The following is a 138,782-nucleotide window of genomic DNA, read 5'->3' as shown; positions in this document are numbered from 1 at the left end:
CACGGAACACCAGCCAGCCCATTCACACACACATTCACACACACACAATAGCCGCCCCCGACACACACACACACCTTGACTCCACAAGCCATTCACACACACGCCAGGGCTTCCATCCATCAACATCCACCAAGCTTCCACCAGCTGGTTTCAGGAGGCCAACGTCCCCCGGCTTCATCCACCAACCTCTGCCGGCCTCTACATTGCGGCCTCAGCCAGCTTCCGCAGGGAGATTCCACCAGCTTCTGTCTGTCAACGTCCACCGACTTCCCCCAGTCCATCGCCGACATCACCCAGCTTCAAGCCACAGATTTTTGCCAGCCTCGAGCTGTTAACTCGCAAGCCCACTTGGCCAGTTCAGCTGCTTTCAGGAGAGAACTTGGCTTGGGCAGGAGGGCTGGGTCCCCTGCAGCCGCTGCCACTCTCTCTGCCAGACTGCCCTCTGGCCACTGGCCCCCCTTCTGGTCTCCTGCCCTGCCCAGCAAGCCCCCTTTTATCTCCCAGCAGAAACGTGGGGTCCTGTGAGGTCACAAAGACCCAGGTGATTTGGGTTGGGTTCCCAAGGCGACAGCAGCACCCTTGGGATTGGCTGAGTCCTGAAGATGATGTCAACAGTCCCTCTGACCATGTCATTCAGCCACAAAAGCTTACATTTTGCATGATATTTTATTAGTGGCCTGTTATAGTATCCCCTGTCACCAATCTAAATCTCCTCATGTTGGCCTTCTGACAGGATTCTAGGCTGGTGTTCCAAAAAGTTATCTTCCAGCATTTGCAGGAAAATGAACTTTCCTACGCCCTGAGCTCTCTCTCTCTCTCTCTCTCTGTGTGTGTGTGCGTGTGTGTGTAATGAACGTAATAAATGAATAAGGATGGGCACAGTCACACAATGCAGCCTTTGACCCTTTGGAGTTGGTATTTCTTTTTGTTTTTTTGCCTCTTTTTCAACATTTTTTTCTTGCCCTTGCCATGAAAAAGATATTATAAGGATCCAGAATGCCCCCAGAAGGAGGAAATGGTAAGCCACTTCTGAGTACCTTATATCTAGAAAGGCCTGAGAAGGTTGAGAGGACGTCAGAATCAGCTTGATGGCATGTAACTAGTCTTACGAGTCGCTCTGCAAAGCTCGGTGCTGGGTATAGAGGAAAATCTACATTAGAGATCATATCACAAATGAAAGAATTCCTTAAACACCGAATCACAACCAATTATTACAGCATGAGCGGTACCTTCCTCAATTTACAAATTAGTTTGCCTTGTGATTGGACACAAGAGTGGTAAACATGGACTTCATTGTTAAGTAGGACAGATCGACCTTGAAAGCTAGCTGCTTGTTCATTTTTTTTCTTTTTGTGGCTTAATAAAGGCAAAACCTGCCCTTTCATTTCTATTGTATAAGGACCACATGGAGTTTTCTTGTTTTTCAGTACTTAACAAGTATGCTTTTTCATTATTTTAATTAAGGTGCTTTTGAATTGCATTCCTTTACTATAACTAATTTGTTTTTAATCTACATATTGCTTTGACTAGTGCCTGTCTTTAAAACATATTATGGGCCGCCTTTGGTCTCAGTTGTAGAAAAAAAAGGGTGAGATAGACATAAAATAAACAAAACAAAATAAGATTGGGAAGACCCACTGAATTGTAATTTAGATCTGACGTTGATTTAAACTTTCTTTAGCTCCTATACTAAATTTACCCTTGTTAAAAAGAGAGAGCTGGACCACATTCAAAAGGTAAGTGAAAAAAAATAAAGACTGGGATTTCCCGATGCAATTATACAGGGAAGCATTATGGGCAATTGTGTGTGACCGAGAAGTAAATTGAGAAGCATCCAAGTAGTGTCTTAGCCAATTACACCTTGGCAAAGCCACAGTTAATCAGGTGGAAGAGGGAGATTTAGAATGCAGTCCAATACCGTAGTTTAACTGCTAGATGGGGGAGAGGTAGGGAAGCCGCTAGTTAGGGCTGAGTTTGGGAAGGCTCGAGGCAGGCGAACCCCTGCATTTTCTTAAGTTTTAGGAAAAATCCCAGAAAAGACGATGAGTACATTTACAAGTGTTAATCAAAGCGCAAGACTTTTCCAGGAAGACTACCTTGTTAACGAGCAGTTCTTTGGTTGAAACCCTATCTAGAGTTCATGGCGATGCACAGGATTTGTAAACTTATAAGTACTGTTGTAAGTACTGTGCCTTTAAGTAAGGTAAACACCAAGCTGTATCACTCATTTAGAGATTGGAAAAGAATTTCTTAGCTCTAGAACCTGCCTCAATCTTCTTTTTTTCCTATGAGCCTATTGGAAATCTATACATTAACCGTCACCAGCTCTAGCTGAAGTGTTCACATTACACTATATTACAGAGTCCTACTAATTAGCACAGTAAACACAAGAGCATGTGTGATCACTCCTGGTCTCTGTCATGTTATCAATCTCTAATTTTCAGAGAGGGAATGTCACTGGCACCTGAATAAGCTGGAAGAAAGGCAAATGATGTGTGGCCAAGACAGGACATGCTAGATAAGGCAGGTTGCAAAATACAAGAGAAGTTCTTTTTGATACATCCAGTAGGCATGCCCTGGCAGGATGGGAAGGTGATAATAGCAGGGCCTGCATTACTCAGCCGCGGCAGTTTAGATTCCCCTTTAATAATCAAGGTTCCATCCTATGGAATCCTGGGATCTGCAGTTTGCACAGGTGCTTAAAAGACTTCTCTGCACTAGGGGACACATCAAACCAATTCTGTTTAAGTTACATTGGTTACCAGTTGCTGCCCGGATCCAATTCAAAGTGCTTGTTTTGACCTATAAAGTCCTAACCGGCTTGGGCCCTGGATACCTGAAGGACTGCCTCTTTCCATATGAGCCTACCCGGAAGTTAAGATCTAGCCAAGGGGGGGCATTTTGAAAGAGCCGTTCCCTCAAGGAGGTAAGAGGGATGGCTTATAGACAAAGGGCCTTTTCAGCAGCTGCCCCCAGACTATGGAACGCCCTCCCGACTGAGATTCGTCTGGTGCTGATGACATTTCAGCGCCAGGTCAAAACCTTCCTGTTCCAGAAGCTTTTAATTGAAATAATATCAATTATGGCTCCTGATGGCAATTTTTACAGTATGTATCTTAATTGTATTTTAATTGATTTATCTTTTTCACTGTACAGTGGTGCCTCGCATAACGAGCGCACTGTTTAACGATGAATCCGCATAGCAACGCGCTTTTTGCGATCGCTAATGCAATCACATTGCAATGTTTAGATAGGCTAAACATCACATTGCAATGATCAGTAAGCGTTTCGCTTACCGATCTTCGCATTGCGATGTTTAGAAAACAGCTGATTGGCAGTTCCAAAATGGCCGCCGGATCAGCAAAATGCCTGCCCGCAGCGTTTTCGCGCCCTGCCCTTGCTTACCGGGCAGCCAAAATGGCAGCCGGATGGGGGAATCTTCACTTACCGGTGAGTTTTCCCCCCCATAGGAACACATTAAGCAGTTTAATGCATTCCTATGGGGTTCCCCCCCAAACAGCAGCAAATCCAGATAGCGACGTTAATCCTGGAACGGATTAACGTCGCTATGCGGGGCACCACTGTATTTAATTGTTGTAAGCCACACAGAGACCTTTGGGTAGTGTGGGCGGCATGAGAGAGAGAGAGAGAGAGAGAATATTCACAGGTGAGCTAAAGGTCTCAGGTAGAGAAGTCTTAAGTACTTCACCAAACTACAGATCCTAGCATTTTATAGGATGAAGCCACAGCAATTAAAGTGGAATGACTTTGAAGCCATGTGTCTCCCTTCCGCGGTTCTACAGCGAACTGTGACAGCCAGGGTTGTATTATTCTCTTGTGATCCTTCAATACACAGGGAAGTTGATGAAGAGGCATAATTTTTACACTGCTGCAAAAACAGGTTTTTGTTAGGTCTTTCCACTTATCTTCAAATCCTACACTGGAGCAAAGAAGCAACAGGGTAGTAGTTAATCCTACTGACCAACTTCTGCATCTCCCCACCATTTGGTATACTGAGAAATGCTATTTACTTACAATGCAATCCTGTTCATGCCTACTCAGAAGCAAGTCCCAAAGTTTTCAATGGGACTTGCGCCCAAGTAAGTGTAGAAGTGCAAGGTTAGTTCAGAAACAAAAACTGCATGGTCTGGCCAAGAATATTAAAGCAGCAAGAAAAGGAAATTAAGTAGTAAGATCATCATCAGATACCCACTTTGAGATATCATTTTGGATATGACAAGCAATATAGAAATTGATTAAGTAATAATTATAATGTCTCAGTCATTGCTGATGTAATTTATACAATTAACTAATGCTTAAGTCCTGTAGTTCAGTGGAAGGTATATAGCAAAGATTCAAAGCCACCCTCTCCCTAGAGGTACCAAGACTACAGTCTCCGAAAAGGATATTTCTCCAGATTCGGTTTCACACTTTAGCTGCCAATGGACTGGGAGGAGGATAAACTGATTTCTGTTGGAAAGCTCGGGCCCGCATCACTGATTTCACAGCAGATGGAGCTTTGCACCTGACTCTTAGCCTAGCTTCTCTATTCCCTAAGTGAAACAGTTTGCCAACAAGCAGGTCCCAGGTGGAAAAATAAGGCTGCTTTATAGGTCATTAAGTGGGAGCACCTGGCTGGGGTGCCAAGGGGAGGGAGTTCACTTCTACATGGTGCCTCCTGCGGGAAGAACCAGCCCATGTAGCCTTGGGCACGTTGCACAGTCCCAGAGTGTCCCAAAACGAGAATGAGAAATGACTTCTGAATATTGTCTACCGAGGATTTTTGGAAAGGTTCACCATAAGTTGGAATCTACTAGAATGATGCATCTCGGGGGACGTGGTGGCACAGCGGGTTAAACCACAGAAGCCTCTGTGCTGCAAGGTCAGAAGACCTGCAGTCGTAAGATCGAATCCACGCGACGGAGTGAGCCCCCGTCGCTTGTCCCAGCTAACGCCAACCTAGTGGTTCGAAAGCATGCAAAATGCAAAAATGCAAGTCGATAAATAGGTACCACCTCGGTGGGAAGGTAAATGGCATTCTGTGTCTAGTCACGCTGGCCATGTGACCACGAAGGATTGTCTGCGGACAAAACGCTAGCTCTATGGGCTGGAAATGGAGATAAGCACTGCCGCCTAGAGTCGGACACGACTGGACAAATTGTCAAGGGGTACCTTTACCTTAGAATGATGCATAATTCAGACCTTATCATTCCCCTTATGTTTTGGAGAACTACAACCACCACCACCCACCCCAAATCCTGGGGACAATGTGAAAAATAACATTTGCAAGCTTTGCTCCACCTACCTACACATGATCATTTGGAAATCCCCATGCTTGTGGAAATGACAAAATGAAACACACACAAAAATGCAGCCACAAAAAGCAGCACTCATGCTTTCCTCTAGTGCTATGAATTTATTGATTGCCAGGTAGGAAATAAGAACATGCACAACAGTAACTCCCCTCGAGAGATGGAAACATAGGTAAAAATGCCCAAATGAAGTGCAGAGAAGGAATCCCAGAAAACCCACTATATCCTTTCTGCAAATTGTTGTAACCCACTATTTTGGAAGTCCCGAACTAAAATTGTGTAACGCCTACTGTTCCATTAAAGAAACAAGCAAGGAGCGGCAGCAACGAAGGCCAGTGAGTTTAGTCACTCGTACATCCGGCACATCCAAAGGACAGGTCTAAACATCTGCAGGTTTCGGATGACACCCCTTTCCCCAAATAACCCTGGAGAAAGTAGCTGACTGGGTGGGAAAGGAACTGAGAAGGACCTCTTTCCTCTCAGAGACACCATTTGCAAGGTTCTTCATGGAGAAGCTGTGCCAACTAGTTTTTGTTACACAGTTTCACATTCTGCAAAACCCTAATTATTCAATTTTACTGCTGATTTCCCCATGTCAGAAGCCAGGCTCTAAATCCAGATTCGTTGAAAGGTTACCAAATAATCGTTTACAGGATTTGTTTACCATCGCTGTAAGAGGTGCACCTTGAAGAGGTGACACCCAAGTCTTGCATGTCAGTTATTGAACCTTGGAATCCATGGCCAGAATCTTAGTAGGCTTCACATAAGATTTACATAGCTTGCCGTGACAAAATGATGAGGTGTCGGGAGGTGTCTGGATTGCTCCCCAGTCGTGGGTGCAACCAAGAGGTGCCCCAGAACCTCACCCATTAGCTGCAGCAAGCCAGACAGGCCTTACGCGAACATCAACAGGACTCGAGCCATTTCATTCAAATAGACCAATAGAATGTGGACGGAGGCACTGGGTAAAAAAAAAGGGAGAAGTTCCTGAAATTAGCAAACTGCAATTTAACTTCAAATTTAAAGCAATCACGTTGGCATTTGACAAAAGGATGCTGAGATTTGCTTTTCGTTTCCTGTGGGACGATGCGTGTTCGGCTCTTCAGAGCAAAGAGGGTTTCCTTTTCCCAAAGGTTGGCCGGGTCCACCAGCTTCATTGAGGGATCTCGATTAGGGTTTGCATCGTTGGACAAAGCGTGGGTACAGACACACATCTCGAATGTGATGCCTGTTAAGGATCCAGGTCAGGAATCTTTCCAGGCCCAGGCCGTAGCCACCGTGAGGGCACGTGCCGTATTTACGCTGCAAAGAAAGATAAAATGTGAGAAGACGGGTCATTCATTGGGGCATCCAAGTCCAGACGGAAGGAATACATTTCACAAGGGTAAGAGAACCTCTTTAGTCCAAATGCAATTCTATACAGTGGTGCCTCGCTTGATGACGATAATCCGTTCCAGCAAAATTGCTGTAGAACGAAATCGTTGTCAAGCGAAAGTAAAAAGCCCACTGAAACGCACTGAAAACCGCTCAATGCGTTCCAATGGGCGAAATATCTGATCGTCCTGCAAAGATCCTCCATAGGGCGGCCATTTTCCGGTGCCTGTAAAGCAAGGAAACATAGCAGGGAGCCATTTTACACAGCGGGGAGCCATTCTGAAAGCCCGATGATCAGCTGTTTTGATCGTCATAAAGCAAAAACATCGGTTCCCGAAGCAGGGAACCAATCATTGTAAAGCGTTTTTTCCCTATCTAAACATCGTTTTGCAATCGCAAAATGATCGCAAAAACCTAATCATTAAGCGGATTCATAGTGGAGCGGGGTAATCATTAAGCGGGGCACCACTGTAGTCTACAGAGTTATCTTTATATTCTATGAGAAGTTCCTGAGGGCTGCATTCCCGTGGCTGGCCAGGCAAAAAACAGGACCAAACATATCAGCATATTTTACCTTAAAGAGTTTTTAGTGCATTAAACATTAAAAAGGTACACAATGGATAATGAACTAGAAAAGCTGGAAGAACACTGTAAGATATTAGCTCTTGTTAAGGTTAAGATCAATAGCTAAATAAAATGGACTACTGTAATGCTCTCCACTTAGGGCAGCCCTTGAAGTCAATAGAGAAGCATCAGCAGGTCCACAGTGTGTCACCCAGGTTGATTACAGGTACCAGCACATATATGAACACATCTCCAGTTTTGGCACATCTTCACTGGCTCCCTTTTAGCTTCCATGCTCAATGTAAGGTGCTGTTCATAACCTATAAAGCCCTTAATGGTTAAAGACCTTGATATCTGGTGGAACATCTCCCCTACAAAATAGCTTCCCATCTCACACACTTCTGACAGTCCTTAATGTTAAGAATCAGAACACCCAAGCCAAGGAGGCAAAAAGAAAAGAAAAGAAAAAAAAGCCAACACTAGGAAGCTTTCTTGACCATGTTCCTTTCTCTTTGGAACAAGCTTCCTACATATATCACCAGACATCGCCCCCTTCTGCTTTTACGAAGCTAATGAAGACCAAATTCTACAAAGCTGCCTTCTACTAGGGTGAATACTATACTGAGATGTTCAGATGGGTTTTAATTTGTGTATTTTTATTTAAAGGTAGTTATAATGAGCTGCAGAATTTATTGTATTTATTATATAGTGTTTAAATGTATGCATTTATTGCATATTGTGAATCACCCAGAGAGTGATAACACTAATGAAGCAGTACAGAAATGGAAATAAAATAAAAACAAACATAAAGACCAACCAAATGTAGCTAGTCTTTTGCATCAAGGCTACTCAATTTAAGAACCACAGTAACAAAAGGAAATGATGTCACAAGGATGCTTGCTGTTGTTTCTAGACAAAGATGCCAGGAAAATCATCAGTGAAAGAGACACGGAAAATATTGTGTCTCGGTGGAATTACAATTCCCAGAATTCTACAGCTCAGCATGGCCACTGCCCACCCAGGGATTATGGGACTAGTCGTCCAAGGAACAAATGACCTGGCAAGAAATCCCTCCAATGTTCTTGCGCAACATCCTACCACCTTTAAAATTCCTCCAAAGCAACAGAAGACGCCTCTGATCAAGAGCTGGGAAAACCCAATGAGCTGCTGCCCCTGCAGAAATGAACTTTTCCTCCAAGCTCTGGGCTGAACCGGCAACAGGCAGCCAAGAAAAAAAAGGGCAGGCAACTTTGCTGGAATTATTTCTAAGGCTGAGTTAATTAATCAATTTCAGCTTCACAGTTTACAAATAATTTGTCCGACTTTAACAGCAGCTTGTCCATCAGATGGATCGATACTACGGAGCTGGAGCATTCGGGCTCCGTCCCGATCGCCTTGAAATAGTTCCGAAACAGCTGTCTTGACCGGCTGAGTCCCCGGGACGTGGAATCTTCAAGTCCCCTGAGACTCCTTGCCTCCAGCACGAGAAGCAAAGAGGTTTAGTTTTGTCAATTTGCTCACATCCTCTCTGTGCACAAAAACGGGCCATTTCCCTCGAGAATCACACATCCACAGAGCAAGCCCCAAAACGCCGGCTCAAAAGATACAAACAACCCATGCAATGCTTCTCTTTAAGATTCCATGAAACAAAGCAGAAGCTTTGCGTACAGGCGTAAAAACTGTTTTTTGCAAAAGGGCAAAATGCATAAAAACTTCTGCAGGCCAGCCAAGGGGAACGAATTTGTATTCTCTCCTGGCTCATACATGAAAATGGTAGACAAACGTGGGTTTTTATCCCCAAATAAAGTCACATCTAAACCCCAGTTAATGGGGGCCTGGCAATTCAAGACAACCTTCTCCTTTAGCAACCCTTTTCCCTGCATCGCTAATGCATAGAAGCCTGTTCAAGGCAATGCAAGGGGATCCCACCCATTCCTCATCCTTCCCAGCAAGTCACAACGGCTGCTTGGCAAACGCATCCCTGACAGCAGGAGGGTGTGGAAAAGAGAGCCTCGGCTGTGCCAATGCAAGTCTGCCTTGCTGTCAAGCCTCTACATGGAGTTGCCTCGGGGCACTGGCTGGTTATGAATGGCCCAAACAGCCGGCTAGCTTGCTATCCAAAAACACGGTCTGCTCTGCATATTGTAAAGCAAGCAGAGGAGAAAGAAAGACATTCCCCCCCCCCAAGGTTCTCAATATGGCAATCAAGGGCGTGATGGGCTCTCGGTGCAGGGAATGGCGATGTGAAATTGGACATGTTGGAATGGAGCCATCCATTGAGCAGAAAGAGGGTCTTCTCCAGCTCCAGAAAGCAGCCAGCTGCAACAGACTATGTGTCGAGTGCCACCCTTTCACCCCTGGGCGGATTAAGAGAGTCTCTCAGCCAGAGAAAGAGAATTTCTGTGGCCAGACGAATGCCAAGACTCAAGGCTAAAAGCAACCGGAACAAGATTGCAGAGTAGAACAGACTGAAACTGCAGAAGTATAGAAGGTTTCAAGTTCCTCCAGAATTCTGCATTGAGTAAGGTGGCAAGCAAAAAAAAAAAAAAAAAAAAAAAAAAAAAGGGTGCTTCCGGAGAAATTCATCTGAAATTTTTGGCCAGATGTTGGAAACATGGGATCTGCAGTTAACAGTTGAAAGATAAGTGACCACATACAGTGTGAGGCCCTGGAACACGCATCAAAGCACACCTAGCAATGCATATCAGAATGAAGAGGGAACGTACATCTCTTGGCCATTTTCCTATTATGTGCTCCACACCTTAATTTTTGTGCAACTCTGTTTAATGAAGATATCTGGAGAACTAAAAAACGTGCATTTTAAAAAACATTTTGGCTGGTTCTATGAAAAGTACAGCAGGACCCCTGTATCTGCAGGATCAGTATCTTCTGATTCATTTATTCATGGCCTAAAAATATAAAAAGTATTAAAAGAAAAAAAACTGGAAATATATGTGTGTACAATGAAGTTGCCAGAGCTGGCCACTAGAGGGAGCCAGAGATCATTCTATGTACTGTACAGTTCACTACTAAAATGGTGTTCATTATAATCCATTTTTCAGCATCTGAAGGGGGTCTTGGAATCAACTCCCCATGGACAAGGCTTCTTACTGTATTGCCAAATACTGGATTTGTTTTATTCGCACAAACCATAAGAATTGTCTTTGTTCTTTGCTGCTGTTGAAAAAAGCAGGAGTTACAGAAGTAGACGACTGACCATCAAATGTCAGGGAAGCAGAGAAGTTTCTGGGTTTAATCCTGCTCCCCCAGTGTGCACTGTGTTTAGGCCAAAATACAGAACTAGCTGAGCAGTCACAGGTTTTGATCTTTACGGGGAGGGGGGGGGGCTTTAGGTATTCATATGAGATTGGAGCACCAAAACACTGCTTGAGTGCCTTGTTCCGTGTTTTCTCCTGCAGCAGTTTAGTGTTCCTGCAATCCATGGCAGGAAAAACAAGAGTATTCCATGCAACTCAGCACTGATGACTGAGCACATCAATAATTACCTGGTCTGTATACCAGTAGTAAGGGGTGGGGTCAATGCCTTCTCTGTTATAGCCTTCCAGCAGCTCATCGCTATCCCAAATACGCATGGAGCCTCCAACGATCTCACCAACGTTGGGCATCAACACATCGACCTAACAGAAGCAAGGGGAAAACAATACACTGAAAGCGCCAACAAGGGCTACATGTCAATTAAATTAGTTTTTTATATTGCATTTATACCCCACCCATCTAGTCAATTGACTACTCTGGGAGGTTTCCAACATGGGTGTGTTGATGTGGTCCACTAGAGGCTGTATGTGGCCCATGAGGTACACTTCCCCCCCCCCCGCCTGATATGCTTTCCAAAAGACCCCAGGCCTCTGCATTTTAACAGAATTAAAAACAAACTCAAGTGAAAATAACCAGCATTCCACCACTTAATTTTGCTGACTGTGTGGACTGGGTCTTATGTGACAGCTGCCAAAGTCAAGCCACCTACAGCGCGTTAAGCACATTAGGTGGCAAAATAAACACAAGAGCAGTTTGCCCCAGCGAGGAACATCTTTATAGTTTTAAAAATTCTATCGCTTAATTGGTTTCCGAAACTGCTGTTGAGAGAACCACGGAGCCTTTAAATAAGCAAGAGACCGCATTAAGAAGCCCAGCCGCTCCTTCACCCCATCTTGCATGCAATACATGCAGGGAACGTCAACTGACAGATTCAGTAAGGCGAGAGTCCTCAGGGCAGCGTTGCATGTAGAAGGACTTTATCTCTGCAGGAAATCGACACAGCAAGATCGGCTCATTAATGGCATCCGTCATCTGTCTCTCGGGAGCCTCTGGGATATCCTACGGTTAAGAACAAGACTTATTAGTTCATCCACTTCCACCGCCACCTGCCTACAACAGCTCTGTTCTACCCTCCATTCACTAAGCCACTTCTGCAAACAACACTCACCTGTTTAATACAGCGGTGTTGTTTCTTAGACCACTCTCACTTTGTCTGACTCTTTACCCTTGACGTGTATCTAGCCAGGACTTGGCATTATGCTTTGGACTGAAACGTTTATGGTTTGACTATGACCAAATATCCATGCAACCCGTAAGTATTCATAATACAGTGGTGCCTCGCTAGACGATGATGATCCATTCCACTGAAATCGCTGTTTAGCGAAAGCATTGTCTAGCGAAAAGCATTTCCCTATTGGAATGCATTGAAACCTGTTTAATGCGTTCCAATGGGGAAGAATCGTCGTTGTCTAGTGAAGACTGGCCATAGGAAAGCCGCTTTGCGAACCACCGATCAGCTGTTTAAATACTGTAGCAGTCTTGCGAAGCTTAGGTCCCGAAAACACCCGTTTTGCGAGCACGGAGGGAGCTGTCAAAATCGTTGTCTAGCAAAAATCAGTTTGCGAAGCAGGGACCAAACATTGTCCAGTGAAATTCCCCCATAGGAATCACTGTTTTGTGAATCGCTATAGTGATCGCAAAAAGTCAATGTCTAGCAAAAAAACTGTCATGCGGGGTAACTTTCTAGTGAGGCACCACTGTAGGATCTTCTTTTCTCACCGCATAACGGGGCTGTCTGCAAGCCAGAAAAGAATTGCTCCTCTATGGTATACCCTAATGGCAACTCCTTCTATACACATGGATTTGCAAACAGGCCAAAGAACAGCACCATGTTACAGCAGGAGGACATTCCAAACTCTGGTTGCTGCCCTCAAGAAGTCTCTTTCTCCGATTCTCACCAAACATCAGCTGTTGCTAGGACAGAAAGACAGAGTTCTCCGAAAGATCTCAACACCCAGGCCAGTATGGGCAGAAAACCTTCAGGCCACCAGGTCTCAAGGGGTTCAGGAATTTACAGATCACAACCAGGACACTGATCTGCACCCAGAAGCTAGCTGATCTTCTAGGTACTAACCCTAACCCCAACAATAATAATAACAATAATGAGAAGTAGCGGCAGCAGCTAGCCGTTACCTAAGAGTCCCAAAGCCCCAGTCCAGGGAATTCCTGATGAGCGGATGTCCCCAAACGCAAGCCGACAAAGACTGCGTTATGGCAATCTCATGGTTTCTGTTGAAAGAACAGGGGCCAACAAGTGTGGATTAAAACGACAACAAGACTCACGTCTCCAAATTCGTAATAGGTGCCGTCTTCCTTCCTCACGTCATGTTGTTTGAGCCATACAAGGGCATCGGTGTAGTTCATTCGCCTGAAGGGCCTCTTGGGAGGCTCAAAGTTCTGCATTTACAGAAGGAGGACACCTCTCTTGAATTTGAGGAAAATCTCTTTTAGGGGTTTGGTTTCTTAATCTAGCTTGTCCCACCCCATCCCAAAGTCACAACAGATTGGAAGAACTTCCAAAGCAAAACTCAGAAAATGACTTTTTAAAAAAGCACATCATTTCTGTTCCGCCTCTCCTTCCATCCCCTCTCCTTTGTGTCATCTTCGAGATCAAGAGCCAGCAGAGTGCCGCCCTCTTGATCCTGTTGAACTAGAACTCCCATCAGCCTTAACCAGTGGCCAGGGAGGCTGGGGTTCGGAGTCCAACAAATATCTGGAAGGCTGCCCTTTACCCACCATCCTGTTCCGAACTGTGTAAACCTGCTGAGAAGGGGACCTGTCTGCACCACAGACATCTCAATAATAATAATAATAATAATAATAATAATAATAATAATAATAATAATAATAATAATAATAATAAATAATGAGGATGAGGGGAGGGGAGCTCAGTTTTGCACAAAGACCATTATGCAGCATCCAGTTAATGAGACAGAGCTTCTCCATAAGAAATCATAAGCAAACAAACTTTACAAATGGCTATTGCCGCCACTTACTGGGTTGAGGGCGTACAGCAAGTCAGACGCAGGAGATTTCAAGACTCTGTCCACAACATCACAGACAAGATCCTCTAAGCGGGTCAACAAGTCCTCAAAGCTCATGAAAGGGCATTCCGCTTCTATGTGCGTGTACCTGCAGGAGACCGCGGAAACCTTGCGTATAAAACAGGTTGAGAACTCGTCTGAGACTGCTGCCACCACCCATCCCAAACAACGCGCGGAGTGCCTTTTCATTGAATACAGGCAGGCGAATACAGTTGTGTTCAAAATTATTCAACCCCCAATGCTGTAAAGGGGTTTAGGGACTATAGTGTACATTTGGAATTGTATTCAGAATGAAATCCTACAAGGACGTTTTAAAGAACCAAATGCAACTAAAATAACATAAATTGTTTATGTAATACAGTAGTAAATGTTTCTTTTGTGGTTTCTTCATTGCCACAATTATTCAACCCCTTAAAGACTACCACTCTGAAGAACAGAGGTTCATTCAGGTGTTTTCGAACAGGTATTGAAAACACCTGTGGATGTCACCGAGCACCAATCAAGCATAATAAGCACCAATTAGGCAGCTTTAAAATGACTGTGATACTCAGCTCCTTCTAGACATTTACTGGTGTGGTTACAAACATGGTGAAGTCAAGAGAATGGTCCAGGAAGACAAGAGAAGAGGTGATTTGTCTTCACAGGAAGGGCAATGGCTATAAGAAGATTGCAAAGAAGTTAAACATACCAAGGGACACCATAGGAAGCATCATTCGCAAATTCAAGGCAAAGGGCACTGTTGAAATGCTACCTGGTCGTGGAAGAAAGAAGATGCTGACTTCGACTGCTGTGCGCTACCTAAAGCGTAGAGTGGTGAAAAGTCCCCGTGTGACTGCTGAGGAACTGAAAAAAGATTTGTCAGATGCGGGTATAGAAGTTTCAGCTCATACAATAAGGCGCACACTGCGTAATGAAGGTCTCCATGCCAGAACCCCCAGGCGCACCCCCTTGCTGTCTCCCAAGAATAAGAAGAGTCGACTGCAGTATGCCAAAAGTCATGTGGGCAAACCACAAAAGTTGTGGGATAGTGTTCTGTGGACTGATGAAACAAAATTAGAACTGTTTGGGCCCATGGATCAACGCTATGTTTGGAGGAGGAAGAACAAGGCATATGACGAAAAGAACACCTTGCCTACTGTGAAGCATGGCGGAGGGTCAATAATGCTTTGGGGCTGTTTTGCTTCTGCAGGTACAGGGAAGCTTCAGCGTGTACAAGGTACCATGAATTCTCTTCAGTACCAGGAGATATTGGATGAAAATGTGATGCAGTCCGTCACACACCTGAGGCTTGGGAGACGTTGGACCTTTCAACAGGACAATGATCCCAAGCATACCTCCAAGTCCACTAGAGCATGGTTGCAGAGGAAAGGCTGGAACATTTTGGAGTGGCCATCGCAGTCACCAGACTTAAATCCGATTGAGAACCTCTGGTGGGACTTAAAGAAAGCAGTTGCAGTGCGCAAGCCTAAGAATTTGACTGAACTGGAGGCTTTTGCCCATGAAGAATGGGCGAAGATACCCGTAGATCGCTGCAAGACACTTGTGTCAAGCTATGCTTCACGTTTAAAAGCTGTTATAAGTGTAAAAGGATGTTGTACTAAGTACTAAGATTGAATGTCACTTGGGGGTTGAATAAAAACTAATAATGATGTGAGCACAGAAAAGACATTTGTGGTTATTTCATTATAAACTTAAGGTTATATTTCTCTGACCTACAAGTGCCTCTTTCATGTAAATGTAAGCAAGATGACTGAATGATCAAAATCAATGTCAAAATGGCCAAAACATTCAATTTCAGTGGGGGTTGAATAATTTTGAACACAACTGTAACTCTAAAGAAGGAATTCACCACACTGTTTTGTCCTGGGCTATGTGCCCGGACACAGGAATGCTAACCACTGAGTAGGCTGAAAAAGGATGCGGGACTGCAAGAAATCATTTTCAAACAATGTTAATTTTCTTGTTTTTTAAAATCTACATACTATCACAGCAGGGAAGCTGGAGAGAACAACTGGCTGACCAAGTGCCATCACTTGGAATGCTGAAGAGCCTTCAAGAAAAGAAATACATCAGACTAGTATCGGTGGGTCACCTTCTCTAATAACGCCAATGACCCCATGCTGTCAAGTCAATTCAGATTTACGGTGACCCATATCACAGTTTTCCAAGTACAGAATACTCTGAAATCGTTTACCACATCCCTTCTTATCAGGGTGCCTTGGGACTGTGCAGCTTGCCCAAGGCCACACAGGCTGGCTCCTCTGGGATGCACCATGGGGGGTGCTTGGTGGGGCAGTGTGTGGAAAGGGACCCAGAGTGAGGAGTCTAAGGGGCTGAGAGCCAGGGAGGCCAAAGCTGTGATGGATACAAAACCTGAAAAGAGGATGAGGTACGTGGAATCTGGACTTCTATGATGAAACTTAGGATCCACGTAGCCCTGTATGAGTGCAGATAATCTGTCTAGGATTTAGGTCTATATCTATATAACTTAGATAACTAGATCAAATATTGATGGGTAACAGGTAATCACCAGTACAGTGGTGCCTCGCTTTACGACTGCCCTGCATTACGATGAATCCGTTTAACGGCAATCTTTTTGCGATCACAATTGCGATCACAAAACGATGGTCTAAATAGGGGAATTTCACTTTGCGATGATCGGTTCCCTGCTTCGGGAACCGATTCTTCACAAAACAACGTTTTTAGAATAGCTAATCGGCGGCAACAAAACGCCTGCTGGGTAAATAAAATGGCTCCCCGCTGTGTTTAGGGATGGATTCCTCGCTATACAGTGAAAATGGCCGCCACATGGAGGATCTTCGCTGGACGGTGAGTTTTTAGCCCATTGGAATGCACTGAACGGGTTTCAATGCGTTTTTCCCCGCTTTACAATGTTTTCGCTTAATGGTGATTTTCCTGGAACAGATTATCATCGTTAATCGAGGCACCACTGTACTTAAATGGGGCCTGGGAATACAGTGGCAGCTAGCAAACATATGAAAGGTACAGTAGCAACCTTTCTGTCTCAGCCTCACTAACCCAAGCAGTCAAATGAGGTTTTTAAGCCAGAAAGTCGCAGCATGCTGACAATTCAGCCAACGTCTAACTCCCTGCAGGAGGCTCACTTGCTCTGAAACAACGCACAAGACATTCCACCTGAAAAACAAAACAAAACAAACAAACAAACGAGCAAAAGTTTCTTACTCAGCCAGATGCCTGCGTGTCCGGGACTGCTCAGCTCGGTACGACTGGGCAATGCAAAAAACATCTCCCATTGCCGGGATGCAGGTCTCCAAGTACAGCTGAGAAGACTGAGTCAGGAAGGCCTCTTCGCCAAAGTAATCCATTTTGAAGAGAGTTGATCCCCCTTCTACCTGCGTCTGAACCAACGTCGGCGGAGTGACCTAGTAAAGGAAGCGCAGAGAGGCCGTGTGAAAGATACTGTAAATAAGCAGTTTGTGATCATTTTCTCCCTGGGGCACAATCTGATTCCTTTATGGATTTTGCTGTGAACCATTTCCTAAGGAACATCGCTGCGGGTCACCAAAGCACCAGACGCAACTCACCTCATAATATCCTCGGTCAAAGAAGTGGTCCCTGAAGCACTGCACGACGGTGGAGCGCACTTTCAAGATCCGGCTTAGGGTCTCCCCACGAATCATCATGTGCCGGTTGTTCAGCTGGACGTCCACTTCTGACTCCTCGTTGACCAGATTATCGGCGCCGCCCGCAGGAGCCAGGCCAATGAGTTCCCAGTAGTCGCAACATAGCTCGTGGCCTCCTGGAGCCTAAAGGGTTATATTTATTTTTAAATTTAAGCAGTACTTTTTAAAAAAAAAACAGCAGTACTCACCTGGCAAGCCTGTTATCAACACACAAAGCTCATGACGACGAGGAAGACAAGATCACCCTATCTGGACCTCAGGAGGGCTAAGGAGAAGCCAGCCCATTCCAGCAAATATCTCTGTGCACAAGGGCAGTGCCACGACTCTTGATCTCTTCTAGTCCAGAATGGGCCTAGTAACTGCATCCCAGTGATGACTGGCCAACTACAGAGCTCACCAACACTGGGGATCTGGCCTTGTCAAGATGACTGTCACTCTCTTAAGCTCTAGGCCAGGCTTGTCCAACCTGCGGCCACAAGCGGCCCAGGTCAACTCGTAATGCGGCCCAGTGCAATTTTTTTATTTTTAAAGAAATTCCAAAGTTTCAAGTTACATTGCCAGTGCTTGCGGCCGGAATGTGGCCGGGGCATGTCACAACAGTAGAGGGGGAGAGAGGGAAGGAAGGGGAGGGGACAGGGGGGCTGCGTGACTACATTGCATCGTCCCCGTCAATAGGTGGACCCCCTCCTGGCCCCATAAAGCCACCAGAGTCGAAGCTGGCAGCTGCCGGTAAGCACGCTTGAAGCAGGGCTGCGGAGGACGGCTAGGGCTGCCCCCCCATGCGGCCCAAACCAAATGTATGTGCGGCCCAAACCAAATTTTCATCTTCTAATGTGGCCCAGGGAAGGTGAAAGGTTGGACACCCCTGCTCTAGGCCATCTTCTACAACTTCTTCAAAAATTGCTGAACTTTTCATTGGCGTTAAAAAGTTTTGACTCCCTGTATTTACACTGGCTTTTTAAATCCCGCTACAAATTTCTAATTTCCAGTTGCTGGTACTTTTTATAATTTTATTGCTACTTATTTCTTTTTTAAAATCTTGCCTTTCCTTATAAGGGCAACTAAAAAGAACCTACGAGTCAACACAACATACAAATGCCATTAAAAACATTGTGCTGAAATCACAGAATTATAATGCTGTGCAGCCACTAGAAGGAATAGAAAACAAAATAAGGTATCACCTCCCCCACCATTTGAACAAATAAATTCACTTCCACCTGGCATCTACAGCAACAAACCTCACTCTAAAAGCAGAGAGAAAAAACGAAGGGGATTTCAAACGATGATAGGGGAAAAAAACCTTACTGAAATGTGTTTTAGTTCTTCAGGGTCAACTATTAAAGTATCCAAATTATTGACCACATAATTTGGGGGCAACCTGATGTCTTATGATCAAGCCACGAATTAACCTAATCAATCTGCCAAGAACTTCCTGGATCACCTTATGCAGGCTATTACAGACTTCCTCTACACTGAAAGAGTTCTGTGAAACTCAGAAGCTCTCTCAGTGCTTTGACATTTTTCACGCAGTCTTTTTTTTTTTAAAAAATTATTTATTTATTTTTCTCTTTATAGAGGTAGGGTGGGGTAAGGGATAACTGGGATAAGGATACATTTAGAGGGGGTGGATTTGAACGGTCACATTACAAATCGGTATTTTTCCCCATAATAATTCTAAATAATCCCTTCTAAGAGTAATTCCAATTATCATACAAAAATATATACATTATATAGACAAATCTAAATTCAGACAGGTATTTTGTAATTCCCATTATTAATTATGTAGCTGGTCTTTTTTGCAACCATGTATATAGTGTCATCCAAGCTTCCCGATGTTCCTTGTTCTTTTTTTGGATTTAGCTATTCTGTTAGCATATCCATTTCTGCGGTTTCCAGTATTTTTCCCTATCAGTTTGTCTACTTGTGGTATTCCAGACTCCTTCTAGTGTTTCGCAAATACTATTCTTGCCACTGTTATCATATGGATGGCTAAGAATGCTTTTTCAGAATCTAACTTATTAGGCAAAATATTTAATAGAAAAAAAATCTGGTGCCATCGATATTGGAGTTTCTAATATCTCTTGCAGTATCTAGTTGACTTTGGTCCAGTATGAATAAACAGGACATACATGTTCATTCAGAGAAGCCACAAACCAAAGACTACAAAAATGTGCTTTAAAATATTCTACCATGATATTATGCCTTAAATCTAACATTAGTATTAGGAATTGGCTAGTATTTTATCATACTCAAGGGGGAGAGGTAGGCATTTCCTAAGCTCACAACATGCCTCCCACATGCATTCTATGAGCTCCCCCTAGTGGCCTGAACTAAAAAAAAAATACATTTTCTAAAAACATCACTACATTATAAATGATTTTATAGATTTTTTTAGCAGGAAATGGATATAGATTCTTCCAGGCAATTTATGACTGAAGTTTATATCTCACGGTAGTAAAAGCAGTGGGAAAGAGATTATAACTCCTGTTCATTTCAAGGTTCAGACTGGCAGGGTCATCGCTGAGGTAGCCAAGATGGCAAAACTCATGCCAAAGGGGTGGGTGGGGGACAGCAACCTGCTGCAGAAGAGCCCCCAAGGGGAGTGAACGTACATAAAGGCCACAGAACACAGACCGACAGGGTGTTTCCTGCCCCCATATTTTCTCTGGGGTTCTTGTGACTTTATTATGCAAAGGTATTGAGGACATAAAAGGCCCACATTCTTCTTTTCTAGACTGACTAAGTTGTTCCTGACATTCTCCGCCCAGCCCTTTGGCGAATGAGGTCTTCTCATCGCCTTGTTGCTCTCATATAATCATTCTTAATTGTAATATTTTTTTAGAGCTGGAAGGGACCTTATAGATCATCAAGTCCAGCCCCCATCAAGGAGGCAGAGCAGGAAACTGAACTCCCAAATACTGGTTCTGAGGCCAGAGATCTATGCCACGGCGCCCAGCATTCTCAGCGGCTGAAATTTCCAAGTTGTTGGATACTGAAGATTTAATAGACCTCCAACGGCCTGCATGTTAAAGCTATGGGTGGGCAGATGGATTAGGGTGGGGTGGGCCTCCAACTTCCAAAATCCCACAGGCAACAAATTCTGGACGTTATAGTCCAGAACACACACATTGACACAACTCTAGTTAAACTACCTACCTACCTATCAAGCAATGTGTGCTGAGGCCAAAGTGAGAGAGAAACAGGGATGGCAAAGAAAAAGTGAAATCCTGACTGAGAGCCATGTTGCGTTGCAACATTTTGTTGCTGGCTCCCTCTGTGCCTCCAACACCCTGTTCTCATGTGAGAACAGACCGACATTCAAGCTGGGGGTGGGGGAGAAGGACAAGGAAGGTGTTCTGTTTAATTAGTACCTGGGGGAAGACAACATCCATATTGTCCTCCTTCCTTCAGAGCCAAGGGTGAAACCGTTCTTGTGTAGTGTACGTTCCCATTTCCACATCAACACAAGAACAAAAAGGAAAGGCAACAAGGGGCCCTCCAGATAATGTGGGACTGCAGTTAAATAAGATAGGGAGGACAGAGGGCCGTGCCTCGTTTTTCACGACAACAGTTTTCTGGCTTTCAGCTTTTCTATCTCAGACGGAAACACCTCTCTTAAGTCTTAGGTAAAGGTAAAGGTTCCCCTTGACAATTTTTGTCCAGTCGTGTTCGACTCTAGGGGGCGGTGCTCATCCCCGTTTCCAAGCCATAGAGCCAGCGTTTTGTCCGAAGACAATCTTCCGTGGTCACATGGCCAGTGCGACTTAGACACGGAACGCTGTTACCTTCCCACCGAGGTGGTCCCTATTTATCTACTTGTATTTGCATGCTTTCGAACCGCTAGGTTGGTGGGAGCTGGGACAAAGCGACGGGAGCTCACTCCGTCACGTGGATTCGATCTTACGACTGCTGGTCTTCTGACCCTGCAGCACAGGCTTCTGCAGTTTAGCCCACAGCGCCACCACATCTCCGTCTTAAGTCTTAAATATTGGCAAAAACTCTTTATTCATTTTTTTGGTCCTGCCCTTGGCCCACTTTGCCACTAAACCTCTCAGAATTTCAGTTCCGCCTTTGGATCGTCACCCTTGTCCCATGCGCCAGCGCCTGCTAGACTGTGTGACTTCAGATGGCACATGCGAGAAGCCCTAGGATCAAGCAGTCCTCTCACTTCAAGAAATCTGGTAGGTTCCCCCCCCCTCCAAGATGGGCAAGCTAGCACCTTCCGCATCATCCACTGTTTAGATGGGGAGTCAAAGCAAGCCCTGCTCTCTTTGGAGAAACTTCCAAGCCAACGTAGAGATTTTTTTTTTTTAAAGTTAAGTTGGAAACAGCTATCTGAGCAAAAGCCAGGAAGTCTGAACTGCTGGATAGCTCAGTGTCTTAGGTCTTTGGCCGCAGAGCCAGAGGTTGGGAGTTTGAATCCCCACTGTGCCTCCTTGAAATGGGCTGGACTTGATGACCCACAGGGTCCCTTTCCAGCTCTGCAGTTCTAAGATAATTATTATTACCTGACGGCAAGATGCACTCACCTGCTTCCCCTCTGGAACAAGGTTGAGGGTCCCATAGACAGCCACCGTGCTCTCTGTCGAGAGGAGCACACCATTGTAACACTGACACTAGAGGAGAGAAATGGGGGAGAGGGGGAGACTCAGTCTGTTTTTTTTTAACTTTTAATTTCATCTTGTAAAGAAAAAAAGTAATATTCTCATTTATTCCCAAGGAATCATTCAGTGCAACTGTAGGAAGAAATCTCTGGTCTAAAGAGAGCCAGAATTTGGCCCACCAGTGTTCCCCTCCCAAAGCAATGTCCTTGTCATCTATAATAAAGCAACAACATCATTAAGTTATCATTTCATAACAGTGGTTCCCAAGAAGCAGACAACAACTGCCACATCTCCATGGGCTGGCTGGGGATGATGAGCATTGGGGTCCAGCATCATCTGGGGAAAGCTACGTAAGCATGAGTAACAAGCTCCTTACAGCCACACAGATTTGTTAATGCAGTTCCGCGGGCCACCCATCTAATGGCATGATTCAAACAGCTGGTTCCGATCTAGAAAGCCCTGCAACGGTGGCTCCCAACTTTGGGTCACCCCGGTGTTCTTGGACTAAAACTCCCAGAAGCCTTCACCCACTAGCTGTTCTGGCAAGGATTTCTGGGAGTTGTAGTCCAAGAACCTTCAGAGACACAAGGTTGGAAGCCACCGCCCTACACAAAGAGGGTCAAGGCTATCTGAAATATGGTATTCTCGCCTATGGGACTGCCAAGCTTTGAGATCTATGAAGGAGGCTTTTCTCTCCATCGTGGGCTCTCCCAAAGGTGTGTGTGGGGAGAATGGAAAAGCAGGTGTCCTCAGCAGCCGCTCCCAGGTCTCAGAACTCCCCTCTGAGACAGGCTCAGATATTCCCCTCACTGTCTTTCAGCCATCTGACCTAGACTCTTGTATTTGCACAGGCTGCCAGGATCTCACCGGCCGTTTTTATAGAAAGGATATTTAGTAGACTTGGCCTGGACGTGTTTCAAATTGTTTTTAATTCATTCATTTCCTAACATCATAGCTAGCTGAGCAGCATTCATCGATATTTGCTTTGATCTGCATCTGTCTCAAATTCTGTAAGTTATCAAGAGTCCCAGTTCTAGGAAATAAGGTAGGATACAAATAAGGGGGGGGGGCACCCACACACAATCAGATGAATGTTTCCTTCCTAAGAGAGGTGGAAGGTGTAAATAACTGACAGCGGAAAAGATGGACAAAGGAGGGATGTGGCACTGTCACCCATAGAGAGAACATTTCCACAAGGTGGAGGCCACGTAGCCAATAACAACATTAGCTAGTAAAACACCCTGCATCCCCCAACAGAAACGGGCAAGATGTAAAGGCATAAAACATCTCCCATTGCTGCTTCCCAGTAACCGATATGCTGAAGTATTCTGCTTCAGATTATATGGACGTTCCACACATGGCAAGTGTGCCCACAGAATTCTGATATCCATTTACTCTAGCCCTACCCAGTATCATCCTACCCAGTGTCAGCAGTGTAGATAAAAACGGTTAGCCAGCTTTGCTGCTGGGGGCAATGTTTAAGAGGAAAAGTTTCTGCTTTCCTGTAAGCTCCACACAAGAAAGAATTTGAGAAAATCTGGGTTCTTGCTTACATGTAGAGCCTATTCATACAAGCAGCAGCCCCTCCAGGCTTATTTCTGAAGGAAATGATGAGGGAGGGGATGGAGTGCCAAAAAAAAGAGATAAATACTGAATACGGCTTACATCTCCACCCTAAGAAATCCTGGGATGTGTAGTTGGGTGGGAGAACATTTAGAGTTCTTTGTTGTAATTTAGGGGACTGGACCAGCACAAAATTCTGCTTTCCAGCCAGCCTCTGAGTGCCTCACCAAACTATAAATACCAGACTTCCTTAGGATGCAGCCATGGCAGTAAAGATGGATTAAACTGTTACATCAGCATAGTATATCAGGATGGCAGCCCTTTGCTACATCAGAATGGAACAAGACATGAGGGATATCAGAGAAGATTGAGATCAAGGAAGGGAACCATCCAGGAAGGAGAAGGAAGGAAGAATGGAGACAAGCTTCATAAAATAGAGAAAAATTGGCTTACCAGATCATCAGACAAGACACACTGAAGATAGCCTGTGCCATCTCTTAACACAATAAACATGAGGGTTTTCCCTAGAAAGAAGAAATTAATCATTTTAAGAACTTTAATTTTGATTTTTGAAAACAATGTTCTCCACTCCTTTTTTTCCATCAGTTCAATTCCTATCAAAGCAGAGCTTTCTATTTCAAAAAAATGTCAAATTCCAAAATCCTTGGTCAGCATGGATTCTGGAAGTTGATCTCCGTAAAAGTCACATTTCCAAACACTGTATTAAAGACAAGGACGATCCTGCAGCTGTAACATCAATGCAACACAATTAACATATACTTCTGGTTAAAAGCCCAACTTCAAACCAGATGAAAAATAGAATCAGTGTTTAGGGAAGGCCTGGCCACTAGACGGACGAGATAAGATAGAGATAAACAAACAAATGAATGGATGAACACACAAACAAATGCAAAAAGGAAAAAGGGTAACATTCTGCAGAAAGGCTGGACTACAAACTTCATCATCTGCAGGCTGCATATGCAATTGAAAGATGATGGGAATTGCAAAACAGGTTTGCTGGACATTTGGAAGAAGGGTGGGGGAAACACTGGGCTCGACCATTCTACAAAATTAGAAGTGCTTTCCCCAAGGGAATATTTGTGGTGTTAAAATGTTAAGATAGCTCAGACAGATGCCCTGTTTCTCCCACACAACCGGCTTCTCACTGACCTGTTAGTCCCCTTATACAGTGCCCTGCCTAAGGCCGGTTTTATACTCCCAACAACTTTCAAAGAAATCATTCTAGCTGTGAGTGCATGACTCCACTGCTTTATTTTGTGCTACCACTGGCGAGACCTCAAGCCAATTAAAAGGACCCCATGAGCTGCATGGACTAGAAGCTAAACTGACTGATGGTCTGACTTATTTTTGATCCTGCCCTTCTGCCCTTTTGTGAGACAGCTTCTCAGAAATACACCTTCTATGTTTTGAAGTCTTGGAAAGGCTCAACCAGGCGGTGCCGTCAATGCTGAGCTAAACAGAACAAAGGCCTCGCTAAAAAAATTCTCTATGCAATCCATCCTTCCCTTTAAAAGGCAAAGCTATTCAACAGGGAGGCTCATACCTTGGCTCAGATCCTCCACCCACCCCTGAGGCCATTTACTGAGGTAAAAGACGAAATGTGGATCAGTTCACCTCAACTCCACATTTCTCTAATTAGCAAGGGTCAACATTCCCAAACATCCAGGACTTGATCCTTACCTCTAAACCAAACTGATTCCTCCTTCACACGGTACTCACCTTGTCTACGCAATCTGTGAACCCATCCAAAAACCTTAACCCTCTCCCCTCGGTAGGCCTCCAGTGCCCGAATCTTCACCTGAAAGAAAACACATCGGTCAGGTCCATGCGCTTGAGGGAAACATACTCATTGCCTAACACCCAATGATAGACAGGTTGCCTAAAATCTGGTGAGACTATCAAGCAACCCACCTTTGCTTATTTTGCTACAGTTTACAGCAGTGGTTCCCAACCTTGGGTCATGAAGGTGGTTCTTGGACTGCAACCCCCCAGAAGATTTCACCTTTAGCTGTGCTGCCTGGGGTTTCTGGGAGTCGTAGTCCAAGAACACCTGGGTGATCCAAGATTGGGAACCAGTGGTTTACAGCATCATTTATACTCCCTTGATCTTGAAACACTGGAAATGTTCGCGCGTGTTATTACTGCATAATAATAATAATAATAAAACAATATACTGCACCAGGACGTCATTCACTACCTTGCAACAAATACGCATAAGCATTTATAGGCTTCTATTTTTGTCTGCTGGGCAAAAAATAAAAATATCCTAGTCTTGAAGCTTAGCGATAGAGAGCAGGCTCTGAATGAAAATCGTCCATGTGCAGTCTTACCCTCACCAGGTATAGAAAAGCAAGATTCCTTCCTGAAAAAGAACCAATGCCAAGTAGCATAAAAATGCTGAGAACAGGCCAGTATTTCAATGCAATCTCTCTTAATCTGTGTGCCCAGATTCCTGCTGCTCAAATCTGTGATGCCCAATATTTGAGGGTCCCCCGTGTTCTTGGACTACAACTTCCAGGAGCCTCTGCTAGCAGTGCCAAGGTCCAAGGCTTCTGGAAGCTGCAGTCCAACAATATTTAGGGTGCGAAGGAACCACTCGCCCAAATCACCTACCATTGCTCAAATTGACAAAGCTCCTTGTCTTGACAGGTGAAGACAACCTCTGTCTTTTAAACAATTAAAATCTCCCTCCAAACAAGACACAACCATTCCTAGCTAAACTCCTATCTTATTGCCATATCTTGCAGCCCATCTGAAAGCATATGCTCAACGGCACCAAATAGAATTAAAAAAAAAACACCAGAGGCCGCCATCCTGCAAACAATTACTTGGTAGAAAACCAAGCTGAACAGAAGGAAGCCAACAAGGGTAGAATCAAAGCTGCCCTGGCAAAAGGCTATCAGGTGAGGAAGTTGCCTCAGGCAGCAGAGAGCTGGGGGTGGCCAACATGCACTAAGCACTTCACTCCCACCTCTTGGAAGGTCTGGAATGGGGTTTCCATGCATGCGAAGCCTTTCTGCTTGTGCCTCCACCTCCCAACAGGAAGCATGGAAATCCCTCCCTGTCCTTCGGGGCTCAGAGCTAGTTGTGAGGGAGGAGCAGTGTGTTGCATTCCATCTTCAGCAGCGAGATTGTTTGTGCTGTTCCTGCAGAGGGCGCACACCCAGTGTTACCCTCACACCACTCAGCTATACCATCAGACTACCCCTTCCCACCGTTTCAGTACACACTTACACAGAAAGAAAAAAAATGGATTTCAAAAAAAAAAGAGAGCAAGAGAGAATGATATATACCTCAACGTGACTTCACCTATCTCAACACACATCAGGGAACCAGTAAACTTCTAGAGTAATGGTTCCCAACCTTGGGTCCTCAGTTGTTCTTGGGGACTAAAACTCCCAGAAACCTTTGCCACTAGCTATACTGGCCAGGATTTCTGGGAGCTGTAGTCCAAGAACGTTTGGTGACTCAAAGTCGGAAACCACTGTTCTAGAGCCCTAATCGGTTTTCAGCAATGTGTGCTCTGCATCAACGTGGGCATAATAAGCCTGTTCAAACACTGCTGGACCACAACTCCCATCATCCTCTTCTGGTGATTAGGCAAGCAAGGGCTAATGGGAGTTGCCATCCAACCAAATTTGTAGGGATGCCCTCTGCTGACTGCTACTTCAACTTGTCTACCAGTGTCCATCTCCCCCCGAAGTCATCCCTGACTTTCCCCTTTTGTGCATCTGAGACCATCTGGAGTAAAGTTCAGGATGTCTTTTGAAGAATTCTACTTACACATTTGGGTTCTGGGAGGCTAGGATCTTTCTTAATGACAATCTTCTTGGCTTCTTCCAAGTTCTTTTCACGGCGCAACTGGTCTTCTGCCTGTGGGTTGATTTGGGTTCGTTAAAAAAGTAATTCAGTGTTCTTCCATCAATAAAAATATTTAAGGTACAAATACAGAAGAAATATGAGTAATGAAAATCCTAACATTAACTTTCAAGAGAATACTGAGTGCACCCATATGTGGGGAGAGCTGTACAGCCAACGTACTGTACTGGAGAAGACTCCATGTATGGTCCCACCAGAGCTCAAGAAAGAAGAGGTCAAAGCTAATTACCTCAAAGCTGAGAGGTCAAAGCAGACTGGGTATGACAGGCTAGGCCAGCCAAAACAACCTGCAAACCTCAAAACATTCATAGTATGCATGGAAAGATGAGGAAAGAAGGGTTTCAGATTCCTGTTAGCCTACCTATGTGTTCTCTGATGAGAGGCACTGGCTCCACTTTGTTCCTCTTGTGGAGAAAAATTCAGTCAATTCACTTGCAACGCCAATTAATTCCTCATCATTGGCTTTGCTACCTAGGGCAGATCCTGTTCTGAAGGGCCATAAAGTCAGAAGAGACCACTGAGGCCATCCAGCCCAACCCCCTGCCATGTGGGAACATCCATCTAAGCACTCCCAACAGACGGCCATCCAGCCTCTGCTTAAAAACCTCCAAAGGAGGGGACTCCACCACCCTTCGAGGCAGCCTATTCCACTGCTGGACAGCTCTGACTGTCAGGAAGTTCTGCCTAATGTTCAGATGGAACCTCTTTTCCTGTAGTTTAAAACCACTGCTCCTTGTCCCTTCCTCGACGTGACATCCTTTCAAATATTTAAACATGGCTAACGTGTCCCCTCTTAAACTTCTTTTTGTAAGGCTAAACATTCCCAGCTCCCTAAGCCGCTCCTCATAGGACATGGCTTCCAGACCTTTGACCATTTTGGTCACCCTCCTCTGGACACGCTCCAAGTTGCCAACATCCTTCTTGAATTGAGGTGCCCAGAACTGGACACAATACTCCAGGTGAGGGTCTGGCCAAAGCATCGTTTCCCTTGATCTAGACACTATACTCTTATTGATCCAACCAAGAATCGCATTGGCTTTCTTGGCAGCCGCATCACACTGCTGACTCATATTCAGTTTGTGGTCTACCAAGACTCCTAGATTCCTTTCACAGGTACCGTGGTCTAGCCAGGTGTCATCCATCCTATATCTGTGCAATCCATTTTTTCTGCCTAGCTGTAGGACCTTACATTTCTCCCCATTAAAATTCATGTTGTTAGTTTTGGCCCAGGACTCTAATCTGTCAAGGTCATTTTGAATTTCAATCCTGTCCTTTGGGGAATTAGCAGCCCCTCCCCAATTTGGTGTCATCTGCAAATTTAATCAGCATACTCTCTGTTCCTTTATCCAAGTCATTGATAAAGATGTGGAATAGCACAGGGCCCAGAACAGAGTCCTGGGGCACCCCACTAGTCACCTCTTTCCAGGACGAAGGGGAGCCATTTGTGGTCACCCTTTGGGTTCGGTCAGTCCACCAATGAGAAATCCACCTAACAGTAGCACCATCTATATGGGATGGGTGGGCCCCTCAACCCACCCATCCCATAACACCATACAAAACATATACAAAGTGCATCCCATCAGAACCCACAGAGCACCTGACCGCCCTCAATCTAGAAAAACACAGCTTGGTTTTGTTTTTAAATGGCCAGCTGTGACAAACTGCTTAAAAGCTGTTATCTCCAGCCCCGAGCTAATTACTTTAGCCCCTAAATACCTTTTGTCTATCAAATCAAACACAACATTCCAGGCACTTCTGGTTTTGAATTATGGGCAGAAGTGACCCACTGACATCTAGGTGGGGCCTTGTGAATCTGATTTCACTAGGACATACTTGTGTGTGTGTATGTGTGTGAGAGAGAGAGACAGACAGACACAGAGAGAGAGAGAGAGAGAGAGAGAGAGAGAGAGAGACAGACAGACAGACACACACACAGACAGACAGAACCCAGTCCAGGTTTTAACCTAAACTAAGCTCTCCGAGGTCCGAAACTTATTTTGGAAATAGAGTTCAGCACTTTGGACAGCTCTAGCAAAATTAACATTAAAACCTGGAGTGGATCCACACACAAATGAAACTGGGGCCACTAAGGGCAGGGCAAAAAAGCCCTTAACAGCCGCCCATCCCTGACTGGATAACCCACATCCTATTAAACAGAAATGGTGTGTCAAACATTTCCTCCATGACACTGTGGAAACCAAACATGCCCTTTCCTCATATTTTTTTTTTGTTCTACAACAGTTCTGTAAAGTACAGCACATTGATAACTACGGCTCTAGTTATATGATTAATTGAAGGAAACATTTTAACACACTAGCTACTAACCAAAACACAACCATATTAACTGCATGTCAATCTGGTCAATTCTGACATGGCAATCCTTCTCAGGATTTTCTCTGGGGCCACATAGCTTGCTGTTTTTTCTGGAGACCCAGTGGGGAATCAAACTCATGACTCCTAGCTCTACAAACAGGTACTCCAAATCAATGAACTATCCATACTCCCCAGGTACAGCATATACTTAAAAAACACTCATACTATAGAATACACAGTGAGGCTTGCTTTCATCTCCAGTGGTTGGGAAAATAATCGCTTTCCCCATATAAGCACTTATGTGTGTACACTAATAAATTGTCCCAAAAGCACTACAGAAAGGATGAAATTCAGGAAGACTGCATAAACAAGAGCCTCCTCAGATGGAGCATTTTAGACTTAAAGAGTGCCAATTCCATTCAGCCAATGTGCTTACAGATTTGGAAATCAGCCGGTTTGCATTTTTTTAAAAAAAATCTATCAATGACTTGTATTAGGCAGGACAAAAGTTTTCTCTCCGCCTCTGGTGTTCAATCTGCAATGACTCCTTAAGGCATGTAAGTAATCTCTTGACATCACAGTGATCAGAGAAGGGAGACATCTGCGAAGAAGTCCCACCATCTTCAAAACTCTGCTCATCTGAAAAGCATTATGCCGTTTAGTGCCTCCCCCTTTCACATCCTGGAGAAAATCAGGAGAGGGTATTCCGACTTGCCTTGATGTCAGCACAAGAAAAGAACAACGACATTTGCCAACTTACATCTTTCTTTTCTCTGGCTTCACTCTTCTGTTTTTCCCTCTGCCAGAGTTTTCTGACATTCTTGAACTGAGTTTTGGAAATAGTTTCCCATCTCTAAGAAGAAAAGAAAGACAATACTTTTACTTTCTGATGACTGCACCCTTAAGAACCAAGGTCCACCTAACCCAGCATTCTGTTTTTAGCCATGGACACCCATAAAAAGGAAGCAGCAGGAGGCTTATGTGTACATAATATGCACAAGTAAACATACATATTTGGGTGTATGGGGGTGTTAATGGAAGGAAACACGTGTGGCAAGCAAGCCAGTGGGGGTGAATCCACCCTGAGGATCCCAGCAGTGACCTATTAATTGCCAGCTAGAAGCAACTGAATGTTACGTCATTTGCTTTCCGCAGGCACAACAATGCAACAGGATTTTGGCGACGTGAGTGACAACCAGTAATATACGTTGTCTGTTAAATTCTGAATTGGGAAATTTTCTGGAAAAATTTCCATTGCTGCAAATAGAGTAAAATCTGATTTTGTAGATTTACTGGGCTTATGTTTACCAAAAAAAAAATCATAGTGGCTAGTACTCTGCTGGAATTATCACCAGAGGAACGGAAGTTGCTCAAATGGTCATGGCAATTTAGAGAGACGCCTGTTACACACCTGGTTAGATGACCAGATAGATACTCCTTCAAATAGCTACAATAACATCTGTCCTGCCTACGGTAATCCCAACAGATGATTGACCTTGATGTCCTATGTACATTTGAACCAAAACATGAGATCAGGGCAGAGAGTGTGAGACTAGAACTCAAAATATCTGGGTTCAAACCCCAACGTGGCTATGAGGTTCACTGTGTAGCTTTGGGGCAGCCCCTCTCTTAGCCTTTCATCCCTCACAGCGATCACGAGTAAAGTGCTACCTCCACTTACGAACATCCCTATTTACCACCAGTTCCGGCCGCAAAATGTTGCTTCTACTTGCTTTTTCCTTTGTTTTCTGTGCATTTCTGACCTTGTCCCTCTGTTCTCTGTGCATTTCCAATCTGCTCCGTTTGTTTTCTATGCATTTACAATGGGTCTTGCATGCTTGATTGCTTTTCTTTCCCCGCCCCCCTTGGCCAGAAGGGATTAATCACATTTCCAATGAGTCTTGCAGTGATTTATTTTTGGCTGATTTTTTCTTTGGCTGGAACGGATTAATGGGGTTTCAATTAATTCCTATGGGAAATGGTGCTTCAACTTACGACCATTTCAACTTACGTCCCTCTTCTGGAACAGATTATGGCCGTAAGTGGAGGCACCAGTGTACATCTGAATCCTTGCCTCCTTAATGAAAAAATAACACGTTGGTGGATTTCACAGAACCTTAACTGGAACATTGAGGGTGGGGAGTAGCAACCCCAAGGGGGGTTGTAAAAAATATTCCCAAACTAAACCAAACACGACTGTGTGTGGAAAGCAAGCCAAACTTAACAGCAGTTTTAGTTTTGGTTCTGATGTGGTTTGCACAACCAAAAAGTTAATTCATAACTCAAGAACAGAAAGTGAAGCAAAAATTAATGAGAGACTTTTGACTGAGCCAGAAGTTGGGATTTGTAACTCCGTCTAATTGTTATTGTTGAACCTTGTAAAATGATTATTTTTCTCAGAAATGGAAATGTTTCCTATCCAGTAAAAACATTTTTACTTTTGTCATGCCTGAATTGACTGCCAAAGAATGAAATAAAACCGGCAGGAAAGCCCCCCTCCCCCCAGAGAATATTCCTTCATTTACCTGGCCTTCCTTTTGTGAGTCCACATAAATTGTAGGAAATGGTTCCTTTCCAGCAGCTACCAAAGCCTTGGGCGGAAAAAAATGAACATTAGTTGCCGTTGTTTTGTATAGGATACCTTTTCCTTAAATTTTAACATAAGCCACCTACCACTTAAATGCAGCAGTGGGTTTCTATGGCTGAGCAGGGATTCAAACCCAGGTCTCCTGAATCCTAATCCATCACTCTGTCCACTATACCGCGCTCATTTTACTGTCACCAAAATCCTCTGCCCTCCTTCCCGTTTTATTAAAATGGGACTTGTACTGTAGCCCCAACTAAAACTGGGAAGGCACCAGATTAGGGGAGACCGGCTTAGATCTGTTTCCTAACTGAATTGTGATGATGGCATCCTCTTCACTCTGTTTAGACATGAAAGAGAGCCCTAACAGCTCTGATGTAGGCAGTCACGTGAACGCACGCAGTTTCACACAGTCACAGCCGCTGTGCAAATTCCTGTGATGTATATTTCTGCCTATATTCCCACAAAAATCTTGCCTAAAAGGAGCCGTGAGCTCCAAAACAACCACAGAATTTGCTCATCGATCACCCAGTTCACCCATCACAGACAGGACTTTCAGGAAAAAAATGAAAGTTCCAGGTTGAATGATGGGACTGGAGGCCATCCAAATGGCAGGAAGTCAAGAAGCCCTCTTCCCTGCATGTCCTTCCAAGCTGCTTCTTTGTGCCCTCTGAAAAGTGCCCCAAGCACTTTTGCAAGGATTCTCTGTGACTCATGAGAATGGGGAGGATTTCTATGACATGTCATTTTTTTTTCAGCAGCCTAGGTTTGAATTTATAACTGGGTTTGGGCATGCTTATGAGTAATCTGGTGAGAAACTCCCGATTATTCATAAACATGTTTGAACTTGCTTGTGGGCTGATTTTGCCCCCACAGATTCTTTAACCTAGCTGCTGGACGGGATATTCTGAGAGTCATACTCTAAAATAGGCCATTTCTCCCCATCTCGGCTTCTCTGGACACAAAAAGCTCAGACTGATAAAGAGGTTACCTGCAAAGCAGTTTTGTATGGCTTCTCTGGTGTGCCATCTCCTGCCGTATCACACCCTTCTCGATCAGAGACGTAGACCTCTCCTATAAAAGCAGACAAAGATAGACACTGCTCTTTATGACATATATAATGGACACACCAGCATGCAAATGTGCACACACATGCACATACACGTACAATCAGGCTACCTTTAAATCAGACACTGTTTGTGTACATAGTACTCATGTACTATGATATATCTTTGGATGTAAAGCCGCTCATGCTACATGATCTAATCAATTAACCAAAATGCATACATATAGGGGGCGGATGATTTGGTTGGGCAAAGGGGGAAAGGTTTAGATAGACTCTAAGCTCATTGGTCGAAATCGGCCACGAGATAGAGAGGATTTTTGATATATATTAATGTTGCTACCTCATTTATTTTTAAGTCCTTGGTGGTAATTTGCTGCCATGTTCTTCCCGCTGCTGCAGTGTCCAATAAAGCTTATATTTCTTGCACTACACCTCAGATTTGTGTCAGAGTCATTTATGCTCTGAGTGGATATTGCCATAACACTGTTAAAGGTCAGTAAGGCGAGATTAGCAAATCTGGGCAATTTGCATGATATCACCAGGAGTCATACTCCCAACATTTTTAATAACATAGAATATCTATCTATCTATCTATCTATCTATCTATCTATCTATCTATCTATCTATCTATCTATCTATCTATCTCTGTCTGTCTGTCTGTCTGTCTGTCTGTCTATCGATCGATCAATAGATAGATAGATATAGATATATATACACACACACCAGGTTAATTATAATATACTGTACAATCTATATATTATCTATATACAATAGAAATCATGAAGAGAAATATGTATACTCTGTGGCATACAGAGAGAGAGAGAGAGAGAGAGAGAGAGAGATTACATGGATGTGTGTGTGTGTGTACATACAGTATATACAGTATACACACACATATATACACATACGTACATATATATAGTACATACACAGATATATATATATGTGTATATATATGTGTATATATGTATATATGTGTGTGTATACATATACATATACATATATATACTGTATGTATGTATGTATGTACATATATATATGTAGATATGTATATATATGCATACATGCACACACAAGCAATATGTATAGAGAGATACTGTATTGTGATTACTATTTGTCCCTCAGGTTTAGTGTGCCACCTTTGTAAAACAGAAGAACTAATCAGTGATTTGTGACTCCAGCGTGGAAATAGAATATTGCAAGTAATGTTATTTGCAGCATGTTAGTTTTGGGGAAAACTTATTTATGAAACAATGGAACAACTAATAAAGATGAACGACTATATTTTAATGAAAGCTTTTGTCTGAATAAGTCGACTTGCCCACTAAAGCTCACATTAGAATATAGCACTGGGTCTTTAAGGTGCCACAACGTTTCTTGTCCTCTTTATTTTTTATTCTTCTTTTGCTTTGGCCTTGTATAAGGAGAGACAGAAAGGCCGAATATGTGGAATCCCCTCAATCAGAAGCCACTATCTGTCAGCCAAAAGAGCCCCAGCCTTCCGTTCCCGCCCCTCCTTTGGGATAAATTTATCTTCCGGGCTGAATCTCGCCTCGTTTTTGACACGCCATCCTTGCAGCAAGCAAGCAGAAGGCCCCCTTCTCCAGAAACGGAAGTGATGATGATGATCGAACCAGCAGAGAAAATGGAAGCCAGACGAACATAGGGACTCCTCCCCCCCCCACTCCTAAATCGAATCCCACCATCTCCAGCACCGCATTCAAGAGCGATTCCTCCTCCGACACCAGGGCGCAGCTGGGCGCAAAATCTTAACGCCCAGCCATGGATGAGCGAAAGATCCTTCCCGGGTTCGTTCCGTGCCCCGGGAAAGGAAAGGGAAGGGAAGCCCACCCTTGGGGATGGAGGGCGTCTATCCTGCCCTGAAACTGGGTCCGGCGGATCGCCTCTCCGCTTCTGCACCACCTCTTTCTTCCACCTTCCCAAACTCACCAAGGTTACCATCCATTCCCCGTCATCAAAAAGGGACGCGATGCAAATTAAAAATAAAAATTCAAGATTTCTTCTTTTTTTTAAAAAAAAAATTCCCAACCGGTTTTCCAGCCGGGGAGGATGCCCGAGAGCGGATCCCTCCCTCCCGATCCCAGCCCCATCGTTACCCCCCCGTAGGGCAAAAAATAAAAGGGGGGTGGGTGGGTTGCCCAAGCCGCCCCCCTCCCGCACCCTCCAAGCCCTTTGCAACCTCACCCAGGCTCAGCCCGCCCGCCTTCTCAATGATCCCCGCAGACATCGCGGCTTCTTCCCTGGATCGGAGCGCACCGTCAGGGGGAACCCTGCCCGCCGCTTCGCTTCCCCTTTCGGTTTGTCTCCGCTGGCCGGCGATGACGCCTCCGGAGGGGCGGATTGCATCAGGCGCACGCTCGCTGCTTGCAAGGGCTTTTTTTTTTCCCCTCATAGGCTGCGCGCAGCTCCGCCTCTTCTGCGCGGGGGAAGCGCCTGGCAGGGCCAGGAGGGCTGGGGCAAAGGCAGGGAGAGGCAGCCGGCCCTCCTGTAGCGGGTGGGGTTTGGGGTGGCGCTTGGTGAAAAGAGGGCCGTGGGTAGGGTTGGGGAACGTTTCTCCTTCTAGCTTCACTACAGTTCCAAGCATGCAGCCCCCCCAGCCGGGGCTGATGGGACCTGTAGTTCCCAAAAAGGAACGTTTCCAAGATTTTCTGGGATGCCCTGCAGCTAGGGTTGCCAGATGTCAGGCAAAAGGAGGACATGTCCTCCTTTTTAGCGTAATGTCCTCCGTCAGGCAGGCAAAGATAAAAACCTTTAAAATGTCAGGCTTTTGTATATTTTATGTTATAATTTTGGATGGGAGGGGGAGAGGTAGAAGGACCCCCTGGCTTTCCCCGCCCCCACCTGCCCGCCCACCCCCAGTATTTTTTTGGGGGGGAGCCTCCATTGAATGTATTTTTAATTTTTAACATGACTGTTTCTTGGTCGGTTCACTAAGAGACATTTATTGGCAGCTATTGTAATAAAATTTTATTGATTGTGGGTTTAATCTGGAATGATGCAAATGAAACATTCAATATGTCCTCCTTTGTACTCCTTTTTGTCTTTCTTTGCCCTCCTTTTGGTACCCGTGTATCTGGCAACCCTACGTGCGGCAGGACCGTTCCACCGATGTACGTGCACATCAGCTGTTGCCACGTTTGCCTTCACGTCCTGACCGTGGTCCATTCATACAATCGGGGGGGGGGGGCTGCGTCCTTGGCTCTCGCCTTGAAATCCGGCTCTGGCCATGCCCATTGTCGGGATGGGATCTGTTGTATGGCATAGGACACCGCCCCAGAAAGGAGAGCAAATAGGGAGACACTGTACATACAATGGCATATCCTGATTTGTAGGTTGTTGTTTAGTCGTGTCGGACTCTTCGTGACCCCATGGACCAGAGCACGCCAGCCCCCCCCTGTCTTCCACTGCCTCCCGGAGTTGAGTCAAATTCATGTTGGTCGCTTCGGTGACACCGTCCAACCATCTCATCCTCTGTGGTCCCCTTCTCCTCTTGCCCTCACACTTTCCCAATATCAGGGTCATTTCCAGGGAGTCTTCTCATGAGATGGCCAAAGGATTGGAGCCTCAGCTTCAGGATTTGTAGGTCACAGGTGAAAATAAAGGACCAGTGTTTGAAGTTAAACACAATTACAAGGCATCTGGAGAAGGCCATACTCAATACTGGCATTTTAACCAGCCATGGGCCAGCGCCCTGTAGTCTAGAGTGATCCCCAACCTTGGGCCTCCAGATGTTCTTGGACTGCAACTCCCAGAAGCCTTTACCACCACCTCTGCTGGCCAGGATTTCTGGGAGTTTAAGTCCAAGAACATCTGGAGGCCGAAGGTTGGGGATCAGTGGCGCCTAGAACACCAGAAGGCACTAGGTCAGTACAGGGTGATGTGAATATGACACACTATCCTCCCGCATCTTCATGTTGTCTCCCACCATTGGCTGCCCTCTCTCTAAGGAGTGAGAAGACATATGAAATTTATAATCTTGTACTTTTGTTAAACCCCCGTTTTGTCACACAAGGTCTTATTTTTCAAAAAAAAAAAATGCATGCTGAAGCTATTGACTTAAGGGAAGGAGATCCTCCGTCCTTTGGACTGTCAGTGCATCCTAATGCAAGAATTTGGAATTGTCAACCAGGCCATGGCTGCCAGAAATGGAAAACATACACACAGAGGCAGGGTGGATTTGATTTAAAACATTTTAATTTTTTTTGAAAATCAGATTTTTGATGATTTAAATCGTGATTTGATTTTTTAAAAAATTATTGATCTTTTTAATCTGCTTTTTACAGAGGGATGCACACAGAAGTGGGTATTCTGGTAGCAGAATGGACATGGCTGGCAAGACAAATTTTTTCCTCTCATCTCTGTGTATACCCTTATCCAGAGGGTTGGGGAACAACCGTGGAGCATGGGGTGTGTGCTGTAAGGGGAAGTTACTCTTGCTGTGGAGGAGAACACCCAATGGCCCAATGTTGCCCAGAAATAATTGAGACAAATATTGAGTGCATCTGTGTTGCTGCATCCGTGTTGGGCATGCATATGCATGCTTTTTGCAAAATATAGTTTGCAGCAACATTTCAAAATATTCCCGGATGCATCCCATAGTAATGCAGCTACTTGGGCAACCAAAAGGACACACCCATCTGTAAACATTTGGTTGAGCTAAATACTGAATATGGATTTTGATATTTGCTTCCTTGATGGCAACACAGCTACCTCTAATTTCTGCATATGTTGCATCATGCAAATCCTGCTTCATTTTGCATGATGAACTTCCTTTCTTTGGTACTTTCAAGAACTGCCTCCCCACCCACCTTAGACAGCATATTTCTTTAAAAGATCTTAAATTTATTTTTCCCTGCTCTGTAGCCAGGTAAGTTTTCCCAGCATTGGAGAAACCTAGACAGCTGTGTTGCCCATTATATATATCCTAAGGTTCAGCCAGAGGCGATCTCTGGTGGTGAAAATACATTTCTCTATTGAGAAGGTTAGCCTTGCTCTCCAAATGGGGTAGTGGTGGAGGGACATGCCTCCCTAAGGGCATATAAAAATATCTTAGGACTGCAATAAAATAAATTCCTGTGGCAGATAGTGCTACTGGTATTCAGGACTTGCCAGTGTAACATGTTTTTATCACTACTGGGATTTATTATTTTATTGTACTCCTTTTTTGTTTTAAAAAATTGCTTCCTAAGCTAGTTTTTGTCTAATGTTCTTTAGAACAAAAGGAGTGGGGCCCTATCTAAACTATGCAGTATAGGTGGCCAGAAATGGGAAACGTTATTTTCTGAACTGTAGGTCCTCATTAGAGTTTCCAGAAGTTACGAGCAAAAAACAGTAGTTTCGTTATTGGCAGTAACAAGTGCTAGTCCCACTTCAGAGGCATGCAGAGGGCATAATGGGAGGCCAGCTCTTCTTACCTGTATGGTTGTGCAAACACTCTTCCAAAATTCACTATCCTATTTGCAAGCATAGATAATTATTCCCAATTTAGGTCTTGTCATTAGTGCTAATTGTGGCACCGTTTCCCCTTTTTTTCTTCCCAAAGGATTTTGATAACGCTGCAGAATCCCTGGGTGCCCATATTTCTTGATGTGAAAAAGCTCTGTTGGAGGAGTTCTGCTATGACAGTCCCCCCCCCCCCAGATTTATTCTGAAGCTTGGAGGCAGGATGACGCCACCTGCCACACACATAATTATGGGCAGAAAGATAATGAAAGATGAGATATGTACTCATAATCACTGGCCACTGCATGAATGGGCAGAAGAATCTGGAAACTTAGCCTATATAAATCTTCTATGAATTCTCTTCCTTTGATTCCCCCCCCCCAAAAGAACATTTATGTCAGTCTCAAAGGAGCAAGGTCAGAAGTGTCATGGGAGAAATGTCTGGCATAGCACTGGTGTTGACTGCTCTCCTGTTCAGGTCATTTGTGTCAGTGACACTGTCACATGTTCCCATGATAACTCTCAGAAGGCACCATAGGATGGCAGTTTCCATGGGAGATCAGTTCCAAGCCATGGATGCTAGAAATAGAGGATAAATGAAGCAGTTGCTTCCAGTTTCTTCAGAGTCTGTACATGGATGAGAAGGAGCCCTGACCCAGTGTTGCCAAAGGACTGGGTCTCCTGCCCTCCTATCTGCAAGGGAGGCTTCCCAGAAACCAGTAACGGCTGCCTCCCCGCTGCAAATACAATTTCTCTATTTCACCGGAACCTGCTTCCCCCTGAGATGTCAGCCATAAGTGCATTTCCTTTAAGCCACTTGTGTATAGCATAGTCTCAGATTCCATCTAGTGGTCAGTCCTGGTAATACACCTTGGGAACAGGTATTTCTAGGTTTTATTTGTTTTTTTTATACTGGTTTTATTTTATTTTTTTCAGGCAGTGGGTAAGTGAAACTGCTGGTACTGATTCCATGGATCTGAAGAACTTACTGTAATTATGAACACCATCAGGAGTTTCCTTTCCCACCTGATATATATAACACAGCACTAGATCAGAGTGAGTGGCTTTCTCCCATTCTGACAGCACTCTTAAGATACCGAACACTGTATAAAGACTTGATGGGAGGGGTGTAGACACATGGACACATAGTGTAATGAAAATATTCAGACTAATAAAAAAGCATTTTCCCTCCAGTTAGTCAATAATTTTAAAAATTACAGCACAGTCATTATATACAACACCACTTTTAAACAAATAAAATATTTACACTTTGTTTCCAATACAAATGTATGAAGCATTCATTTCAATCAGCATATTTAAATTGCCAATATTGCATCTGGATTAGATGCATGAAACATAAAACCAATGACTTCCACAGCTTTCATAAGAGAAATCAATCTCTGAAGCTAAACATTATCTCCTAGCACTTGCTGAAAAGAAAAGCTGTAAACTTTTCCACATTAAATAATAAAAAAAAAATAAAGAAATGTCCGAACGGTGCTACTAACAGAATATAAATGTGTAGACTTGGTCACATTGCTTATCCCTCCCGCTTTCCAAAAAGTGAAGACTTAGGTTATTCAGCAAAATAAACTGATGTATGCTAAAAAAATTTGAAATGTAAACCATTTATATGTCACTACACACATGTACAAATTAAACGGAATATGCCTACACATATTTTTAAAACCCAACAAATGTGTTTTACTATTAAAACATAGTGAAATTGGTTCACCTTAACTGTGAAATATTCTCTCACTCTGATTAGTGCTTTGACTCATCACCCAGTGAACAAAATGTGTTGACTAGTTTGGTCTGTTTCACTTATGACATAATCCTGAATCCAATTGGTAGCCTCAACTAGAGTAGATTCATTCAATCAATGGGAGTCATATAAATGTTGACTTACCATTCAGCAACTAGTTCAATAGTACTATGTTTATTGGGACTAGTAATTCAACAGGTCATAGTTCCCACATGGACCTCATGCATGTCAGATGTCCATATACAATCATTACATGTGAAAAATCCATGCAAACCTTTTTTTGGCCCTACTTATATGTTGTAGGACCAACATCCTGTTGGTGATGTGTGTGTGCATAAGTTAAATTGCACAATTAACCACCAAACTGCAACCAACTAATGAGGGGTTGATCACATTACAAGGCATGTGTCTCACAAAGCAACTAGCACCTCTTTCCTTGTGGTGATTGGCTGCAATGTCATTCACATGTAAATCACCAACAGGATTCAGGCCAAAAGGAGTGTTTTTCAAGCATAATCTTATTCAAGTACTGCTGCTGCTTGAAAATAATTATCATGTAAGGAAAAAGCCACATGAGAATCACCTTCAGAGCAAGACAGCAATTAAGTTGCTACCAATTTATTTATTAGATGCACTTATATTAATATTTATACCCTTCCTCCAGTGAGTTCACTGTGCCTCATTCAAGATATGCCTCAATATATTATCTCAACTACCTCAATTAAGATTAAGCAAGAAGAAAATCAACCAGGGTTATCTTCAAGAAAGTATGACAAAAACAAACAATTCAGTCATATCACACTGCTTTCCTTTTTCTCTCTCTCTCAAGCAGATGCAAAAGGCACAGGAAGGTTGTAGTACAAAATAGAAGGCAAAGGGTGAGGGCGGCCAAGAGGCACGAAGTCATGCACAAATTTCAGTGGGGCAAGAATGCCCAAACTTAGTTCATATGGCACACTAGCTGTGCTCCTTGGTTAGAATGTGATCTCTTTAGAACAGAGGTAGACATCTAGACAGTCATGAGTTGTCTGGAGTCTCCAGCACTCTACCCGTTTCCCATTCACACACACAGACACACAGACACACACAAAACTGGGGGGGGGGGAACTGGTATATTTAAAAAGTCCCTTTCTATGTTCTAGGACTTCTCTAGGAAGGAGAGTTTTGCTGTGTTTTTAACGATGTCCATGCTCCCACATTTCAAATAATTTTGGGGCCCTAGAGGGCAATAATGCTGAAAGGGTGGAGTTCACAGAAGTGGGTGCCGCCTTTCAAGGTCCAGGGATCACCAACCGAACCCTTCCTTTAATAGAGGCTAATCTGATTTAAGAACTTTGAAAATAATTTGATAAATTTCCTGTCCCTGAAAATTATGAAAGCTGAAAACTATATTAACCTAGGTCCGATGATTTAGATCCTAAAGACTTACTAAGTAAAATTGTACAGTTAACTTGGAAAAAAAACAAAATAAAATAAATCTTTGGTTACTTATAAACCAGCATTATATTTGAATAAATTAATGGAACAAAGTGGCACACAGAATTCTTCTGCTTATCAGCTGTTCCTCTCTTTGGTGTTGTGTCATGAAACTTTGGTTCATGACAATTAAAAAAATATGATTTAAAGTCCCAAGTACCTTTTCATTATAAATTGCCCTTCACATTTTGGGGCTTTAAGTCTATGGATTACTTTTATCCTTCCGTTTCACAATCTTTATGCAAAGACCAAGTTTAAAAAATAACAACACTAAGTTCTTTAGTTGAAACTTCCCAAACTGAGCGGCATGAAAAATCAGTATATTGTCTTGCATAATTTTGTTTTCTCTTTTTAAAGAATCCTGAGTCTTCTGTAAAAAATAAAAAATAAAAAATGTGCAATTGATTTTTTTTTTAAAAAAAAAAATCCTCCTTCTTTTAGGACACAGGGCGTTATCAGCTGGCTTCTTCAGCTTGCCTGATTTCTGTCAAATTGTTATTAAGTACTGCAGTTAATGAAGCTCGTCTTCTACGAATGATTCTCCCAGAAGCGATGAGATCAGCATAACCTCGCTGGTGTGAGAAGGCATATGCAGAGCGACGGCCTGATACTCCGCGCCGGAAGACGCTAGGTCTTCGCTTCCATTTCTCCTCTTCAGCCTTGTACTTCTTGCGATTTTTCTGAATCTTTAAATCAAAACAAACATACAACAGGTAAAAGAAGAGGTTAAAAGAAAATTATAATAATCTATTTTACACTGAGCAAACTATAGGCTAATTTTTCCTCCAGTATTATCAACACTGATTGGTTACAGCTCTTCAGCGGGGTTAGGAAGGAAGTTTTTTTCCAGCACATGCTGGTGGTTGAATCTGGGACCTACTTCATGTAACACATGTGCTCTGCCACTGGATTGTGGCTGCTTCCTATGCAAAAAATGTCAATGGAACTCTCTGCATACTTGAAATATAACATATACAGTGGTACCTCTACTTACGAACTTAATCTGTTCTGGAACGGTGGCCGTAAATTGAAACGTTCGTAAGTAGAAGCACCATTTCCCATAGGAATGCACTGAAAACTGATTAATTTGTTCCAGCTGAAGAAAAAAAAATACCAAAAAAAAAACCCACCACAACAACAACATAAAACACTGCAAGCCCCTGGGGCTGCAAAAAATAAAAATAAAAACAAATTTAAAAAAAGAATCCCACCAGCCCAACCCCACCCTGCAAAAGCCACCCAAAACAGTTTTTAAAAAGCAGCACCTTACCTCCACCCCCGTGACTGCTGCTGCCAGGAAGTCTCCCGGGCTACAACTGCCGGGCCAGGGTTTCCACGCCGCCGACGCAGGCTTTCCCGGGCTGGTAGACCGGCCCTACCAGGGGAAGCCCTCCCCTGGTAGGGCCGGTCTACCAGCCTGGGAAAGCCTGTGTCGGTGGCACTGGAAGCCCGGGAGGCTGAGCCCAGCCGGGATGGTCCGGCAGGTTGCCTCCCGGTGGCGGTAACAGCAGCGCTGGAAGCCCAGGAGGCTGAGCCTCTCTCTTCTTAACTGTTGGGGCGAGAGAGCTACAAAGAAGCAGCCTCTTCGCCACCAACGGTTTGAATTTCCCGCCTTTTCCCCCTGCCTTTTTTCATTCGTATCTTGAAGCTACGGCCACAAGTAGAAGCAAAATTTTGCAGCCGGAGCTGTTCGTTAGTTGGATCGTTCGTAGGTAGGGACGTTCGTAAGTAGAGGTTCCACTGTGTTGTAAACATCCTAAGTTTTATGGCTAGTGGCGATGTTTGGATATTAAAAAACACCTCCCTTCCCAGGTCCCAAGGTTCTCCAGGGCTTCCCCAACTCAAAGGGGATCCCTAGGGATCTTCAGAACCTGGGAGAGGAAGGTTGAACAGGCAATTTTAAATTGAAGACTAACTTCCGTAGCTGATGACATCATCACCATTTACAGTATGACCACAGAGTTGTGCAGAAAGATTTCAGCCATTTTGCTGTCACAATACATTATGGTTTGTCATCACAAAATCCCTGTTCAGTTGTTATCATCTTCAGCCTCTTTACATGGTCAGAGACGATCTGATTTTCTCTCATTGCTTGCTTTATGCAAGCAGGGATTAATCTGGAGAGAAGTTCCTATTTACATGCAGACCCCATTTGTAACTAAGAATGCAGATTTTTCTAGGACTTTTGGTCCCAGGTACCATCTACATCTTAGCAAGAACCTCTCCTCTTCAGACTCATCCCTGTGGAAAAACAGGGAAGGAAGAGCGCACCTCCCTGTAGTGATTATGTCAGATAAAATAACACCTGAATAGGGCTATGAAAAATTTTTTCAGGTTTATCCTCCTCATTTCCAGCATGACTGTGAGGAGACTGGAAACTTCTGCTTGCACTTCATCTTAACCACAGTTTGGTGCAGCATCCTGAGCCATGGTTAAATTTAACTATGGTTCATGGACTGAATTTAGCTTTACAACCCACTGTTTTGAACCACTATGTTGATAGGTTCAGGTGACACGGTGAACAGTTAAGAGAAGTGAAAGCTCCTGAACACATCGTCATGGATAAATCAGAGGACAAGGCAGAAGACAAACGAATATACAACCCTAAAGTTCATCTTGGTTTGTTTCCATTATGGTAAACCACACATTATGGTGATCTTCCAATGCAGCCATTAGAAACTCAAGATTTCTTGCAGAAAAGTAAAAGTAGTTTCTTTTCTCCAACTGGACATTCTTCTTCTTTTCTACATACCTTATCACTTTCTGTAGGCCAAATAGTCATAGTTAAGAAACGGAGTGCAACCACAGGGAGCAAGCAAACTGCAACCGATAATATTATTGTCAACCAAATATACGGCTGCCGGAGAGCATTTGAAGCAGTACCTGGAAAGAGAAAAATATATATATACCATATAAATGATTACATTTCTCCTTATATGGTTCCCTCGAAAGCTCAAAATGCCTTACAGAAAGCTAACAGACTTGTAACATACAGTGTTGTCATAAGCATTGCAAATCAGGTTTCATAGGAAACATCTGCATATTGGAAAGTAATGTTCAAAATAACTTTGGTCAACAAAACCAACAGGCATGTCTATAGTTAGCTATCAAGTCAGACCAAAAAAATGACAGGTTAGATTTAACATATTAATGTTAAAATCATTGTCTCTTGCATGAAAGGAGGCAAGCGATGGGATGCATCTAATCTCTTCAAAGTAGCATTTTGTTATTACAGATTTACATTTTGAAAGTAATCTTAAAACCTTATTTTGTAAACATTGTTTTCTAAAGGTTAGATGCATCTGTTTGCCTGTCCTCCCACTTAAATGTAAAATGTCAAAACTCTTCCAAACTCTATGTCAGATCATTGGCCATTGGCCAAATATTGCCTGATTTGACCAACAACCGGTCAAAGTCATAAGCAGACATCTTTAATGACCTTGCTATTTGTTATCCTAAAACAAGAGATGCCAGGAATTTAACTGTCAACCCTGTATATGCCGGCCATGTGTTTTGTCACTGTGCTATGTGATGGCTTCTTGCTCCTTGTGGTCCCACTAGAATTCCTGTACAAATAGTAATTTGCTGTTGTGCAATGCGAACAACAGCAAATGCTTATGTTGACCTATTAATTCGCAGCAAATCATCTCCAAAGTTTACACTAATTGCTTAATGCCTGCTTAATGCCATATCTTTCTTCTCTGAAAAATATTTTATTTCTATTTAATTAAGACAAATAATTCAAATGAAACAAGATGGTGTCTGATTAGAAACTAACTTTATATGCAAATACATATATGTATTTGCTTATAAAATTAGCGAGTTGATGCTGTCTAGAGGGGCGGGGTAGAAATCAAATCAATCAATCAATCAATCAATCAATCAATAAATATGTGTGTTCTAACGCTTAATCAAACACAAACATTTATGATTATTAATAAGAGCTGTAGTCCAACTTTCATGGGATGAAAGGTTTCTAACATGCAGCTGTTTTTCTGATATGCTACCAGTTTTATTAAACTTAAATAATGTCAGTAGGCAAAGACTGAAAAAAATTAGGCTTTCTTGAGTCCTTTTAAGGAGAAAGGCGGGATAAAAATATTGTAAATAAATAAATAATAAATTGTTGTTGCTGGTTTTTTTGGGCTGTCTGGCCATGTTCTTGAGGTTTTTCTTCCTAACTCAACAAAGCCTGGCCCCCAGCACTGAAAAACACAGCCTGCAAAAGGTCAACAAACTCTACCCAGCCACAAGAATCACTGCACACAAAAGACCAACTAACAACACCCATCCATCACAGTGACAGATAATCTCTCCCCCTGATCACAACAAAACACCCACAACAAAAAACACACTGATCCCCATAATCACCCAATCTCCTGAAAAGCTGATCCCACAGCTATAAATACTCAACTATCCCACAAACTGCACCAAAGCACAGTTCTGACTCCTGTCCTCTGAAGATGCCAGCCACAGAGACTGGTGAAATGTTAGGAAGAAAAACCTCAAGAACACGGCCAATCAGCCCGAAAAACCTACAACAACCATCGGATCCCGGCCATGAAAACCTTCAAGAATACAAAATAATAAATTTCTGACCACACTAGGTGGGGAACTCTGGAACCCCACTAGGTGGGGAACTCCAAAAAATACCGTATTTTTCTGTATATAAGATGCCCCCACGTATAAGACGCCCCCACTTTTCTAACCCAAAATTTCTTTCTTTGCAAAGAAAGTGCTTTGATTCCTGCTTTCCTCCTCCACTTTCTTGGGAAGAAAGTGCTTTCCCCCTCCACTTTTCTTTGCAAAAAACTGATTTCCCCTTCACAAAAAGTGTAGGGGGAAAGCAGCACTTTCTTTGCAAAAAGTATAGGGGGAAAGCACGGATCAAAGCAGTTTGATCCCTCCCCCCTCCTTACTACTGTGTATATAATGACCCTCAATTTGTCCTCTAATTATTTTAGGGAAAAGTGTTGTTTTATACATGGAAAAATATGGTAATTTCCCAAGCTCTGGACAGCAGTATATAAAATTCAGTAAATGATATGAAACTACTTTGCTTATGTTGAATTCTGAAACTCTTAGACCCTCCCTTCCAAACCCAAGCTACCAAGACTTGCTTTTTTAAAGGTTTGCTAGGACGCATAATGTGCCCTTGTTAGGAATTAATATATTTGAAGCACGACCCAATGGGTGCTACTGACCTGTGAATTGGAAGGCAGAAGGAAAAAGGACATGTATCCCAGAACTGTGCAGATCAAACATAATACCAAAGTAAAGTGCTATACTCCCAAATATTGAGAAAGCATTAACAAACGTCCAGTAAGATGTGTCCAGACCCATCTACAAATAAACAACCAGCAACAAAGTTAGACAGAAAATAGACTGAGGAGGAAAAAAAAACTCAATTCTAGAAGACACAGATATAAGGGTGCATTGGGAAAGGGGACATTGAGCACACGAGAAGAGAGATGAAATGGAAGCAATTCACTTTCAAGTAGGCTGCAGATGAAGATGGTTGCAACGTCTGCTGCTTTTGTGACATTGTTGGCACCCGTGTTCCTCTCTTGCCTCAGATCTTTCATGTTTTGGGGAGGGGAGCAAAGACAGTAAATCTGTTCCGGGTTTTAGCCCAAACCCTCCCTCTGTGGTTACAGGCCTTGCAGCCTGCTGCTCCTGGCTGCCTCACCCCCTCTCAACATCAACCACCTGGCCTAGGGGGAGAGAGAGCTTTCAGGCCGGAGCTGCCCCTGGGACCGCACCAGACCATCGTGCCTACACCCAGAAGGAGCCAAAGATCATCTGCCGGCCATAGCTCACTGTGTGAGAAGCAGTGAGTCTGTGGTTGGGCCCCTACTGGATCTCCCTCTGTGGTTACAGGCCTTGCGGCCTGCTGCTCCTGGCTGCCTCACCCCCTCTCAACATCAACCACCTGGCCTAGGGGGAGAGAGAGCTTTCAGGCCGGAGCTGCCCCTGGGACCGCACCAGACCATCGTGCCTACACCCAGAAGGAGCCAAAGATCATCTGCCGGCCATAGCTCACTGTGTGAGAGGCAGTGAGTCTGTGGTTGGGCCCCTACTGGATCTCCCTCTGTGGTTACAGGCCTTGCAGCCTGCTGCTCCTGGCTGCCTCACCCCCTCTCAACATCAACCACCTGGCCTAGGGGGAGAGAGAGCTTTCAGGCCGGAGCTGCCCCTGGGACCGCACCAGACCATCGTGCCTACACCCAGAGGGAGCCAAAGATCATCTGCCGGCCATAGCTCACTGTGGTTGGGCCCCTACTGGATCTCCCTCTGTGGTTACAGGCCTTGCGGCCTGCTGCTCCTGGCTGCCTCACCCCCTCTCAACATCAACCACCTGGCCTAGGGGGAGAGAGAGCTTTCAGGCCGGAGCTGCCCCTGGGACCGCACCAGACCATCGTGCCTACACCCAGAAGGAGCCAAAGATCATCTGCCGGCCATAGCTCACTGTGTGAGAGGCAGTGAGTCTGTGGTTGGGCCCCTACTGGATCTCCCTCTGTGGTTACAGGCCTTGCAGCCTGCTGCTCCTGGCTGCCTCACCCCCTCTCAACATCAACCACCTGGCCTAGGGGGAGAGAGAGCTTTCAGGCCGGAGCTGCCCCTGGGACCGCACCAGACCATCGTGCCTACACCCAGAGGGAGCCAAAGATCATCTGCCGGCCATAGCTCACTGTGGTTGGGCCCCTACTGGATCTCCCTCTGTGGTTACAGGCCTTGCGGCCTGCTGCTCCTGGCTGCCTCACCCCCTCTCAACATCAACCACCTGGCCTAGGGGGAGAGAGAGCTTTCAGGCCGGAGCTGCCCCTGGGACCGCACCAGACCATCGTGCCTACACCCAGAAGGAGCCAAAGATCATCTGCCGGCCATAGCTCACTGTGTGAGAGGCAGTGAGTCTGTGGTTGGGCCCCTACTGGATCTCCCTCTGTGGTTACAGGCCTTGCAGCCTGCTGCTCCTGGCTGCCTCACCCCCTCTCAACATCAACCACCTGGCCTAGGGGGAGAGAGAGCTTTCAGGCCGGAGCTGCTCCTGGAACCGCACCAGACCATCGTGCCTACACCCAGAAGGAGCCAAAGACCATCTGCCGGCCATTAAGAGCCTCGTGGCGCAGTGGTTAAAACGCTGTACTGCAGCTAAAACTGTGCTCACGACCTGGGGTTCAAATCCCAGGTAGCCGGCTCAAGGTTGACTCAGCCTTCCATCCTTCCGAGGTCGGTAAAATGAGTACCCAGCTTGCTGGGGGGGCAATGTGTAGCCTTTATAATTAAAATTGTAAACCGCCCAGAGAGTGCTTGTAGCGCTATGGGGCGGTATATAAGTCCAATAAATAAATAAATATATAAGTCCAATAAATAAATAGATTCAACAACTTGGACTGTTTTTTAAAAGTTTAAGTGGAACAGATTCACCATCCTGTGAAATCAATCGCTCCCTTACGGTTCCTGGTTCCACTAGCGCCATGGTCCCCAATTCTGGTTCCCTGGATGTTCTTCGACTACAGTTCCCAGAAGTCCTGGCCAACACAACTAGTAGTGAAGGCTTCTGGGAGTTTTAGTCCAAGAACCTCTGTGGACACAAGGTTCCAGTGGAAACAGTTCTTTAGCAGAATGACTCCATCACATTCCATCTGATGTCACTGAATCTGGATGAGTGAATTGTCCATTTCAAACAGGTACCATGAGAGCAATGAATTGGGATGATCAAGACAAATCCACTTGCCTGAAAATTGACTGCAATTATGAGAGAAGAGGCTGTTGTGACAGCGAACGACTGGTAGTCAGATGGGGCCTCTCCATCTTGTCCCATGGTTTGTAGATATGCACCATAAGGTATGAAGAAAATGATCAGCGATGATAAAACACCATGGAAGAGGCTGATGAAGAACTTCTTGTAATTAAACAGCAAGTCTCTCTGTCCCAATACGTACAAGGTAGGAAACCGTATACTCAGTTTGTCACTCACATCCTTAAGGCAAAAAATTACGACATCGTTGTAATGCAGTATTTAAAAAGAAAAGAAAAACCTTTGCAAAGTACCTTTGCAAAAAACCTTTGCTCTACCATATTAAGCATCCCCACTATAAATCTTCAGGATCAGTCATGTTGCAGAGGACAGAAATTTCACATAAAATAAAAAGGTAGCAAGACCTCAACTAGAGAAATGGTGATCAGGATTAGTTAGAAATGCAATACATCTGCAAGCATTTCGGAACAGAAAAACAACTAACTTGTCTTTCTGTTTTGACCAGTGGGGAGGTTTCACTGTGATGTCATGCTGTCTGGTGAAAGTTTCACATGTATTTGAAGTTTTGCACACATAAGAAGAGGCCTGATCGGCACTTCATTCTGCGCCTGCACAGGTCTTTTCCCGTCAATGCAAAGGCATGAACTGGGGTGGGGGGGAGGACACAGAGTGAATGGTCAGATGTATTCTCGAAGGCTTTCACGGCCGGGATCTGATGGTTGTTGTGGGTTTCTCGGGTTCTTCAGAACACGGCCAAAGAACCCGAAAAACCCACAACAACCACGAATGGTCAGAGTTTGGGGGTTAATAGAAAATGGCAGCCTCTCCAACATTAATCACAAAAGCAAGTATTGAATGAAAGATGCCAACAGTACTCAGAAATATTAGGTCGGTTCTCTAGAATAAAGATGCACAAACCAAGCATGTTTATTTTATGGTAGCATCGCCACTGGGAAGAAACACACATAACGTGGACCAGAGATCAAAAAGGCACCAGAAGAAGGACCATCTGTTTCTGTACTGCACTACTTGGAAGAAAAAATGCTGATCACGTGCTCTGTTCCCTGCTGAACTTTGCTTACTTTCTGTTCAATTCCATACAGGTGTTGGCAATTTAACAGATGTATTAACAACGTTAATTTTTCTCTGTGAGGGCTTTAAACATAGGCTTGTGACAAGGCATTTTCTGGTCCAAAGGGAGAAAGAAGCTGGAGGCTGGCTGCACATTAGGATGACAGCACGGAGTTCAATCACAGTGCCTGAATACAATGCACCGGTGTTACCCAAAACTACATGGATACATCTTTTGCTAGCATCTCTAAATCGGGAATTGTGGCATTTGTGTGGGAAGTGGCCACACAATGTATGCTTTCGGCCAACAGCAACACAATGTTCCCTTGATTATTGTGAGTGAATAATCGATTGGCAGATACCTGGTCAAGCAATCCAACCAGAAGAACAGGAAGGCTGGAGTACAGCACATTGTAGAGAGTGATAAACCAGTCTTCGTAAGCTGTCTGTAATTTGAAAATGATAAGTTGTCATTTTTCATATAAATGAGAAGTGTTTTTTCGTATAAATGAGAAGAGAAATGTTTTCAAATAAATGATTATATAAACAGGAAAGTGTTAGCAAATCAGGCAAAATAATGCTACTTATTTGTTATTAAAGAATATATATAAAAGATATTTTTTTCCTACTATTGCTACTAGTTCTTAACAATATTTCAGGCTGCTACATAATCTATAAAAGAGATGGGAAACCTCTACCCTTTGGTGCAGAGGTGATCCATGGGCTGGATGTGGCCCACATGGGCTCCCAAAATAACCCATAAGCAAGACATAAAACCATACTTAAAAGGTATGAAAGCACTGAATATCTTATAAAGTAGTATACTGTTGTGAGCTTGTGAAGGTTTTTTTTTAGGGGGGGGAGGATTGGTGGATTTTTTACAAGTTAACCTAATTTCTGTTGTTGCCTTACCTGAGCAGAATAGCCATTGAAGAAGGAGTACCAAAAATGTACTAAAGTGAAAGCAAAGTTTTTGTAGAAGAAGTAGCGAAGAAACTTGCACATTCTTATGTATGACCATCGGCCATGAACGAGCAACAGTCTTTGGAGGTATCTAAACTGGCCAAAGGAATAGTCACTGGACATGACTGCTTGCATGCCTTCCTGTCCACTTATTCCAACACCAATATGGGCAGCTAGAACAAAGACAACAGAAACAACAAAAACATATTGAAGAGTTTGCTGTAGATAAAAAGGAACAGAAGGGATTTGCCTTGCCTTGACAAAGGTAGCAAACATAGAATTTGGAATTAGATGGTGAAGGAAGAATTACAGCAAGGGAAACAGCATGACACAGAAGCTGAGGGGCACTGAAAGACAATGTTGGCCAAAAATGCACAGCAGCTCTTGCATGATTCAAATTTGCTCAAGTGGTTCTAAAATCCACAACAAGGTGGGAATTGTATCCATCAAGCAGTTCCACAGGTGCAGTTGTGAAACTAGCTGCACAATCCATTGTGCAGTCAGACATGCAATGACTGCCTGATAACTTCCATAGGCATAACTTTAACCTGTGCCAGGTGCAATATGAAACTGGCCAGTGTATGGCACCCTTCTCTTGCTCATTTGAACCAAGAGGATTTATAAGATCTCCTCAGATTTAATTACTAGTGCATTTGTAAGTCTTGGCTCCCCAATGGTAAAGGGCTGAAATATTTGTAAAGTGTTTGTGCCATACAGAAAGGCTGCTATGTCATCAAAGAAGAATCTTTGGCCAAAATCGTATTGTATTTTTTTATATCGGCATAATGCAATTGTTGTAAATTGTTGCAAGTCAAGAAGTCCACATAGGCTTAATGCTGGCAGGTGTAACTAATAGGACTTGGTCATTACTGTATGTCCTACTGCCCAGTCTGAGATAAAGAAGCTGGGGAAACGGTTTTGTTTGCTTATCACGGACCCTGGAGGGTAGGCAAAAACAACACAGAGATTTCTCAAAGGGGGGGATTTGTTAATCGTAAGAAGACAGAGAACTCATGCATACTCTTACCACCCCAATTCATATGTGTTGAGATCAAGAGCAAAAAACAACCTGATAGCATTTTGAGGCACTGCCTCGTGTAAAAGGATAGGCTCACTGTTCAAAGTACATGTTTTGTACTGACATTGCTGGTTAAAAAGATTTTCACAATTAGCAGGGCTCAGAAAGATCTGTGACCCAACCTTGGAGATCAGCACTCAAAGCAGACAATACTAGATTGACCAATAAAGTACTTCATCTATTCTTGCCAGCAGAATATGATAAAAAAAATACTACTATTGGTTTGCTGTAGACTCACAGGAACAGAAGGAATTTTATTTTGCATAACTTACTTTTAATCATATTGACATCGTTAGCTCCATCTCCAATAGCCAAGGTTATGGCTTTCTTGTATTTCTTTACCAGCTCAACCACCATGGCTTTTTGCTTGGGTGTTACACGGCAGCAAATCACTGAACTGCACTCGCAGGCCAAGTCAACAAAGTTCCGTTGCTGTTGCTCCTTGTTCAGATCCGCTCTTCTTTTACTTTCCATCTGCTTTTGTTTCTCTTCCATCGTTTTCGGAAACTTCAGTCTTAGGAGTTTCTTTTTCTTCTTTTTCTTCTCCAAGAGAATTTCATTCTGGAAGAAAGAGTCCTCTCTTTAGGCGCTGGACATTTATAATAATGGGACAGCGTTTGCTCTTCTGTTTCGGAAGACTTACAAAATTAGAACATCAAAAGACAAGTGTCGCCAGCTAAAATTGAGCTTGGCCGGACAATTCTATAGGTGTCTATAGAAGGTAGTCCCACTGTGTCGAGTGTGATTTACTCCCTGGCAAGATTACAGCTAGGGAATATCACACTGGCACCTCTCTACAAAATGTTTCCCTTCAGGATTTTTAGGGCATCTACAAATATCAATATGAATCCATAATAATGGCCTGCACAGAAGCTCATGAGCTTTCTTAGATTTTATTTCCCATCAGATATACTGTATCATCTGCTAACGTGAGGACATTAAGAACCTTCTTCAACAGAACAGCTCTGTAAACAGCAGACTGTGGTCAAAGACACCAGTCTTTCACCACAGGACTAGAGGGCTGAAATGTTTCTGCAATGCTGTTAATAAACTTAAGCAAATGGCCAAGTATCTTACCTCACTTCATCTGGTCCAGAATACTGAGACCAAACTACTGATGGTGTTGTAATCCATCTTGGGACATAATTCAGGGTGTTGTTTATGAAATACAAAGCCCTAGGCAGATTGGGACCAAGTCATTTGAAAGATTATATACTACCATTCTGATCTGGTTTTAATATCCTCAAAAGAAGCTACCACTTTCAGAGGCTGGAATACAAGAAAGGGCCTTCTTCATGGCTGCTCGTAGGCTTTGAAATTACATAAGCTAGGTCCATCTCTGCTATCATTCCACTGGTACGCAAAGCCACTTTTATTCACACAAGTTTTTGCTTTCTGAGTTGATTTGCTGCTGAACTGAATTTAAATCTGGTGAGAGCTTTCATTCTGTCTCACTGATGCATTTTTATTTGTGTTTTTACTAGACAATTTTAAGGTATTATTTATGATTTTTAAAAATTGTATCATATTATTAGTTGCTTCAAGCAATAGTTTTTGAATGGAAAGGCAAGGATATCAATCTTTGCTCCAACTGCTTTTTCCCCCCAGAGACGAAAACAACTGTCGGAAAAGTGATGTTGCTACTTTCCTGCAAATGTCTCTCACCTGAGGCAGCTGCCACACTCTACTTAATGCCAGGGCCAGTTCAGCCACACTATTCTCTTACATCCAAATGGAAAGTGTAGCAAGACTTGTACTTACCAGCCATGAGCCTGTAATAATTAGGGCACGGTTTCTACCCGGTTCAAAAAATGGCTCATTCATTCTTTGGGCATTTGGGCCACTTACGTTCTTCTGGTTTTCCATTCTTGTTTGCAGAAGAGCACTGTGGAGGAGGGAAGAACAAATGCAAGATCTCAGGAAGAGGCAAACGGTAATTCTAGCTCTACTGGTCCTCAGAAGGATCCTCTAGTTGAGCAGCAAGGACTTCTCGCTCCCCAAACTGAACAACCATAACAACAAAATAACTCTTCCCCATCCTAATTATACTGCCAGACTGCCTAACGTAGCCTAACTGGGGTGGGGTTTTGTTGGAAAGGCCTGTGAGTTCATTGATTGATCTTGTTACAGCCACGAATACGTTCTGAGTTTCAGCGAGCACTTTAAAGGAGTTGGTAAAGGTGCTGAATTTACTGTGGAGACAGGATTTAGCAGCTTGGGTCACTCTTATAAAGTTCAGAGTAAAACATGGAACAGGTTCACTATGCACAGAAAATCAAGAACGGTGGAATACCAACTTCCACGGTTCCTGATACTTGAAACAACATAATGGTCTCAGAATTCTTGACTCTTCTATGTTAGGTTTTTGATCCAGGCTACAGCTACAGTGGTACCTCGACTTGAGAATGTCCCTACATAAGAATGATTTGAGTTAAGAACAGCTCCGTCTGCAAAAAGTCACTTCGACTTGAGAACGGGGCCTCGATTTAAGAACCAAAAAAAAAAAAAAAAAAAAAAAACACCTTTCCTGCCCTTTTTTTAAACCTAAGTTCACCTTAGGTCAAAAGAAGAAAAAAATTAAAACAATTCACCCCCTAGTGGTAGATACAGATTAACCAGCTTTGCATTAGTTCCTATGGGAACTAACGCTTTGATTTAAGAACAGCGCCTCTACTTAAGAACGAAAAGCAGCAGATACAGATTAAATGGTTTTCAATGCATTCCTACGGAAAATGGTGCTTTGACTTAAGAATGTTTCGACTTAAGAACGCAATCCCAATATGGATTAAGTTCTTAAATTGAGGTACCACTATATTAGATTTCAGGGTTCCAGTAAGCAACAAAGAGCTTGAACTCTACTCACTATTAAACAAAATCAAGTTGAGTGTAGCTGTTTCTTTAAGAAAATAGTGAACACCTAAGACTTAGCAGGAAGATCTCTGGCATCTAAAGACACAAGAAGTCTAGCAGCATATTTCCAATTTAACACAAGACCTGCATGCTTCTAGAACTACACCATGTTCATGCTTCTCTGTCATGATTGTGTAACTCAGTGATCTCCATCATGAAAGAATGTTTGTCCCAAACAAGAAATTCCAGGTGTTTCCCCTGAAACTACAGCCTAGCAGACCATGAAGCTGTTATCTCTCTTCTGTAAAGCAGCAGGGGAAAGCATGACCTGAAACAAGGGAAAGGTAAGTGGAGAGAGAGTGCTTAACCCTTCTTCCATGAGTCTCTTTCTTCCTACAGTTGGCCAGTCACTTTCCATGAAAGTGGGGCTCCCTGATAAACCTTCATTAAACTGTAATGATGGTAAGAAGTGGGAGAAAGCAGCTAAGCGAAAGTATTTGTTGCTGAAGATTTCTCTATCTACTATAGTTTGCACCAAATAATTCACATTTTGGCTGTGATTTACAATAAAACTTATAAGCTGTTTATTATGGATTAACCAATTATTTTATGCCTTGCCAGCTATCCATACTAGTGACTACAATAATTAATAAGTCATTGGAATGATCCTTCCTCATGCACAGCACTACTACTGACCTAAATTTCTACTTCCTCCTCCTACATTTATATCTCAGCCTTCCTTTAAAAAAAACTCAAGAGACTGTACTGCTTTTAATTCACAAGAACTCTATAAGAATGATAAAGCCAAGACAGCAGGCCTGGCTCAAGGGTGGATGGAAACATGTTTCTCTCATTGTAGCCTTTGTGCTCATGACGAAGCATATGTGGCCAAGCAAAAGTTGTTGGACATCATCTTCTATTATAACTCAACAACTTGCTATGCTAGCTAGGTCTGATGACAATTGGATTGCTGAATGTTGTAATCCAACAGCATTTCTAGGGACACAGAATTCCCCTCTCTGATCTATACTACAGGATTAGGACTGTCCTCTCTCAGGAAGGCATTGTAACTCAGTAGTAGAGCTCCAGCTTTGCATGAAGAAGGCTCCAGGTTTAATCCTCACCATCTCCAGGAAGGGATAGGGCAAAATGTGTCTGAAACCATAGACAGCTTCTTCCAGGTAAGCATAGCCAATATTTCATGGCTGTTCTTCTTACAAGCTACCAAGCTGCTTCCAATGTATGGCAACCCTATGAATTAGTGAGCTTCAAATGGTCCTGTCATTGACAGCCTTGCTAAGGTCTTGCAGACTGAAAATAGTGGCTTCCTTTTTTAATCCATCCATGTAATATTTGGTTGTCTTCTTTTCCTGTCTTTTCAAGTAATCAATGGTATCCATAAAACTCTCCTTCAAGAGCACATTCAAATGAACCTATCCACTGCTCCCTGCCCAGCTTTCTTCACTGTCCAGCTTTCACATCCACACATAGTGAGCGGTTAACAGCTCAGTCTGGATAATTTTGGCCCTGATCTCCAGTGACACATTGTTTCAACTGAGAATCTTTTCCAGTTCCTTCTTAACTGCCCTTCCAAATCTCAATCTTATTCTGATTTCTTGGTTACAGTGTCCATTTGGATTAATGGCTCAACTAAAGTACATAGTTTCTAAGATGATTTATTTATTGTCAATACTGAAGCCATGCAATTATTCTGTGGTCACAGTTTTTGTCTTCAATGTTCAACTACAACCCTGCTTTTACATTTCCTTCTTTTGCCTTTTTCAGGAGCTGTTTCAAGCGATTGCTGTATCCTACTAGTAATCTGCCTATCTTCAGTTATGCAGTTAACTTAAGCATTAGGTCCACCCTATATTTTAAATTAACACAGTATAAAACAGCTTCCTATGTTTCTCTCCACCTGATCCACATGGATTATTTTCATTAGATTATAAAACAAAATACAATGTCAACAGCACAAGGATGTACAAGAAAGGAGTAAGATTAATGCCATGTCAATATTTCCTACATGCAGAAACATGATTTATTTTTACCTGATGTCTTCTCCATAGCAAATAGTAGTTTCATCTGTCAAGAGCTCACAAGAAAACCCAATATTTTCAGCAGTTTCTATAACAGAAGAGAATGCTGTGTCATTGTTTGTTTTCTCTCTAACAGAGAACTGTCAACAGCAGGCTTAAAGAATTACCCAGTGAACAAAGAAAAAAAAATCCAGAATAAATGTATTTACTTCACACACATAATAATCCTTCAGTAAAACAGCAGCATCTATTTATACACGCTACCTTTTTTGTCACCTGTCAGCACCCAAATCTTAATATCTGCCTTTGCCAGTTTTGATATTGTTTCTGGAACACCGTCTTGAAGCTTGTCTTCTATGGCCGTGGCACCTATAAGCTGCAGATATGTTTTTAAAAGAAAGAAACATACTTGTATGAAAAACTGATTGACAGATCGTATTGCCTTTACCACCAATACAGTCTATCAAGAAACGAAAGCTGAGCAGGAGCAAAAAAAAAAAAATCTTGTTGCAATTGCCCATTGTTTTGACAGAATTTCTTGATTTGTTGTAAGCCATCTTTTTTGTTTTCCTGAAGACGAGATAACCTCTGAACATTTCTTATATCTTTATACTATAGGGAACCTCCAAACGTTTCTACTTTTCTCAGGGTGCATGTTTTCAGCTGCCAGTAGAAAGTATGTAAACATGCAAGAGGTGAAGAAAAGGTAATGTAAGAGGCATCCAGTGGAGACTGGTGATTCCCATTTAGCAAAGGCAGTAGAAGTTCAGGTTTTACCCTGAACTTTACAAGAACGGTCCAAGAGGGTGAACAGCTTCTGGGTTCAGCACCATGGAGAGTTCCTATAAAGTTTAAGCTAAACCCCAACATGGAACCTACACTGCCATGAAATCAGAAATATCACCCAGATCAAATATAGGATGTCATTCCTCAGGCTCTCTATAAGACTCACAATTAGATTTTGTTCAATTTCTTCGTACACTTTGTCTAGAGCTTCGTCACGGTTTCTTGTTGCTACACTAGCAGCCATGAATTTTCTGTTCCATGCTTCATACTCCTGGTTGCTAATGTCCTTGTAGCAAAGGCACAACGTCCTAAGGGTTTCATTTGCAAAGACCTGCCATGGAAAGGGGAAAGAGAAGCACGGTCAAATCTCATTTCAGAAAGCTTTCCTTGACAAATTAAACTAAGAGGCACAGTCTGTAAGTGTGTCAGAATTATCTGCTCAAAGAGATCCAGTAATGTTGAAGTAAAAAAACAAATTCAGCAGTATGGAATGTAGCCTCTTCGTCCAGACTTGTGTCAGCATTGTCATCAACCAAGCACTGCAACCAAGGTAACATAGATCACCTAGTAAATCTACTGAAATACTAGATAAAAGTTAAATGGACACTGAACAATTTCAAGTTCAAATCCACTGTTGAACCGCAATGTGTACAACATGGATGCTGGAAATTATAACTTCTTAGAGATGCTGGGAACTCAGCTGGCAATCTTGTTACATATGCATAAATTGTAGTTCACTTACTTCCTACTCTGAGAACTCACATCAATAAAAGCTGTTCACATTTACAAAACAGATAGCCCTAAATACAGAGGTGGGATTCAGCAGGTTCGCACCTATTCTATAGAACCGATTCCTAAATGTACTATTGGTTCTTAGAACCGTTTGCTGGCCTGAGATGAATGAAGGAGGAGGGGCCAGGTGACCAGCTACGAGCGGGGGGAGGGGGGCGCAATTAGCTGCCTCCCTTCCCACTCCACACTGAGCCGTCTGAGGTGGGATATGGGTGAGAGAGATAAAGCCCTGGAAAGAGCAGAGGCATCAATGGGGGAAAGCGGGGGGAGGATGAGTCCTTGACGTCACTGGAGGAAAGCTCATGGCCTCGAGGCAGAGGGGGGGATTGACAAGGCATGAGGGCAGGACACAGAGGGAAAAAGTTTTGGGGTGAGATCGCTTCAGTCAAACACCCAACCATCCTCATTTTACTATGATTTTTTTCAAGTTAAAGGTACCACATAAGACTGTTGCTTATGTGGTACCTTTTTTTTTTAAATGTCCTGGGCATTCATTCATTCATTCATTCATTCATTCATTTATATTTATTTATTTATTTATCATTAGGACATAGAACCTGTTGTTGATTTATTTGAATCCCACCACTGCCTAAATACATATGCCAGTTTCTACAGTGGTGTGTTTCGCCTGGAGATGAGAAATCTGAAGGGAAACCTAGCATTGTTTTTAACACTCAAAGGACTGTCACAAATGAGAAAGGCAAATTATTTGTTCTCTGCTGCCTCAAAAGGGAAGGGCTAGATTTCGTAAGCTTAGATTATACAAAAAGAGGTGGAGTAGCTTTGTACTGATCATTAGAAGAAATGTTGTGATAGTAAATACAGTCAGAAAATGAAACAGAAGTGATACACAGAATGCTGCTAAGTAAGCATTTATATTTTATAAATGTATATATTCCTCATATATACTTTTATCATTTATATCCCAGTTTTATTTAAACCCCTAAATATAGAGTTATCATTTCCATCTTGGTAATGAAACAGCTGCAACAACTCATGGGACCCTCTAAATAAAAACCAACTTACATCCAGTGCCTCCTCTGTTGCCTGCCTTTTAGGATCGTGTGGCTGCAGCCGCTCATAAATCACTGTATCAGCCCCTTTACAATAAAGCTTGATGGCTCCATCTGGTTCTCTTGCTAGAAAAAGAAAGAAGGGGCTAGGAACTTATACAATCAAGTGAATACAATAAAACCATTACAGTATAATGTTAATTCCCCTCTCCCTTTTTTGTATGAATTTTATATTCGTAAATTGTCATATTGTTGAATATATTTTGTTATGTGGGTTTTTGTGGGGTTTTAAGTTTTATCCTGAAAATGACCCAGAGTAGTTAATGCACCAATGGGGCAATCAATCAATCAAATAAATTAAAATCAACAGATACAGTTAAAAACAACACAACAGAGCAGCTTAGACATTGTGTGCCAGTCTAGAGTGGACGACAACACAAACCGAACAAAGTGCCCAGTTGGACTGAAAAAGAGCATCAACAATTTAGGGGAAAGGCAATAGAATTAATACGAGCATGACTGATGGATTGATAGATATGCTGATATGGTGTAATTATGTATTTTTAATCCAAGACACTTTAAAAAAATTAAGGAAACACAGACAAGACAATTTTCCTCTTCAGGCCTAGAGAGCTTCTACCATACAATACTAGAAACAAAGATTTAAAGAGCAAAATCAGTTGACTTACTGATAACTGACATCCGTTTTCTGTCACTGTTGAAGTCCAAAATAGCTAGAACTTCATATGTTTTTACAGTTCCCATTTCACTTATTGTAATAGTATTTTGTGTCCGTGAAAGAAAGACAAAACCAAAGTTTCTGGCAGCAGTCACCAGTGCTCCTTCGTCAGGGGAGGCTGCTTGATAGTTGAGCTCACCTAGATTTTTAAGGAAAAACATTCAATGTGTCCAAACTGGATGGGAGTTTTTAGGGTGGGGAATTAAATTACTAGGGCTAGCAGCATGCTTTGAACAGAAATGCAGGCAAAACAACCTCCTGGCAAGGCAATTAGTACACAGATCTGCTAATAGTTTGCAATTTTCTGATTAATACCAGAAGCACTGATGTACAGACGTTGCTAAGAAGATGTACAGTTTTGTGACTTAAACACAAGCCTAATATAAACCTAATAAAAACAATGCACAAGAATGTCGTAGCACCTTTAAGACTAGTTTCATATTTTAATGTAAGCTTTCATGGGTTATTTATTCCACTTCATCAAATATATTAGAATGGAGTGAAATAAAAGTAGATGTGACCAAGGCATAGGAAGGAGGCAATGTCATTACTAGAACAAGTAGTTTAGTGTAAAAATATTGATTCCATGTCCCAAATAGTTTCACACTTGCTGAGAAGTGTGAAGGCAGTAGATTTTTCCTCTAGGGTCAACTCCTGTAGTCACGGTTGATTGTGTCACTGAGCTAATAAAAGTACCACCCTTACCTTTTGGATGGAGTTAATAGTATTGGAGTTTTATATGCCATGTTCCATGCTGTCTGTAGTTTTTGTGACTGGGAGGGACATGTCTTGGCTTGGGATGACTGTCTATCCAGCACTAACTAATTGTTCTTTCCAGTCTTTGATTTCAAAGAGGCCTCCGCCTCTCTGCTGGGTGTTCTTTCTCCCTATCTTTCTTTGGTTGGTGGCAGTTGTTTGCTTGCTAACGATCTGTTCAGTTGGTTGCTAAGTATAAGTACAGTAAAGAAAGCAGTGTGCACAAGTCTGCAATTTCAAGCAACTGTAAGTAAAGAAATGTGTTTTAGTTTTTCTCCTCCAAATGTCTCGGGATGAGTTATTGAGACTTTAAGTGCCAATTAATGAAAAAGAGGTGGACTATCTAGGGAAATGTAACTATTCTCTTCTGTGTATCTCTGTACTTCTACTGCATAGCAAAAAAAAGGTATTTTACCAGAAATTCAAAACTCTGCAACAAAGAGTTATTGTGTTTTGTTTTGTATTTTGTTTTGGTTTTGTCTGGTTATACTTAAACAGACTAACACAGCTACAGTACTTTGAAAACCTTTTATAAATATCGTACTTCAAATGGGTTTCCTAGTGTTATATATTTCAGACGAGGATTCTTCACAGACAAAGCTTAGACAAGCTACTTTTTAAGGCTGTAATTCTGAGAATCTTCCAACTATTACTGTCATTAAAGCAATGCTGTTTGTGGATTCTGGGACTGATAGTAATTTTCCCAAATAACTTTCTCAAGTTATTTTCACAGATTCTACCAGTACAGGCACTCACCATCAGTTGCATCCACCATCACTGTGTGGCAAATTGCAAGTAGGAAGAAGAACTGTCGAATTTCGGGTTCTTTCCCAGACCTAATCTTCTCAATCAGATAATTATCGTAAAACAGGAGTTTCCCATCGGCGTACATGTTCCAGCTGAAATCAACTTGCTAGATGAGCATTTTTTTAAAAAAAAAATACAAGGGGCAGTTTTAGTGAAGTTCTTTTCACAATGTACAACTGGCTCAAAGTATGATGAGACTGTATTTGGCTGCTTTTCTAAAAGAGTTTTGTTTCTAGTCTGGGAGAAGCATGTATAGATTCACCTCTGGCATACAACTCTTTGCCTCTACTCAGTAAACTTCAGGTTCCAAGCAGAAAGTAAATCACTTCCAGCCAATTAAAACTGCATCCAAATAAGTGTATTAACCCTCTAGGGTACCTCATGAGTTACATGTGCCCAGAACCCCATATATTTAGTCCCAGTCTCTTTCCAGTCTATCTCCTACAAATATTAAAATGCTGCTGCTGCTACTACTATCAGCAGTAATACAGTAGTCGTAATAATAGTAAGAGTCCCTTTATCAGGAGAAAGGTGGCCTATAAATAAAATAAAAAAATAAATTAACAACAACAATAGATTACTACAACGACAATTACTTTCTGGAGAAGAAAGGATAATTACTACTCCAGGATTGTCTTTCAAACCAAGGCACAGCCTTTATGCCATCATTTGACCCTAAAGCTCCCCAAAAAAGTTTTAAGTGAAGTCATTTCAACCCACTTCCAGTTTTCTTTTGAGGGGATAGGCAGCCGTTGGCCACTGCATGCCCAAAGAGGATCCCAGAATTTGTACGTCACAGCTCTAAGGCAAGAGCATACAACCTGTGGCCACCTAGATATCCCTGGAAAACAAGTACCACCAGCCCCAGCCATGGGCCATGGGTTTGAACAATATGTAGAGGCCAAGTGTTGCTCCTCCCTGCTATGCTATAAAAGGAAGCACTCTTTGTTCTCAGATATTAAAATAAATACAGGAGTGCAGTTGGGCTTACTAGGCCTCCTGGTACTATCCAGATGCTCCAAAACATTTTGCTTTCCACGCCACTTGTGGCTTCCGTAGCAGAAGCTCTCTACTTTAGCTTGAGCCTTGGATAAACCTTTTCACCTTTGGAGTTGTTGATAGTGATCATTCAGGACATGAAGGAGACATATCTGGAACTGTGCCCCTATTGACATATGTTGTTTGCTGCCAAAAATTACTTACCTTGGGATGATACTGCTCTTGGCCCATTTTATCTCTGTTCTCTCCTAAAGGGGAAACAAAAATAATAAGAAATATTATGCAATATTAGGCTGCCTGGCTGGGATCACATGATGGGCTTGTCCAGTTCTGCATCCTATTTCCAAATAGAGCCAGTCAGAAGAGGTTACAGAAAGATATGCTTTCTGTCCTCTGCATCTAGTACTCAGAAATATACTGTCTCCATATATTCAGGTTCTGATTAGCAGTTGTTGTTAGCATCAGTGACAGACCCTCTATCCTAGAATTATGCCAGATGCATCATGAGTGGAAGATAAGCTCATACTATGGAGTCTTTTTCCTTCCCTCTCTCTTTTCTACAGCTCCTTTTCAGAAGACTAGAGGGAGGGGACATGTCAGATATTGTTGGCTATAGATGGCATCTCTCAAAATCAGATGGTGGAATCCTGCATTCTTGAGATTTGTAATTTCAGCAATTATCCTGTTCCACTGCAGCTTCAGAGGACATAACACATACAACTCAGGAGATTCCCCTATAACCTTCTGGAAGGGCTTTTTTGGAGGTCTAGGGAACTTCTAGAGAAATAAAAAGTCCATTCTGTGAGCAGTGTTCTGTTCAAGCAACCCTGGGTTTCTTCTCACAAATTTGTCTAATTCTCTTCTAAAGCCATCTGAAGAAGCCATATCTGTAAGTGCCAGTGAATTCCGTAAATTAATTACAATTGCCAAGGTGGATGAAATTTTTTCTACATGATCTAAATATGCTGGCAAATAAGTGCATTGGGCCATGCTTACCGTAGGTTTGTCCATTTATGCAACATTTTTTGAATGTCATAATGTTCTGCGTCAGTGTACCAGTCTTGTCTGAGAAGATGTAATGGATTTGTCCAAGCTGCTCATTCAAAGTGGTGGTTCTGGCTTTAGCGGCCGTATCCTTCTCTGGATAATACATTTGCAAGTCCCAGTTGATAAAGTAGCTTTGGCCCAAACGGATCACTTCAACACTGAGTGGGTAAGAGATAAGAAGGAATTCTAGGTGAATTGCCGCAAATACCATTGAACAGAGCAAGGTTCTCCACTGTTAAATTTTAGGAGACTGTTTAAAACAGTACAATAATAGATCCTTAATTGAAAAACTTTCATAGCAATCCACTTGGGTCCCTAGGCTCGTAATTCACAATGAATATTGATACAGACTGATTTGTACCAAGATCAAAAACAGTTATTTAGGTAAGAGTATTAGTATCGGAACTAAAACTTCAGAATATTTTATTCAGTCACAGTCTAGCAGAAAGTCACAAGAAAGTCTGACAGTTTCAAATCTTCACTGCACATGTCTGCTTGTTCGTAAAGAGGAAGCTTAAAAGAAGCACAACAATTTCCAAGGGCGAGGAAATGTCTACACTTTCAAGAAGAAAAAAACTCTCTATTGTTATGTTCACATGAGGAAGACTTGTTAAAGAAAAATTCCATTAACTCTTAACTTCTTGAACAGCTTCAGTGTTTATGATCAAAATATAATGAAGCTACATACTAGTTCCAGAGATATGTTCCTGATTATATTGTTGATACACCCAGTTTTAAAAATTTGAATATTTAACCATCTTCCAAAAAGTTGCCTTTTTACACAAGCTACTTTTGTAAGTTTAATACTTTAAAAAAGTATATCATATTAAGAATGGTTACCTCACATAGAGGGATATGGGAACCATAGTGTTAAGAACAATGATGTAGCCCCAGAAGTTCAAGAAGCCACTGTATGAAGGTGTTTCATCTTTTCCAGTGTAGAGGTACCAAGAATAGTTGCCAATCTGCTGCTCCCAGTAAGTGTGTCCAATAGCCAGGCCAGCAGAGACCAAGATAAGCAAAATGAAGATCTAAATCGTAAACACATGCACAAAAAGCAAACCTTGTAAATGCACAGCTGACATTGCAACATCTCCCACCCCCCACAAGTAACAAATTTTGAAAACATTCAGATTATGGTTGAAGAAATCAAAATCCAAAGGGGAACCTTTTGCTGTTGAAACAAAAGACAAAGCATTGCCCAAGGCATCCTTTAAAGGTTGCTCAATGACAAGTCCAACTCTGCTGTTCAAACAGCAAAACAAGGTCAAAAATAAGCCTGTTCATATATTCTACCATAATTGCTAATGTGAACCCAAAACAATAACACCAGAAAGAGCTTGTAATCCAATATACAAGAGACACAATCTGTTTAATTTAGCTTGTTTATTTTTAGCATCCCTCCAGTATGTTACAAAGCACCATGTAAATGTCTTTAAAATGTTCCCCTCTGCAGTAAAGAGATGTATCACAGGCACTTAGCAGAGGAGAACCCCGATGCAAACCCCTTGCTTCAAGGAAGCAGGAAAATATGCCTATACCAATTCACTGCAGTAAAACATGATCCAAACCGAAGAACAGATGCAGTGCAGCATATGCTTTGCAGACCAACAACCCTAGATTAAATGACAGGTGGGTAGGGCTTCTGTCTGACCCACGAGGGACAACTGCTAGTTAGTAATACTGGGCTACATGGGCTGGTGGTTCAACTCAATAGAAAGCTCAGTGAGGGACCACACTCCTTGCATGAAAAAGCCTCTAGGTTAAACCCCTGGATTCTCCAGTTGGGATTGGGAAAGATTTCTGTTTGAAAATCTCTACAGGACTGTCCTGATGAAGTAGAAGACAGTTTGATGGGAGCGAAAGTTTGCACAGCTAGAGTTTTATTGTTACTTTTGCAGTCATTCCTTCTGCTGAAACGACAGGACTTCTCATGCCTCTTTTGTAGCAGGAGAAATCTTGCAAAGAGGAAAAAAAATCAAGTCCCAGATGCTACAAGAATGCTCCATTTTTTGGCCTCTCTGTCTGTTTTCATCTCTATAATGAAAAATATACAGTATTCTTTCCTGATACCATAGCTGTCCTCCCAAGCAAACCTCCAATGACTTCAATAAAGAATGAGGAAGGCAACAATGCAGAGTCTGTCCCTGGACATGAAAAAATGATCTTCCAAAGCATGTCAAAACATAGTAAATATTTAATTGGTACAGAATGAATGGGGGGGAAAATAACCCATCAAACAGCAGTGTGGTACAGCTTCTGTAAACTCAAAAGTTAAAACAGGAAAGCAAACTGGAACATCTTACCGTATAAACCATGTAATTCATAAGGGAGTCAATTTTAGTCCTTTTAAATCGTGTTCTTCCACTGTTTTTCATAATTTTTGTGTCTGCTCCTAAAATCACATTAAAATTGCAATGTAAATGCCCACAAATTTTAAACTACCGGAAAGTTTCAGATATGTTTACTTAGATGCTAATCATGTCTATAAATACTTCTATCAATAAATTCAGTACATTTCATGATTTCACATTTATTTAATACAGTGGCATTCCCATCTAATGTAAACTTTTACAAAGCCATCCTTTGGGCTCTAAATAAACAAGCTCTACTAATACTTTATTCGCTATAGAGATACCTGCAAATATGACAAGCCCATGACACACGTCTGTGTTCCGAATTTTGCAGCCACGTAACAAGATTTTGTCAGCATCCAAAGGGTAGCCCCTTCCATTCCAGATCAAAGTTCCTGTGAATTTATCCAACCGATTGTTGGGTTCTTCACATTCCACCAAGCCTGATAAGATGTTATAAAAGAAGGGTGGGGTTGGGGATTACTTGATTTAAAAAAGGGTATTAAAATACTTTCACGGCACGCCATTCTATTTAAAATATTTAACAGTGGATGCAAAGCAGAGTTCCAGGAAACTGATTTCCTTAGTCCTTTCCAGAACTTAAAAACATAGTTTTTCTGGGCTACATGGGGACCATGATGGTTGCAGGTTCTGGAAACCTCAGTCAAAATACAATAATAATTTTTTCACACTCTCTTCCTTCCTCAGCAGTGCCATGACAATACTACATGGAATACTGGGTGAACAATCTGAAACTGGACTACTGTATATACAGCTGATGAAAGAAGAGAAAGAAGTCCGAAAATAATTCAAAAAAAACTTGTACAAGTGGGGATTCTATCTTTAGAAAATGCCTCTATCCAATTTTTAATTTTCCCCATTAGGTCCCCATGCCACAGTCCACCCAATTCAGAAAGATCTCCTGGCTCTGTATAGAAAGTGGGCAGAAGGGAACTATCAACAGAAGAAAATAGGACAGTTTCATTATATATTATGGGTAAATTTACAAATGGGGCAACTTGGATACAAACACTGTAAGGAGACACTCATTATATGTTTAGAGATGTGCAAGAGTTAAAAGAAGCATTTATGTCTATTTGGATGGAATGTGATCAGAATTCTGAGCAGCTTCCAAACATAACCTATTTGCTGCAATGCTTTCTAAAACTGGGATTTTCTGTCTCTTGCCGAGTAAGCTGATATATACTATTTATCATAGAACAGTAGAATTATTGAGTTGGAAAGAGCCCATAAGGCTATTAAGTCCAACCCCCTGCTCAATGCAGGAATCCAAATCAAAGCAGATCTTACAGAAGGTTGTCCAATTTTCTTTTGAAGGCCTCCAGCACTGGAGTGCTCACCATCTGCCAAGGTGATTGTTTCCTTTGTCATACTATTCTAACACTTAAGAGGTTTTTCCTGAAATTCAGTCTAAATTTGACTTCCTGTAACTTGAGCCATGATTACATACATGCCCTGTCCTTTCAGTCTTTCCTCACAAGGCTTGGTTTCCAGTCCCTTGATCATCCTTGATGCCCTCCTCTGAACTTGCTCCAGTTTGTTGACATCCTTCTTAAAGTGCCTGTAGGTGAGGCCTAATCAGTGCAAAATAGAAGGGGACTAGTACCTCATAGGCTTTATGGTCTCCAAAATTTATATATCCCTTCTTGTCTACATTTTTTTAAAAAAATAACTCTTAGGAGACCAGAACAATTTTGTTTTAAATCTCTGCTCTGTCAAAACTATAACTTTCTAGTACAGAATAAGCATCGCTGGTGGATTCAAAGGGACAGTGGCACTTTTCCATCACTCATAGGAGAATAACCAGGAATAAATCAAGACTGGCTTCTGTTTTTTAATAGATTAAACATCATTACATTAAGTATTTGCAACCAGAGTTTAGTGCTAAACCATACGCTCCAATCTGATTCTTGGTATGTCCAGGTAAGACTCGGGAGCAGGAAATGCTTTTCCCTTTTCTAAAAGGCTGGACAGAGACTATTGATCAGAAGGAACAGCCCTTTATAGGTCTGTTTGCAATGAAAAATAAAGGCATACTTGTACAAACCATCAAAGGCAGCCAATGAACTTTCTTCTTGAAGAAATCTGTCTGTTACCTCCAGTGACATTTTGAACTTCAAGTTGGTTTCACTAGAACAAGGACAAAAAGCACAGACTGCAATGTCTTTTGGTTTAACGGGAACAAAGGACTATAGCCGTTCTTTGGAGACAGTGCTCAATAGAAACTTCTGCTTTTGCTAACAGGCACTTTTCCTACCCTTTTTTCCTGAAAATACAACCTAACCTGAAAATAAGCCCTAGTATGATTTTTCAGGATGCTCGTAATATAAGCCCTACCCCCAAAATAAGCCCCCGTTAAGTGAAACCCCGCCCTCCACCCTTGTGCAGCAACCAGAAGAAGATGACATGACTGTATTTGAATCAATGTAGATTGTTGTACATGAAAAAAAATAAAACATCCCCTGAAAATAAGCCCTACTGCATTTTTGGAGCAAAAATTAATATAAGACCCTGTCTTATTTTCGGGGAAATATGGTACATCTGTTCTCTGCTAACTATTCTATGCCATCCTAATGCAGTAAGAGTAAACCAAAGCAGAAAACAAACAAGAATGAAAACCTCTCTGGATTAAAAAAAAAAAGGTGATCATCATCTATAACATCTCTGAAGTCTCAGTAAGTTAAGAGCAATGGGATGTATTTCATCACACGTTGTTCTTTGTGGCACACATCTATATATCTACTACGATTGATTTTGGGGATGCTTTTTAAAGTGCATGTAATACAAATAAATAATTCTCCAATAGGGAACTTAGCATGATTTGACATGTTTCTAGCTTATTAGGAAGTGAATGTAGACAGAAAGAAACTTACCCATCTAATTCAGCTGTTTCTACATGACAAAGGCTGTTAGGTTCTGAGCTGGACAACAGCAGAATATCAGCCTGATTTTAAAAAGAATAAAGGGGATTAAATGCATACAGAAGTGATGGCAATATTCTAGTAAAAAGAAACATAGCATTTTACTTACGGGAACAAAGGCATTTTTCCTCAGACGAATAACATCACCAACATTAATGTCTTTCCACTTTGTTTCTTTGAACCTAAAGTAAAAGTATCAAAATACGTGTTTCAGAAGGGTAAACTGGCTAGCATTCATAAAAACTGTTGAACTGTATCAATTAAAATATGCCATTTACATCTGTGCAAATAGTAATTAATACAATCTACTAACTTAGTTATTAAATACATGATATAAATTGTTGTGTAAAAACTTTTTTGTACTTGCACTACAAATGTCAAGCAACAGTTATAATACTTATTGAAATTCTTATGTTGCCACTATAAATACATCTCAGGAAGTGCAGAAGCTACTTATCGTCAACTGAAATCATACTGGGATGGTTGCATTGGGTCTAGGTAAAGAACAAATGCCCTCCCAGATCTTTCTGGGACCTACAGAGTTCCCCACTCTCAGGTGTGAAGGGTACTGCAAATGTTCCTTGTCACAGAATGGCTAACTAGCAACTTTTTCCCTACTAAATTACCCGTATTTTCTGCTCCATAAGACGCACCAATTTTTTAGAAGAAAACAGGAAAATATAATCTGTTTTCTTTGCTCCATAAGACGCACAGACTTTCCACCCCCCCTGGGGGCGACAATTTCAAGTTGTAAGAAGCCGAAGCAATCCATATGTTAATCCCACTGATAGAAGCTGGGATTCTGTTGGACACCGGTGGAGCATAATGTACCCCCTGGCACAACAACATGGAGTCTTGTACTTGTGGAAGGAGTGCCACTCCTGTTTTGCACTTGTGCAAGGAGATCCCAGGTACCCTCTGTCCAAGTGAGGGGGGAAATTTGAAATGCTCACAATACATCCATTGTGTGTAAGCAATTAGTCTTCAACAGGATTCAGGCCTGGGGATGAGGGCGGCTGGGGATGAGGAGAGCTGTAGTCTAACACATTGGTGGATGGTCTCCAGATTAGGGAAGGCTCATGAATATTGCATGCTAGGAGCAGTAGATATGCTCCATGCTGAATTCAACTACTCAGGGGGAAAACAGTCTAGTGACTTTCACTCCAATCCACACAGAATATACTTCCAGGTCCACCACCTCTGTCTGGAAAACAAATCACCGCATTAAGACAGAAGCTAGCCATCTCTGCTATTAAACATCTACAGCTGCAGTACCTGCCCTCCATGATAACATCACATGTTCGGTTGTTAATTTCATTGTCCATCCGATGCCGAGTCTAAAAAGGGAGAGATGAAGGAGAATGTTTTAAGAAGGCTTTATACCATTTAGTTACTATTAACAACTATCATGACTATGATAAATTGTAATGATAAAGCAAAATTAGTCCTCCTCCTTCTCACACAAATTTTAGTAACTGGAGTTGTTTCAAAATCTTTGGCTACTACTTTAAAACATTTAAAGTAATTTGCTTCCTGAAATTAAAAAAATCACTTATTTTGGGAACAAATCACCTCACCCATAAAAGTCAATATTTAGGACCTCACTCTTAATTCTCAGGTTTGAACCTTGAGTCTGCCCCCTGCACCAGCTATGCTGAGAAGCACGACATTGCTATTATAAGTTATTATTTACAATAATAATAATAATTGTTGTTGTTGTTTGTGGTGATCATACTACTACTACTACTACTAATAATAATAATAATAATAATAATAAGAAGAAGAAGAAGAAGAAGAAGACGATGACGACTAATACTTCTAACAATACTACTAACAATAACAATACTACTAATAATACTACTACTACTAACAACAACAACAATAATATTGCACTTTCCCGCTATGAATCCATTTTGCTACGAATCCTATGTTCATTTGAGGGACCAAACAAGACCAGCCTTAAGACACTATTGGGCAATTTAGAAACCACAGAATTGTCCTGCACATGCCAAGAAAATGCCCACTTCTTGCAACAAGTGGTCAGGCTAACTGTAAAGAGTGTTACTGATTCCTCCTTCTCCTTCATTGTAGGCCAGCAATTAGTCTAACTTCTGTTTACGTTTGTCCTTCCTCTTTGTTTATACTTGAGGGAAAACATTTTCCAGTTTGACTTGGAAAGATTCTTTTTGAGCCTCTTTAGCCACCCTGATATAAGGTTGAATATATATTTTAAAAACCTGAAATGTAAAGAAGAAAAAGCCATTCTTACAACATCATCCACTAGGTCTTTAATTGCAGTGATGCCCAGAACTACGAGTAAAGGGATCAGGGTTGTGTACCACGATAGGGTCGTTATCTGAGGAATGGACTGCAAAGAAACAAAGAGACATTTTATTCATTTATGTAAGAAATATGCACCCCTGCCATTACACCACACTGACATCTGAAGTGGTTCACACACATGTATAAGCCCTTGTGAAGCTGGTACAGTTTAGGTGGAAGTTGCCTGGATAGCTTGGTGGTTTGGAGCACCTTGAAATGGAGTGGTGGGAGGGGCTTCTGATTTCTCCACAGTGTCTCCTGGGAGAAGAGCCAGACGGTGGAAGGCGGCACAATCCCAGGGGGCCGCTGGAAGGAGAGACCTGAAATTACCCCTGTGTACCCTATAATTAGAAGATCCAGGGAAGGATCCCCATAAGCTGGAATCAATTTGATGGCACAAAATTATTATTGCAGCTTAAGTGGACCTGTTAGTTCAGTGGGTTGGTCTGCCTGTCTGTGGAGCCAAAGGCCAGGAGTTCAAATCTCCCCTGGGCATCCCAAGAGAGGGGTCATTTGATCTCTGGGAGATCACCTGGAATGCGTCTCACTGATTGGGTTACACGCTTTGCCCCCTGGGCAAGTTGCACAGTTCCAAAGTGTCACCAGAAAGAGCGAATGATAAACTACTTCTGAGTACTTTATAGCTAGGAAACTATGCAGGAGTTGCCATAAGTTGGAAAAAAGTTGATGTGAGGACCCATGCCTTTTTGATATGCCAAACCCCTTCCCTCCTTGCATTTAGAAAGATGATAAAAGACAGAATTATTTAAAGCTGCCTTTAACGACTGGATCTCCGGAATACTATCAATAATATTTTTTACATGTTTTAATCAACTGTAGTTTTCTTTTTTACAGAGCTATTTATATCTATGGTTCAGTTGCACTGCTGTATTGTTTTGAACCACATTTTTTGTTATTGTGTATTGTGGATTTGTGAGCTTAACCTTGTGTAAATTGCTTATAAAGTGAGTAAATAAATACATAAATACTTTTTACTGATTTATATAAACATGTATACATAATTTAAATAGATAAATAAACATAAATAAAGATAATTTAACTTGTCTTCCCATTTGTGTGTTTTTTAAAGATGGCAACACACAAACACACCAAGAAATCTATCACTTCTGCTCATCTCCCACAGAGATACCTCAGCATCCTGGGCAAGGCAAATGGGACTGACTCATGTTCAAAGGCTATTGTGCATACCTGTCCAGGTCTGATTCATACCAGACCTTGTAAAAGTTACTTTCTTCACTACTTTACTAGAAAATTAACTTTTCCAATTTCTGGTTTCAGTTGTGCATATAACCACTCTTTCATCAGTGATGAATCTGGGAAATGAGTCTATTCTAAGTCCAGTGTCAACCATATCAGGATATGATTGCAGTAACAAAGCATATGGACCAAGATCAGTAGCCCAGAACCCAATAACAATTCCAAGAAAACAGGCTGTTTGTAAGTTTGTCATCAGTGGCAAATCCTGCTTCAACAAGCTGCTCTTTACTGCCACCTATTGAAGGTGGTGGCGCTGCAGGTTAAACTACAGAAGCCTCCGGGCTGCAAAGTCAGAAGACCAGCCATCGTATCATCGAATCCATGCAACAGAGTGAGCTCCCGTCGCTTGTATCAGCTCCTGCCAACCTAGCAGTTTGAAAGCATGTAAAAATGCGAGCAGATAAATAGGTACCACCACGGTGGTAAGGTAAATGGCCTTCCGTGGCTAGTTGCGCTGGCCACATGACCATGGAAATTGTCTACGGACAAACGCTGGCTCTATGGCTTGGAAATGGGGATGAACACTGCCCCCTAGTGTCAGACATGACTGGACTAAATGTCATTGGGAACCTTTACCTTTACCTATTGAAGGTTATTTCATGAACCTATGGACTTTTGGTATTTGCTTTGAAGAAGTGAGATTTACGTACAAAAGCTTGCATATTGTATGATGTTTTATTTTTTATTAGTGGCCTATAAAGATATCTATCACCTATTCTTGCATTTGTATTTTGTCCTGGCCACAAAATTTTCCCTTTTTATTTCTATTAAAAGTCTGTTAACCTTTAAATGGGAAACAAAATAAACGAACTCCGTAATGAATTCTAAAGTCATGTTTTACCTGTAAAATAAGTAGAATCAGGAAATAAAAGTTGGCTGCCCTTTTAAATTGTTCAAATAAATTCAATGGCAAGAAGGTGATGGGATTATATTTGTAAGTTCTAATTGCATTCCCCTGTTGAAGATAAAAAAAGTCATTCCAAAGTATTAATATACAGTATATGAATCCTATTTGCCTTTTATGTAAAACATTTCATTTAGTGAAGTCATCCTTCATACTGCTTCGGTTAAGCAAGTGCCTTATGCAAACCAGTCTTCCATGGGTCGCTGCCTTGAACATGTCATACGAAACAGATTTCAAGATTTTAATGTTTTGGGCTGTTTTACATCATAGGAGCTTCAGTCCCATTGTATTTTTAAAAGACTGAAGTAAATTATGGAAAGAAAGCACAGAATCATTCACAGGGCCACTAAGATCAAGTGCTTCAAAACTGGCTATGAGCGAGTGAACACCTCCCCACCCCACCTCATAAAACGCCTGGCTTTTGTAAACGTTTCTTGTAGTATTTGGAGGAGGGGGAGGGTTTTTACCAATACTGTAGTTAAAATAATGCTTTCAAAAGCCCAAATGCTTTGGTTTCTCCTGCTGTCCCAACAGTCTTCATCTCTCTGCCTCACCCCCATGGGCCAGCCTCAAAACTACAAACCAGTTGTGCTGTTCCAGGAGTCAAAATATTACAGAGTTTTGCTCTACAAGGCAAAGATTCAAATGCATGTGTCCACAATCAGTAGAATTACCAAGTCAACAGTCGAGCCCTATGCACACTTACTCAGACATGTCCCAATGTGTTCAGTGGGACTTATCATAATCAAGCTGACGATTTTTCCAAACTTCCTTGATCAAAAAGTGACATTACAACATTTTTGAGCATCTAACTAGGCAGGACCAATTAATCAAATAACAAACTTTCTGAATTTACCATATACTAGGACAAGGTTATTTGAAGGACATAATGCTATTATTTATTTATTTTTCTTTATTTTAAACATTTGCATATAGCCTTTCTGTCTACAGCAATCTACAATAGATTTAAATGATTAAAAACAAATTTAAAACATTATTTTAAAAGAACAGATTAACAGCATTTTTTACAAGAAAAATGCAAAACTTTATTTAAAAACTAGTCCTAAAAGCCAAGGCTCTGGAGAACAATATGGTTCAGCTCCCAGTCCAAAGGTCAACAGATATGGAGCCAACCTGGTTTCTCTTGGGAGTGAGTTCTACAGTCAGAATTCTGATAAAGAGAAAGCCCTAGATATTAAAATGATTTGGGGAAGGGAATTATTCCATGCCCTGTCAATACTGGAATGATATTTCACAGAGAGGGTTTTCACAATAACTGCACCCAGAATTTCTTTCCCAGGAACCATCCATTTATTCTACAGTTTTGCTCCAAATCTGGCACAGACAAAAGCAAGTTAAAAACCAGCAACTACACAAAGCTAAGTGAGGGGAAGCCTTGTGGCATTTTGTCTCTTTTTAATAGGGAATTGTCTTTGGGGGGGGCGTTCAGCCGGCACGGGGTGGTTTAAATTTTGCTCCATGCTGGGATTACTTTTCACTGCTTTCTGCCCTTTGCAATCTCCTGATCTGATATGAAGAGGCACTGCCAGGACAAGCAGCTGTCATCTCCAAACACTTAAAAAAATCAACACTGAAAGGAATTAGCACTAAGCCACTGATAGATAGATAGATAGATAGATAGATAGATAGATAGATAGATAGATAGATAGATAGATAGATAGATAGATAGATAGATAGATAGATAGATAGATAGATAGATAGATAGATAGATAGATAGATAGATAGATAGATAGATAGATAGATAGATAGATAGATAGATAGATAGATAGAAAGAAAGAAAGAAAGAAAGAAAGAAAGAAAGAAAGAAAGAAAGAAGGAAAGAAATAGCCTATTAGCACCTTGTCAGATCAAAGGTGCTAGTGGTTGCAGTGGGGGAAAAACTGGTAGTTCTCTGAGCAACCACAGCAATTTCACCAATGAAAACCAGCAGGGACCTGCTCTGAAAAACTACATATTTTCCAAGCATATTTTCCCTGATAAGTAGTCATACCCTAACTCACTATCTGATGTCCTTTTGTTAGAAAGCAAAGACTTCTGTTTGGCTTCTTTAGTTGCCTGTAGCCAAATTATGATGGATGATTACCTTTTATTCTTTAACTTCTTTAGGTTTTTAGCAGCCTGCTTGGCTGGATAGCTCACTGCTTTAAATACCTGGCTGCAGAGCCAGAGTATTGATTCCCCAGTGTGCTTCCTGAAAGAAGAGCCAGTTTATGAAGGTATGGGCAAGCTGCATAATCCCAGGGCAACCCGCATAATCCCAGGGCAACCCAAAAAGAAGAAGAAAAGAATAGTAAAACATTTCTGATTATTCTCTGTCTCGAAAACCCTGGAAAAGGTAACCATAAATCAGATTCGACTTGACACCATAACACATCAACATCATCATCATTGGCTTTAGTTGCAGTTTTTAATTATTATCTTTCCTTATCATCCTTTGTTTGTTTGTTTATTATTTAATTCTTAATATAAAAATAAAGTGATGAATGAATGAATACACATGGCAAGACTTTTTCAAAAGAATCTTCCTTCCTCAGTTAGATTACACCTGTTGTAGCACTTGTATATCATATGTAATGTGCCGATTTATCAATCAATGCATTGAAACACAAACAAGTTAAGCTATCTTTTGTTAGGTAACAAGCGTATTAAAGCAGTGTTACATTTTTTAATGTACATTATTATCTTGTGGCATGTGAAGAAGTTCACTTACTGAATATTTACTTTTTGTAAGGCAGAAATATCTTTTTTTCATAAATTGGGGCTGCTCGTAGAAGGCTCTGTCATTTGCCTTTACCTGCCAACTGCAATCTGAAAACACAACACAGTGATACAATGAATGCAATATTCAAGCACCTGAAGATTGTTTCTTCTTACATGCACACAAACAACAGTTTGTCTGTGAATTACTTGTGCATCTTTTCAGCAGTTAAGGCATACATTTGCAGGTTTTAAAGACGAACAAGAAAAGGACCTTAAAGCACAACAAGATTAATATCTGAGCAAATGGTGATACTTATTTTTACATTTATTCTTTGCTCAAATAGTATGGTGAAAATGAGGGAATTTCACATACCTTCCCTAAAGCTGCTTTAGTTCAATAATATCTAAATAATGTTCAACTTAGCTTCCATGAATGGCAATCAGCAAAAAAAAAAAATTAACAAAGAAATGTCAAAAAAGTGGTTGAACAAGTTAGCTGTGGGACAGTAAATCATACTGTACAGAGGGAAAGAATTCACACTAACAACACATGATGCAGGCCATAGTTATGTCAGCTATCTAAATCCATGTGACTCTAGTTAGTCAACACTGGCAAGAATTCCACTGATGTACTTACAAGGTTTGCACAACATGCCATCGCTAATTGCAATTAATTGACACTGTCCTAAATATGTACCCAATCGTGTAACTGAAATGCACCCCCCCAACCTCATCAATTAGTCGTATTTAGTTGCAGCACCATAAATACACTCATAGGATTCGGACCACTGATTCAATGGGTCTGCTCTAGTTAGGGACAATTGAAGTCAACCCAGTGTAAATCACTAATTGTGTGGGACCCCCTCTTATGTCTGCAGAAGTGGACTTGTCCACAAAATCTCACACTAAAATAGAGCAATTAATTTTCAAGGTGCCACAACATTTTTGTCTTCTTTATTTTTTTTATTTTTATTTTTTTGTTTTTGTCTGATGTGTGGAAACTACTGGTTTCTGGATAACACCCTGGGACGCAATTGCCTTTGGACAGTGCCAGGCTTTTATTGATGCATTCATTATTTGCATCAATAGGAACTCTGAACTTGTTTGTACATATATGCTGCATAAAAGTCTTCTTCCCAAATACTCAGTTGATTTTCTTTTGAGGAGAATTTCCTTCTTATCAAAATAGGCAATGAATAATTGAAGATCTGAGAATTCTCAGCACCTCTGAGGACAAATTTCAGAAATATAGATGATAGCTCTGTTTAGTTTGTTGTTCAGCAGTGACTGGATCAAGGTAGTTAGCAATATTTTATACCCCACGGTAATGGAAAGGCATTGCAGGTTCTAGCTTATTTTTCTAGAACAGTACAGAACCTAAGCCAATGAAGAGGTATCAGATATGTTCCAAACTGGTCACCAGTGAAATCAAAAAACCCTTACAGTGTTGCTTTTACCAGGTTGAAAATTCATACACGATAACACACCCAACAAAATGTATCTTCTGTCTGTTACTCAGTGGATTGTGAAACATTTCTTAGACCAACTTGCCTCAACACGTTTAGTGTTTTCTCTGTTTAGTGTTTTCTCTGTTATAAAGGATCAGTCCTTTATTTAGTTTTTGCACAGGTAGTTAGTAATTTAACATTCAGAGTAATGACTTCTCATCTATAACCACTTCTTTCACTCTTACCTTTTCGAAGTGTCTCCTGTTTTGCTTCTACCTCTCTGTTGATGCGGTTTTGCTCTGGCTCAACAGACGGCTCGATGTCCAATTCATCCTCTGTCTCATCATCACTATACGGCACCTCTTCATCATTAGGTTGGGAGGAATCCTCATCAAAAGTGGTTTCTGAATCTCTTTCCAAATTCATCCTGTTAATATCCCCTGAACAAGCAACAAAAGTAGATCCATTTCAGCCGAGCATGGTAGACACAAAACCACATTCCTTTTTCTTGCATTTCTTAAGGTCAGTTTTTACAAGCCAGAACAAAGTTACCCTAGCACTGCTTTTAAAAGTTCAAATTCCTGAATCCTATATTTCTTGTAATGATTCATGAAGAACCTCCTACAGCAGCTCCTCTGACAGAAGACCTCTCTGCATTTCAGAAACCTCTGGGACAAGTTCAAGGAACACACTATGCAGGCAAGCTAATTCTCACTGTTTAAGGAAAACATTTATATCATGCTTTATCCTTTAAAACAAACTACAGTAGTACCTCGGTTTACAAAATTAATGCATTATGCAGGACTTTATGTAAAGCAAAAATTTCGTAAACTGGAATGCAAATTGCCATAGGAACGGGGGTGGTGCTATGGCAATGCATCCTGGGGAAACTTTCTTCACAAACTGAAAAAACCCAGAAAAAAAACGTAAACCAAGGCATTGTTTTCAACAGATTTCTGTTCATACTCTGAAAATGACGTTAACTGAGACGTTCATAAATCAAGGTTCTACTGTATCCAAAAAGCTTACATAAAAGCAATTAAAAATAACCACATAACACTAGTTACTGTAATTTATCATTAATTGCCATGCTCCACATTTCTTTATACCATTTTCCATATTAAATTGGTTATTATTTTTCCAATTAACTTGTGAAATTACATAAGGTTAAAAAAGGAATATTGAATTGTAATGATTTTAAGGATATATGGAATTTATTTTTGGTACATATGTTTCAGAAACACAAATGGTATACACCTGGAGATGAATCAATGTATTTTTGGAGAGAAATAGGGTAGTATGAAATATAATTAAAAATGTAAATGTTAATTAGTCCCAAGGATTGGGTGGGGGTTGTGCAGGGGTGATAACTGTGGTTTTGTTTAGTTTTAAGTTGAATTGTTAGTCGTGTTTATTATATTTGTTGTTGTTTTATTATTTGGAAATTAATAAAAATTGTATTTTAAAAAATGACCATATTACACTAATGGGAGCTACAATAGCAGTGATGATAAACAGTAAAACAATACACTGCTGAGCACATGAAGTAAAATCAGATAGAACTGGGAAGAAAAACAAACCAGCAGTGATACATACAATTCAAACAAAAGCTGTTTTTTAAAAATAGAAATCTTAATTTGATGCCTAACCATCAATGTTAGTACAAAGTTTGCCATCGCTGGAGAGTTGCTCTCCCTGATCATCATCTGACTAACATTTAAGATTCTGGGCATCCCAAAAGGACTTCCAAAAAACTGTCAAAGTTAGTGGTTGCTCAATCAACATAGTCCCAGGGCTTTTTATAAAAAGCCAAATGTAGTGCCTGGAAATGTACTGATAAATCACAGAGATGTTTTATTATAGGTGAAATCCATTTGGACAGATGCTTTAATTAGCATTGTATCCATCATATCTAAAGCCCATGGAAGTTTCCAAACACTCTTTAAGAGGAGAGTGAAATCAATGTACTATTTTATCTAATTATTTTGAGATAGATTTTGAGCAAGCATTACAATTTCACCAAGCACTGTCTGTCTTTGTCTTAGATGGACTACTGCTGATATATCAGCCTAAAACAATGAGAGATAATTTGCTACCCTAGGGAATCCAGAATTGGCTCATTCCCCCTCCCCCCCCCCCAATGCAAGCAGATACATGTATTAGAAAATTGGGCAATATGGGTAATCCGGATTCATGGTTTCTCATCTTCCTTATAAAGTTTGATTAATAATGTATTATAAATATTTCAATACCACCCTTTAAATATATTCACCAAAAGGATGAAACAATTTCACACACACAGAAATATAATATAAAAATAAGACAAAATTGCAAAAGCAAGTGGTTATGGTTGTATGACCCATAGAGGTCCTGGCAACTCTTGAAGAGTATTATTCCTTGTATTGTCCTTTTGCTTTGCGTTTTGCAGTGTTTCTCTCAGGTCAGTCTACGATCCAATGTTACATCTAGGTATCTGGGGGCAAAACAATGATCTAATTGGATGCCCTTTGAAGTATCTGAGATGCCTGCCTATTTCTTAAATAAAAGGCACATATTGCATCCTTAGCAGGGCTGGGTTTAATTTGATTTCTATCATATTATGTACCAAGTTCTTCTAATACAGCTGATATGAGATGTCCCACAATCTGAAAACTGCCCAACTGAGCAGCAAACTCCTAAGTTAATTCCAATTTATAGCAGCCCTTCTCAAATTTATAGTTTTCTTCTTGTGTTCTTCTTGCAATGTGTTTTCTACACAGATTGCAATGTATTTTGCAGATTCTTACACTGACTCTCTCACATAACCCCCCCCCCCAAAAAAACACAAGTAAACCAGTCCCTATGCCACTAATTCTACTTCTTCAATAGGAGATCATTTCAGGATTAACTTTGGATCAAATGGGCTATTATACCACACTGAAGAACAAAAGACAAAAATAAAGGATAAGAGAAGACAGATTTCATTGCCACTTTCTTCCAGAAGCTCTTGGAAGACAAAGCGTACTAGAAAATAGGTGCCAGGCTCTTATCTTGAAAATCTCTCTTTTTACAGTATATTTCTCTCTTTTTACAGTATACATTGGCTTCCAGAACTTTGGCAGAAGTAGCCACGGAGGATATAGGGCTTCCAAGCTATTACCCCTTTCATCACTAGCTCTCCTTAGCAGTTAGAGGCTTGTTGACCCAATGCAATCAGCAGGCGATGAAGGGTTATGTGGATTTCTGATAATCTGCACCTATACCCAAAATGAAATCAACTGACCCAGGTACATTCCTCCCAAAGAACCAGAATTTTTTTACCTAGTCTACGTTTTGTCACTGCCAAAGGCCAGAAGGAGACTACATTTGACTCTACAACTTCAATCTGACTAGCAGTACGATGGGCTCAATGTTCAATCCTGTAATGTGTAGGTCACTGTAATAATACTACCCATACTGCAGACGGGGCAGGGAGGTTAAGAGAAAGAGGCTTGTCGAGGAACACCTGCTGAGTTAACAGCAGGTAAGATAAGAGCTAAGTTTCCTGACCAGTACGCTACACGAGAACTTCTGCATTCCTCCGTTTCCAGCCCGTATTACTATCAGCTAGATACACGCTCAGCCGCATTGAGTTCTAAAAACAGATATTTAAGGCAGTTTAACTGCACTGTGGGATCAGATTTGAAGTCTCATTTTTATACAGATGACAAACATATTTGCTTCTGCAATATGGAGAGCTCTTTCAGTCAGGATATTTATATCTCTGTGCTTCATTTTTTGTGGCAATTACTCAGATGTTCATGGGACATTTTGAGACCAGCTAGCTGGCGGTCTAGTGCTAAACTCCTTATTTTGTTTCTACATGCATTTCATTGTCCTTGCACTTGCTAGCATCCAGTAAATGTTCATGCGTTTAGTTCAGTTCTTCCCTGCACAGTGCTGGATGCTGATTCCTTGTAATCATTATCCATTAGCTATGTACTATGGTACTTCATTTCTGTGAAGTACCATAGCACTAAACTCCATTCTCCAAGAAAAAAGTGGAACAAAAATAAAACCAAAACTCCAACATGGATAGCTCAGTGGTTTGGGTATCTGGCTGAGAAGCCAGAGGTGGGAGTTCAATTCCCCACTGGGCCTCCTTGACAGGAAATGGCCTCCATTATCCATAGGGTCCCTTCCAACAATGCAGTTCTAAGATTATAAGATTGTTCTAGAAAGTCAAGATAAAAAGTGGTACAAAACAAAGGAGGAAGGACATCATTTAGCTATTGAGAAGAATTCCAGCATGGTTAGTACAGAGCAGAGAACAAATAGTAGTACAAATGTTCCCTCTGGAAAAGTTTTGACAATTAAAAAATATATTAAGTGCCTATTTTAAGGGTGCATGCTGCTTTTATCAGGCATGTTAACTCAGAAAGGCCATGAGTACTAGCTTTATGTACTGCTATACTTCGAAATTGCTTTTAGTTTAATTCTGTCTTGATATACACATTTTCATGGTTTGAATACTCTAATCTGGAACAAATGAGTTTCCTTCCTACATTCCATAAGGCAAAACCCTGGTTATGTCTGCCCAAAGTCCTCAGAAAACATTTAACACTGGTTCTCCAGATTCGTGGCATGCAAATAAGAATTATGTTTTTGGTGTAGCAACTAAATGGTAAAAAAGCAAATGGATAGCCTGGAAAGATGTACAATGCTGAATAAAATCTCTACCTGTGTAAAAGAGGAAAATATTTCTGACTGTGTATGTGGGCAGAGAATAAAGATGAGTAATGAGATCAGGAGAGAGAACTCACAGAAGTTCTTTAGATACGACCAAAACACAATTGCCTAATGAAACCAAGCCCTACATAAAACTGAAAGCACAAGCTGTATCTTGCTTTATTCATTCTTAACAAATGGAACAGAATATGCTGTATTACAGCATGCGACCACAGCCTTCCATTTCAAACAACGGAACAATGGTTTCATGGTAGATAGTTCTAATTTAAAGATATGACAGCATTATACTCCACACCTGCCAAACACTGCTAAACATACACAGATAATGGAGAAACTAGATGTGCCTTTTGATTGTAAATTGGGTTGTGAAAAATTACAGACAACACAAATTTTGCTGTACATATAGAATGTCTCATCATTAGGCAATAAGCAATAAAAGACAGCTCCTTCTATTTCAGACACTGAAAAGTTGCTACCAGACAAAATCAGTGGTCAAAATAATCAATCCAATGATTTCCATACATCTGTGTTGTTGGGTGAAAAAAATGGGCAGAAATGTACTTTGGGAATAATTTGTTACAAGCAATATATTTACCTGTAGCTAGTTACTTTTGGGTAACAATGTGATTCACAATTACAAAGTTATAGCATAAGTAATTCAACAGTCTCAAAGTGTAAAGAGTAGTGTTTTCAAGGTGACAATGCTGTTATTAACATAGATAACATTTAAAGTGTTGATGACACACAACATACTTGCAATTCTGATAACAGGTAAATGCAAATGACACACGTTTTAGGGCTTTTTAGAAAGTGTAGGATGGGTTGTCCTGAAGCTAGGTTTTCCTAAAGCAACTGTTTGGTTATACATAAAAATACCCTTGAACGGGGTTTTGTATTCTGATGACAGAGCATTGTTCCCAGAGCAAATTCTGCGAAGACAGCAACCAGAACACCCTACCACTGTTATACCCATCATGCTTTTTAATTGTTTAAAAAAAGAGAGAGGGGAAAGAGGAAATAAAAAATCTTCCCCAGCCTATATTTAAGGCAAAGTACAGGAAAAAATGTATTATTTTTAATCAATAGTTTGCAAACATTAATCTGTGCCAAACAAGAACAAAACATTTGCATAAAAAAAGGAAACACCAAGAACGAGAACGACAAGTGAAGATGGAGAAGACGACTTCAACAAGAAAACTCTTTGTTGGTTCTCTCTCGATACAGACTTAATTATTTTGGCTTCTTCCTTGATTCGTACTTGTGATCTTTCAGAATACCAGCACAAAATGCATTTCAACAAATTAACGGAGCAGCTAGAAGAGTGTGGGTATCATAGGTATATAACTGCAGAAGGTGAAACCCCATTTTTAATTGATAGGCAGAAGTTTTAATCTACAAACTCTTTACAAATCATGATCAATAGTAATAATACAAACCGACAACAACAAAAGAGGTCGCAACCCTCAATAAATAATTTAAAGTACCTTAAAAATTCAATTAATGTGGTTGCACTGGACCACGTCCTCCCCACTCCATCAATGTTATACACAATTCTTTTACTGAGAAAAACAATTTATCAATATATGCATGAACTCAGCCTGGAAATCCAAAGCTAAGCAATAATACTAATAAAAATGTGCCATTTAAAAGAACTTGAACTATCCTGTGCCGATTGTTTCAAAATCTGAAGCTCATGTTAATTAAACTGGCAATTAATCCATTTTAATGAAAGAAACCTTACCTTAGTCTTAACAACTTTCGGGAAATATACATAAGGAAGAACAGTTGCTTGCTTTTCTGAACATGTATGGCCACTACAGTTGTTCAAGCGATTCTATTTGTTAAACCCATTAGGCAGGCTGTGCTGCTCTAAGAAGGCAATGTCCTATTTTAAGAAAAATTGGGGAGGGGGGCAGAAAAGACGAGGTGCTAGGAAAAGTTAAAGGTACCAAGAAAAGACTAAACTTGAGATGGATTGACTGCATGAACGAAGCCACAACCTTGAGTTTGCAAGAGCTGAGCAGAGACTATGAGGACAGGACGTTTTGGAAATCATGCATTTGTAGGGTCAACAAGAGTTGGAAGTGACTTGATTCAACTTCCAGATAACCTCGCACCTGGATGGCTGAGAATCTTCACAGAAATAACAAGAAAGAAACATTTCTACATCTTAGGAAAAGACACTGTGGAGGTAAAAATGAAAACGGTTGCAGACACAATAGCCATAGTTAATTCTACCCACCATAGCACTCTTTCAGTTTTAAAGGGTCAGATGAGAGCATTCAAATACTTAAGTCTGCAGAAAGTCCACCTGCATTTCATTCTTAGTCTTGGTTAAATACATATTTGACATTTTCAGGCATACACATACATCTTAGCAGATAATGAAAAATTAAAATGGCAAAATAAAACACATTTCCATGTTAGGTTTGCCTGATGAGTCTTGGCAAACAGATTGGCCATTTACACATCAAAAAAGCAAAAATAAAAAGAGAACATGGTATATATATAAAAAGGGACATATGCACATTTCTGAACATGAATGCAAACGTAGAAATAATGGCTATATATTAGAAATAGAAATAATGTCTGTAATTTAAAGAGAAATACTATATGTTCATCACAGGAGGTGAGGAGAGAGAATATTCTGCTTATCAGTTGTGAAACGGGTCATTTGTTTGCCTGCTGTCCAAGTTTTAGCAGTTGATGCAAAACTTAAAAGTCCCTGTCTTTCTCCTTTCTTCTGATTCTATGTTAAGAATCCTGCTTGGTGCCAGACTAACAGGACATCTCACTAGCACAGCAAACAGGTTCTTTTGCTTGTCCCAGTGTTGACTTTACGTAAGTGTAGATGACCATTACGACTTGCTAAATTATGCTTTTTACAAAGAGGCCACGGATACCTCCTTGAACAAATGTCTTAAAAGTCAAAGCATCCACGCTGCAGTTACTGTGTAACTGGCTTGATCAGATAGGACCCTGACCTTTTTCTCTAAAGAAAACATGGGTCAAGCAGTCCTTCATATGAAAGATGATAAAATAGGGCAACAACATGGTCATCCTTGTGGACACTCAATGCATGCATAACTAATACCTCTCTGAGAAATGGGTACAGCTCACAACTCCCTTCAACTAACTGCCCAAAGAAAGCAAAACCTAAACCCCCAAGATGGCCACTGTGTCCTCTGACCAGTGGAAGTTACTTTTTTGGATTGCACATTCAGAATCTCCCAGCCAGGGCAAACTCTGCCTCCTCACTTGCCCTTTTCAAGAGTTACGAGCCAAACAACATCAAAGAGAAGCAGCTGCAACAGCTTCCTCTTATCTGCCTTACTGGCAGCAGTGTGAATTGGACCCAGAAGGAGAGAAGAAGGATATGGGCAGAAGTTTAAAAGGAGGCAGGCCCTTGAAGGGCATCTTGCAGCTGTCCTCTACCTACCCCCAAACTGCGGCAGACACCAGCAGCTTTTTCCTTTGTCAGTGCATGCCAAATTTCCCTATAGTGTTTCAAAAGGAGTCAAACACGTAGGCAGAGACTCTTACGTAACAATAACTTCATGAAACACAGTCTTAAATCTGTTACATTTACCCCCATATTATCAGTGCATACTTGCCTGAGTACTCTTTGATTACTCAGAATGCTTAATTACCTGGAGCTGAATACACTAATCAGCACCACTAACGAGCAACGTGCTTAAAGCAAGATGGAAGTTCTATACTGTTTGGCCAGGGATGGCTCATTCACACATGATGCTACAGTCATCATACCTCAGTTAAACCTATTATGCTTCAGTGACACAAGCAACGCATCATCAAAACTATTTTATAGTGTTTTGTATGTATAGCAATACAATAGTTTTGTATGTATAGCAATACAAAACTACACAGAAATGGCATTATTCAGTGGTATGTCTATGAAGTATGTGCTACACTACAGGAGTTAAAAGATTCAGAAAAGCTAGACCCCAACTGTAACATGACATACGTAATTAAAAAAGACTTCATAATTTAGGGGTTTCAACTGAATGAACACTGAATTAAGATTTATGTAAATATCTTACCTAATAAAACTAGATAGTTAAATGATATACTAACCATTATAGAAACAAGAGTTTTCTTTCACATATTACAAGAGACAGATTATCTTTAATATTCTCATTCCCATTAAACTAATACACCAGAAATAAAACTCTCTTAACAAAATATGCTCCTTTATCCACAGCCCCTTTGATTTAAATTGTTATTATTTACATGTAGCCAAATCAGAATAGATTTACAGAAACCCTAATAGGACTTTCAAAGTGAGAGGTGTTTAAGGAATACCTTTACCAGTTCTACACTCTAGTGACTTTCTCTGTCTAAGTACGGATTTGAACTCGGGTCTCCTGAATCTGAATCCATTACTCTTTCTACTACACCACACTGGGTATTCCTGGATTAAGATTACTCTTCATTAATTGAGAAGGCTCTTCACTTATTAACTATACAAAAGCTTTAACAGATTCATCTATAGCAGTGCTTCCCAACCTGGGGTCATGACTCCCAAGGGGGGGCTGCAAAGTGTTTTCGGGAGGGGGCACAGTTTGCCTTATATGTGTTGCATCCCTTGTTAAATAATTTCTTCTTTGACCTTTCAGAGTGGGATATTAAAGTTAGCATGTATATGTTTGTATGAGAAACAGGTCTTTCAGGGAAGAAAGCAGCCCCTACTTTACCCAATTAAAATGCCCTTTTATGCAAACATGTTGGAGGTCACAAGTTACTTGGCTATTATAAAAGGGGTCAAGTTTCAAAGTAGGTTGGGAACCAGTGCTCTACAAGCTGAACCAATAAAAGGGTTGCTACACTGCCAAATGTATATGTTTAGGAAAGACAATCCTTTTTATATATTCGCGAAGGCTTTCACGGCCAGGATCTAATGGTTGTTGTGGGTTTTTCGGGCTCTTTGGCCGTGTTCTGAAGGTTGCTGTCCTCTGAAGATACCGGCCAGAGAGACTGGCGAAATGTTAGGAAGAACAAACTTTAGAACATGGCCAAAGAGCCCAAAAACACACAACAACCAATCCTTTTAATGCTGATCATTTCTCCCAAAACATTTTCAGAAAAGTAGCTATATCAGTACAAAAAAAAATAAACAAAAAACAAAGTCTTGTGTGGTATCTTTTAAAGACAAGTACTTAAATTTCTTCTGGTTTCTAATATTCTAGGAAGTTTCAGATTTCAGGGACTGTAATTTACCTTTTCATATAGTATGGTGCAGACTATACTCCATAAACATCTATATGATAATAAACCTGAAATATTTATAACTGATGCATATGTCCAGATTACAGCTGGGGAGGGGAGTATAGTTGCTGGAATCCTGTTGCTTAGTGTAGCAATAAGTTGTGCTAGAGTAAGCTCATTGAATCAATGGGGATTTTGGTAGGTCAAATCTTCCATGTAATACAATGGGCCAACTCTAGTTGTCATTATGCTAAAGTAAGTCACAATTAGAACAGGCCTATTTGAATCAATGAAATTTATGGAGGAAGTTGACCCATCAAATCCCTGCTGATTCAACAGGCCTACTCAAGTGTGATTTACTACTCTAAGGAACAGGATTTCCTTGGCCAGCATGATCAAAGAATGGCTCATCCAAACTCTGATTCATACATAATGCCTCAGTGAACGTGGAGAGAAAAGCCACTAAAAGTGTTTTATAGAGATCTATCTTGGTTTTGTGAAGACGAGAAGGGGACGACAGAGGACAAGATGGTTGGACAGTGACATCGAAGCTACCAACATGAATTTGACCCAACTCCGAGAGGCAGTGGAAGACAAGAGGGCTTGGTGTGCTCTGATCCATGGGGTCACGAAGAGTCGGACACGACTAAACGACTAAACAACAACAATCTTGGTTTCGGAATGCACCTCCTTGAGTGACAGCCTAACAGTATGGACAAATAGCCCTGTTATAATCTAGCCATCCATTAACCTAACCTCCCAATATTCAATAAAGCAAGGACTTTAATCATACCTTCTTACTAATACATCTGATATGTTAACTCTACCCCACATAAGTTTCTTTTCTCCACTGAACTCTAGTACTCTCTATACATTTGCCTCCGCACCTATATATTAAAAAAACACTGGTTTACTTACACAGTCTTAAAGGAGTGGCACTGTTAATACCTAACAGGGTGGTAAAACAAACCGTTAGTGCCAGCCTTACCCAACCCTTTTGTAATTCTCACAAACAAATGGTAAAAACACTATGAGTGTTTCCTCAAAAGAGAGAGATTCAATTGTGCTGGTTATCCATGCACCCTCCTGCACCAGATCTTCCTTTTACCCCTTGTATTAATTCTACAAGAAGCCATACAATTGGAATATACTTAGTAAAAACTGCAAGTAATCAACATGTAGAATGAAACATTTTTGGAGTGGCAGGATATCACTTTGTTCTTTGCATGTAGAAAGGGAAGACATAATTAAAGAAAACACTGCAGCCAAATAAGTTTATGCAGAACGCATTAATGTCTTTTAGTTTTATTTAAGACTTCTCTCCTTCTGTTGAGGAAGTTGTATCACATACTCATAATGCCCAAAAATGCCATGTTCAGATTCCCAAGGAAGCCAGAAAAGGGCCTTGTTTGAAATTCTGAACTGTTGCTGCCCCCCAATGAATGCAGTGATGGATTAGTCATCTGATTCAACAGGCTTCCAGTGAAAGTGATGAATTCAGCACCAGGCATTCCTGATGATTTCAGCATCAGACATTCCTGAGTGCTTGTACATAACAAGTTTACAATTTGTTTCTCTAGAGAACCACCTTTCCCAACCTTGGCCCACAGATGTTGAACAGAAATTCTCATAATTCCTAAAAAAAAAACTGGCCAAAGATTAGGGAGAATGAGATTTGCAAGGCATCATCATGTGTGACCTCAAGTTGAGAAAGGCAACCTGATCATTAGGGATGGCAAATGAGTGATTTTTCCATATACCATTGGACTGCAACTCCCACCAAGCCAAGCCAACACAAACAACAGTGAGAGGTTTATAGCTGCAGCCTGACAACATCTGGAGGGTGACACGATCCTCTTTAACCCCAATGTGGCTATAGCTGACATATCAAGGTGACATGCGTCTAACTGACATAGGAATTTGTCCTGACTGAATAGGAATTGCTCCACAATTCTTGGTGGATAGTGTAAACCAAGAGTAAGCAGAAAGTAGATTCCTGGTGCTTTGGAGCTGAGCTGTCCCTCTTTGAAAAGATAATAGTTGGGGATGTGAGAGCTGTATTCCAAAACAGCTGGAAATCTACCTTCTGTCAATCCCTGATTTAACATATTAAACACAGTTATAAAAGAACGCCCTTTGTCCTTTAATTTAAAACAACAACAACCACTATGTGGAATATAAAGAAAAGAATTCTTCACTGTCTCGAAAGTTTAAGCAGCTCATACGTGGTTACTACATCTCACAAATCTGAACACATTAGTTTAAGGAAGTAGGTAGGTAGGTAGGTAGGTAGGTAGGTAGGTAGGTAGGTAGGTAGGTAGGTAGGTAGGTAGGTAGGTAGGTAGGTAGGTAGGTAGGTAGGTAGGTAGGTAGGTAGGTAGGTAGGTAGGTAGGTAGGTAGGAAGGAAGAAAGGAAGAAAGAAAGGAAGAAAGAAAGAAAGAAAGAAAGAAAGAAAGAAAGAAAGAAAGAAAGAACATCTTGAAGCCACTCTGATAGATACCAATTAAAAAGGGGACAAAAATGTTCCAGTCCACAAACTGGGTATGTTTTTGAGCTGCACTTTCTTCATCAGACAGATATAAAAAGTAAGTACTGTATGGTGGAAGAAAGAGAAGAGGGAAAAGGGGTGGAGACAGGATCTTAAGTCCCTATCCCGCACATTGTTACAGAGGGGAATGGAGGCTGCAGGCAAAGAACTGGGTCTCATCAGGTGATGATAGTGCTGGAAATCACCTGGTATAATCCACAGGCTCACATGCAACTGTAAAAGGAAAAGATTTTGCCTCTTCTACTCAGGTACAACAAGTTCTTCCTTAACTCAAACCTGCATCCATCTTGGCTGGGAACACCGGTTTCTTTGTCAGTGGAAAACTAAGAATTACAAGGCAGTCTTTACATTTTCCATGCAGGAGTTAAAGTTTCAAAAGACAGATTAGGTAAATGAAACCAATGTAACCAAATTATGTAGCTTTACCTGTTTTGCTTGTTGATGCCCAGCCTGTGGCAGTGTAAACTCCCCTGGATTTGGTCCCTTTACTAAACAACTAAATTATTTATCCATGGGATCACAAAGAGAAGCAGAAATCCTACAATTAATTATGCTCTTACAATTAATTACCGTATTTTTGCACCATAAGACGCACTTTTTTCCCCTCCAAAAGGGGGGTAGAAAGTCTGTGCGTCTTATGGTGCGAAGGTGGTGACTTCGCCCCCACTGGCCCCGTGGGGGGGAGCATCGCAAGGGTCCGAGGGAGCCTTCCAGGACCCTTGCGATGCTCCCCCATCCCCCCACGGGGCCAGCGCAGGCGAAATCGCCAGCTTCCAGGTGGGGGGAACGTTGCAAGGGTCCTGGAAGCTCACTCAGACCCTTGCGACGCTCCTCCCACCGGCAAAATCGCCAGTTTCTGGGAGTGTTTGGAGGCTTCCCAAGCCTCCAAACACTCCCAGAAGCTGGCGATTTTACCCCCCCTGGCCCCGTGGGGGGGTGGGGGTAGCGTGGCAAGGGTCCAAGGGAGCCTCCCAGGACCCTTGCCACACTACCCCCACCCCCCCCATGGGGCCAGCCCTGGCGAAATTGCCAGCTCCCAGGACCTTTTGAGAGGCTGGAAAGCTTCTCAAAAGGTCCTGGAAGGTCGCTATTTCGCCCATGCTGGCCCCGTGGGGGTGGGGGTGGGAGTAGCGTGGCAAGGGTCTGGAAGGCCCCCTCAGACTCTTGCCACGCTCCCCCCCTACGGGGCCAGCGCAGGCGAAATCGCCAGCTCCCAGGACCTTTTGAGAGGCTGGAAAGCTTCTCAAAAGGTCCTGGAAGGTCGCTATTTCGCCCATGCTGGCCCCGTGGGGGGTGGGGGGTGGGAGTAGCGTGGCAAGGGTCTGGAAGGCCCCCTCAGACTCTTGCCACGCTCCCCCCCCACGGGGCCAGCGCAGGCGAAATCGCCAGCTCCCAGGACCTTTTGAGAGGCTGGAAAGCTTCTCAAAAGGTCCTGGAAGGTCGCTGTTTCGCCCATGCTGGCCCCGTGGGGGGGTAGTGTGGCAAGGGTCTGGAAGGCCCCCTCGGACCCTTGCCACGCTACCCCCCCACGGGTCCAGGGGGGCAAAATCGCCACCTTCTGGGGCTCTTTTGAAGCTTCCCAAGCCTTAAAAGAGCCCAGAAGGTGACGATTTTGCCCCCTCTGACCCCCGGGGGGGGGGGCAGGGTGAGTCTCTAAAGGGTCCTGGAACACACTCTAGGACCCTTTGGAGGCTCACCCTGCCCCCCCACCAGGCTAGAGGGGGCGAAATTGCCACCTTATGGGGCTCTTCTGAAGCTTTCCAAACCTCAAAAGAGGCCCAGAAGGTGGTGATTTTGCCCCCTCTGGCCTTCAGGGGGTCTGGGTGAGCCTCCAAAGGGTCCTAGGTTGTGTTCCATAAGACAGACCTCTCCATAAGGCTCACCAATTTTTAGGAGAAGAAAACAGATTTTTTTCCTGTTTTCTTCTCCTAAAAATTTGGTGCGTCTTATGGAGAGGTGTGTCTTATGGAGCAAAAAATACGGTATGTTCCTACAGCAAATAGTTTTCTCTTTTGGCACAATTTTTCAATTGGATGGCTAAGGCGAGACAAGAAATCAAATATAAGAGAGAGCTAACAAAGGTTGATTCACCAGTCATGTTTCTCCATTCACTGTCTGTATTTAATTCCTCTACTGCCAAAGTCCTGTGGCCTCAAAGTTCTTCACATGCATTCTTAGTTTGTATATGGGCTAAGCAAGGCACTTTACTAAGTACTGTGGGGGTACCATTCCTAAGGTTCCTAACATGGGTGTTCTAGTGAGGGAAAACTCTCCTAGCATCCTGTGGCTGCTTCTGAGGGAAGGAGCTGCCATCATTCTCCCTCCTTCTCATTATCACAGAGAGCTTGGCATAGAGGCCTTTCCTTGGGCCAGTCAGAGGGCTTGATTAATTGCCTTTCTCCAGACCAGCCCTAATGTAACCATTGTCCTATCTGGACCCTGTCTACTATCTGTAATGCTGTCACTACCTGTGACCTTGTAATGTTAATAAAAGAACAGTCTCCTGGTGGCAGAGGAGAGAACATCGCAGAGGGACAGACGACTTATTCTGCTTCCTTGCTGAGTCGCCCACCAGGAGTACTGCTGGCAGACATCCATCTGTGTGTGTGGCTGACTTCTTCTATCTATTGCTAAGAGACTCTTTGCTATCCATTATCTGGTGATTACCAAAAAGCCCATCAGCCTGCTCATTGCCTGAACCCCAACAAAGTACAATAAATGAAAAAATTTTAAGGCAGTACAGAAATTCTGCTATGGGAGGAAAAAGAAAATACACACAATCCAAAATGAATACCATGTCCCTCTTCTGCACTCAAAACAGAAGTGGACTAAATTAGTGTACACATGCTAAACTCTCTGCCACTGAAACAGGATGCATGTCCTGCTATGTAATCTGTAGCAGTCCATTCCGGCCTGCCCAGCACATGCACAGAGGTTTTTAAAGACGCATGTCTGTCTTTGACAGACCAAAAGTTGCCTGCAAGAATCACTGGCAACAATACAGTACTGTACTTTTATTCCAGTGGGCAAATGAAACTGTTTCATTAAATGTACAGTAATTGCACGCACAGACACTATTTTATGGCAGGGAGGCTCCTTGTGTCACTCTGGAAGAACAATGGCTGCTGTATTTCAAGAAGTGATGTACTGTGCTTCAGCAGATTATAACCTTTATTTATTTTATTTTATTTATTTGATTTATACCCCGCCTATCTGGTCCACACGGACCACTCTGAACATTAAGTCTTCTGCCTGCATAATTTCATCTGTGTGGAGCACAAAGAAGTTGCATGACATACTGTTCAAATTTAGATCCCTGAAGGGGGGGAAAAAGCAGAGTAGTCATAGAAGACCTTATACCTTCTGCTATATAACTACTTTGACCGGCTCACAGATATCTATTTCAATTTTTAAAAGCTATGAGTCTCAGCAATAGGAACACTGGAATAGGGAAGATTTTACCACTGAATGAAAGTGAAGAGGCTACTATGAGCATGGAAATGAACGGTGAATGCCCTGTTAAAGTCTATTCCCGTTCTGTACTTTGTATCCCACAAGTTCATTGCTTTGTTGGCATCCAGTTAATTGCAGCAATTTCCTCTCGTTCCAAGCACAGGATGGTCTCATCAGGTATAAGGGAAATGGAGGAGAGAGAGAAATAAAAGAACAGACCAAAAAAAAAAAAAAAACACATTCAAAGCATTTCTCATAGTGAGGTGTGTGGGAGAATGATAGAAACCTTGCCCCCACAACTTCTGCAAAATTAAATATTTGCATTTAGGTAGACTCCCACAAAGCACCAATCCTTTATTTCTTGTTCTGTCATCACATAAGGAAGTACATGCAGAGAAAATTCACTAGTGTTTGATTTGTTTTCTGTCCAGAAAATGCACAAACAAGAGTCTATTTGCTGATGAGAGGACAGTGGTTCTAAGCACGCATAGAAAGTCTTTCCCTTAACAATGAAAAATCCCAGCCCACCTCCATGGATATTACTGGATGTGAGCTTCAAGGTCAAAGGACCTGGGTCAGGGCTGCCTCCACCGTATAAGGCACTGTGGGCTAATCACCTCAGGCAGCAGATACAGGGTGTGGAGCTGTATACCATGGAACCTCTTCTGCACTTGCAACCTAGCTTGCTATCTTCAGGTGTGGTATTGGGACACACCTGTGCCACTGCTAATATTGAAGAAAGATTCTCATTTGATATCTATCCTTTCTTCCAGCAGAGGGACCCAAGACAGCTCTATTGTCAATCGTTTTTTTCTTTATGGAACAGGAGGGGGTCACCAGATCTGCAGGGAGAAGAACGTCTGCCTAGCTCTTGGACAATTTTAAGCCTACTGCCTCCCTTTTATTTAACCAAATCAAGCATTGGAACTGTACAGCTGGACAATGGCCCAACACACTATATAAATGTATTGATATGAAGCCGTTGAAACAGAAGGTATTTACATATTTGAGCATTTGACATCCAAAATATGGGTGCAACAGCCACGTGGAATGCTTATTTATGAACAGTTATTTCTCACATTGTGAGGAAAGAGAATAGTACAGGGCGTGGAAGAGTAAATAACAGATATTTCAAGCTTCACAAGCTAAAAGTGACAGGTGTTAAAAGTGACTGGTATACTCTCCTGAATCTCTTTTCAACTTTTAAATATACATTTTCCTAAGTAGTAGGAATAGAATTCAGGAAATGTGGGTTAAAATTCCAGGCACGGAAGTTCCTTGAACATCTCACGCATCTTGAAAACTCTATTAAGATCACCATAATTTGGAAGACGCTTGATGTCACATAGCTGTGGAGCAGCTGAATGAATCTTAGAAACAAAGGAAAAAAGGAAGCATCTACTCTTGTTATCCTTTCCCCAACCATTTTCCTTCTCCTGAATAGCTGTTATGCTGAAATAAGAACCCCCAAACCAACAACTTGTTATCCGCCTGTCAAAACGAGAAATACTAAGTGCCAGAGACTCCAAGAAAGAAGTTTTATGCATGTCCCACCACCATCAACTCAATAACAGTGCCTCTTGCCCTTCTAATTTGCCTGTAAATAAGAAGAAGCATGGCAATAAAAAAATAATTTGTAGTTCACAAAGCTTACCACTGCAATTTATTATTACTCCTACTTAATATTGAGCTAGTCCCAACAGAGTGCAATATGCACTGCACAGTGGAAGACATGCAATTTCTGAGGAAAAAACTCAGAGCCTGCACTGTCCCTGCTCATTTTGAGAGTCCACTTATCTCTTTATCCATGCTAGAAAGTGACCAAATGCACATGGGGCTTTTTAATTGCCTATCTGTTCTGCAAAGCAGAAATTCAGAGGGGAGGGTTATGAGAAGGACATGAGTAATACAAGTTAAATATAGGACAATCAGAAGGGAATTGATGATAGTTTAGAGCAGTTGAGGAAAGGGTAAGGGAGATTCAGAGGGAAACCTTAAGGAAAAGGAAAACCTTAAGGGAGAAGTGGCTTAAAATGCAAAAGAGACAGCACTGAAAAAAAGGTGAGAAAATATAAATGGACACACGTAAAGAAGGCCAGTAGTAATGTATAATCTTTAGGTGACAGTCTAAGATCTCTGAGCTGACATCCATCACGATATCAAGCAGGTAACCCAGACTGAATACCTACTTCTACAGTTCCTTTTGGCCATTTAACATGTCACAAAAGAACCTGCCAGATGCAGATCACACTGATAAGCAATTGCTCTGGCATTTCCAGCAATCCCAACCAAATAGCCTCATGGAATATCATCCTTCATTAATGTTGTATTAGCTGCTTTAATTGCTTGAAGATGTCTTAATTGCTCCTGTAACAGGAGATTGTGCCAGAAAAAAAAGTCCAAATGACATAACCAGATAAGCTTCCAAAATATTAACAAGAGTTCAAAGCAGGTCAAGCACAGCATGAACTTTTGTTGAGCCAAAGACAAGGGTTCTGCAACCTGCCTATTTATCACTGAGATCAAAACATGGGGACATGATATCCTGCACCACAGCAAACCAGACCTGCCTAGTATAATATACCAGACCTTGGCTTTAAATTGGAAGATTATGATACCACGCATCTCCTGCCTCTTTTCAAAGCCAGCGTATTACCTTTTGGAAGAGCATGACAGCAAGAATTTTAATTCTAACAACAGTAACTCAATTTTTAGTCCAAATTATTGCAAAAAACAACATAGTGATGCAAAAATGTAGGCTTTTGAGTATACAAGATCTGTGGAAATATAGACTCGAAAGAAAAATAAAATGAAATCGCACAGAAAGGATCACGGTGAACCATTTCTTATGGATTTGAAGAATATGAGAGTTAGGATAAAACTAGGCAGGATGCATGAGCACAAATGGCAAACGGTAGAGATGTGATCCCTCAGCACCGTTCCCTTCTTCTGGTGATGTTCTTGAGACTGTGTAATTTCCCAAGGCCATGAAAGGGAGCTCTTCTCCCGGGGAGGCACAGTGTGGAATCAAAGTTCCAAGCCCAGCAACTCCTGGAATGGAAATTCTACACAAGCTACTGCTGTGAGAATAGCATGAGATGAATTCTAATCCAGAAAAAGAGCATTACAAATGGGATGAAACTGTTCAACAGCAACCAGTGTACCATTGCTACTTTATCTATGTGCCGTTCAACTTCTGTTGGTTTTACTGGCTTATAAGAACAGAACACATCAGCTGAAATCTTGGTGTGTAGCTACATTGTTTAACTTGAAGTTGTGCAAGCTTCTGCAAAATTCGCACCAAGGCAGATGCCTTATCCAGGAAGTAATTCCATGGACACAGTTGTATGGTCAGTGTGCTGCCATTTGCATAGTGATTTGCATGACTGTTGCACAATCAGACACGCAGACTGTCCGGGCACAACTCCCTGTGAACATCTGCAGGCAAAATGTTTACATTATGCTAAGGGCAACATGATTCCAGCCACTATTTACTTCCATACAATTTGCCATGAAACCCTCTTAGAATATATTTGTAGAGCATGTAACAGTTGCTCAAAAACTTCGAAGTTTTGTTTATATACTGGAATCATTCACTTACCCCCGTCTCTATAACCCAGTTCTCTCTGGTCCATTCTGGTTATTTCTGTTACAGGATGACATTCTACCCTCTTGGAATGGGGCTGTAAGGAACCACCTTCCCAGAACGGCAGAGAGAAGCTTGAAAATCTAGTTTGGAACTATCCAAAAGACTTGTAAACAAGCAAAAAATAAATAAATAAATAACCCTCTACCCACATTGTTAGCAGGTACTGCCTGCTTGCAAAATCTTGGAGAGTTCACAGACTGGGTAAAACTGACTAAGTAGATGAGGAATCTGGTCAGCGTTATGATAGAGCGAAGATGTCACTCCTCGCTGCTAAAATGTATTGTTATTTACTAGGAGTTATACAAGATTATATTACCCAATCCTCTCTTTTCACATACTGTATATCTTTACAAATACATATATCAAAGAAGTAAGATAGCAATATTGTAAGTACGGCCACACAGAAAGGTTGAAAACACAAAGCAAGCATGGACACGCTAATACTGTATTCAGTCAGCAAGGCACGCCTAACCCAGCTCTGATAAAAACACATCCTGTTATTTAATTTTATAACTATTTATTCAGACTTTCCAATAGAAGCTCAGTATCTTTTAACTACATTTAGCAGCCTGGCTTGTTGACTTTAAGCTGGCTGTAGCCAACCAGGAAATCAAATCGTGACAAAGACGGAACTGAACTAAAAGCGACCAATCCTGTCACCTCTTTTTTTCTGCATTATTCAAAATAATGTCCTTCCGTAAGAAGTTCAGCATTTGTCTGGAACTTTTTTCTTGCCTTTCTACCCTCTGTGTTTAGAGATAAACCACTGTAAAACAATAATGGAATTAAGCAAGTACTGTAAAAACAAGAGAAAATAGCAAAAAGTACCCTAGCATCAGAATCAACCAAAACTCACAACATTACTGAAGCGACAACTCAGAAAAATGAAACAGCTCTCTTGGTGCTCAAAGGATAAACATGTTCAGGTACACATCCCTATTATATGGTACCACACGGATGCCCAGCTTTAGACTGACACGTTGCTACCAGTTAACACAACCCATCTTTCTTATTACAGTTTCCAGGTGCCAAGGTAGACATAAACATAAATCCTCCAAGTCACATGTTTGAGGCATAATCTTGTGTGATTATTTTTAGACTTACTGGACTCTTTAACACTATGACTAGACAAGGGTTAGTCCATTTCTACCCAGCCTGTAGTCAGTCATATGTGATAACATCCTGTCGACTAAATTTTAAAAATGGACCTTGTTCACTTAAGATCTTACATGGTTTTTAACATTAGATCCTTCCTTCCTTCCTTCCTTCCTTCCTTCCTTCCTTGTTTGTTTGTTTGTTTATTTATTTATTTATTTATTTCCTCCTGCCTTTCTCCTTTAAAAGGACCCAAGGCGGCTTACATTATTGAAGGACAATATTTGACGCTGAAAGCAATGAATATTCAATGGTGGTTTACATCTTTAAAAGACAATATTTGAAGACAAGAACAATGAGTATTAAGAGGCAGCTTACATAATTAAAAGACAATATTGAAGCCAAAACAATAAGTATACAAATATTAAAAAGGAACAAACAAATGCCACTCTGAGATGGTAAACACAAATAATATTAAAAACCCAGTCGGAACAGTAGTGCATAACAATCCACCTAAAGCTCACACTCATGTAGCCAGTCCCTGAGGGGAACCTTGCCTGAACAGAAAGGTCTTTGCCAGCTTGCAGAAGGACAGCAAAGATGGGGCCAGTTTGGCGTCTTGTATGAGGGAGTTCCAAGGTTTGTGAGTTACAACAGAAAAGACCCCCTCCTGTGTCCCCATCAGACACACCTGTGAAGATGGTGGGACTGAGAGAAAGAGAGAAAGCTGAGCTTCCGGAATAAATCTCAGTTGAATTATCCATTTGTTACTGCCTGCTTCACTAACAAGTGAATTTGGCTTCAGCTTAGAGGGCACTGGAAACTACTGTGGTTGTGAGTCTTTGCTGCAGGGTTTTTTATTTCTTTTACTATTTAATACATATACAAAATAATTATTATTATAATTAGATCATTTATAATAATCTGAATCCAATTTATGGTGACTCTTACCAGAGTTTCCTAGGTATATAATCCTTAGAAATGGTTTACCTGTCCCTTCTGCTGATAGTGCTCTCGTATTGTGCTGGTTACCTAAGGCTACACAGGTTGGCTCTTTTCCTAGGAACACAGTGGGCAGGTGAAATCCAACTCTTGGCTCCTCTGCAACCAGATTCATCAACTCACTGAGCTACTCAGCCTTTTTAAATATACATTCACATGCTTATCTGTCGGCTTTTATATGCTACCAACTACTCAAAATTCACAGTTTGACTTACAATAAAATATTATTATTATTATTATTTTAGTAGATGTATACTTCACAATTATCCACTACTAGGTAGTGCTCAAGCGATTAAAAACAAGTTCAGCCACAGAATACAGTTTTCGCCTGGAGTCTGATGAAGGAAGAGTTAAAAAATGGCAGAAGCAGCATCAATAATCAAAGACATGCAGAAATATTATATTAATGGCAGAAAACAGCAATTCACGAAAATTACTACTGATGAAGGCAAAAGAAGAAATTGTAAAAGCACAATTACAGTGGAATATTAAAACAAAAATAATGACTACAGAATTATGTAATCTTGATGTTGACAATGAAGAAATCAAAATTATTAAAGATTTTCTATATCTTGAAACAATTGTCAATACAAGTAGAGACCACAGGCAAGAAATCAGAAGACAGACAGAAATGAGAAAGACAGTTATGGAGAAATGCAGAAGGATGCATCTCTGAAGACTAAGGCCAAGATCATCCACACTATTTGTTTTTCATGATTACATTTTATGGATGTGAAATCTGGGCATGGAGGAAACCTGATAGGATAAAATCAGCTCATTTGGAATGTGGTGCTGAAAGACAGCTTTACAAATACCATGGACTGCCAAGACGACAAAAAAGTGGGATGCTAGATCAAATCAAGTGTGAACTCTACCTAGAAGCAAAAATAATGAAACTGGACAAGACTTACTAGGAAAAAAAAAAGAATAACGGTTGGAAAAAGTGAAAAACAGCAGGAGAAGAAGAGACCTAAGATGAGACGGATTGACTCAATAAATGAACCCACAGCCATTAGTTTGAAACAACCAGGCATAAATGTTTATAATGGAACCTTTGGAAGTCATTAATTCACAGGGTCCACATAAGTCAGAAGTGACTTGACAATAAAACAACAGGTTTTATCCTTTTGTTTTTGAATGGCATGCAGGGGGAACGTTAAAAGAAGAGGTGGCAATATAGAAGTACCTGAGGAACAGAAGTAGGTGGGGAAGACTTATTTCAAACTTTATTTATGTGTATTTTAGAATCATGTGTCTGAAAGAATGTGGAAAAGCTGCTGTTTTGGACGACCTCTCCCAAAATTCCCTGGCCAGGATGACTACGCATGACATGGTCTATATGTGAATTTACAACAGAACCTGGGACTACAGAAAGGAAGTGCGGACAAAAATCAGTTCCAACATACACATAATCACGTGGAAGTTCCAATCAAAGGCCACACTGGGGTCAAACTCCTTTGCCCTGATTTAAACCTTCTGGGTGCAAAAATCAGAGGTAGTAAAAATATTTTTTTAAAATACAGAGCAAACCTGTTGCTCCAAATTCTTCTCTTCTGAGCATAATTTAGCCATCTAGTGCATCTACGAAAACACATGCATGCACACACATTCCACATGTTTACCTATAAACACAACTTAAAGAACACATGTTCTCCTATTATACAGTTCACACTACTCATACCTTGGCTCAGCGTACTGATCATGCACAGAGAGATCCGGAAAAAGGTTAAATATAGGGCAGAATGCAACTTACTACTACATGGAATGTGTCAAAAAAGTTTGTCTACAAAGTGTGTATTAGATGTCTATTAGACTGAATGTCACTTGGCATGACACATCATAAAAATGAATATTAACTTATTAGAAAGAATCTGAGCAATTTGTTCTGTCATGATGAAAATCACGTGGGAGCAGATGTGCTGCTGTATGAATAAAAGCTGGCCAGCTTTTTGTTTAAGGGAGTAGGCTGGTCAGGTAGGTAGGCAAGAAAAGAAATGTCTTATTGCACACACCCTCTTTTTACACTGCACAGTTACCCTAGCGTGCCTGGGGAGACTGAAACTAGCAATACTAGGAGATACGGAAATCAAGGTGAAAGCAGGTGTACCAAGTCAGAGTGTATCCTTTGAAAACCTTGAAAGCCTGAAGGTGGTCTGATGCAATTTCATAAAATTCAGCTGCAGCAAAATACCCAGAAGAGAAAGTACTTATTTTACCAAAAGAGAGAGGAAGAGAGGGAGCAAGAGAGGAAGAAAAGAAAAAGAAAGAATATAGGAAGGGAGGGATCTTTTCAAAGGAGATAACCTGAAATTCTATTCACAATATTTCTCGGAGAATAATCTTTACTCTTTTCAAACCCCCTTTAAACTCAGCCTGGAACACAGAATCAACATTTCCATTTTTAAAATGTCTGTCATATACTTTACAAATTACAAGAGTGCCAATGAAGGCAGAACCTTTGTACCTGGAACAGCTAAACATAAGGAGAAATTCTGGCAGGTGCAAGTTCCCTCTAGGCTGCTGATAAGAGGCAGTTTTCTTCAATGCTGTTTAATCAACTACAGATGCCAAACATGCTCTCTCTGGCACAACCTTTAAAGATATAAAAGCTTTCCCCTCCTTTACACAGGTTACCGTAATTCTGCTTCTTTTTCTCCTTGGTTTTCCCTCGAAATCATAAGGCTGTTGGAGCTCAAGGCGCAATCTCCTTTAGAACACAATGCAATCCTTTGCGAAATCTCTTGATCTCACCAACTTCTGAAGAATTTAAAGTGGTGATTTAATGAACAAATCGAGATTCTAAACCAACAAAGTGCTAGACGTGAACAAACAGAGGTACTGCTCAATTCAGATCTGAAGTCAAGGTCCAGACAGAACAGGGACGTAAAAGGAAATGAGAGGCTGCAGTTTAATTTTCGAGAATGGCAAGGAGAGGAAAAGAGGAACGTTTCCATATACCCCAGACCTGGGCAAAGTGTGGCTCGAGGGTCACATATGGCCCCTGAGCCGCTCCTGCCCGGCCCACCGGTCGTCGCTCCAGTCTGGTGTTCAAGCCCAAGACAGACTGGATTTCTCTCACTGAACAAGTTGAACATCAAAACCATTTATAGCTTTTTGTCTAAAGTTGATCAGTTGCTTATCTTTAACATATCGCAAAAAAAACCTCTTTAGTATTTGTGAAGATGAACAAATTTAAAATAAAAACAATCATTATCTAATTTTTATGTTATTCTCCCTATTTATTCTCTATTCTATTTTATTGTATTTGTTATAATATGATCTATGTAATATTTTGTATTATTTTATTGTTTATATTATATTGGAAGCCGCCTAGAGTGGCCTTATAGGCCAGATGGGTGGGGTATAAATTAAATAAATAAATAAATAAATAAATAAATAAATAAATAAATAAATAAACAAACAAACAAACAAACAAACAAACAAACAAACAAACAAACAAATAAATAAATAAATAAATAAATAAATAAATAAATAAATAAATAACATCACTGTTTCATTTTTATTTTTAAGTAAAGTTGGTTCTGCCACCGAACAAAGTTCAGATTTTTTATGTGCCCCCCCCCTATAGAAATTAATTGTTCACTCCTGATATACCCGGTTAAAATACTAGGAGGTAAAGGAATAGTAGATACTTTTGATGTCAGAGGTAGCAAGGAAGAAAAAGAATGTTTGAGATATGGAAGGTTTAATGCAGACTTTACAGGAAACTAGGATACAAGCTGCCACCGCTATATATATATAGCTCTGTAACACACTGCCCGGTTACGTAGTTTCACATCTAATAATCACTTCTGTCTCTCACTAGGACAAGACTCTACCTCAGTAATTCCTAAACTTTTTTTTTTTTGAGTTTTTCTTCCTCTCTCCTTTGGTAAAATAAGTACTTTCTTAAAAATGGAGCAAAGAACAAGCTTGCAAGGATAAAACCCACTTCATCAGGCTTATGCAGCAATACTGTATGAATAGTGCAGAAAAAATGTACATACATAAGAGTCCCAAAAATTCGTGGCACATACTGTAACTGTGCCAGGTCTGCTTGAAGTGAGTTCAAACAATGAATGCAAACTGCCCTGGATTTGAATTTTACACCCACCTCTTCTAACAAAGGTTTGCCAGTTACTCTGTATTCACTTCATAATTTTCATTTAATATATTAAACTAATAAATTCTTTTGTTTAGGTACCGCTGAAAAATACATTGATAAACATTATGGAAATGAATTATACAGCTGAGAAAAGCAACAGCAATCTTGTGCTTGATTTGTGTGTTTTTAACAGAGTTTAGAAAAAATGTGGGATAGGTAACCATGGGATATTCGTATTCGTATCCCTGGGGATACGAATATGAATATCAGCAACACAGATGCCTTGGAAAATCAGATTCCCCACTCGAACCAGCAGATCCCTTTACTCCTCACCATGCAGCAAGCACAGCCAACATTATTCTTGTTGCGCCAATCCAGAAACCAGCCTGGCTGGCGCTTCCCTGCCTCGTTGCACAGCCGACCATTCCAGCAAGGAGATGAGATGACAGGTTGAGAGGTTGGCTATGCAGGAAAGTAGGGGAGCACCAGCTGGGCTGCTTTCCAGATTGGTGGGGCGAGAATGACACCGGATGATGAATCATTTTAATATTTTTTTAATATGATTTTTTTTTTAAAAAAATGAAAAGTAACTTTAAAATGTGTCCTTTAAATAAGCAACGAATGATGGCAGCAACCTTTAAAGACGCTAGAAAAATGAAATAGTTATTAATTACTTTAGAAAACAACATAAACTATCTGCCAATTACAAATTGTTTAACATATTACACACTGCAATGTAATCTAGTCTAAGATACTAATAAGCATGGCCTGAGTCATTTTCTTTACAAATATTAAATCTAACTACAGTACATACTATGAAATGCACCTTTATTTATTATCCTCACTTTAACACACTGCTTCAAAATACACTGCTGAACATCAAAGTCTTAGTTTGCTTTTTAAATTTATATATTCATTTTATGACATTATGCTTTCATTACTCTGTGCTCAGCAAATGTGCAGGCTGTATGGGCATGCACATTTTAAAACAGGATTAATTACTGAATTTTCTCCTGCATTCTGTATGACACATATTTTTTTTACCTAATTGAACTGAACCATCCCATAAAAAGCAAAAGAAATAACAAAATACTACTGTAAAGAGGAAGTTTCTCCCCCTGAGACAGAAGAAAATAGGACTACTGTAATTAAAATGGTCCCTTCCAGCTCTAATTAGAATGTGTTTCGCACTCAGACATAGACATATACAAACTCCCCAGGACTAAAAAATATGTTGACAGGCTGCTGCCTCAGGGTATCCTGTGTTGTAAACGGCACTTTGGATAGCTCAATGGTTTAGGTGTCTGGCTGTGGAGCCAGAGGTTAGGAGTTCGGTTCCCCACTGTGTCTCCTTGGAGAAGAGCCAAGTCTGTGTAGCTGTAGAAAAGCTACACCGTCTCAGGGCGCACCCAAAAGAATGAAAAGGTAAATCACTTCTGAGTAGTCTCTACCTAGAAAACCCTGAAAAAGTTTGTCATAAATCAGAAATGACTTGACGGCACGTGGGTGTTATTACGAAACTGCTGTAGCGAGCTAGAACATCAATACCTTCATTTACTCTCCCCTTACTGAAGACCCAGAAAACATATTAAATCTAATGTACATAATCTTTTAGAACTGCAGAGCTGAAAGGGATCCTGTGGATTGTTTTTTTAAGCTCCTGTCAAGAAGGCACAGTGGGGAATCAAACTCCCAACCTCTGGCTATTTATTTCCACGTCTATTTACCTGCACTTCTGGAATTGGGCTTCAGTTCTAAACAAAGATAATTATTTGTAATGAATATAATGTCACAGATAGTTTAAGGTCTAATCAGAACCATGTGATACCAAGAGAATCTTTCTGTGCTATCAAAATTACCTCAGGAAGACTCACTAAGTATTCTCAGCCATAAACTCTTTATAGTTATTTGTTGTAATCTTTGAGCTGCTGCGGAAATTCAGTGTTCTCCACCTGTCTCTGGATGGGGCACTGATTTTCCTTTTAAAATAAAGATTATAGGAACACATTAAGAACTGTCAGGTAATTAGAGCTAGAATTAAAAAGAATTTTTAACCACCCATAGTAGACACATTCTAGATGGACAATATATAAATCTAATAAATAAATAAATTTGCCGTGTTCTTATGTGCCATCCAGTTGCTTATTAAAAGGAAGTTACACCACATTATATGTCCTTTCTGTTATGGCTGAGTGCTATCCAAAATCCACTATCTTTGGAACTTCAGAAAAGAAGCTGATATGCAGAGTGCCCCAGTGCACAAGTCTTTAATAATTCCCTATTTCACTTATTCATCTAAGAATCCGAAATGTGTATGTTTGTTTTTTAAGCACAAAAGATTGAAAACAAATGTCCGTAGAAGTGCACGCTCAATCAGCCTTCTGAAAACCAATGTACGATTCATAGCCAGTAACAATATGTACCACCAGGAGTTAGTTAGATACAGAAAAATGAGATAAGATATCACAGACCATTGAAGTTTTTGTCAAACAGGAAACTCCTGTGATGCATGAAAAGGGCAGATAGTTTATGTACATTAACCTTCCTATTGCAAAACTCCATAGCCAGTTTCTTCTACAATACAAATTCAGTGAAACACTGATGATGGGAAAAGTCCGAAATTTCCACTTTACACTTATTAAAAGAAAGCAATCCAGCCTAAAGACACCTATGAAGGACTAAAGGTTGTATCTTTAAAGTACAGTGGTGCCTCACATAACGATGTTAATTGGTTCCAAACAAAACATCGTTATGTGAAAACATCGTTATGTGAAGCACCATTTCCCATAGGAATGCATTGGAAACCGGTTAATCCGTTCCAATAGGAACGGATTATCCGTTTTTTTCCCTCCCCCCGTGGCTTGGATCTGACCCACGGCGGCTAACTCAGCCATGGCTTGACTCCCTAGAGTCCGGCCATGGCTGGGGTAGCCGCCGTGGCTCGGATCCAAGCCGCGGGGGGAGGGTGGTGGGATTGGAATGCCTTTCAGGCATCCCGGGCTTGGATCCCACCCGCCGCCGGTTAGGGTAACCGGCGGCGGGTGGGATCCAAACCCGGGATGCCTGAAAGGCATCCCAAGCCCACCACCCTCTCAGCCTGCCCCCACAGCTTGGATCCAAGCCGTGGGGGGTCGCTGGGAGCGGACACCCCCCCACCCTGCAGCCGCCGCTTGAAGCCTCCCCGCGCTGCTTTCCCCAGCCATTCTCGGACGTCCAGGCGTCCGAGAACGGCTCGGGTAGGCGGCCCGGGCAGGCTTCAAGCGGCGGCTGCAGGGTGGGGGGGTGTCCGGAAGGTTTCCAGGCTTTCACCTGGAAACCTTCCGGATACCCCCCCCTTGTCCCCGCTGCTGGTAGCCTGCCCGGGCCGCCTACCCCAGCCGTTCTCGGACGTCCAGGCGTCCGAGAACAGCTCGGGTAGGCAGCCTGGGCAGGCTTCAAGCGGCGGCTGCAGGGTGGGGGGGTGTCCGGAAGGTTTCCAGGCTTTCACCTGGAAACCTTCCGGATACCCCCCCCCTTCTGTCCCCGCTGCTGGTAGCCTGCCCGGGCCGCCTACCCCAGCCGTTCTCGGACGTCCAGGCGTCCGAGAACAGCTCGGGTAGGCAGCCTGGGCAGGCTTCAAGCGGCGGCTGCAGGGTGGGGGGGTGTCCGGAAGGTTTCCAGGCTTTCACCTGGAAACCTTCCGGATATCCCCCCCCCCTCTGTCCCCGCTGCTGGTAGCCTGCCCGGGCCGCCTATCCCAGCCGTTCTCGGACGTCCAGGCGTCCGAGAACAGCTCGGGTAGGCAGCCTGGGCAGGCTTCAAGCGGCGGCTGCAGGGTGGGGGGGTGTCCGGAAGGTTTCCAGGCTTTCACCTGGAAACCTTCCGGATACCCCCCCCTTCTGTCCCCGCTGCTGGTAGCCTGCCCGGGCCGCCTACCCCAGCCGTTCTCGGACGTCCAGGCGTCCGAGAACGGCTCGGGTAGGCGGCCCGGGCAGGCTACCAGCTGGGGCTGGCTGATGCTTCGGAGGAGCCGCGGGGAGAGGCCTCCCCGCGGCCCCTCCGAAGCGCCGGCCAGCCGGCCGGCATTCTCGGGGCAGGCGCTTCGTAGCACCCGCGGGAGAGGTCTCCCTGCGGCCGCTCCAAAGCGCCCGCCCGGAGAATGCCTGCAGGCTGGCCGGCGATTCAGAGCGGCTGCGGGGAGACCTCTCCCGCGGCCCCTCCGAAGCGCCGGCCAGCCGGCCGGCATTCTGGGGGCAGGCGCTTCGGAGCAGCCGCGGGAGAGGTCTCCCTGCGGCCGCTCCAAAGCACCCGCCCGGAGAATGCCTGCAGGCTGGCCGGCGATTCAGAGCGGCTGCGGGGAGACCTCTCCCGCGGCCCCTCCGAAGCGCCGGCCAGCCGGCCGGCATTCTGGGGGCAGGCGCTTCGGAGCAGCCGCGGGAGAGGTCTCCCTGCGGCCGCTCCAAAGCGCCCGCCCGGAGAATGCCTGCAGGCTGGTCGGCGATTCAGAGCGGCTGCGGGGAGACCTCTCCCGCGGCCCCTCCGAAGCGCCGGCCAGCCGGCCGGCATTCTGGGGGCAGGCGCTTCGGAGCAGCCGCGGGAGAGGTCTCCCTGCGGCCGCTCCAAAGCGCCCGCCCGGAGAATGCCTGCAGGCTGGTCGGCGATTCAGAGCGGCTGCGGGGAGACCTCTCCCGCGGCCCCTCCGAAGCGCCGGCCAGCCGGCCGGCATTCTGGGGGCAGGCGCTTCGGAGCAGCCGCGGGAGAGGTCTCCCCGCGGCCGCTCCAAAGCGCCCGCCCGGAGAATGCCTGCAGGCTGGCCGGCGATTCAGAGCGGCTGCGGGGAGACCTCTCCCGTGGCCCCTCCGAAGCGCCGGCCAGCCGGCCGGCATTCTGGGGGCAGGCGCTTCGGAGCAGCCGCGGGAGAGGTCTCCCCGCGGCCGCTCCAAAGCGCCCGCCCGGAGAATGCCTGCAGGCTGGCCGGCGATTCAGAGCGGCTGCGGGGAGACCTCTCCCGCGGCCCCTCCGAAGCGCCGGCCAGCCGGCCGGCATTCTGGGGGCAGGCGCTTCGGAGCAGCCGCGGGAGAGGTCTCCCCGCGGCCGCTCCAAAGCGCCCGCCCGGAGAATGCCTGCAGGCTGGCCGGCGATTCAGAGCGGCTGCGGGGAGACCTCTCCCGCGGCTGCTCCAAAGCGCCGGCCAGCCGGCCGGCATTCTCAGGGCAGGCGCTTTGGAGCGGCCGCGGGAGAGGTCTCCCCGCAGCCGCTCCGAAGCGCCCGCCGGGGGCCTATGGGGGAAACATCGCTATGCGAGTTTCCTCCATAGACTGCCTCGCTATACGAGGCAGTAGTTTCCCCCAGAAACCCCCTCGCTATGCGAATTCATCGTTAAACGAAGCATTCGCTAAGCGAGGCACCACTGTATTATTTCTTTGTATTATTTCTATGCACAGAAGCAAAATCATGAGAATTATGAATTTTAAAAAATTCCTGTGAAGTATTTTGGCAAAAGAAAAGACAGAGGCCATACATACTCCATTGTAACTCTAATTGTAGAACTCGGGGTAAGCCTGGTTAGGAGAATACTTTCTGCCTAACGTGTAACATGGGTTTACGTAGCTGGGTTAGTGGTTTGCTTTATGACAAAGCAGCTCTGTCTTATGAAAACGCACAGAGAGAGAAAAGAATCGTGGGCGATACAAAAGGGTGGAATTCTAATGAGGTGAAAATCCATTAATGTATTTTTTTCTTTTTAAGAAACTTCTTAAAAGAAACTCCCATTGGTTATGACGAGGAATTAGAACTATGGATATAAACCCAACGAAATACAGTAATATTATTTTTTTTTAAAAAAAGTTAATAAGCTTAAAGATAAGAAGAAGAAAAAAGAGATGGTCCAAGGGAATGGGAGATTAGTTAGTATAATTGATACTCTTTAATATGGTTTCAATTTTTTAAATGTAATTGTATAAGTAGATGTAAGAATACTTCCCTCCCCTCTGGAATTTTAGCCTTTTCCCACCCTTTCCTCTTCCTCTTTACCTTGTTCCTTTGTTCGTACCTAAACCCATCTACTTTTGAAAAATCCATTTAAAAAACCTGGAAGGAGCCAAAAAAAGAAGAAGAAGAAAGAACTTCTTTAATCAAATCAAACTATTGGTCTACCTTGCTTATCCTTGCCTAGACTTAACTGGCTTCGGAAGTTCCAGTCACGGTTTCCGAGTAAGAATTTAGCTGGATATGTCAGGGGCTCAAACTGCATAGTATTAACTGTATTCTGCAACTGAACTGTAGCCTTCCCCATATGTTGCTATTTCTTCCTATAGGCTAACTTAAACATTCATGAAAGAAAAAAGTCACAATAGGGCTTTTTCAGCTGTACGAGCTCTCTAACTGTGGAATGTCTTCCCCTTGGAGGCAGTATTGGTGACGACACTGAATCATTTCAGCATTTGTCATACTTGTTTGTTAGAGTCTGGGGGGAGTGTTTGATGATCTCAGCCTTCACAGCATTTAATACATTACAGTAGTTTTAATGTTTTAATTCAATGTTTTTATTTTATTTTATCTATTGTGAGCCACCTTGGCTCCTCTAGGAGAAGAAAGCTGGCATATAAATAATTTTAATTAATTAATTAATTAATTAAATGCTTTTTGAACGGTTTAATTTTAAATTATTTTAAAGATTTTTAAAAAAATTCTTGAATTGTTTTATATGGCTCTGTAACCCACTCTTGAGATCTTGTGATATAGGGCATGCTATAAATAACTGGAAATGAAATGAAATAAAACCGAACTAATAAAGCAGAGTGAAAATCTGCACCAGGATTACTCTGGTTCTAATTACACAGAATTACTCTGTTATGCAGTGGCACAAGAAGTTGCAACGACTTGCAGAAGACTGTGTTGAACACAACACTCATGCTAACCCTGCAAATGCACAACCGCTAACATGAACCGGAAGGATGTTATCAGATACATGCAAAAATGAGTAGGGAAAGGCCAAATTTTGAACTACTCAGAGATTGGAGCAGTTATTAATTTCCAGGAGGAGAAAACCAGGCCAACCCAGCATAAAATGGAGTGGGAATGGTTTGTAACCACCAGGTTTCATTCCTAAATCAATAAAAATAATCATAAATAAGTTAGATACTGTGTAGTGCCACAGCCAGTAAATAAGCTGCCTTAGGTCCTTTTAAAGAGATTGGCAGGGTAAACATATTTTAAATATATAATTAATTAATTCAGGGCTCAGATATAAAGCAAAGGAATGGGATTATACTATTTCCATCTGTTTTGGAAGTCATGCATCTACATGTCTATCATCATTTAACTCAGAACCATGTCAGCTAGAAGCTGAGAACAGTTGAGCAAGATATCAAACTTATACATGTAATATATGTCATATCACTTCACCGTGACATGTACTGCCGTCTCATTAAATGTCTCAGGCTATAGCAGTACAAAATTAACTAGGAGGCCTAGACATTTGGCAGGCAAGCAGCTCATCTATGGGGACCAGCGCACTGACGGAAGATTGCTCAAGGGAGAGGTAGGGAAGAAAACAATTTAAAGAGTGAATGACTTGGTTCCAGGGCTTGGCAGCAGTTCAGGAACAAAATTGCAAACAAGGTACTAGATCATCTAAGATTTTATCCATAAGAGTAAATCTACCCACCTACCACGTCAGAAGCCTTTAAGATGCCAGCATGTGAAGCTATAAAGAAGGGGCTGACGAACCCCTTCTGACTATTTTATACCTACAATCCCATGTGACGGTTGCAATAAGTAAAACTGACTTGATAGCTCAGAATTGGTTAATTAATTACCCCTCTGACTAAAGAGGGCAGATTTTTACACTGCACCCCATGCAAAAGTCCTCAAATCCTGGGCAGATAATCAAAACAGTTTCAGAGTCATTTGCTCTACGAAGTGAGCTTGGTTCAGTAAAGATCACAAATTCATGTGATGCTTCTCTATTGATGGGACATACTTCATTAGGTTTCAACAGGTTTGTTTACACACAAATATTATATTAAGCTTAGCCGATTACACAAATCCAATCTACTCACCTTCTCTCCCATTATTATCCTGCTTTAAGGCACCACTATGTTGCCGAGTCATGTGCCTCGGTTCAACTATTTTTATGTCAGATGTTTCAACACATCTGAAATGTCAACCTTCCCCCGCCCCACTCCATGACTTATGTTACATGAGTCTCTTTGGCAATCTAAGAGGTGCATAACCTGTGACTAATTAGTAATTACCATATGAGAAATTTATCATACCAAATCCGCTGCTTTTTACAACAATGAGCAAAGTTCAACAGTGACTGCCACATTTTCTAGGACCTCTATCATCCAACCACTGCCTTTTTGCCTTTATCTATGATTTATCTAGCTATGGTTTTTCCTGTAGTGATGTATGGAAGTGAGAGGTGGACCATAAAGAAAGCTGACCGCCGAAGAATTGATGCTTTTGAACTGTGGTGCTGGAGGAGGCACTTGGGAGTCCCCTGGACTGCAAGGAGAACAAACCTATCAATTCTAAAGGAAATCCACCCTGAGTGCTCACTGGAAGGACAGATCCTGAAGCTGAGGCTCCAATACTTTGGCCATCTCATGAGAAGAGAAGACTCCCTGGAAAAGCCCCTGATGTTGGGAAAGTGTGAGGGCAAGAGGAGAAGGGGACGACCGAGGATGAGATGGTTGGACCGTGTCATTGAAGCAACCAACATGGATTTGACCAAACTCCGGGGGGCAGTGGAAGACAAAAGGGTCTGACGTGCTCTGGTCCATGGGGTCACGAAGAGTCAGACACGACTAAATGACTAAACAACAATGAATGACCATTTGTATTGTTTTTTGGGAAATGGCTATCACGAGATTGTGATGATATACATGTGATGATAGGCAGTACCTATCCTGGCTTTTAATTTTTGAAAAATGAGATAAATCTGTAGTAGTAATGGCATTTTAACTCTAACCGCTTTAAGGAAAGACTGCTTATGAGTCACATGAAGACATCACACTAAGCTATACTTTAGTGTGTGTGACAAGAATGAGCTCCAAACATTACAATAAGCCATAGTTTGTTTATTTTATTTGTGAATTCTGGTTGGCCACTGAAACCCGGAAATTTTAAAGTGATGCACAATAATAATAAACACAGAACACAGAATGCTGTATTCGTGTTTACAACATACCTTGTATTTGTATTTGAATTAATTGCATGTGGGTTTTTGGTCATAGGCCATTATTTCATGGACAATAGACAGTAAATGGGACTCTACAGGGAAAGTCTGCAATGTTCTTAACAACTGCCACCAATTTTTCAGAGCACATTGACATTTCTAAAGTATAGATGCTTTCTAACCTCCCAACCTCAACTCCATGTGTGAAGGGACTTGCAGCTCTTACTTTGGTTTTTCCCTATGCTAAATTTCGTCCTCTGAATCTCTGCAGGGTGGACCTCAGGAGCATATGGCATCACCCGATGGCCTCAGAAACCAAATGGATACAGAAGGGAAAATAGAGTCTCCCAGGTAACCATGTCCTGAGCTGTTTAGGACTCTATAATAAATCTTTAAGCCTGACTCAGTAGCAAATAGACAGCCCATGCACTTCTTTTAAGCAAACATGTGATGTGCTGAAATAGAGTTTAGTATTATGATAGTAAACCTCTCAAAATGAACTTTTTTCAATTTGAAACGGTCAAAACAAAGCAAACAAAAGAAACAGAAAAACACCCCACAATCCTACAGATGAAAGCCAAGTTACAATCACAACAAAAGCTTGGAAGAACAGATGGGCATCATTATGTCACTGAAATGAAGCAAGCGCACATCCTTCAGTGCAGGTGCAAGGAGGATTTGGGAAGGGTTTTGCTTCCAGTTGCAATTAACTGTAGCTTGTTTGTTTTTTGTGTGTAACATTTTTTCAAATAATTCTTCTCCAGTACAACCCAGTGTTTAAACAAATCATAGTTGGTATTTACCATTGTTTGCGATTTGGAGGATAAACGAAACTGTGGTTAACTGAAACCAGAAGCTAAACCGTTTCAATCCTTTTCATGGAAGCACAAAAAGAGGAGGCAGCAACACCCATGAACCCCGTGCTCACTGTGGCATATTCTATGATGATGATTTGTCCTTGCTATGTGCGGTCAAGTCACCCACAGCTTATGGCAAGCCTACAAATGAGTGATTTCCAAAATGCCCTGTCCTCAACAGCTCTGCTCAGCTCTTTCAAATTCAAGCTTATGGCTCATTTAAGGAGTAAATCCATCTTATATTTGGTCTTCCTCTTTTGCTACTCTCTTCAGCCTTTCCTAGCATTATTGTACAGTATTTTCCAGAGAACTCTGCCTTCCCATGATGTGCCCAAAGTTGGACAACCTCAGTTTCAACATTTTTGCCTTCAGAAATAGTTCTGGCTTGATTTAATCTAGAATTCACCTGTTGACTTTCTAGCAGTCCAGGGCATCCACAAAGCTCTCATTCAGTACCAAATTTCAAATAAATCAGACTTTTCCTATTAGCTTTCTTAACTGTCCAGCTTTCACACCCATACATGGTAATCGAAAGGACAAGAGTGTGAATTATCTTGGCACTGGTCTCCAGTTAAACATCCTTACTTTTGATAATACTTTCTACTTCCTTCATTGCTACCCTTCCAACCCTCAGTCTTCTTCTAATTTCTTGGCTACGGTCTTCTTTTGGATTGATGATTGAACCATAGAATACAACATCTCCTGACTACAGTATTTCATTCTCTTCATTAAATAGTCCTTAAATATCTCATATGCTCAAAACCCTATTTAAGGTTGGCATAAGTCAGGTGCAACTAGTGGGCACATAACAACTGCTAAAAGGGCCAGTGTTGAGCAATGGGAAGAATGATGGACTAGGACACCAGGGCTGAAATCTTTGCTTAGTCATGGAGACTAAGAGGGGAGGGATAGTAAATCATTCCTTGAATGTATCATACACACTAAAAATCCTGTTGGATTTGCGTTAAGTCAGAAGTGACTTGAAAGCACACAACAACTATGTCTTAACATAGCCACAGATAAATCATCCCCATGAATACAGAAAACAAGAACAAACCATTATCTTCACGCCTTCTTTACAAATACTCAGAGGTATCTGTCTGATTGCTGCTGTACACACAGTACTGAACTAGAAAGGTCATCCAGCAAGTCAATTTTTATATCCTCCGGTCACTTTTAATGCAAAGACCATAGTTGCATTAAAAGAAGCTACAGCCTTGAGTTAACAAGAGCTGTTGAGGAGAAGACATTTTGGAGGTCACTCCGTTCATAGGGATGCTATTAATTGGAGGCAACTTCACAGCACACAACAACAAATCATAGCATCACCATAAGTCAGAGCAGCAACAATCTTTGACAGAATTAGATGAAACAGCAAACCTTAATTTTTCTGCAGATTCAAAGAAGAAACTTCTCTCCACCCAAGAAACAAAAAGGGGCAAGGGGCCATAAAATCTCCAGGTGCAATGCAACTTATTTCTCATTCACTAAACCTGGAATAGACAACTTCAGGGGCTAGGAAGCCCCTTTGCTTGGCTTAGCTCACCAAGGAATTAGTTGCCTTGAGCTGCGCCACTGACATCGGATAGCACAGGGAATCCTACAAGTTTTCCCCCACCCTCTAAATTAGCCTTCCTTGTACCAAAGCATACATGAAGCTTGCAGATCACTTAGCACTGCCAGGAGGCTTCCCAAATCATTTTCAAACAAGCTGTCCTCCTCACATACCATGTTTAATGTCAACGTAACTAATTTAAATAAGAAACTGTGTTAATTTACTGTTTCTAATTTGGTTATTTAACCATCATTTTATTGCTGTAATTTAATGCATGACAATACATTTAAATAGTGTTTAAATGGTATAAACTACTGTCATTCTAGCTGTTTCTGTTTTTAATTCATGTTGTGAGCCACCTTGAGTCCTGCATTGAAAGAAACGTGAGATGTTCATCATTTCTGTTTCAGCAGTGATATCAATGAGACAATTAACAGAGGGGGAATGCAAAAATGGCAAGGAGGGACCAAATGTGGCTAATTAATGGACTAAACCACGGTTAAGCACAGGATGGGCAAACTTCAGAGGTCCATGAAATATGCTGGATTTTTCAACTTCACCATAAGTCAGAATTGACTTGAGAGCATGCAATTATAATTATGTTTGCAAAATGTTTTCTGGGTTGGAGATGTTCCAGTTACTCAAATAAGATTATACACAAGCAGCAGCTATCCAAGTTTATTGTGCATTTCATTTGCTTGTTTCCAACACTGCAACATCTAAATAAGCACTACCAATTCTGCTTATTTACAAATTTATTTGCAAGGATATTGTATTTATTTAACTGTGACATAGCTGTCAGTGAGGCATGCTTAAAATTGCAGTTTTGCAGCTTAATCCCATACATGTTTCTTTGGATGTAAGCTCCACTAAATTCAAAATTAAGCACACAAAGTTGCAGTCTCCGCTAGTACTCACTGGTCGGCTATATAAAAGGTGTTCCAATGCTGGAATATCCTTCACACCAGGCTTCCATTTCCCTCCATTAACATTTTCCTGTTGCAGTTGCAGAACTGGGAGTAGTTAGTATTTCTGGATGAATATATGTTTTATACCTCTTAACATTGGCTATGGTATGTTGCATGTCTTGCCACAAAAAATCTTGCACAGTGGCTAAACTGCAGTAATGCAGTCAAGCCTCTGCACATGATCTGGGTTAGATCCTGATGGGTTCAGGTAGCCGGCTCAAAATTGACTCAATCCATCTTTCCAAGGTCAATAAAATGAGTATCCAGCTTACTGAGGCTCAAAGTGTTGTTTGCATAGTTATGTTGTAAACCACCCAGAGAGTTTTAGCATTATGGGGCGGTATATAAGTCAAAACAAAAACATCTGAAAAATACAAACACACATTAATCAATTGGAGAATGCACAAAATGCATACAATAACTGTGTGTGCATTTACAATACAAGCAAAAGTATAGATGTATGCATATCTATGTATACAAGAGTGGGAAAGAAAAACTGTATTGCAACCCAACAGGAAACTCTGATAGACTGGGAGTAACAGTGAGATTCTCAGAAATGAGATCCATAGGTTTTTCACTTCCATAAACTGGAGAGTATCACATGCTGCTGTATTTAAGCAGGGTTAGAGGAACATACAAGAATTTCACAATAGTAATGTTTCTGTTCTTTACACATGGATAAATTATTCGTATTTCAAATCTTTAGTGTATGTCTATGTTCACAAGATGCAAATGCAACGTAAAAAAAGAAGATACAATGGGAGGAGGGTGTTCTTAGATGCAGTTCAGAATGTGGAAATCTGCTGGCAGTGCTATGAGTTCAGAAATGTTTCCAATGCAGGGTTTAATGCAGTTACATTCCATCAGATTACTTCTTCTATCATACCATTCGCAGCCGAGCTCTACTCTTGCAAACTCAACAATGGATCTTTACTTACTGAGTCATTCTGCTGTAGGTTAGATCTTCCTTTTTTCCAAGTGCCGTCAATTTTTCCCAGCACTATTGTTTTTTCCAGCGAATCTTGTTTTCTCTTGGTATGTCAAAAGTGCAAGAGCCTCAAGTTTAGTTATTTTAGTTTCTAGTGAGAGTTGTAGATTCATTGGCTCTAAAACCAGCTTATTTGTCTTTCTGGCTGTCCATGGTATCTGTAAAGCTCTCCTCCAGCACCATATTTCAAAGGGATATATTTTTTTCTATCCATTTTCTTCATTTTCCAGCTTTCACATCCATACACAATGATCCGGAATACTGTAGCATGTATGACCTTGGTCTCCAGAAACACTTCCTTATACTTTTAGATCTTTCTAGTTCCTTTCCCGATTTCAATCTTTTTTGGACTTCTTGGCTGCGATCTCCCCATATAATATATGCGATATTGACATTAGATAACCAATATGTTGTCTATTTTGCTATCTTAACTGAAGACTAAACAAGTAGCAAAGTGAAACAGTTCTGCAAATATGGAGTTGTGTTTCAGATTTTTTTTAAGTTTTTAAATAAACCGGAATTGCCAGTAGCTACACTTTCTTCTTCTCTTAAGAGCTGAACCACATGAACTATGCCAAATCCTAATGTGTTTACATTAACAAAGGAATCTGAAAGAAGTTGTTACACTGGTCATTTTTATAGCAATCCCCCCCCCCAGACAAGCAGCAGCCAATAGCTGCCACACAGTTAGGGAGCTCTCATTTTTCCCCACCCCCATTCCCCATTCCTCATCCCAAGCCATACTGTTGTTGTTTAATGGAAAATACCCAATTTCACTGCTAAAGAACAATTTGTCTTTACATACCATGTCTACCATGGAAAGATTTAAAGCCCTCAGTAAATAGTGTGCATACTTGAAGAAGGACACACCAAGTTCTGAACAAAACAGTGGAATCTCCAGATTGACATTATTTGAGAGGTCTTGTTGTGATCTGCTTGACTTCCTAAACCTAGTGAATTATGTACAGATATTCAAAGTCATCCTTGTCTAAACAATATCAAACCAGGAAAGAATATGTATTTACCTTTCACACACAAAACATTTATTTCAAACACACATTAAGAGCCAGTGCATACATCAAAGAGGGTGGAAACTCGGCTGCCCGAATAATAACTAGTAAAAAGTATTTAGTTTACATTTATACCTCACTTTTCTTCCCACCAATGCAGCATCTGTACGACCAAGGTTTACAGTGCCTCCAGTGATTTGTGCTCAAAGCACATAACAAAGAAAATCACCAATGCAGAATCAACACTGAACAACAATTCAGCATAATGAAACTGAGGAAGCTAACCCAACAAAAATCTCAAGAAGGAAAAAAAATTAAATACTATTTAAAAAAACAAAACATTCACCTGATGTCAAAATGATAGGAAGAGAAGGTGATCGGTGAAATTTCTTGAGAATATTCCAAAGAAGCACTTTGCCTCATTAACTAATCCTAACCACTAAAACCAGTAACACCCAGAGGAACACTTTAGGTGATAATACCAGAGAACGGGCTGGTTCATATGACAGAAAACAACAGTGTAACAATTCCCCCTCCCACTGGTGTCAGAATATGACTGAACTGAGGCTGCCATAGCTAGAGGCATATCATGAGGAGACAAAACTCACTGGAAAACTGAACAATGCTAGCAGTAGTTGAAAGCATTAAGAAAAGAGGAAGACCTAACATTAAACAGATTGATGCAATACAGGAAACCATGAGTTTTAGTTTGCAAAACCTGAACATGATGCAGGATTGTCCGGGGTCATTTATTCATAGGGTCACCGTAAGATGAAAAGAACTTGATCGCAAGTGGCTAGAGAAACAGGCTTGTGTGTTATTATTAGCTCAACAACACCATCCATATAAGAACATATTTGCCTATGAAATATAAATAAAAAGATGGAAGTCCATCTTCATGTTCATCAACTAAATCTGAAGTCCAAGAAGCATTTCCGGTACTTAGGAACAAGAATGCCAATTCAAAATTTGGAAACATTGCTGGCAAAGTGGGGCGAGCAAGGAAGAGCTAATTTTGTTGCGGGTTGCCCTCTCTGTTGATTAGGGAGACTTTCGAGGTGTGTATCACATTTACATTATTGAGAAATAAACAATCAGAGTTAAAACGGAGGTAAAGAAGCACTCCCAACAAATGGTCTCCTATGCCAGATCACGGTCCCAGAGACACTTGTACCTCAAGCATTTACCTTTCTCCTAACTCACAAGTCACACCCTGTGCACATTTACTTACTCAAAACTACAAAGTGAAAGTATCTGCTTCTCTACTTAGCCAGGACATCCACGTGTCACATTTGGTAGACTCTGGTGCATGTTGCCTTGAAAAACACAGAGAGATTCACAACTGTCAGGAGGAGACCATCACTGAACTGCTTGCTTCATTGATAAAAACACCCAGACATTTCCCCCAGTCTTATATTAATCGGTCAAAAGAATGGTCGGCCTGAAGCCAGAATCATCAAGGCAGACTGAATTATGGAGAAAAACATATCCGTTTGACACATTATGGACTGGAGAACAAAGGCCACGGGTGACATTGTGGCTGGGAGTCATTTGTTATTGTTACAACCTTAAGGAAACGGGCAGATCCACAATCAGATTTATGAACAGGCTGAGAGAAAATAATAAATGGCCATCACAACATGGCTTGATTTCTTCCTGTTTCTTTTTTCTTTTTTATGTGCTCATAACCAGATAACATCGCTGAAAGAGGGAAGAGCAAAGCCAGGTTAGGTGGATTATTTGCTGCACCGATCCTCGCCAGGGGTAGAAAACAAGGTCCCTTTAACAGAAGGGCGCTGTTCCGTCTGCAGAGCGCAGTCGGCGAGAAGCAACAACAGGTACGAAGGAAACTTTCTTTTTAACAAGAACGAGGAAGCGCTTTTTGAGAGGTGAGACAAGTAGAGAGAACACGCGTGCCGAGGCAGCCTGTGCCCAACTCCGGCAGTGGAGAAATGGAAACGTGGGGATGGGGCGCCCCGCGTCGCTCGCAAGCGAGAACAAAGCCTTGGCAACTCACTTGCGCCCGGGCTCATCGTTCAGGTTGTCTCCACCCTTCAGGGGCAACCTCCCCCCCCCCCAATGGGGAGATCCTTCCCCCATCATCTTCCACCACCACCCCGACACGCACCCACACACCAGAAGCAAGTCGCTCCCTTTTCCTGCTTACCCTTTCAAGCTCCAGGCAGGATCCCAGTCTCTCAGGTTGGTGGGTTTGGGTTTTGTTGTGTGTGTGTTTTTTTCGCTCAGCTTGCTTTCATGCTTCTCTCCCTTCTCCTCTCCGCGCCCCCCACCCCGCTTGAAACAAGACGGCTCACAAAGAGTCTGCCGGGGAGTTGACAAACAAGTTCCTCAAGTCCCCCTCCGCACGCAACACACACACACCTCTCTCTCTTTCCCCCTTCTTTTTCTTTCCACACACACACACGCGAGGTGCCTGGCGCCTCAGCCAAAGTCGGCTCCACAGGGGTGGGAGAGAGGAAGGGAAGGGAAGGGCTCCTTTGGCCACGCTTCTGCGGGAAGAGGGGAAAAAAGGTCGGTGGCCTGAAAGAGAGAGAAACACCTTGGACTTTCTTTCCCGCCCTCCCTCCTTCCTTTCAGCCAACTCTGACAAGCCAAAGCCCGTCCCCTAACCGGAAAGCGCCCACGTGACCCGCAGGTAAAGGCTCGCCGCCTTGGGGCGCGCCGCCCCCTTGCCAGGCATCACGGCCGGGGAGTGACTCCCGGCTGCTGCTCCTCAGGTTACCGCAGCTGGTGCAGGAGCGCGCCGGGAGGGAGAAGAGCCCGGTGGGAATGTCACACCTGGCGGCGGCGGGGGGGGGGAGTTTCCAGTCCCAGGGAGCGCGCGCGAGCGAGCACGCGCCCCCTCGCGCGCTCTTCTCTCTCGCCCATCCCTGACCGGCCACGCCTGCCTTGCTAGTCGTGGGAAGAGGAGTCTCCTTGTCGGGCACCGTGGATGCCGTTTGTTCCCCCGCTTTCCCGCGCAGCTCGCCTGAAGCAGGGCGGCTGCTTTCCTCACAAGAACTGGGTGGGGGGGAGAGAGACAGCCGTGGAGAGGGCATGAAGGTGTTTTTTGTGAAGAATAAGGAAATAAGTTCAGGGTGCCGTGAGGAGAACCTAAAAGGTTACTTCCCTGTTCTGTTGCAAAACACCAGCTCGGGAGCGAGCAAATTCGACGGGGGTTTGGTTTTCTTTCCTCCCTCCAAATCTTCCCAAAGTGGCCGAAATTTTTTTTTACCAAAACTGGAAATATCTATAAGTCCTCTCCTTGGTATTTCTTGTTTAGTCGTTAAGTCTGTCATCCAAGGCCAAATTTATCTGTTGTTCCTTTGATCTTTTGACTCCCTACTTTAGCATTCCAGCTCCCCTATAATGACAAGAACGTCTTTCTTTGGTGTCAGTTCTAGAAGGTGTTGTAAGTCTTCATAGAATTGGTCAATTTCAGCCTCTTCAGCATCAGTGGTTGGTGCATAAACTTGGATTATTGTGATGTTGAAAGGTCTGCCTTGGATTCATATTGAAATCATTCTATCATTTTTGAGATTGTATCCCAATACAGCTTTTCCCACTCTTTTGTTGACTATCACGGCTACTCCATTTCTTCTACGGGATTCTTGCCCACAATAGTAGATATGATAATCATCTGAAATGAATTCGCCCATTCGTGTCCATTTTAGTTCACTGATGCCCAGGATGTCAATGTTTATTCTTGCCATCTCCTGTTTGACCACATCCAGCTTACCAAGGTTCATAGATCTTACATTCCAGGTTCCTATTCAGTATTTTTCTTTGCAGCATCGAACTTTCCTTTCACTTCCATCCATTTTTGCAGCTGACTAAACAACAACTATAGGGCCTTCAAGGTAATTGAGATATTGGAGGCATGGTTTTACCAGTTCCACTACCCCATTGAGTTTTCATGGCTTATTGGGGACTTGAACATTATTCTCCAGAGTCCTAGTCCATCGCTCTATCCGCTACACCACACTGGGAATCCCAAAAAGTGATGCTAGAAATCTAAAATATCCCAACCTGACACATGAAGGTTAAGATCCGAACACCTAACTGTACAAAAACTTACCCATAGTGTTTGTGTGGTAGTATCAGTAGCTTCTCCCCAGGTTTTGAATATGATGTTTTAACCACTGTGTTTTTGTAATGGTACTGAATATATATATGTTATGATGTTATATTTTATTTGGTAAAATCTTTTGAGATACAATTCACCTTTCCCCTTCATCTGCAGGTACTTCAGCAGATACAATGGAACAGTGGCTGGTTTTCAAGGCAGCGGCATGTTGCAGATATAAATAAATCATACCAATTTGGAGGTGGAACCATTCAATTTCTAGAAACGGAATCCACATCACAACTCCAAAAGATTCACTGTTTTAGGGTCATGCTTTGTTAGGGCATTGTTCTATCAAAGTTTTCCACCATTATTGCTCTTTCAGATGTTATCACTTTCCCCATGGAGTAAACTCTTCTCTGCTCTGCCATGTTTATATTACTGGAGGTGATCGTCACACATGTATAACTGGTTTCTGTTGTACAACTAACACATCTGTACAACTATAACAGAAGAACAATTATAACCATCTCCTAGCATAGCTGACCTCTATCTGCCTTTTTAGTTCTTCATAACTGACTCAGTTTTAGATTTGGGTTTCTCAAAGAGCATTGTCCCAACAACAACAATAACAACCGTGATAGATCCTATTGAAACCCAGTTCTTGATACTGCACAGACGTCACTTAACTTGGTTGCAAGAACACAAGATTTTGCTGGATCTCTTTGTGCCTTGGGCAATGCCCAGGATATCTGTGTGGAGTTTGGCCGATCTCTGCAGCTATACAAACATTGTAAAGTCATGTCATAAAAGCACAGAATTATATATGTTGCTACAACAGTGTAAGTATATTCAACTGAAAACTGAGCCTCAGCTTTGACATTTCTCATTCCTTTTGTTTTTTACATTAGACAATCAATCTGATGCATTTTGCTGAGCAACATTGCAAAATTCAGGCTTCTTTCCTTAGCCCAGACTTCAGTTCTTGCTCTGGCAATCTCTCTCATTTGCTGTAGCCTTCTCTTGTTTTGCCTTTTGTTTTCATAGCTCACCTCTCTCATCTGTATTCTGAACTTTGCTTCAAAAATCATCCACATCTCTTAGGGTTTGGGCTATGTGACCAAGTTGCCACAGAAGGTGCTGTCCTGGCAGAGAGGTGAAAGTCAAGAGGTTCAAAAGGAAGAAATAGGTCTGGTTCTGCAAGGGACACCTCTCATTAAATGCTTTTACTGGCTTCTCTCTAGACATTTTAAATAAAAACTTTTTTCCCTATCTCCAAAGCTTTTCAAGCTTTTTCCACCAATTTAAAACTCTGCCCTGGGAGCTAGTGAATATAAAGCAGGCTCTGGAGGCTGGAAAAGTAGACCAGGTGAAAGAAGAAGACAGAGAGCAAGAAGAGCAGATTAGACAAGGCATTGGAGGCATGATAGTGGAGGAGGTTGAAGAGGAAAGGAACTGAGGAGATCCCTTATAGCAGCGCTTCCCAACCTTAGGTCCCCAGATGTTCTTGGGTTACAACTCTCAAAAATCCTGGCCAGCACAGCTAGTGGTGAAAGCTTCTGGGAGTTTTAATCCAAGAATACCTGGGGACACATGGTTGGGAACCTTTGCCTTAGAGCTGTGGTTCCCAACCTGGGGTAACGCAATTGTGTCTGGAGAGAAAAGCAAGTGCAGTCACTTAATGAAAGGTGACCCATAAGAGAAGACTACTTGATAGGCTCAAGTTACAGGAAGCCAGAATTCGGTTGAATATCAGGAAAAACTCCCTAACTGTTAGAACAAAACAGGAATGGAACCAGTTACCTCAAGAGATGGGGAGTGTTCCAGATTTAGACAACCACCTGAAAGATCTCCTTTGATTTATTTCTGTACTGAGGTTTGACTCAATGGCCTTATAAACCCCTTCCAACGTCATTATTCCTTGATTCTATGATAGAGATTGCCAGAGCAAGAACTGAAATCTGGCCAAGGAAAGAAACCTGGATTTTGCAATGTTGCTCCCGAAAAAGCATCAGATTGATAGATGAATGTAAAGAACAAAAGGGATGGGAGTTGTCTATGCTGAAGCTCAGTTTTCGGTTGAATATACTAAGCAACGTGCACAATAAAAGCTTTATTCTATGCCTTTACAATGTTTGTGCAGCTGCAGAGATAGGTCAAACTCCACACAGATATCCTGGGCATTACAAGTATGACCGGGCATTACAGGATATCCTGGACATTATAGGATATTACAAGGCGTGCAGAGATCCAGCAAAAATCTTGGATTGCAGTTACCAGAAACCTTCACCACCAGGTTTACCAACTGGGATTTCTAGAAATTATAGTCCAAGAACACCTGGATTACTCAAAGGTGGAAACCACTTTCTAAGAGGAACCCCAGGAAGGTTACCAAGTAAAGGTGGAACCCTGAGGGGGGAAAAAAACAGAGATCCATATCAGGCAAAACCAAAAGAAAAATCAGAGCCTCCAGGAGATTGTTGTTGAAGCCTCTTCTACAGTATCTTCCATAGAAGCAGGGATGGAGAAAAGACTCCCCATCAAAGTCGCCATGGGTGACAGGGCTCACAGAAAGCCAAACAATAAAGCTATTCCTAGCTTTTATTGTAACATCCTAGGTATAATCCTTTGGTGAGCCTGCTTGAAATATTTTAAGCATCTAAATAGTTTCTCATCATGAAATATTAATGTTCAGTTTTAAGTTGTAATTACATGAGGTAGAGCCGGAAGTATAGTATTCAAAGCTATGAAAGTGTTTCCAAATTTTGTTCCAGCTTTGCCTTAGGGGAACACATGCCCTGTGACCATGAAGTTTTGACTGCTAGGTGGTGTTGACTTAATTACCGAGTCTTACAAGATACTAGACTAAATTGTGCAGCAAAATATATTTCTCATGCCCGGACTTCTTACTAGAGAATAGAATGATATTTTCGAATATGTATGTTGGCAACCAAGCTGAAAATATATTACTGTTTCCAATTACATTCTCCCTCCCGCTTCCTCTCCACCACCCCCCACACACCCCTAACTTCAGGAAGATCACATGGGAGATTTTTTCCTTTGTTGTTGTTTAATTGTTAAGGCATGTCCGACTCTTTGTGGCCCCATGGGCCAGAGCATGCCAGGCCCTCCTGTCTTCCACTGCCTCCCAGAGTTGGGTCAAAGAAAGGTGCTCCTAGTCAGTAGAAAACTTGGATCAAGGACTGGGATTTTGCCTGAAAACCAAAAAAAGAAAAGAAAAAGAAAGAAGAAAAAACAACAATCCTGCACAACCTTGAAAACAAATGAGAAAGAGAAGGCTGGAATCATTGGCGATGCACCAGGGTCAGCAACAATGGAAACCACACGGTTTGCAAACATGTTGGTTAATGAAATGATTTTGAATATTGTGTAGTTTCCTGAAGTGGTTTTAAGCCCCTATTTTATACCAGAGTGAAAAATTGCAAAGTGAATGCACACAGTGCGAGCCCAGGGGTGGATCTGATAACATCTCCACCAGAGCACCATATATCCCTCAGGACAAGGAAACCCAGAAGGTTCTGTCAGAGACGGGGCCTGAAGAAAGAAAGGAAATATCGGAGTCCCCTAGACCAGTGGTTCTTAACCTTTGTTACTCAGGTGTTTTTGAACTGCAACTCCCAGAAACCCCAGCCAGCACAGCTGGTGGTGAAGGCTTCTGGGAGTTGCAGTCCAAAAACATCTGAGTAACCCAAGGTTAAGAACCAGTGCCCTAGACTAGAGAAGTGGAGGAGGAAGGGAACCAGCTAGTTAAAAGAGGCAGGAAAGAGGGAGTCAATGTGTGGTGAGAAAGAGAGACTGAGTGTAGGGGGGGGTAAAAAGAGAGAGAAAAGGAGGGGAGAGGGCAAAGCAGGGGTAGCTGAGGGAAGAAGAGAGAAAAAGATCCTACCTCCAGAGCAGGAATGGATCTGGTTGGAGAATCCATGGACCCATAAGTGGGAGAAGCTGATGGTCCCTTGGGAAGAAGCTGATCAGAGGAGGAGATAAAGGGTATCTTAAAAACCCTCGTATTGGGTTGAGAAAGAGGCATGAGAGTGGGGAGAAAAGACCAGAGAGGAGAGAGCTAGGATAGAAAGGGAGAAGGGAAGATGGATGAACTCCTCCCAGCCGAGGGGATATTCACCCCCAAGACCTGGGACTTTCCATACCCGAGAGAAGGATTCAAGGGGACAGGAAACCCAACAGGAGGGCATCTGTCTGTGTTGCCCTTATCACCACAACTAGCATGGATGGACCTGAAGACAGAATGCCTCGGAGGACTGTGAGAACAAACATTTGAAAACCTGTTTACAGTTTGTGGGGAAAAACTCTCTTCTTAATCCCTTATGTTCGGAAGAGTTGCTAAATGTTAAAGTTGATGTTCCGAGTTTCCTTGATATTCCAGAAACAAATGTTGAATGTTTGAAAGAAGCTGAGGAATCCAGGTTATTTCCACACACTGAGGCAAGAAAGTCCTTAACGTCAGGCAAACCCTGACACACAACACAAAAGCTGTGTGATGAAAACTGCTTCAAAACACATCAGAGCTGAAACCGATACAAATCAGCAATGTAACCATGCCAGTTCAATCATGTCTTTACTGTTGTACTGTGCTGTATGTGTGACTACCCTTGAAGAACATCTGCTAGTTCAGCATGATGCAACGGAGCTGTTAACTGGTGTATGGATTTCCTGAGAAGCTTGAATCATATTAACATTCCACAGACATCATTTGTACAGCCTCTTACATCTGAGCAGTCATACTTGCATACAAAGTCCGGGGTTCCTTTTTGAGGACCAATCAAAAAACAAACCAAGTTAGTTTCCAAACTACAGGAGGTATGAAAAAATTGTTGTGTCTTTCAGCAAATTAAGGATTTTTCTAATAACTTGCATTCAGCCTGGTGGCAGGCGGTGCAGCATGGTCTCTCCCAATTTGCAGGGACACTTGTTCAGCAGGCTGAAGAGAAGAGGCAGTCCCATAAGCAGCAAAACCAGGAACCTGGACAGGGGACAGATTTTCTTTGTCTTCAGTGTGGAAGGGATGGTCACTCTCGAATTGGCCTCCTCAGCCACACTAGACGCTGTTCCAAGACCTCTGTTCAGAGAACGTTACCATAGTCTCTTGAGACTGAAGGATGCCTACTGTGCTGTGTATTTGAAACTAAAGCAACAGTAACTGACCAAGTAATAAATCCCATGGTTGTTCTAGAGAGTACAAGTAAAATGTTGACCCTTTGTGTGGGTGCTGTTAAAAAAAAGGGGGGGAACAGTGAATATACTTTGGTGACTAACAGAGTGGTAGTTTGAGTAGATCCTCTTTCCTGTTAACCATTTATCCTTTGAGTCTGCAAACCAGTTTACAATCTGTGCCATCCATTTCCTCATAACAATCCTGGATAGCATCGCTTCTGGATATAGGCTTCCTTTGTTTGCTTCAGTTTCTGCTCCTGTTATTCAACTGTACCCAAAGATCTTAAGTTCTTCGTCTTATCACTTGGTTGTATTGTGTCTGGGTTATTCACCCTCCTTTGGGGATTTTAAGGTCTCCAATTATTCCCACTGTCCTTTGCCCTTCAATCTTTTGTTGTCAGAGGCATCTGTGGTATTAGTTTTTTAGGGGTATTTTCCCAACCCCTCAGAGACTTAAGCCAAGGCTTCATTTTTTGGTCTACATCAACCCATTTGCATTTTATTTATTTTTTTAATGTTGTGTCATTCTAGAACTGCACATATCTCCAGCAACTGACTTGCATCACACATCTGCATCAAAGCACATATTTTATAGTTTGTTTTTCTGTGGGCGTATGAAAATTCCCAGTGTGGTAGAATGGACAGAGTGATAGACTAGAACTAAGAACCCAAGTCTGAATCCCCACTCAGTGATGGAAACTCACATGGGAAGTGGGGGTGCAATGGACAAAGGTACTCCTTAACTATATCACTTGCCTTGAAACCCATGTTAATGTTGCTATGCTTAGGTTTTGCGTTGATGGCACATCATGTACACAGAAACATATATTCTTTAAGTGCCTGGAAAAAATGTACAATTTGCACATTTTTCTGTCCTTTCAAATTGATTTTTTAAATTTTATTAGCTGCTTAACTGGTTTTTTAAAAATATTTCATTGCATTTTAATTGTGCTTATTATATTGTTTTGATGGATTGCAAAATGCCTTCAATCCCTGCATTGGGAAAAAGGTGGCAAATATATATATATATTTAAAAAATCAGTAAACAGAGAGAGCCAGAAAACTATGGGAACACTTTGAGTGGGTTCCATACCTCTATGATCACATTCCAATCTTTTAAATTGCTTGTGCCTTTGTGATCTGATTATCAACACACTTCTTTAAAAAAGAGTGCTTAAACTAATCAGTTCATTTTCAGAGAAAAAGCAGCTCTAAGGCCTGGATCCAGAAAATGTTCCCTGTCTGAGCTGGGTTGCCTCCTCCGTACCCATTGCTCTTTACACTTGTTGTTATGACTCTGGAATATACAGTAGGACCCCCTTATGCATGGATCAGTATCCACTGATTCACTTATCCATGGTCTGAAAATATTTTTTTTTAAATCTATGGGCTCCACCTCTGTGTTCAAACATATAGGACCTTTATTCACAGTGGCTATGCAACCTTGCAGAATCCCTGCAGCCTTGGGAAATGCAGGTTGAGGGGCCTTCACCAGTCCTTGGGCACCCTTTTCCTTCCATCGGGTCCTCCGTGACATCAACCGAGTTACCCCACAGCTCAGGTCCACCCACATGAGACTTTGCCCAGCCCAAAGAGGATTTATCCTGTCCTTGGCAGAGGTTCTGACGAACCAGCCCATCCTTCCCCACTGCCTGTTCAGGGTGATGACTAAGGGAGGTTCCACTGCCAGTAAGCCATCGTCCTTTGGGTGGAGAGAAGTCAGTCACATTGCTCTCCACCGACTCCCTCTGGTGGTAGTAGCTCTTCCAAGACATGGACCCCAGCCCCTGTTCTTTCTTCCTTTTCTTCAGTTGGCTAGCAGCCTCCCAAGGCCCTGTCTTGACTCTCTTTCAACTGGCTCTTGGCTCCTTAAGGGAAGGTGCACCCTATTAAGTTGCTGTTCCTTCCTCATTTGTGCCTTAGCCTTTTCCCTTGGCTGAGCTCTCTCTTCAAGGAGCCCAATGGCTCACCATGACTGCGTCACCTTTCTGGCATGCTCAGTACTTCACAGTAAGCTATGAACTTCTGAAGGTTATGCTTGCCACTTCAAGAAACCAGAATACAGTGCTATGTTACAGTGACTGGGCAACTTTCTTTTCTTTCTTAATGGCTCAGGTTGTTTAGCAGATGTCTTGTTTATGGGAGGTGGTGTGTGGGATGGATCTTGCCTCAATACTTGAAAGAAAAAGCTGTGAAATATGGGGAAATGGTGACACACTCGTTCTGCAGCGGAGAACTTGGAAGTCAACTGCTATAAATAACTAGTTCCTTCCACTCCTGTCCATCACAATGGAACCCTGATTCAGGAGCCAATGGTTGTACAGAAGAGGCAGAGCTAAGGATACATTAGAAGAATGGAAGACAGTTAAAGATCACTTAGGTAGCAGTTAGAGTCTGAGTTAAGGATAAGTTGGGGACTGGAGTTAGAGAAAAGCAATTTAGGCAGTTAGGACCAGCCTGGTGTTAGAGAAGAATAGAAAGATAGAGAACAAGATAAGAAATGAATAAATACCTTGATTAACATGATTCTATCTAAGCAAATATAAATGTTATAAAAGCACAGTTGATTGCATGAATAAAATAAGACCATCCATGATTCACTTTACATGATTTATTGATAAACACTTAAATAAACATTTTTTTATTGAATAACACTGATTGAAGAGTCATATTTAATAGAGTGGGGAATATATCCTCTGGTGGCAGCAGAAAAGGGTTGAAAAATAAATGTCATACCCGAAAGTGAATCTGAGTTGTGTGGAAGAACACAGGGGAACTGGATGTGTGTGGTAAAGGTAAAGGTTCCCCTTGACAATTTTTGTCCAGTCGTGTTCGACTCTAGGGGGCATAGCTCATCCCCGTTTCCAAGCCATAGAGCCAGTGTTTTTGTCCGAAGACAATCTTCCATGGTCACATGACCAGTGCGACTTAGACACGGAACGCTGTTACCTTCCCACCGAGGTGGTCCCTATTGATCTACTTGCATTTGCATGCTTTCGAACCGCTAGGTTGGCGGGAGCTGGGACAAGCAACGGGAGCTCACGCCATTGCGTGGATTCGATCTTACGACTGCTTGGGCTTCTGACCCTGCATCACAGGCTTCTGCGGTTTAGCCTGCAGCGCCACCACGTCCCTTTGGGTGTGTGTGACATAATGACAAATACAGATATTTCAGGAAAGTTATGACGAGCTTTCCTCGTCAACGCAACCCACATCTTGGGAAACACTGCCCTTGAGGTTATTTCCCATTCAAGAAACAGGGCAGAACTGCTATAATGTTAAAAGTTTTAATTGTGTGATGGGAAATGTCATTTTTAAAAAAAGTTCAGGCAACAGGATTTCTTTCTTAAAATTATGAGTAATCCCTCATCTTTTTTAAAAAATTAAAACTCTAAATCAAAGGACAAATACTATGAAATATGTTTCAAATTCTGAGGAATGAAAGAGACCATCTCCACTACTGCTGTATCAGAACTTGTAAACATTTTTTTAAAATTTATTTATTACAGTCGGATGACTAGCTCATAAAACTTATTTATGGCTAAAATATACAAAATGGAGTTTAAAAATATGCAACCAATTCATAAAACGTATTATGTGGCTGAAATATACAAAATGCAGTTTAAAATGTACAATCAGTTCATAAAACATATTATGTGGTTAAAATATACAAGATGCAATTTTAAAAAATGTGTACAGCCAGTTCATAAAACGTATTATATGGTTAAATATACAAAATGTAATTTAAAAAGTGTACAACAAGTAATTGATTGTGTACTGGTTGTAAAATAGGGGGAGAATCAAATACAGCATTTTTATAGTTATCCTTTGAACCTTTGAATCATCTAGGGCAAACTGGTTTTGACAGGGTCTTTGGCTTATAGGGAGTCCTTCCTACATATTTGTAAAGATCTGTAAATATTTCCTCGCTTCGACTGGGACCACAACATTACTCTACGCTCAACAATAAACCACCCTCAAGTTAAACTTGTAAACATTATTTTTTGGCATTATAACACGCAAGATTACCTCACTCAGCACAACTGCTAGCCACACTAGCTAGCAGACTGTGGAAATTGTAATCCAAAAGAGTAACTTTTTCCAAGTCCTGTAATTTGCAATGGTAACATGTCCAGGTGCAAGAACGTATCCTAACAGCCTTTATTGCCTTCTCACCAAGGAAAGCCTAAAAATAATTACAGTATTTGATATATGCTAAGCAAAGAATGGCAACCTATAACAGGTTGATTGCTATCATTAGCTGAAATTTAAATAATAGTTAACCAGCCTCATTTTCTGACTTATTCTTCCTATAACAAATTATGCTGAAACCTGACCTTTCAAAAATGACTGGCTTCATTGTTTCTTTGCTTTTTAAAAAATGGCTTTTATTTACTTTGTTTTATAGTCATTGCATATCGAGCAACTGTGTGCTTTTTCTTCAAACACTGCTTTTGTGACATGCAAGGTTTTTTTTTTAATCGTCTTTGGATTTTTACAAAGGCCTTTGATCATAAGCACTAAACCTGAGACTTAGTTAAATGTGAAAGCCTCGTTATTATATAATTGCCTTGCCAGAGCAAGGTGTACCCAGAGCAAAGTGTGGAAATATCTTAATACTGTGGCAAGACTCTTGACTGAGTATCTGTGTTAGTCCTTCCGAAGCTACCAACATGAATTTGACCCAACTCCAGGAGGCAGTGGAAGACAGGAGGGCCTGGCGTGCTCTGGTCCGTGAGGTCACAAAGAGTCAGACACGACTTAACAACTAAACAACAACAACATCACTGACACGACTAAAGTCCAGCAGTAAGTTGTAACTAGAGTACGCTCATTGAATCAGTTGGGATCTGGGTGAGTGAACTCCTCCAGAACTGATTCAATACACCTATTCTCGTTGTGATGGAGTAAGCGCCCGTCGCTTGTCCCAGTTCCCGCCAACCTAGCGGTTCGAAAGCATGCAAATGCAAGTAGATAAATAGGGACCACCTCGGTGGGAAGGTAACAGCGTTCCGTGTCTAAGTCGCACTGGCCATGTGACCATGGAAGATTGTCTTCGGACAAAAACGCTGGCTCTATGGCTTGGAAACGGGGATGAGCACCGCCCCCTAGAGTCGAACACGACTGGACAAAAAATTATCAAGGGAAACCTTTACCTTTACTTATATTGTATATATGAGGACTTGATGATCCTTGTCTATCAAATTTTTCAAGGGGAAAATGGAGGGAAAACAAAGGAGGTAGATTTGTGTCTATTTCCAGTTGGTGCATTTGTACCTGCCTTAAGTTCCTGGATCTTAAAAGGGCACTTCTCAATGTCCAGAGGATATTCCTGTCATCTCAGTATGAGTAGGATTTTTAATGAGTTCCTGCAAATTTCTGTTCCTCCCAGACCCCTGGGTTTATTCTCTGCCATTATGTGATACTGTACTCCTCTTCCCAAGCTTAAATTGTGCTGCTTTCATTCTTTCATTCTTTCTTTGAAAGGCCCCCAGGACCTGTATCTACAAGCAAGTTTGCACTGTGACCTCTCCTGCATCTTAAAAAAAAAAGAGTCAAAAAAGGGGTAAATGGAAGGGAGTGAAGGTGACCGAAGTAGAGCTTGTATACTCTTGAGCACATGATTCTATATTATTTTACTAGCTCCATACCACCCTCAGTGAGTTTCCATGGCTGAATAGAAATCTGAACTCAAGTCTCCTGAGTTTTATTCTGCCACTCTGCCCACCCACACCACCTTGGGTATCAATCATATCATGGGTATCAACACTAAAAAAGAAAAAAATGTGCTAGGTTATTGGGAGTCTCTGAAGGACACTCCTTCTGACTATGAAAAAGGGGTATGGTCACAGTTAGAAGTGCCATGAAATACTGTATATTGCCATTGGCCAGAGTGTCCTAAATAACTCAATGTGAGCTTACTCATTCTCAGTCAACAAAAGAATAACTTGAATTCTTGATAGAGTCTTTAATGGAACCTTTTGGCCAAATACCACTTAACAATAAATAAGGCTGTAGATTCTTTTTGGTATCACTTACATCAGTTTTCTAAAATACTCCCAGTTCTACAAGGTTGCTTTTTCTCAGTAAGATTTTCTTTATGACATCTTCTAAATGCAACTAAATTGTTTCCTACATATACAGATGTTGTGTTGTTAAACAATGACATGTGTGCTTTTGTTCTTCGACAGAATGAAGAATGTCTTTTTTTTAAAAAAATGTCTTTAAAAAAAAACGAGTGACATGAATGACTATATTGGCTGAGGCAGGAGCACATTCAGCCATTTTTGTGGCTGCCATTATGCAAGGTTTTGCATCAAATTCAAGATCCTGCAGTTACTCTTTAAAGCCCTAAAGACAATGGGCCAGTTTGGATTCTGTTGGCCCTTTTCACAAACTGAATGCCTCTAATTCAAAATAGTTTCCTGGTTTTTCCAAACTTGGGAATTATAGAGAACAAATTTGCTACAGTACAATCTTAAAGCAGACAAATTGCAAGTGGTGAGCCACAGGCAACCTCCTTGGAAATCCTAAGCATCGCCCATCCAATTTTGCTAAATGTTTGCTTCCCTTGCTTGGGGTAGTCTAATTTTGACTAGGGAGAACCAAAATCCTGAAGGCAGAGGCAGGGAGAGGCATGGGGCTAGAAATCTTTCCTTGCCTTTTTTTATTACTCTTTTAAAATGTCTCAACAGAGCTACGGAGAATCCTTTCATATTTCCCAACCTGGAGGAGTCACAAAGTGTTTTCTGGGGGGGGGGGGCTTAGGTGACCTTATATGTAAGGTAGCCCTTGTTTAATTATTTCTTCCTTGATCTTTCAGAATGGGATCTAAAAATTGAAATGTATATGTATGTATGTATGTATGTATGTATGAGAAACAGGACCTTGGGGGTGGGGGTGGGGGAGAAAGGAGCCTCTACTTTCTAAGAAGGGTTGACTTTGCCCCATCTTTATGGAAAAGCGGGTGTGTGTTGCAGGCTACTTGGCAAAGGGGGTTAAAACTCAAGAAAAGGTTGAGAATCACTGCTTTATTGGGATGTTCTGTTGCTTTTTGACATATCCAGATGGCAGCTCTGCCACACATTTACATAGGAAACACCGTCAGAAGACCACACAACATAGTCCACAATATCAGAGGCTCATCTCCCAATGCGACATTTGTCAACAATTTCCCACATCATTTTGTAATTGGCCTAGCAGGTCAAACTCCACATAAGAGAACAAATAGACACAAAACACACATTAGATATAGAAATACCCAGAAACCAGTGGATGAACATTTCACCGTCTTGGAACTCTTCCTCTGACCTCAGAGTTGCAATTCTTCAACAAAGAAACTTCAAGGACAGATTCTAAAGGGAGTCCACCAAGCAGGTATACATCTGGAAGTTCAGCATACTCTCACATGGACTATTGCAATGCTCTCTATGTAGGGCTCCCATTGAAGTTAGTACGGAAACTTAAGCAAGTCCAAAATCTGGCAGCCAGTCTGATCACAGGTAACAGTGGATATGGACACATGCCTCTACTCTTGGCATGCCTATGTTGACTCCCTGTGGTTTCCATGCCCAACTCAAGGTGCTGGTCATGATCTATAAAGCCCTTTAACAGCAGGACCTCAATATTTGTCGGAATGTCTCTCCCACAGAACAACCCATCCCGTTCACTCTTCACAATGCCTGATGTTAAAACAGGTGACACCTAAGAAGGCCAAAAGGGTTAACAACAAAAACCTTGCTTTTTTTGGTTGGGAGTCCTTCCCTTTGGAGCAAGCTTCCAGCAGAGATTCGTCAGGCACCTTCCCTTTCAGTTTTTAAGAAACCAGTAAAAACAGTCTTGTGTAAAACCTCCTTTTATTAGTGTGTTTCTACCCAAGATGTTCAAATTTGTTTAATTCTATTTAAAGATAGGTGACCAGGTTTTATTTATTTTATAGTATTTGTTGAATTCTATTTTGTATTATTCAATATATGTTATTTTACATGTTTTGAACCGCCCAGGGAGTGTGTGCACTATGGGGTGGTGTACAAGTTGAAATAATAAAGAAACAAATCCAATCATCTGGGCCTTTGTCACCTAGTCAGGTCCTAATCAGCACCTTTGTGATGGAATGAATCACCTCCAACATAACCTATTTTTATCCACCCTTGACACACCCTCCCTGCCAACAGTTTTAAACTCCCCCCAGAGAACAGCCATTCTATTTCTCTGAAGAAGTAGCTTGGACACACAAAACTTCATGAAAAATAAGAACTAGCTTGTCTTAAAGTTGCTCCAGGATCTCTGGTTTCTCTTGTGCTACAACAAATGAATGTGGTTACGTTTTCACAAGGGAAATTAATCCTTATTTGTATAATTCATACAAACTGCAGAATTCAGCTTGCTTTAAAGACGGAAGCTCCCCTCCCACAAGTATAAACCATTTAATTTCATTTTAAGTACAAAATACTCTGAGGCCTGAACACTTTGGGGACAATCAAGGTAGAATTAAGCACTTCAAAGTGTGTTTATTCCAATGAGAGAAACTAAGGACCTGGTTAAACCTCTCACTGAAGCAACTGGGAGATTTTGGGGTCATGGCAGGTCCTCCCAGAACTTCAATTAGCAGTGTTTTTACCCAGGGCTTCAACAACCCTATTGGCTAAACTTTGGTCACATGAGATTGGCATATATGGAGAGAGGACAGAACAGCAAGGGGCAATGGCAGCATTAAATCCATAGAGTGGGGTCTTGACTTGAGAACTTAATCCGTATTGGAAGGCGGTTCTCAAGTCAAAAAGTTCTCAAGTCAAATCTGCATTTCCCATAGGAATGCATTGAAAACCATTTGATCCGTATCTGCTCTTTTCTGTCCATAGAAACTAATGGGAAGCTGCTATTCCGCCTTCGACAACTAGAGGAGGATATTTTGTTTCTTTTTTTTTCTTAGGTCAAGAAAGGTTCAGGGAAGGCAGGGAAAATACAGTCCAGGCAGTACCAGGCAGTCTGAAGACTCCCAATCCACTCTCGAAACGCTGGGAGGAGTGAGGAAGCAGACAGGCACCATTTTCACTGGCCAACAGTTAACTGAAAGTTCAAATTTTGCACTTTCCCTGCCTCCCACATGGTTTTTTTCAGTTCTTAACTCAAATCTAAGTACTTAAGTCAAGTCAATATTTTCCTATGAGAGCGGTTCTTAAGTCAAAATGTTCTTAACTCAAGCCGTTCTTAAGTCAAGACCCCACTGTACTCTGTCTCCCTGTGCTTGTGTTTCCTTCTGCCAAACTCAAGGAAGCCAGGTATGAACTTAGGGCAGTGGAATTCATGCCCTCTCAGCAAGATATTTTTGCAGCTTCTAAATTTTGGTGTTCTGGGTCAAACTCTACACTCGCCCCTTCCTAGTAACCATTCTGGGTCTTTCCCAAGCCTGTTTCCGTGTTCTTCCCTTATTTGGCCCCAGCACCACATTCTTTGTGCCAGTTGGCTCACTTTAATTTACAAAGAACTCAAATTTGCCAACTGTTCCATAAATTTTATCCAGCTTCCTAGTCATCCTTCTTTTCATAAGGAAAGTGTAACAGGATGTCTCTGGTTCTCTTCAAACTTCATGAAAACATAAACGGACAGACGTCTGGTGGAATATATCCTGGGCCAACTGTTTATATAATCCAGAATCATAAATGGCGCACATCACAGGACGAAAACATTTCTTGTTTTTCTACTGCACGCAATCCGGGCAGAGTTGCAAAAATTACCTTTTATCTGTGGGAATAGCAATTCACAGAGCCATAAAAGGGAAAAGGTCACTCCTTATATGTCATCTTATTCATCCACTGAATACTCTGAATACTTCTCTGAATGGAGAGGGCAAATTCATTTCAATGAAGGCGACTGAAAGAATGGCGAAGGACAACCATACAGATATACAAAATGTATACACCCTGGCCTATACCTGACATTACATTTTTTGTGAGATAATTCATTACAGCTCAAGTGAAAGTTCTACTGTGACCTTTTTTTGTCCCAGAGCTTAGAAAAATTAGTTTGCTGGACTAAAGCTTAGAAAAATTAGTTTGCTGGACTAAAGTCCCAGAATCCCCCACCCAGGAATGTCAGGGGCCATGCTTGCTGGAGAATGATTCTGGTAGTTCAGAAAAAAGTATCTTTCTCAGATTTCTGATTTGTTTGTTTGTTTTGCAAAGCTCCATGGAGGTGATTATGGGGATAAAAACTGGGGATGAAAAGCATAGTGGAAGAGAAATCAAAAAAATTAAGAGGAGCATAGAGTTTTATCTTAACACCAGCAGCAGAGGTAAAGGATTTGCCTTTACTTCTTTGTATAAAGGGCTGCTGTTTTTTTTTGACCACCAACTGTCTGCTTTTAGTGGTGGCTTTCTAATAGTCATGTCTTTCTCATAGGGTTTCCTGTGAATGGCACTATGGCATAGGTTGTATTCTTCCAGCTGTGAAGTATAGTGGGAAAAGGAGTTGGCATGTCCCCTCCCCAACAATGCATC

General features: G+C 41.9%; 2 protein-coding genes and 1 long non-coding RNA gene across 5 annotated transcripts; 1 reads left to right on the top strand and 2 right to left on the bottom strand.

Annotated features, from left to right (window-relative positions):
- Positions 1-5,369: 5,369 nt before the first annotated feature.
- NARS1 (asparaginyl-tRNA synthetase 1) lies at positions 5,370-35,694 on the bottom strand. Of its 2 annotated transcripts, none has more exons than XM_072992890.2 (15): positions 35,531-35,694; positions 33,251-33,333; positions 32,201-32,266; positions 30,436-30,528; positions 27,267-27,356; positions 25,203-25,281; positions 23,916-23,986; positions 21,825-21,911; positions 17,197-17,418; positions 16,835-17,034; positions 13,583-13,718; positions 12,870-12,983; positions 11,454-11,585; positions 10,757-10,888; positions 5,370-6,614 (listed from the first exon to the last, which is right to left on the bottom strand). In XM_072992890.2, exons 1-15 carry the CDS (start codon positions 35,571-35,573, stop codon positions 6,483-6,485), a joined length of 1,680 nt encoding a protein of 559 aa, XP_072848991.2. In that variant the 5' UTR covers positions 35,574-35,694; the 3' UTR covers positions 5,370-6,482. The 2 variants fall into 2 exon arrangements, with proteins under 2 accessions (XP_072848991.2, XP_072848992.2); XM_072992891.2 differs by lacking the exon at positions 35,531-35,694 and adding an exon at positions 35,276-35,381.
- A 4,288-nt stretch (positions 35,695-39,982) lies between these two features.
- ATP8B1 (ATPase phospholipid transporting 8B1) lies at positions 39,983-121,776 on the bottom strand. 2 transcript variants are annotated; one of them, XM_078385197.1, is made up of 28 exons: positions 119,374-121,776; positions 78,946-79,140; positions 77,263-77,360; positions 74,469-74,582; positions 72,297-72,395; positions 71,303-71,364; positions 70,137-70,209; positions 69,980-70,050; positions 69,154-69,236; positions 67,370-67,528; positions 67,038-67,126; positions 65,572-65,762; positions 64,681-64,889; positions 63,889-63,932; positions 62,635-62,791; positions 61,073-61,261; positions 60,397-60,509; positions 58,745-58,909; positions 58,057-58,168; positions 57,805-57,880; positions 54,665-54,788; positions 53,176-53,464; positions 51,775-51,998; positions 51,225-51,308; positions 49,768-50,013; positions 47,234-47,372; positions 44,782-44,912; positions 39,983-42,715 (listed from the first exon to the last, which is right to left on the bottom strand). In XM_078385197.1, exons 2-28 carry the CDS (start codon positions 79,124-79,126, stop codon positions 42,485-42,487), a joined length of 3,753 nt encoding a protein of 1,250 aa, XP_078241323.1. In that variant the 5' UTR covers positions 79,127-79,140; positions 119,374-121,776; the 3' UTR covers positions 39,983-42,484. The 2 variants fall into 2 exon arrangements, with proteins under 2 accessions (XP_078241323.1, XP_072848990.2); XM_072992889.2 differs by having other exon boundaries at positions 121,195-121,776.
- LOC144586656 (uncharacterized) lies at positions 121,130-127,553 on the top strand. The gene is made up of 2 exons (XR_013541587.1): positions 121,130-121,229; positions 123,271-127,553. It is a non-coding gene; the product is annotated as an uncharacterized LOC144586656 (long non-coding RNA).
- Positions 127,554-138,782: the final 11,229 nt, after the last annotated feature.

Source organism: Pogona vitticeps, chromosome 2 (assembly GCF_051106095.1).
Source record: "Pogona vitticeps strain Pit_001003342236 chromosome 2, PviZW2.1, whole genome shotgun sequence".
In the NCBI taxonomy this organism is placed as follows: domain Eukaryota; kingdom Metazoa; phylum Chordata; class Lepidosauria; order Squamata; family Agamidae; genus Pogona; species Pogona vitticeps.
Note: the sequence above shows the minus strand (reverse complement) of the source record. Positions and strands in the feature narration are given on the sequence as shown.

Coding starts and splice junctions, on each gene's coding strand:
- NARS1 (XM_072992890.2), bottom strand. CDS start 35,573: ATGTCTGCGGGGATCATTGAGAAGGCGGGCGGGCTGAGCCTGG. Junction 17,419..21,824: donor TTGTTCCAGAGGGGAAGCAG/GTGAGTGCATCT, acceptor ATAACCCTTTAG/GCTCCAGGAGGCCACGAGCT. Junction 6,615..10,756: donor ACTACTGGTATACAGACCAG/GTAATTATTGAT, acceptor CTTTCTTTGCAG/CGTAAATACGGCACGTGCCC.
- ATP8B1 (XM_078385197.1), bottom strand. CDS start 79,126: ATGAATTTGGAAAGAGATTCAGAAACCACTTTTGATGAGGATTCCTCC. Junction 60,510..61,072: donor AAAACGGATGTCAGTTATCA/GTAAGTCAACTG, acceptor TTCTTTTTCTAG/CAAGAGAACCAGATGGAGCC. Junction 53,465..54,664: donor TTATTACAGGCTCATGGCTG/GTAAGTACAAGT, acceptor TCTTTCTTCCAG/AATGAAATTCTCTTGGAGAA.